We start from the raw sequence: 144,179 nt of genomic DNA, 5'->3' as shown, positions 1-144,179 counted from the left end.
AATAACACTTAGAGCCAAGTTGAAATAAGTTTGGCTTTATCTTTTCTTTTCTGTCATTTATGACACTGCTCTAATCCATTACTTTAGTTGAGTGACAGTTGATTCTATTTAATTCCTCCACCCGCCAAAATAAAAATATAATATTAAATAAATACCTTGTATTTACTTCCTGATGGTCTCTGAACATTTTAGCTATAAGTTTTCCACAAATAATACCTGCTCGCTTCACCAAAGCTTTGATTAATTCCTCACAGCGCATTTCAAACATTCCTAAACGAATAGTCTGCAATGTTAGGTATTAAAAGTTTAATAAACATGAAATGACATAAATGATTCCCACAATTTTGCCTTTTTCCATAATATTGATTTGTGTGTGTATGATCTAATACAACTGAGTTTTTTTTTTTTAATATGATGCAGGCAGGGTTTTGCAAATACTCTTTTATATTTTACCACTATCTTCTGCGTGAATCTCCTTGAACAGTGTATCTTGGAAGCCAATTCTATTTCAGGACAATAATTGATATAAAAACTTTGGAGAATTGAGTTATTGCTACATAGATAGTGGGATTTAAATGTTATACTTTCTCTGTACAAAAAAGTAATGCATGGTCATGGTGGTAATTTGGGAAAATATAAAAAAGGACAAAAGAAGAAAATGTTTAATTACCAGTCTCCTACTAAACAGAAGTAACCACATTTTGGTATAATTACCATATTTTCCAAAGGATTTGTACACACCAAAGCAAAAAAACTGAATAGTTCTTGATATTTTTGAGGGGCCAAGTTAAAATAAATTACTTAAAAGTCAGGCTTAGGGCTTCCCTGGTGGCGCAGTGGTTGAGAGTCCGCCTGCCAATGCAGGGGACGCGGGTTCGTGCCCCGGTCCGGGAAGATCCCACGTGCTGCACAGCGGCTGGGCCCGTGAGCCATGGCCGCTGAGCCTGCGCATCCGGAGCCTGTGCTCCACAACAGGACAGGCCACAACAGCGAGAGGCCCGCGTACCGCAAAAAAAAAAGTCAGCCTTATAGGTTACACCTTCAGCTCTATGAACATAAGAACTATGTGTTTTGTCTACCTCTGCATAGCCAGAGCTTACCACAATGCTTGGCACATAAAAAGGCCCAAACAGTTTTCTGTTAATGATAATGGTCTAATTCTTTCACTGTATGGTCTAGAAATACATCCTAATGAAACTGGGAAGAGATCACTAGGTACAAAGAACAGTTGTACAAAATGGGTCATTTACCTTTCTAGATGTGTACCGTATATCCTCTATGAGCTTTTGGTACCTGTGAATTTCTTGTATTATTTTCTCATAATTACGATTTTCTGCAAGGAAAGCATCAGCATCTTGCTCAGCTTTTTTGGTAATTAAAAAATCATACTTGTCATAGAGTCTGAGGTGCTCATTCAGTGCCATGCTCTCCCATATAACCACGTCCTTAACCTTTTCTTTGTGAGCTTCAACAACTTCCTTCAGAATTATCGGCTTCAAAGTTGCTGGTTTAGACTTACTATCCTAAACAAAGGAATAAAAACAATATGAGTTATTTAAAATACTTTAAGGTAACCATATCATTCAGCTTTGTAAAAATGCCCATCTTACCATACTGTCTTTTTAAATTTATTCACAAGTTCCCTTGGATTTTCTAATCTATATCTGTAGAGAGTCTAATCACAGCAGTATTTTAAATATCTAGGTTTCATATGTTTTGTTTTTCTTAGAGGCTACCTAGGAGTATTTTGTTTTTCTGTATGGAGGAAAGAGCAGTCACTTGAGAACATACACAAAATAAGAGTTGGAATATCAAAACAGCAAAATCCATGTTTTATTTGTACAGTTGTATATGCTAGCTTAAAAGGTAGCACTTGCATCATACATTATTTAAAAAAAATAAGTCAGCTCAATGTCATCAGTCTTTGATCACAGTCACAGCCCTTCTTCACCTTGAGGAGTAATGTATGTAGAACAAAGAAGGATTGCTTACTCATCCACTGACCTCTGAGCTTTCAGAGGTCAGTGTGAACAACTAGAACAGACTAAAATCCCTAGTTGCAAAATTTGCATTCTGCTACCACCATTAGAATAATGTGGGCAAGAATGTATCACACAACAATTTTAAATAAGCAAACAAATCTCAACAACTTGTCTCCTTCTCTTTTTGAATAAGAGGACAAGTAAATGTGCATATATGGTTTATTATCTTGAACCAAGTTACACTTAAAAAATATATATGCAGCTTCCCTGGTGGCGCAGTGGTTGAGGGTCCGCCTGTCGATGCAGGGGACACGGGTTCATGTCCCAGTCCGGGAAGATCCCACATGCCGTGGAGCGGCTGGGCCCGTGAGCCATGGCCACTGAGCCTGTGCGTCCGGGGCCCGTGAGCATGGCCGCTGAGCCTGTGCGTCCGGAGCCTGTGCTCCGCAACGGGAGACGCCAAAAAAAGGAGGCGCCCCCACAACAAAAAAAAAAAAAAAAAAAAGAGAAAGAAAAAAAAATATATATATATAGTCTCTACCTGTTGTCCAGAAAAAGGGATTTTTAACTGTAACAAACAAAAATCATTGCCAGTAGTGAATATTCTACAGCTTTCAAATTGAGAATATGAAAGGATTCCTTAAAGAACTGGGTAATTTGTTGAGGTATCCAGGATGCATTTGTCCGCTGTGCCCCCTAGTGGACATTTCAGGAAATCACACTTTTTCAGAACTAGATACTTCATGACTACATTAGTGAATCCCACCATCATCACCACTACCTCACCCCCAGGGCACAGCAGATGCTTGGTGTCATCTTTTTTGAAAAAGAACTTTAGGATAAAGCAATATATATTACGTACTGCAATGTGAAATTGTTGGATCTAATGTGAAGCTCATTAATATTCAAGTACCCTCTGTATCACTTGTTTCCAAACTTGAGGGATTGCCAGAATCATCTAGGGATATTTTACCGGTATACCTACTTCTGAGTACAGACTATCATTGTAAATCTACATCTCTAGATGCAGGGAATGGGGGTGGCAGGGACCCCTGGATTTTTTTTTTTTTTTTTTTTTGCGGTACATGGGCCTCTCACTGCCATGGCCTCTCCCATTGTGGAGCACAGGCTCCGGACGTGCAGGCTCAGAGGCCATGGCTCACGAGGCCCAGCCGCTCCGTGGCACGTGGGATCCTCCCGGACTGGGGCACGAACCCGTGTCCCCTGCATCGGCAGGCGGACCCTCAACCACTGCGCCACCAGGGAAGCCCTGGATTTGTATTTTTAAAAGTCACCACATGATACTGGTACATAGGGTTTTAGAATCATTACCCCACGTATAATGCCCCAGGTAAGACCTATCTCTCAAAATTTGAAACCAGAAAAAATACCTGAGCAGTCTAAAACTTGTTATATTTTCCTCTTTACTGTAGAAACTAGGAAGCTTAGAGCCATATTTTATAAGCATAAAATCATAGCAACTGTCTTCATTCAGATGATTATAATACTTTTTTCCACTTCAAACTTTATCTAGTAACTCTTATTAACCTGTTATATCTGTCTGTTTCATAAGCTACATCTAGTCATTCTTGAGGAAGGCACGGTATGAACAGAATACAAAAGGATGCAATAGGTGAACTGGAATTAAACAAAAAAACAAAGTAAACAGTAAGCTTCTTGAGAGACTTCTATTTATGGTAATATGAGGAACAGATACCCTGTTTGAAAACAACGACTTAGTTCAAAACACATAAATATGCTGGGGAAAATGTCAAATATAACTTTTATAATGCATGGTTAAGGCAGTAAAATAATAAGGAAAGGCTAAGGGGCCAAACATGAGATAATACATGAATCGGGAGGTAACTATATGCGGATGTGAGCAGCTGCCCTGGGGACTCTGCTGATCCCTGGTGGCCTAAGCTTTGCTTTAATGAGTCTCCAGCAGGATGGGCACATGTGTGGGGCTGGGTGGCATGGGTGAGAGAATGGTTGTCAGGAAACAAAGCCTGAAGCCTGAGTAAGGTGGGAAGTCAACTGATACCCCTACATAAAGCCAGGAACAATGAAAACAATGAAAAGTGACACAACTTCACAATGAGGGTTCTGAGGACACAAAACTTCAGAATGCTGAAAGCTGACAGAACCATTAAATGAGGGGCTAAGAAGGAAAATGTCTTGTTTTGGCCTGTTTTTCAGTGGAGAAGAGAAAGGATGGTCATCTTAAGAATTTGGAACCACAAGCCTGTTCTCTTACACATTTGGGTAAACACTCACTGCCAGTGTCGTCCACAAAATCCTCAGGCAAGAATTTTGTTTAAAAGGGTCCTGGGGGCTTCCCTGGTGATGCAGTGGTTAAGAATCCGCCTGCCAATACAGGGGACACGGGTTCGAGCCCTGGTCCGGGAAGATCCCACATGCTGCGGAGCAACTAAGCCCGTGAGCCACAACTACTGAGCCTGCACTCTAGAGCCCACGAGCCACAACTACTGAGCATGCGAGCCACAACTACTGAAGCCCGCGTGCCTAGAGCCCGTGCTCCGCAACAAGAGAAGCCACCGCAATAAGAAGCCCGCTCACCGCAACGAAGAGTAGCCCCTGCTCACTGCAACTAAAGAAAGCCCACATGCAGCAACAAAGACGCAACGCAGCCAAATAAATAAATAAAAATAAAGTTCCGTTAAAAAAATATATCATTAAAAAAAAAAGCGTCCTGGGTTTGCAGGGGCCTCCAGAGCACATGTCAAGAGAATATGCAAAAATCCAGAGGAACCAACCCAAATCAAGGCCTCAAAGACTTCCCTGCATAAAGTTCTTGTGTGTATAAGCCCATAATAATAAATAAAAAACAGAGGCTTCCCTGGTGGCGCAGTGGTTGGCCGCAGCAGTGAGAGGCCCGCGTACCACAAAAAAAAAAAAAAAAAACACCCACAGAAATAAACGACCAGGAGCAGGAGTCACATCAGCAAACAGAGAAGAGTAATGAATACATGACTATACATGACAAGAAACTATCAAAAGTGACCAGGCTGGGCTTCCCTGGTGGCGCAGTGGTTGAGAGTCTGCCCGCCGATGCAGGGGACACGGGTTCGTGCCCTGGTCCGGGAAAATCCCACATGCCGCGGGGCGGCTGGGCCCATGAGCCATGGTCACTGAGCCTGTGCGTCTGGAGCCTGTGCTCTGCAACGGGAGAGGCCACAACAGTGAGAGGCCCGCGTACCACAAAAAAAAAAAAAAAAAAGACCAAGCCTAGTTGAAAAAAAGAAAAGTTAATGGATTCTGAGAAAATAAAAATAAAATGATAAAAAAACTAGAAGCTCTATGAAGAAGACAATATTCTCAACATGAATAATGTCACAATCACAGTGTTAAGTAAAATAAAACAAGTCATGGACTATTTATAAGATGACTCCATCTATACAAAGACAGAAAAACTAAAGAGAAATTGTTTACAGATATACAGACATGTAGTAAATTTATGTTTAAGAATTCAGAGTAATAACTACAAAATGCCCAATGGTCACTGCAGCACTGTTTACAATAGCCAGAACATGGAAGCAACCTAAATGTCCACTGATAGAGGAATGGATAACGAAGATGTGGTATATATATACAATGGAATATTACTCAGCCATAAAAAAGAACAAAATAATGCCATTTGCAGCTACATGGATGGACCTAGAGATTGTCATACTGAGCAAAGTCAGACAGAGGAAGACAGGTGTCATATGATATTGCTTATGTGTGGTATCTAAAAAAATGGTACAAATGAACCAATCTACAAAATAGAAATAGAGTCACAGATGCAGAAAACAAACTTATGGTTACGAAGGGGGAAGGGAAGGGCGATAAACTGGGAGATTGGGATTGACATATACACACTACTATACATAAAATAGATAACTAATAAGAAACTACTGTATAGCACAGGGAACTCCACTCAGTACTCTGTAATGACCTATATGGGAATAGAATCTAAAAATGACTGGATATATGTATATGTATAACTGATTCACTTTGTTGTACAGTGGAAATTAACACAACATTGTAAATCAACTATACTCCAATAAAAATTAATTTAAAAAATAACTACAAAGTACAAGATAGTGATTCCTTTGCTAGAAGGTAGAAGGATAGGGATATGAACAGGGAAGAACAATTGGGAGGTAGAGCTTAAAGGTAATAGTCATTGTTTAAGTTAGATGGAAGGTATGAAGGTGTTTACTCTATTACTGCTTAAAACTTTAAACACTGGCCTCCTGTACTCTTTTGTATGTATGAAATATTCGTACACTATTTAAAAAATGAAAAAGAAAGAAGAAAGCTACTGTTTGGACTTAAAAAACTTGAAAAGCTTTTAAGTTAAGGAATTTTCAGACATGCTCATTTCATATACTAGACTGCAATAACTACTGTTGAAATATCGTAGTTCAGCAGAACTTTGCTAAATATTTGGCCAGAGAGAAAAGGGAAGTAGGATCTATGACTTGGAAGTAAGGAGACACGACTATTCCTGGAAGAAGGTGTATCAGGAAGGTAGCTAATTGGAGGAGAATTTTACAGAGCTGGAAAAGTGTAACAGCAGTCAACAGCATGGTGTGAATGCTACAGCAAATGCTCATTGATGGCTTCAAACCAGATCACAACTTTAATTCTTCCCCCTCAGAAAGTTTTCAGCTGAGTTCAATAGAAGACTGGTCTAAGAAACCAGTATTTAAGAGAAGCTAATGGGAAAATAGTATGTTTTTAAAGCAAAACTGCCTTATAAGCCAATGTTACTAGGCCATTGGTATTCTGTAAAGCAGAGGATACCTGTCTATACTAAAAGAAGTTATTTGAAGCAAATACCATCACGCAAATTGAAGCAATCAGAATATCCTTATTACTTACCGACTTGGAATACAATTTTGTCTCAACTCTTGGCACGAAACTGACAGCCTTAATCATGACATCATAAACATTTAGAAGGATGGCTATATAGTCATCGAAATCAGGTTCAAACTTAATGGTGTCGTTATCAAGAATCAGCCTTATGACAAAACCTGGATGTTCAAAAGCTCTAACAGAATCCTGCAACAAAGAAGTTATAGATATATAATAAAGTATACATATATATATGCATATGAATTGTGACAGAGTAAGGAGTGCACTGGTTCCAATTAGGATACATGAGAACTCATCCTTCTTCTTATGTCCTAGACAGTTAAGCCAAAGAGGAACTGTACCAAAAAGGGCAAGAGCCATTCCCAGCGAGCCATTCCTAGCGAGACTCAGTTGGTATCCACTGAGCCTACAGATCAACTATAGGGTCAAGATTCCAGAAAAAGGAAGATGTGCACAGCAGTGGGGCTCTAGAATCATCAGAGAAGGAGCCCAAGAGAAGAACATTCAAATTCCCAGACTCCACTCACCCTTTAACAGGACCTTCTTCCAGAAAGAAAAGAGTTCTTTGGAGAAATCTTCCCCAGCCCTCATGACCCAAATTTCCCAATTATGAGAATTTTTACTTATTTCCACTAACCTCACCAATGTGATGATAATAATATACCCTACATATGCAGGTTGACATTAAGTCTTTTTTAAAAAAACACGTAAGTGTAATAGATCTAAAGATATACTTTCTGCTCTTCCACTGGTAAAGGTTATTTTATAATTATCCACTCTGAAAGAATTGAAAATAAATAAATTGGTAAATGAATATTGGTGTAACTGAACCTTACTTACGGGGGGTTGTGCAATTAAGTCCGTGAAATCTTGCATGGAAACCAAAGTGAGGTCCTGCAGCTGTAAAGTCATAAGTGTAGCAGCACAGTTGAAAAAAGATTCCAACTTGGCACTGCTGTCACCAGGTGGCAATAGCTTTTTTTTATTACCTTGGTAATAAATATTCTGCACTTCTGGAAACCACCTTCAAAGAACAAAAGACTTTTAAAAGTTACTATTTTCAATGAATTACTCTTCTTACATTAAGCATTAACAGTAACTTCTGAACATCTAAAGGTCTTTATAGAGAGGTATATTGCCAAGTCACATTATCCACTCTCTGAAATATAAGTGCTAGCATATTTTACTCCTCCTGGGAAAAGAAATTTTACTCATAGCCAATGGAAAACGGCTCAACGGCGTGATGCTGTGATAAAAAGGTAAATCGAACTCCTGGAACCATTATTCCTGCACTTTTTGAATAATATGACAATTAACTTTATTGGATATTACAAGATACTCCTCCCCAGTCTCTGAAATTGCTCTTCAGGGAATGGGTTTGTCAGTTTAAAGCTAAAATATGAATAACATTAAATCAAGGGAGGGCTAGTTTGACTCAGCCCACCTAGTCATTCATGCTGTTCTATTTCACAATGATAGTTGAAAACAAGGCACAAAACAACCAAATCAAGTATATTATGTTTTTATCCTCCTTAATGAGAAATCCTGAAAGAGTGACCGATTTAAAACAAGTTCCAAATGTATATGTATCCTTGGAATAAAAGGAAAACAGTGAAATTCATATACAGATACATTATGATGATAACAAGTGAAGTTTTCAGTTTACAAAACCACCGTCCAACACTAAAATTAAGGAATATTTGTACCTCTTTCATAAGCGATAATAAATTTTTAAAAACAAGGAGTCAATATAAGTTCAGGAGTTGCCTGAATGCTCCAAGAGAGATCAAAGTTTTAAATGTATGTATTCATCACTTTAACAAATACATGTTTAGTGCCTACTGTGTGCTAGGGACAGTGTCATGGGAGATATGAAAAGATATGACATGATCCCCTCTCTCTCATAATAATGAAGGCAATGTGTCATGGCAGAAAAACAGCTTTGAAATCAAAGAATAGAGACATAATTTTCTATTTAAGTAATAGAGAAGGGTTCTATAGTGAAGATGGCAAATTTCACTGAAGAATAGATAAAAATGAAATGAGGAAGACCCTGATAAAAGGACCTGAAGTAGAATATACTAAGAAAAATAGGTGGGAGAGGTAGGGCTAATATATCTGATCATTTCACTGTCTATAACGGAGCTAATACACTGGAAAATAGGAAAAAATAAGTGGAGGGAAGTCTGTGAGGACTTTTGCAGAACTTGGGAGCTAAACACAAGAACCTGGGACAGGCTCACGCTCTGTGAATACACAGCAGATCCTCCTGCAGTGGGGCATCACTGTTAAAGCAATAGGTAAAAGGACAAAGGAGGACAAGTAGCAAATACTAAGTAGAGAAGGGCAATGCCAGATTAATGAAGTAGAGAAGTAGAGAAGGGCAATGCCAGATTCATGAAGGGGATTGAGAAATCTCCAATAGTCCAGGCAAGAGATGGAACAAGTCCAGGGCTGTAAGTAGAGAAGGGCAATGCCAGATTCATGAAGTAGAGAAGGGCAATGCCAGATTCATGAAGTAGAGAAGGGCAATGCCAGATTCATGAAGGGGATTGAGAAATCTCCAATAGTCCAGGCAAGAGATGGAGTAAGTCCAGGGCTGTAAGACTGGAAAAAGGACAAAGAACAGAAAATACATTGAAAGAAATTATTCAATCATTGTCTCAAAAATACTTACAGGGTTTCCTATTATGTACAAAACATTTGAGGTACTAAATATTACTCAGTCCTCAAAGTACTTATAGGTGAGTGGAGGGGAAAATGCACACACATAAATATATATTATAAAAGGAAAAAGTAATAAGAGAACACAGTGTCAGAGGCATTCAGAAAGAAGAGATCACTTTTGATGAGGTAACAGTAAAGATTTCATGGAAGAAGGGTCATTTGGTCTGGACACTGAAAGACACAGAGGGGCTTCTCCGGGAATGAGCTGCATTATGTGCTGTAAATAGCGTGAGGCATAATTTTTTTTATTGAGGTATAACTGATATAACATTATATCAGTTTCAGGTGTACAGTATGACGACTGAATATTTGTATGTATTGCAAAATGATCACAATAAGCCTAGTTAACACTGGTCACCATAATTAAAGTTTTGTTCTTCTTGGGATGAGAACTTTTTGTTTGTTTTTGTTTTTGTTTTTGTTTTTTGCGGTACATGGGCCTCTCACTGTTGTGGCCTCTCCCGTTGCGGAGCACAGGCTCTGGACGCGCAGGCTCAGCGGCCATGGCTCACGGGCCTAGCCGCTCCGCGGCATGTGGGATCTTCCCGGACCGGGGCACAAACCCGTGTCCCCTGCATCGGCAGGCGGACTCTCAACCACTGCACTACCAGGGAAGCCCGGGATGAGAACTTTTAAGATCTACTCTCCTAGAAACTTTTAAATACACAACACAGTATTGTTAACTGTAGTCACCATGCTGTGTACTACATCTCCATGGGTTATTTATATTATAACTGTAAATTTGTACCTTTTAACCCTCTTCAACCATTTCATCCACCCCTTACTCCCTTCCTTTAGCAACCACCAATCTGCCCTCTGCATCTATGAGCCTGGTTTTTGTGGTTGTTTTAGGTTTCGCATACAAGTGAGACCATATGGTATTTGTCTTTCTCTGTCTGACATATTTCACTTAGCATAATATCTCCACAGCCCATCCATGCTGTTGCAACATCTTCTTTATCCATTCATCAATCGATGAACATTTAGGTTGCTTCCATGTCTTGGCTATTGTAAGTAATGTTCCAATGAACATGGAGGTGCACATATCTTTTGAAATTAGTGTTTTCCTTTTCTTCAAGTAAACACCCAGAAGTGGACTTGCTGGACCATAAGGTAGTTCTATTTTTAAAGTTTTTAGGAACTTCCATACTGTTTTCCAGAGTGGCTGCACCAATTTACATTTTCACCAACAGTGCACTAGAGTTCACTTTTCCCCACCTCCTCACCAACACTTGTTACTTCTTGTCTTTTTGATAATAGTCATTCTAACAAGTGTGAAGTGGTATCTCACTGTGGTTTTGATTTGCATTCCCCTGATAATTAGTGATGTTGGGCATCTTTTCATGTACCTGTTATTTATCTGTATGTCTTTGGAAAAATGTCTATTCAGATCTTCTGACTATTTTTAATCTATTTGTTTTTTGCTATCACATTGTATGAGTTCTTTATATATTTTGGATATTAACTACTCATTAGATGTATATTAGTCGCAAACATATTCTCCCATTCAGTAGCCTGCCTTTACATTTTGCTGATGGTTGCTTTGCTGTGTAAAGTTTTTATAAATATGTGTATGAAACATAAAATTTTGCTAATAGTATCCAAGAGGTTCTTATTCTGTTTTAATCCCCTTAACCTCTGATTAAATCTGATACAATTATGTCTGCAAAGATGACAATGCTAAGAGTCACAGGTTTAAGTGGGGAGCAACTGAGCAACTTTCAAATTTTCCTAGAATTCCCATCTCACAGATGGAAACAAACAAGGAGTAACTATTTTAAAAACCAACAATTGGTTAAAAAGGAGAACAAAAAGTCTACAGATTTACCAATTGGATAGATATTTAACAATGGTAAGGTATGGTTAAAGGCTAATCTTAGAAGCCATGCCGTTTTTAATTTAACATGACTATTTCTACAGGCATGGCCAAAGGTGAAAGTTTTTTCAGAACTGAGAATAGAAAAGATAGGTTAGGTCCAGGTTGCAGAAGACCTTAAAAGGCAGGTTAAGAATTGTGGATTTATTTTGTCAACAAACGGAAGGCACTGATCTAGGGGATGTTTAAGATTCACCTGGCAGTGGTTTGTAGGCTATATGGGAGGATAAAAGGGCCTGCCAAGGGTAGTAGCAGTGGGAATTGACAGAAAGGAGTACACATGGAAGATGCTTCTGAGAGAGGATCAAGAATACTTGGTGTCCATAAAAGAAGTCTCAGTAAATATAAAATGATGAAAATCATACAAAATTAGAAAATCAGTAACAGAAGGACACTGTGGAAATTCACAAATATGCAGAAATTAAACAACATAGTCCTGAACAGGCAATGAGTTAAAAAAAAAAGGGAAATTAGAAAATAATTTGAGATGAATGAAAATGAAAACACCATATATCAAAATTCATGGGATACAGAAGAATAGTGGTCAGGCTTTAGACCTGTAAACACATTAAAATATATTTAAAAGATCTTAATCCAATAGTCTAAACTTTACTAGAAGTCAGAAAAAGAGAGAATACTAAATTCAAAACAAGGAGAAGGAAGAAACAGAGATCTGAGTGGAAACAAACAAAATAAAGAATAGAAAAATAGAGAAAATCAGCAAAGCCAAAAGCTGGTTCTTTGATAAGATCAGCAAAATTGACAAACCTATAGCTAGACTGACCAAGAAAAAGAGTGAAGACTCAAATTGTTAAAATTAGAAATGAAAAAAAGGAGACATTAATATTGATCTTATAGAAATAAAGGGAACACAATAAACAACTCTATGCCAACAAATTAGATAAACTAGCGAATTCCTAGGAAGACACAACCTACCAAAACTGACTCAAGAAGAAACAGAAAACATGAATAGACTTATTACAAGTAAATACATTAATTATCAAAAAAATTCTAAGAAAATTAAAAGGCCAGGATCCAGGAATAGGTGGCTTCACTGGTGAGTTCTACATCAAATGTTTAAAGAATTAACACCAATCCTTCACAAAGCCTTTCAAAAAGAAAAAGAGAAAGGAATACTTCCTAACTAATTCCATGAGGACAGTATTATCATAATACCAAAACAAGACAAAGACATCACAAGAAGAAGAAAACTATAGATCAATACCCTTGATAAATATAGACACAAAAATCCTCAACAAAATACAAACTGAATTTAGCAGCATATAAAAAGGATTGTACTCCATGACCAAGTGGAATGCAAGGTTGACTCAATATATTAAACCAATGGTAATATACCATATTAGCAGAGTAACAGAAAAAACTATCATCTCAATAGACGCAGGAAAAGCATTTGGCAACTCTACATTATTTCATAATAAAAACAATTAAGAAACTAAAAAGTAAAGGGAAATTCCTCAACCTGATAAAGGGCACCAACACAGAATATATAGTCAGCCCTCTGTATCCATGGGTTCCACATCCGTGGACTCAACCAACTACAGACTGAAAATATCAGGAAAAAATTCCAGAAAGTTCCAGAAAGCAAAACTTGAATTCTCCATGTGCCAGAAACTATTTACATAGCATTTATACTGTATTTACAACTACTTACATAGCAGTTATATTTTATTAAGTATTATCAGTAATCTGAGATAATCTGGAGGATATGTGTAGGTTATATGCAAATACTATGCCATATTATATAAGGGACTTGAGCATCCATGGATTTTGCTATCTGCTGCGGGGGAGAGGGTGTTTCTTGGAATCAATCCCCCATGGATACTAAGGGATGACTGTATAAAGAACTCTTACAACTCAAAAATAAAAAGACATAACTGAATACAAAATGAGCAATGATTTGGATATTTATCCAAAAAGATAAAGAAATGGACAATAGACGAGCATGTAGAGAAATTGAATGGTAAGAATACATTGTTGTTAGGGATGTAAAATCTTACAAACCCTTTGGAAAACATCATGGCAGTTCCTCAAAAAGTTAAATATAGTTATCATATAACCCAGCAATTCCACTCCTAGGTATACAACGAAGAGAACTGAAAACAAATGTTTATGCAAAACAAATGCTCATGGAAGCATTATCCATAATAGCCAAAAAGTAGAAACAACCCACACTGATGGATGAGCAAAATGTGGTATTAATATATTCTGCAATGGATTATTATTTGGCCATGAGAAGAAATAAAGTATTGGTACATGCTATAACATGGATGAACCTTGAAAACATTATGCTTAGTGTACGAAGTCAGACATAAATATGGTATCATTCCACTTAGATGAACTGTTCAGAGTAGGGAAATCTACAGGGACAGGAAGTACATTAGTGGTTGCTAAGGGCTTGTTAGGGTGGAATGGGAGTGACTGCTAACAGATACAGGGTTTTATTTGAGGGTGATGGAATTAGTGATGACTATTGCATAATCTTGTGAATATATTATAAACCATTGAATTATACACATTAAAGTGGTGAATTTTATGATAAGCGAAATATATCTCAACAAGAAAACAACAGTTAGCAATACACTGAATATGGCTGGGGGCAGGCCGGGGATGGTGAGAATGTACATGATGAGCAAAGAGACAGAACAAGTCGAAAAATTTTCAACTTGGCCTGGGAATGGTCCAGAGGAGGAAGAATGGCAGGCTTGGAAGAAAGAATGAGTACTGTTATGGAAATGCTGGGAATCAGGTGCTGACATGGCATTCAATTGGAGATATACAGTAGAAAATTTATAATAAGGGCACAGAGCTCAGAAAACATAACATCTTGAGACAGCTAAGACAGACGAAATCATGAAACTGTCGAGAATATAGAGAAGAAAAACAAAAGCAAACACCTGGAGAGCCCCTACTCTTAGAAAAGATAGTGAGATTAAGTAGAGCCAGAAAAGGAGATCAAAAAGAAATGTGCACAGGGACACAGAACAGAGACTTACAGAAGGCGGTGGTGATTAAACCACAGCAATTGCTGAGTAGAAGTGGAGGATAAGGACTAAGAGAAGACGTTTGGGTTTGGCATAGATGTCACAATTAATCATTCACTAATTGTTTCTCCGCTTCGGTGAGCTGATGTTCTGCCTTTTAGCCATGATAAACACATTCTGGCTCACTATGTAAAGCATGGTCAGAGGGCTCTTCCCTTAGAATCAATCAGGAGGCATCAAGAGATACAGTTAATCAGGGCTTCCCTGGTGACGCAGTGGTTGAGAGTCCGCCTGCCAATGCAGGGGACACGGGTTTGTGCCCCGGTCCGGGAAGATCCCACATGCCGCGGAGCGGCTGGGCCCGTGAGCCATGGCCGCTGAGCCTGCGCGTCCAGAGCCTGTGCTCCGCAACGGGAGAGGCCACAGCAGTGAGAGGCCCGCGTACCGCAAAAAAAAAAAAAAAGAGAGAGATACAGTTAATCCATCTACATCTCTCAGCAAAATCATTCAATAAAGGTTTATCCTCTACTCTGTACTTTGACACACCCAGTCTACTAAAATTTGCAGTGGGAATGTATTCCTGGGGTAGAACCCTGAAGTTATAGATCAAGATAATTTACTCTTATTCTGTCCTTACGGGGTCATATTCTCCTCTGCAATTAATTATGCACTTTCATTCTGCACCTCTCCTCTATTTTTTTTTTAATGTGAACTAATACTACATAGAAGTCTAAAGTTCTTTCAAGTAATGTCAGACAAAGAATTTGATTCTAACGTATTAGAGAAGAAAAAATATAAAGGGAAGATTCAGTCTTAAACTGTCAAGATACACTTCTAAGTACCTCTTGGAAATCATGAAGCCATGCTGGAGTTTTATGTCCTCTGTTATCTTAAATTTGATCTAATATTAACGTCCCATTTATAATAACTTAATGGCCCATGACAAAGACAATTTTACTGTATTGTTTCAGAATGTATTATCTGGCACCAGTATCGATAATTATCACATGTGGCTATCCCAATTTGAAGGGCCAATCCAAGATGATGTTTAATTAAGTCTAACTTCCCAATACGACTATAAACTCCTTTAAAGAATATATTTTCCCCACTTAAGCATTCTTTAAATTCTTCTGCATCCTCCATCCAAAACCAAAATGTAACAGGCACATTACCTTGTATGTATTAACAGTAGATTCAAATAAATCTCTGGTGAACGATTAGTTGATGATCATTCCCCCATGTTATCCACCCCTGCTCTCAGAGCAGAGGGTAGAAACCAGACATTGAGAAAAAGTATCAATTATAATCATTTTAGTTTCTGTACAATCTATGCTGTGTAGAACATCTGGATAGACATCACAGAGCAAGGCAGTTAAAGATATCATATTTAACTCTCAAACGGAAATGATTACAAACTTTTTAAAATGAGATTTTCTAAAAGCAGTTAAATTGCAGTAGCCCACCAATCACATTTTTAAATTTATGTTTTCATACATGAAACTTCAAAACTTTACATTTTAAGTAGAGTCTCTTTGGCAGATTCCATGTGTTTCATGACAATATTCTGAAAAGTCGACAGCTCTAATGCATCCTGGCAATTGTGAAATTCTTCTACATCAACTAAACGTAACTTTCTGCAAGAGATGAAAATGAACAATGATTTAAGTATGAGGTTTTTTTTTTTGTTGTTGTTTGTTTGTTTTTGCGGTACGCGGGCCTCTCACTGTTGTGGCCTCTCCCGTTATGGAGCACAGGCTCTGGACGCGCAGGCTCAGAGGCCATGGCTCACGGGCCCAGCTGCTCTGCGGCATGTGGGATCTTCCCAGACCGGGGCACGAACCCGTGTTCCCTGAATCGGCAGGCGGACCCTCAACCACCGCGCCACCAGGGAAGCCCGACAGTTTTTTGTTTTTTTTTAATTTAACATTTTGCTAATTGATCCCTTCTCAAAAAATGATATTCCTAGGTTTTATCACTAAAATTTGTGTTCCATAAAAATATTCAAGAACATATTTTAATTTAAAAAATAATTAATATAATTAAATTCAGCAGGAACACAATCTGATATTATGAAACTGTGCTGTGCAGTAGAAGAAGGATGTAATAACTGAAATTTGATGGTTAGGTTAGACTGATTTTTGCTTTCAAACTGGAACAATTAAAACAGGAAAAGAGGCAGGGCTCAAAACTTACAGGGTCCACTACTCCTAATACAAAAATTCCATCCTTTCTGAAAAGAGAGCAACCCTGGATACTGGAGAGCCATGAAGTGAGGGAGTTCTCACACCTAATTAAGACCCAGTGTATAAAAATCTTTTGAACCTGTCTGGTTTTGATTTTTTCAGAAAACACAGTGCTTACTCCAGCCAAGAGTTTTCACTTCTGACTACAACACTATGATCTTTGTTATATACACGCTTTAGTCAGTTAAGAAGTTTCTCTGGCAGATTAAAGTGAAAGAACAATGCTATCTATTAGTACGATTGTATTAGTCACTTCAATTTAACTACAGATTTCTTCCCTATTAGAGAAATTGCTATTTAATTTCCACATGATTAAATGATTTCTATGTTATCTGAAAGATAGGAAACACTATTAAAAACATCACCTTTAATTTTTACTTAAAAACCAGTGTAAGATACTGGTTAGTAGACAAAACACGTTTCACATCTATTTATATTCCTTTCACAAGCAAAAGTCCATCTCTTGGGTTACCATGAGGTTAGTACATGACATCAGTGATACATTAGGCACAAAGTAGGTATAACTATTGCTGGAGAATCTTTGGTAGTGCGTTATTTTGGGTAACTGAGCAGTATACAGCAATGTTTTAAATAAAATACTTTTAAAATGTAGCATGACAAGGCTTCCCTGGTGGTGCAGTGGTTGAGAGTCCGCCTGCCGATGCAGGGGACACGGGTTCGTGCCACGGTCCAGGAAGATCCCACGTGCCGCAGAGCGGCTGGGCCTGTGAGCCACGGCCGCTGAGCCTGCATGTCTGGAGCCTGTGCTCTGCAACAGGAGAGGCCACAACAGTGAGAGGCCCGCGTACCACAAAAAAAAAAAAAAAAAAAAAAATGTAGCATGACAGCACATACTAAACATAATCTGCTCTCTTTATGCTTCTTGGTCAACATTTTCAACATGACTTTATGTTTCAAAGCTGTAGCTATCAATCAGGGTACAGGTGCATGCTGTGTGAAGCAGCACTGAAGGAGAGCAGTCGCTAGGGCAGGAGCACCTAGAATTCACTTTGCCACTGAGCAACCAGACCAGTTTTCCCTGTACTTCCTCAGTGTTTGATTTAGAGACAATTCTAAGCACAGGCCACCCACCTTTCATGTTTTGAGATTGATAGGCCTTTACAGAAGTTTTACAGAACTTTCTCATGAAATCTCTGCTGATAACATTCCCTGTTTGCCCAATAGGCTGAATTGTTAAGAACATGGGAAAAATACCACCAGACACTGGTCCTACTTTCTCAGGACGATTCCTACAATCATCTGGCAGTAGAACAACAGTTTTTTTTTTTTGTTTTTTTTTTTGCGGTACGCAGGCCTCTCACTGTTGTGGCCTCTCCCGTTGTAGAGCACAGGCGTCGGACGCGCAGGCTCAGCGGCCATGGCTCACGGTCCCAGCCGCTCCGCGGCATGTGGGATGTTCCCGGACCGGTGCACGAACCCGTGTCCCCTGCATCGGCAGGCGGACTCTCAACCACTGCGCCACCAGGGAAGCTCCAGAACAACAGTTTTAACCACTGGTAAAAGACTACAGAAAGAGTCAGGAAAAAGATCACTCAACCAAATAACAGCCCCAAATCACCCAGACTGTGAACCTCAGGTTCTCCTCTGAACTCTTCCTACCCCTTACCTGCAGCATGCAAGCGGACGTCAATTTCGGGAGACTCAGCTGTCAGTCATGGATCCCTCCCACCTGCCACTTGATGCTCATCACAGTCCGAAACCCCCACCTTGATCTTTGGATCCATCACTGATTTCAGGCAGAGGGACTTCAACAGTCCTGGCCCAACACTCTGGATTCAACACCAAGTCAGTCTCTGATTTTGATCTCTGGTTCTCAAAGCTAATCTCACTTCTCACGGGGCCCAAGTTGCCCCTTAAATCCCACTCCAGGTGCCTACATTTCTTGCTTGCTCCATGAATTTAGAAACAAGTTCTGTTCTTGCCAGTTCTCCTTCATTACATTCAAAGTAGCACACTCTAGGCAGTGCTCTGCACTCGCTTTCTTCACTTACTAATACATCCTAGAGACCATTCCATATTAGCACACTGATACTGTTCTCATTCATATTTCATAGCTGTGTAATAATATTCCATTGTGTGAATGTACCATCACTCATTGAACCAGTCCACTATCAATGGTTACTGGGTTGTTTCCAGGCTAACCCTCTTGACAAATGGCACAATAAAGAACCCTGAATCTGGATCACTTCCTATATTTTCATGTGTATCTCTAGACTATTTCCCAGAAATGAGATTGCTGGATTCAAGTGAAAATGAATTTGTAATTTTGATAGATATGACTGGATTCCCTTCAAAAGGGTGCCCATTTCTCCAGTCTTCACCAACAAAGCATGATGTCAATATTTTGGAATTTTGTCAATTCCATAGGATATATAATGATATCCCAGTGTAGTTTTTATTTCAATCTCTTTGCATTTTTCTTATTATGAGTTAAGCATCTTTTTAATACGTTTGAGATTAAGTTGTATCCTCTCTGAGTACTGTACAGTAAATGAACCCACAGTGTTCTAGAAGTATTTTCTTGGACTCGCCTTGATCAAATCATGAATTTCAAAAGTTGTTCTTTATCTTCTTATTTTCTTAGACATCCTATTTATACTGTAACATATATCCTATGATAATTTCTATACTCATATATACACTGTATATACATGTGTCCCTGACATACACCATTTTTCAAGCAAAAATACCTGTGTGCTATGTAGGTTTTTGACTGCATACTAAATGTCATCTCTGACATTAAGTGGGTTCTGTAAGCATAAATACTGAATGACATGAATTTGCACATTTCCATCTAGAGAGCATCCCCATTCATAGAGGTGTCCCTATTCATGCATTTTAGAGTCATTCAGATGGTTTTTTTATATCACCATCCCCCAACCCACAGCCATACATAGAGATGTCCTGTACCTTCAAGACCTGCTGAGATTCAGGGCAAATGGCTGTTAACCCAGAGTAAGGATGCCCTGTGTGTTCAGTGCTGGCTTCTCCTCAGAGGGGCAGCACTTGGGTCTGCCCATCCCACTCTTAATATTCACACAGAGATTAAAAACAACTTATGCTGGCAAAGGCAACATAGGAGTTGGTGGGGCTCTCTTCCCACCCACTGACTGCAAAGCTTCTTTCTCATTTGTCTTTACCCTGGAAGCTCTGAGGTTTGCTTCAGCTGCTGCAACTAACATCTCTGCCACCACATCCCTGGACACTAATTTTGGACATATCTACTATTTACTGTTTTCTTATCTCGGCTTTGTTACTTTTTCTTCTTCCCCTTCCTCCTTTCATTTTCTTGTCTCTTGCCTCCTGACATTGTACAATAGACAAAGTCTAGCCCTTTATGAACAATATTAGGCAATGGTGCTCATCCTCCAGCAACCAGCTCAGTGTGTTCTAGCAGTTCCATGTATGAATGGATATTAAAAAAATAAAATAAACACTGTGGTGGTGTTTTGAAAATGAAATGTACTACTGCATGTAAACATCCTTTGTGAAAGTGATATACTGTATTGTATGATCTCATCACTGCAGACAAAATTAGATCATGGGCCTTGTCAGGGAGAGATATTTGAGTCTCAATACCCAAAAGAAACAAAATGAGAAAAGCATGGGGCAGGGAGATAGCCTCTTCCTCTAAGACAAATTCAAGAAGACAAAGAAATCCACATTATACAATGGAAAGTTGAAAGGATGTGCTTTCTAGGAGTCAACAGCCTCATTGACGAAAGCCAGTTTTATGCTATGTATGTATATACACATATGTGGATATACATATATATTTGGCTACGTGAGCACAAAGAAAAATATGGGAAGATGCCCCACTAATGGTTATCATGCCTTTGGCTGGGTTGGTAGAAAGAAGTGCACGTACGAGGAAAAGAAAGGCCAGGCTGGTGGGAGTCAGGCAAAGTAAAGAAAAAAGGGCTGCACTTAAAAAGTGTATATGATCACACCTGTGTAATCATAGTAATTACATATGTATCTGTGTAAAGAAATTACATTAAAATTTGTTTAAAAAAGGAAGGGAGAGAGGGATGGAGTGAGGGAGGGGAGGGGCCTTAGACACCACAAACCCACACTCATCTCACAGGTGGGAACTGGAGCGCCTCTGATGGGAGGGTGGCAGAGCTGGGGCGATTCTGGCTGGCTTGGCTTCCTGAAGCAGGACTGGGAGCAGGGTTAGGGTTAGGTGCTCCTAGGCACTAAGGATCCCAACTTCGGAAGGAGCTCAGAGAAGTTGGTCGGTGAGGCCCCCCCTAGTGTATGTGCAGGGGTGCTTTCCAGAGCAGAGACAACAGCTGTGCTTCTGAAGCACCCGAAGCTCTTAGCTTTCCCTTTGCTGGTCTGCAGGAGGCGAGAAAATGTGCTCATTATCGTGTCCTCAGGACAATACCTGCAATTAAGAACCAGGAGACCCTGGAGAACAGATTGCATGTAAACTGGGGCTTTGGCTGGAAGGGTGAGAAAAGGCTCATGGGACCACCTTGGAGGCCAGGCTGCCATGTCTTCTATCACGAGACAGGGACCCATTCAGGTTTTGAGAGGGCTTCTTTAAGAAAAATGATATAAATCTGTATTACTTCTGCATATTATAGAAATAGGTTATGTCCACGTGTGCCTATTGCTAGGATGCCCCCTCAGTGCCTTGGAAGGGGCGGCACAAGGGAGGGAATATGAAGCTGGACCTTCTCAACTGCGAGGTAAACTGTCCTCAGCCCTAGGGCCAAGGTCTGTAACTCCATAGCACCCACCAGCCTTCACATCCAGCTCTGCACCTTTCGCACCATGACGACGCCCACAAGGAGATGCATGATCCCCAAGAGTCGCCCAGAAACTTCACCTCATGCTAATCACATGGGCAGTATTACCTCGGTTTCTAAACAATAAAGATGACTGTAGCAGCTAATGTTCTGTGGGATTTAAAACGAGGCATGGCGATTCAGCCCCTTAACCGTGATTACCCCTTAAAGTATATATGGTAACCCGGCGGGGGTGGGGAAGGGAGAACTCGATAAGACATAATGGCGACACTCACTTTTACCCTATACACTTCTATGTTGTTTAAAACCATGCTTACTTAGGTTAGATTTGTAATTATTTTTAAAATTTATAGTTAAAATAGTAAAAGAAATAATTAAGATGTAATAACTTTCATCTCTCTTAAACAAAACAAACAACAACAACAACAAAACCCTCAGTAAGGCCAGAAATACTTACCTAAAAGTACTGTGCCACAAATCTAGCACCGCCAACATTGTAGGGTTCATTGCGTTCAAGTGATCCCTAATATAACTGCTTGCAGCTAAAAAAGATTTCCTCCAAGGTTTTGGAAGAATTTCCATTCTGAAAGCAAAGAGAAAATAGTCATCTGCTTTAAAAATCAGGAAGTCTTATAAAAGTCAAAGTACTTTTTGAGTAATAATTTTATTTGAGTAATAATTTTTTGAGTTTAATTTGAATTAAAAATACGATTTATCCCTCATGGTAATAACAAAACATGTAGTTATGTTTTAAAGTATATAAAAGTCATACTCTTTGTGGTTTAGTATAATTTTTAACTAACGCAGATAAAATTAGATTTGAATTTTTATCACATAAGGCAATTGTTTTTCTCTAAATGCTTGATGTGATGGAGTCCACAAATAACTAATAGTGATCAAACAGGAAGAGTAGCCAGCTACGTTTTATATATATCTTAAAAGATTTTTTTTTAAGGAAACCTTTAAACATTTTATGTCCCTATTGTTTTTAAAACATTTTAAGAATATACTTCAGCCTGGAAATCTTCTTGAACTTCACCTCTGACTGTGTAAAGGTCACTTACAAAATCATAAACAGTAACATTCTATTTAAAGATATTTATTCTGTAACTCCTCCGACTTGACTAATCATCTTTTATATACTAAAGATGTGCCATTTTCATCATTCAGAGTATATTTAAACATTTACATTTTATGCCAGTAAATTTTTTTTATTCTCATTGATTTTAAACACTTAGTCTTGTTTTAATATATAGTAAAGTTAATTCAGTTTTTCATTTGTGGTCATATCACCTTTACAATTACAAAGGATAGTTTTTGTCTATCCCTGGGAGAAAAGCTGTTCTCCATAGAAGATACATTGACTTTCTTTTTTTTAGTTGTTAAGAGAAACAATTTGGGGCACTTTTAAATGATACAAAAAAAACAAAGTAAAACTGAAGTGGTTACTTAATCATATAAGTTCTATTCTTCAAACTATTTAAGTGATGTATTCCTAAATGTTATTTTAGGGAAAATATATAGCAAGTGGATTTTCCCATATGTGTTCTATATTTTAATCCATGTAATATATTCTGTGTTTGCATATTTTCTGCAACATTCCCACTGTGTTTTGGGGCATTCAAGTTGCCTTCAAGCGTTCATGTCCCTAATACTTCTAAAGCCTGTGCTTGGAGCTGTGGAGATAAAAGATCTGTATCAAGGTCTTTCACCAGAGCACTTATGTTTTAACCACATAGGCATCCATCTGTCAGTGTGTGTTTGCCTACCCATCTATCCATCAATTTGTAAACATAACATGTTAGGGCTTAAATACATAAACAAAGATAGTATGATCAGCTGTATATATGCAGTACACAAATTATAAACATATATATGAGAAAATATAACCAGTGTATAAATATATCCACATACAGAGAAATGATTGCAAAAAATCAATATTCTTAGTGAAACCTGATTGCTTACTCAGCACGATGGGGTGGAAGTTCTTCTACCTTTCTGTCATCTTCCTTTTCTCTAGGATCTTTTAAAACAAAATCAACTAAAAGAAAATTGAAAAGTTCTGATCAACAACCTTATAGTAATTATAGTATTTCCCAAGCAATTGCAAAACTAATTCCTTTAAAATTGTTTACATTAAGTTTTTTTAAAATAATGAGAGATTTGTGCATTTATAAACACAAGAAAATTTTAAAATTTTTATGAGAAAATCTATGATGTCTGTCTGTCTTTGAGAATATATATACCCTTTCTTAACAATGTTCCTGTTCTTTCATTCGAAAATCATTGCTCTTAATATTATTGATACATTTTCCTTTTTAGCTCTTCCACCAAAAGTGTTCTTGTTGAATTGAAGGTCAACAATACAGAGTAGCAGTAGTTTCCCTTCACTGAGGAAAGATACATATTGCTTTGCTGTTCTCTTTTAAACTGCTTAAGAGCATAGAACTACCTTGTTATGAAATCAGTAAAGTGAGGTACTTCTGCCTCTGCAGTCTTTAATTCAGTTAATTCTAACTTTCTTGTTTCTTTGAAGATGCTCTTTCTAAAATGCAAATATGTTTTTATCCCTCTGCCTAAAATCCTTCAGTGACTCTCCTTTACCTTCAAATGCTTAAAAGTAAGCATGTAAGGCCCTTAGTATTCTATCCCCTTCCCAAAATGCACCCTCTTCTTTGGCCATCAGAGCCGCTTGCAAGGTCAGAAGAGCCTTTCGCTCTTGTCTGCCATCATTCCCACCATTCCCTAGGCCATGCGTGTTCCCTAGTCTGTATATGTTCATCCTTCACAACTCAGTTCAGGTGCCACAGAGTCCTTCCTAACAAGTCAGGCATGACCTCTTCTCCCTTAGACCATGTTCTCGATTTCTCTCCTCACTGTACTTGCTACTTTGCTTTATAATTTAGTGATTTGTCCATGGCCCTCATTACACTATGAACTCTTTGGGGGCAAGGATATGGCTCTTTACATGATCAAAACACTCAATAGGAGTCTTCAATGCAGTGAATGCCCTCCTCCCTGAAGGGTCCCGCAACCATTTCAAAGCAGTATGATTTCTCCAACTTTGACATAGCATCAATTATACCAGGCTTACTATCACAACCAATCGAAGAACCTTTTTTTAAAGCACAGATTTGAAAGACTGCCTCCAGAGATTTTAATTCAGATGGGTCTGGAAATGAGTACTTTTTAAATGGCTCTGATAATGTCAGTCTTAGAGCCTATTGGTCTATACCATGAGTCAGCAAACTTTCACGCAAAGGGCCAGACTGCAAGTATTTTCAACTCTGTGAGCAACAAGGTCTCTATCACAACTACTCAACAATCTCTTATGGTGCAAAAGCAGCTATAGATAATATGCAAATGAATGTGTGTGTCTGTGTTTAATAAAACTTTATTCACAAAAACAGGCAGTGGGCCAGATTGGGCCTATGAGCTGTAGTTTGCCAACCTCTGGTCCATAGCAGTAGTTTTGTAATTAATCACACTCTAGTTTATGACATCAGTAATATTAATATTAATTAATTAACATTTTAAAATTTGTTTCAGTTATGTCCTTTGTTTAGGGGATATAGCCCTACAAATAGAAAGACGGTTTTTAAAAATTTTTGCTACATTTTATTAATGAAATTTGCCTGAGATCTTAAGCAATGTAACCACAATACAAGAAACAGCCTAATAAATATAATAAATAGTTTCAAAGATAGGTGTTAACTTTAAATTTTTTAAAATTTATCTTTAATAAGACGCATTCAAATTAGAAAGAGAAATACTGATTTACCTATGGATTTTTTTACACTAAGAAGATAATCTTCTCTCATTTCATCAGATAATGCAAGTATGCTGTTAGTGAGGACTTTCAGATGGTGGGGGACTAAATCCAATACATGCTCCAGCCAGGAATCTTCCATTGGGGCTATGTGGTCCGTATCAATTCCATGGTGGATATAATAGTAATATCTCTACAGAAAAGATAATGAGAAATGGAGATGGGTTTAATACTATAATAAAAGAAGTATTTATCAAAACTAAAACCACTGAGCAAAATTAAAGTTTTAGTAGAACAAAGTATTTACAAATCATAAAAAATTATTTTTTGCTATTCATATTGGCATTATTTGAGCTCTCCTAAATTAAAAAAAAACCTTATTTCATGAAAATTAAAACTCTTACCTTAATTCATAACTACACTCTAAAACTTGAAGTTACATTACTAAATATATGATGTACTAAACAGAACTCATATATGTGGAGGTAGAATTTAGTGTTCTATAAATGTGTGAAAATTTAGATGTTCGTTTTTGTCCTTGTGTTATTGATAATCAGAAGTAGATCTTAAAAGCTGTAAGTGAATCAGTATCCCTAGTCATTAATCTCAGAAATATTATCCAACAGGATTTACAAAATTTCTAATTGGCCTGTTAATATTTCATGCCATAATTTTACAGATGTTGTTAAATGTGTACACAAAAAACTCATTTTAAGACATGATAGTATTTCTGACAATGGACATTTAATGTCAATATATTTTCCCAAGTTTTTACATGTCACTTATCAGAAAAAAATTTAAACATCAAAAAATACTTTCAAATTAGCAATGTTAAAGTCTTTGATATTTGCTTTTAAAAAATTCTATATTTGAAATCGTTGAAGAATTACTTTTTTCTAGAGTAAGTTAATATGCTCTGTGACATGTACATTATGTAATTAAAATAATTTCTCATAGAATAAAGACATGTAAAAGCTATACATGACTGAGGCTAGCTTTAACATAGGGAGCAGGGAGACTTGAGATTCTCTGACTGTGGTCTTAGGAAACGAGGGGAAGAATAATTTCCTCCGTTAATCCAATAGAGCAATTTTATGGAACTTCATCTTTACTCCTACATCCATGCATTTGCACAGGAAGGAGCACAGAATAAACTCAAAGGCACAAGAGCACCTTCAAGTGCTTCCTTTACTTTCAATTATACTGACAAAAGAAATAGCTTGTTACCAAGATGTCTCTCTCTATTGCAGAAGTGGTTAGTTTTGGCAATGTGCTTTCATCCAGAGTAGCTGAGTCTAAGACAGCATCTTGTTGCCTAAGAAAATGATAAACACACTATTCAGATGTATATAAATGGCAGTTAGAACATAAATCAATAGATTTATCTGTCAGACTGTCTTTTATAAAATAAGAAAAAAAGGCATTGTGGAACATTTTTAAAATAGTAAACATATTTATTTGGTACCGTATTCCTCCCAGAATACCTTCTCTTTATTCAGAGAGAGAGTTTTATTGAAAGTGATTTGAAAGATCTAATTCAGAGGCCATATCCTTTTTGATAGGCTTTATTCATTCTTGCTCATTGCTCCAAAATCATCTCTCTTCTCTGAACTTTTATAGGAATGTTCTTGCATTATTCCTAAAACATGTATGGTTATTTATAAATATGACGTTTAGAAGAGCACTGATGGAAAAGACTCTAAATGTAGTTTTGCCAAAGACACAGATATATTCTTCAAGAGACCATTTCTCAGATATCTAGGAACACATATTAGAAGTTAGCAACAAGTGACATAGAAGCTCATATGCTCCTATGTTTTTATTATTGGCTAACTGTTCATATAATACTATAACGTTTCTAGGTATAATTCAATTCAAAATCTATATCAGATATGAGCTACATTTTGTAACTTCCTCTGGGGCTCCAATGTGTGAAAAGTTCACATCTTCAGGAAAATAAGTTGTTCTGTGATAACTTTAACCTCTCTATCATTGAATGTATCATGCTCCAGGTCCCAACTTCATCAGGATGGATACAGGTTAGTGATGCTGTGTAATAAAATACTTCTCCCCACTAACTGTCCGGTGAGTGGAGACTGTAGGTTTATTGAATATCTGTCTGAGATATCATACCAAAGTAGGTACCCAGAATGGATCTTCTGACTTAGTTTTTTGCAAATCTAGGAATCCACTATCTTGTGAACTTTAGACTTATTTTTTTCAACTAAATGGACCAGAGAAGAGAGGCAAGGCAATGTGTCAGGAATGTCTCAGGAATATCTCAGGAATGTCTCAGATCTTCAGGGTATTCTGTGGCTGGAAAGAGAAGGGTTATTTTAACTGCAAAAGTAATCACCTCGTTATTTTGGTGTTTGTATAGTAATAGATACTAATGACAGTAACGTACTTCAGGAATCAGGACATCTGGGTTCAGATTCTGCCACTATAAAGTATATGACCTTAATAAATGGATTGTTGTTTTTTTTTGTTTTTTAATGGAAGAAATGCTTATCCTATCTACTTTGCTGAATCCTGACGCTCAAACTTCATCCTCTGTGTGAGTAATGTGGACCTAGAAGGATGCAGCAAGGTCAGGAGAGGTGAAGAGGGAGGAGGTTAGGGGCTACAGGAGAGGCTGCAGAAGTTCTTGCAGTCAGAATGAAGATCCTTTCAGCTCTAAAACTCTATAAATTTATCGTTCTGTGGCCGCAGGCAAAGATCCTGCTGCTAGGAACAATAATAGAAGCTTTCTCTAATCCTCACACCTACTGTTACAGGAGACAATGACATAATTATCCCCACTGCACAGATGAAGAAACAATGTCAGAGAGATTAAATAACTTCCCCTTCATCACACTGTTAATTAAATACAAAACCAAGGATTTGCCCATCCATATGTGCTTCTAAACTGTCATGCTCTTTCCATCAAAGCAACATTCCATTCAGAAATAAATCAATCAATACTGGAGACACTTTACCTGTTAAAGAGAAAATATGATGTACTTTATTTCTCAAAACTGAAAGAACTATATTGATATTTTTTCTCTTTATCAATAGAGATTTTTGGTTCAAGATGGTGACATAAACATCCTTTTTTTCAAGTTTTCCTATGAAAATGGTAATAATTTGAACCCAGGATTGTAAAGCAACTAGAGGGTCATCAGCTGAGTAGATACTTCAACAAATTTTTGGAACATGAAAAGATAAAGAACAGGTGAAACAACTGAGAACACCACAGACCGTAACTCATGCAGGAAGGAAACCAATCTGCCTAGGAGACCCCTAGAAAAGGCTCTCATGTTGCAATCAACAGGTACCAAGGGAGGAAACGTATAGGAAGGCTGACAGCAAGGAAATTATCTGAGCAACTTTATGCCAGCAAAGTAGACAACTCAGGGGACTTCCCTGGGTACAGTGGTTAAGAATCTACCTGCCAATGCAGGGAACACGGGTTAGAACCCTGGTCTGGGAAGATCCCACATGCCGCAGAGCAACTAAGCCCGTGCGCCACAACTACTGAGCCTGCACTCCAGAGCCTGCAAGCCACAACTACTGAGCGCACGTGCTACAACTACTGAAGCCTGCACACCTAAAGCCCATGCTCTGCAACAAGAGGAGCCACCGCAACAAAGAGTAGCCCCCACTTGCTGCAACTAGAGAAAGCCCGTGCACAGCAACGAAGACACAACACAGCCATAAACAAACAAACAAATAAATAAATAAATAATTTTTAAAAAAATTAGACAACTTAAATGAAAAGAACATATTCCTAAAAGGTAAAAAAGTACCAAACATGCCTCAAGAAGAAATAGAAAATATGAAGAGATCTATATCAAGTAAACTAATTGAATTAGTAAGTAATAATCTTTCCACAAAGAAAAGTTCAGGTCCAGATGGCCTCACTAATAAATTCTATCAAACAAGTAAGGAAGAAACAACACCAATTCTACACAAATTCATTTGGAAAATAGAGGAGGTTGAAACACTTAACTCATTTTATGAGGCCAGTAGTACCCCGATACCAAAGCCAGACAAAGACATCACAAGGAAAGTACAGTCCCATATCATTCATTAATGTAGATTTGAAAATCCTTAAAATTTTAACAAATCCATTATGTATATTACATATACATAATGACTAAGTGAGGGGAATGCAAGGTTTAACATATGAAGATCATTTAATGTAACATGCCATATTTAAAAAGGACAAAAATCAAATGATCATCTCAATGGACATTGAAAAAGCATCTGACAGAAATCCAGCACCCACTCATGACGAAACCTCTCAACAAACTAGGAAAAGAAGGGAAATTCATTAATCTAATAAAGAGTATCTTAAAAACCTACAACTAACATCCTACATAAATGTGAAAGACTGAACGCTTTCCCAATAAGACTGGGAATTTCACTATCACCAGTTCTATTCAACAACGTACTGGGACTTCCCTGGTGGCGCAGTGGTTGAGAGTCCACCTGCCGATGCAGAAGACCCACATGCCGCGGAGCGGCTGGGCCCGTGAGCCATGGCCGCTGAGCCTGCGCGTCCAAAGCCTGTGCTCCGCAACGGGAGAGGCCACAACAGTGAGAGGCATGTGTACCGTAAAAAAAAAAAAAAAAAAGTAAAAGAAAAAGAAAAACAATGTACTGAAGGACCCAACAAGTGTAAAATGGAAAGAGAGAGAAATGAAAAGCATCTAAATTGAAAATGAAGACATAAATCTATTATTTGCAGACAACATGACTGATATGTAGGAAATTCTAAGGAATCTTTTAAAAAGCCCCAGAACTAGTAAGCACGTTTAGTAAGGTCTTATGATATAAAATTAACAAGCAAAAACTCAATAGATTTTTCTATATACGGAGAAAGAATAATCAGAAAATGAAATTACATAATTTCATTCACATCAAAAAGAAAAATACTCAAGAATAATATTTTTAAAGTCTAAGACTTGTACATTAAAAATACAAGACACTAATGAGAGCAATTAAAGAAAATCTAATTTAATGGAGAGAAATAACATGTTCATGGACTGGAAGGCTCAATATTATTGAAATGGCAATTCTCTCAAAATTGATTTATAGTTTCAATGCATTGTCTACTATATCTCAGTAAGCTTTTTCTTTCTTTTCTTTTTTTTTTTTGCAGAAACTGACAAACTGATCTTAAAGTGTAGTATATGAAAATGCAAAAGACCTAGAATAGCCAAAACAATTTTGAAAAAAAAGAATAAATTTTGTGGAATTAAACTACCTGATTTCAAAACTTAATATAAAGCTACGTGACAAGTGGTGTAAATACAGACACATAGGTAAATGCAAGAGAAATAGAACCCTATATATGGTCAAATGATTTTGGACAAAGATGCCCAGGTAATTCAATGAAAATTGTCTTTTCACCAAATGCGGCTGAAACATTTGGATATCTACATGCAAAAAAATGAACCTTAACCCTTACCTCATAACACAGATACCTCATTGAAATAAAGCATGCACATAAATGTAAGAGCTAAAACTAAAACTAGAGCTAAGCTAAAACTTCTAAGAAAACATAAGAGAAAATATTTATGATCTTGTGATAGGAAAAGTTTCTTAGATATGACTCCAAAAGCATGAACAATAAAAGAAAAAAATTGATAAGTTGAGCTTCATCAAAATTTAAAACGTTTGCTTTTCAAAAAATGCCAGGAAAGAAATGGAAAGATAAGCCACAGACTGGGAGAAAATACTTGCAAAAGATATATCTGATAAAGGACTTGCATAGACACTATATAAAAAACTCTTACAAGGCAATAATAAGACAAACAACCCAATTTTTTAAAATGGGCAATAGGTTTAAGTTGACAGTTCCCCAAAGAAATTATGTGAATGCCAAACAACTACAAAAAAGATGTCCATCGTTATTAGTCATTAGAGACATATAACCTAAAGCCATGATAAGATACGACAACACATTTACTAGAATGGTTAGAATGACAAAACACAACAAAAGACAAAGTGTGGGCAAGAAGGTAGAGAAACTAGAAACTTCTTTATACATTCCTGTGGGAATGTAAAATAGTATGATGATTTGGAAAACAGCTTAGGAATGTCTTAAAAATTTAAACATACACCTACTACACTACCCAGAATTTCTATAAATAGGTATCTACACAGCAGAAGTGAAAACAGATGTCCACAAAAAGGCCAGCATGCAAAGCTCATAGCAGCATCGTTCATAATAGCCCCAAATAAGAAACAGTAAACAAGATGGATTTCAAAAACATACATACTGTATGATTCCATTTATGTGAAATTGTAGAAAAGATAAAGCTATAGAAACAGAAAGCAGATCGATGATTGCCTGGGATAACCAGTGTTAGAAAGGATTAACTGAGATGGGCAAAAGGGAATTTGTAGATGACAGAAGTATTCTAAAACTGGATTTTGGGGAAGGTTGCGCAACTACAGAAATTACTAAAATTCATTCAATTGTACATTTTTAACATGGATGAATGTAATGGTATGTAAATTATATCTCGCTAAATCTGTTTTTTACAGACTATATAGAAGGCTTTGAAAAGACAAACTGACAGTACAGATTGCAAACAAAGAAGTAACAAATAAAGCAACAAAGGCTTCTCATCAACAATAATATATGCCATCATGTGGCTATAGATAATACTGTATCGTGTAATTGACATTTGCTAAGAGAGTAGAACTTAAGGGTTCTCACACACACAAAAAAGGTAAATATGTCAGGTGATGGATGTGTTAACTTGATTGCTGGAAATCCTTTCACAATGTGTAAGTATATTAAATCATCACATTGTACACTTTAAATATTTTTTATTTGGGGAAAATTGTTAATATTTTTCAATGTTTTCCATATTTGTAGGGAAAAAACTACTATTATCCTTTAACTCTGTAGTGAGCTTAGTCATTAATTCAAGAGTAAGGGCAAAATAGTAGCGACCTTTACAAAAAATAAAAGTCTCGAGTTTACTCTCCACAGATCCTCATTGAAAGAACTACTAAGGGAAGAACTTCAGCCAAAAAAAAAAAATGAACCCGGAAGTGAGGAGTGGAATACAAAGGCAACTTCCTAAGAAATTAGAAAACATGTTAGTAAATCTAAGGAAGTAGGAGTTTTAGAAAAAGAGTATGGGGAGTTTAAGGACTTGGTAAAACTAAAATATTATAGAAATATTGGTAGAAATAAACAATCACATGAAAAATGCAAAGGAAAGTTCAGAGCTAAGTTAAAGCACTCAAAGGTCCTTTCATATTATTCAGAGGGAAGATGGATCAAATGAATTTTAAACTTTTAAAAATATAAGTTATTATATGTGGCTTTAAATGCTAGGGTAACCACTAAAAGAATAAAAATATATTTGATAGCTTTTAAGCCAATAGGAATAAAGGGACAGAAAATTCAATTCAATAGAAATAATAAAAAAGATTAAATAAGCAAAGGCAACATACAGTAAATAGAAAATACAAAATAAGAAATATGTAATACCAATAACTACAAATGGGATTAAACATGCTACTAAAGTCCAGAAACTCAAAGATTGAATTTTAATAAGACCATCCATATAGTGTTTGTTAAAGGTATAACTAAAAATGACATAATGATTAAAAAGAGACTTCTGTTTCTTATAACACAGCAGCAAAGATAATCTGAAAAACCTCCCAGTACCATTCTATAAATACTGGATAATATGCCACAAAGCTCCTTTGAATGCATAGCTGAGCTCACAAGAAAAAAAGGAAATACTCAGGAGGGAAAAGATGGAATGACAAGGCAGAGTAACAGCCAACCCCCGAGGTTACGTCTGCCCTTGGGGGGCGGAGCCTTGGACTTTAATGCCCATGGGGGTCAGGAGATGATTCTGTAGGCTGGAGTTAAATGGAGAATTCAAACCCAGACCTCTGTATGAAGCTGAAACCCAAGACGGGCTCTATCCTCAACCAGAGGAGGACCAAAAATGACAGGTACAGGAAAGTTGTGTCAAGAAGATCATTTGTCTTGGCCAGGACATTGGGAGGAGAAAAAATTGCTTCTATGAGTTTGTAACCAGAGGCCTACCCACCCACGGCTTAGAGTGTTGATTTTACTCCAAGTTCGTGTGTTCTGAGAGGGCTTAATTGAAGAAAGTGATGTAAGTGGGCCAAGCTGGTAATGTCTAGTGGTGCCTGGCAAAAGCAAACTCCAAACCACTCTCGCAGAGGCACACGCCCACGGTCTAACTGCACAGGAGCCCACATATCTGCCATCCCTTTGTCAGCACACAGTGACCACTGCCCTCCCCTCAAGATGCCTATCCAGCCAGTAAGGTGTCACATGGGGACAGTAAAATGGAGCTCTGTGGGTGAGTGACTTACTGTAATGTGTCACTAAATTCTGTTCACCAATGGCAGTGTGTGTGCGTTGAGAGTCATGATGAAAGAAAGGGGCTACTGAACAACTAGCGTCAAGCTGTGAAAAAACAGGCAAAGAGGAACTGGTGACTTGCATCTGCATTGCCCTCCATAAACAGATCTGTACTTCAGACTGGACAAGCCCTGTCCTGATCACACTGCTGATCATTTCAGCCCAGTTCCTTCCTTTTATACACAAGGAGACCCACAATGCCAGGGAAGTCACCACATCACCTGAACAGACAAGATGGGGAAAAAAATAACTGCCCCAAATCTTCTACCAGGCAGCATGCCTACAACCAGAATTCCCAGACATTCAGCTCTCTCAACCAACACCAAGTATTAATATTGACACCTGATGGAAGAAATGTTCATATATTGAGGTACGGGGAAGTCTTTCTGGCTTATACATGATTTGGCTTGAACTTCATGCTAACTCAAACAGCCTGTCTTATGGCCCGTCAAACATGCCTTGTACATCTGTTTTAACCATTAAAGAAAAGATTGCATTTAAAAATCTAAATGGAGTGACTGCTTCAGGCATTTAAAATGGAGCCAGGTGGCCATTGTGGATGTGGTTTCAGACATGTTCCTGCATCACTGAGAACTTAAATTTTCTGAACTGTTATCAAATTCAAGGATACCACCAGCCATGCTCAAAACAGTATCTGCTGGCAGCTGCCAGCTACAACCCCTTGTAACTATGCAACCATTTTGGACCCCAACCAATCCTTACTTAACAAGCATCCTTCCTTCTTGCCAGATCCAATTATAATTCTTGATAAACAACTCATGAAACTAACTGTAACCTTGTAGTTTTTGTCTTTTTAAGCCTTCCCCCATTTTGTAGTCTGGAGGAACACAAGTCAAGGGCTTATTGAACCTGTATCTCCTAGATTACAGTCCTCAGTTTGGCTTGAATAAAACTCTCTCCTATCCCTATTATAGATTTTTTTTATTGATCATTTTCATCAACATACCTTTTCAGCTGATGATATTTAAAAGTGAGACACCTTTAGAGTTAAGCTCAGTCTTTCGTTATTTATACCCTGACCTCATTCCAACAAGGCTTTCAGGCATCCTTAGAGAGGCACAGAATTCTTATAATTTTAGATTAAAAAGTTCCCAGGGGCTCTAACGAGGATAACACTGGTTAGCTTATAGAACTTACATAATGACATTAACAAGAGTGCTTCTAAAGTTTTCTCGTTCTTTATGTGGAGATTTGCTCTTTGATTTGGAAGTAGATGGTCCAGCATGACTATCATCAATCTGGTCGAGTAACCCGCTCTTTTTTCCAAAGCGTTCCATGTATTCAGCTTGAATTTTTTAAAAAAAGGCATAAATTAGTCATCTAAAAAGTAAGCTAAAATATTTAAGTGGTTAGAATAAAATGCTGAAGCATGTTTTAAGAAAAAAACTACATTCTTTAAGTTCTTAAGTAACCACATTTTCTTTCACTACGAGGAAGTTAAACTAACTCTCATTTTATGTCATCATGAAAAAACTTTATTTCAAGAATATTCATTAATTTATTTTATATTTTGATTAATGTTAATAAACTCAGATTTTCAATTATATTTGCATAGAACCTTCTTAAAATGAAGATTAAAATTATTATAAAAACAGAATATAAAACTATCTCAGAAAATTTAAAGAACCATGATGAAAAACATGTTAATATTCAATACAATCAATCTGATAAGTCAAAAATATTAATATAAATAATTTAGAAGTAATGTTTACAACTTACTAAAATCCCCCTTAGAAAAACCTTTAGTCTTGGATACAGAGGCAAATTCTGAATACAATAAATCAAAGTTTGATTATAAACATCCCAATTCCTAAAATATCAGCTTTTATAGCATTTACAACAGCCTGAAATAACTAAGAACCGGATTCAATTATTTTCTTAGGGAACACACTTGGGATAAATTTTTCTACTTTACATAAATATTTCAGTTTACGATTTCATTGCTCTAATTAACTAAATATTGTGTGATTTTTTTTCTCTAGAAAATGTCCTTGAAGTCTAAGATAGAATATTAGAGTTCTTACCATACGATTGTTGATTTTTAACACTAAACTGCTCTGGAATACCTTCATCCCGCTTTACACTCAGATGGAATGATGGAGCCGCCTGCTGCCACTGGGGCTTTGAACTCACCTGAAATATGAAATTTACATAGCATTAACAAAACAAGGTCAGGGGACAAAAAAAACCTTTTTCATGAAATGCGTAAGAATGTATAAACACAGACGTTTTCTCAAACAAATTAGGACATCTGTAAAGAAGGCACAAATACCCAATAGCAAATATCACTAAAGTCTGTGAATGGCACGGTGTGTGACATCTGGGACACATCACCAAAGGCTCTGCTGCTGGTTTGACGTGGACACCTGTTACCTAACTGAGGTGTTCATTCCACAGAGTTTACTCACCCACAGACATTGGCAAGTGATTTTTTAAGCCTTCCATCTTAATTAGAGCCACACCATGCTGGACTCCAATGCTAATGAGTTCCTCTACATTCCAGCTCCAAAGGATCTTCCTGTTCTCATGGCTTCAGCAGCTCTAGATTACCCTGGCAACTCACAAATTCATTCCATCGTTTAAGGCAGGGGTTATAAATTCTTATATCTACACAGTTCTGGCAGGTATCATGAAAGAGGGAGGAAAGGTAGTGATGATAGCTAACTGGCACTCAGCTTCAGTGCTGGGAAACATTAGGGGGTGGTGGGGACTGTGGCCAACAGGAGAAAACCTACATCTCCTAAAAAGGCAACAACTAATTAGCTCGAGCCGGTTACTGTGATAACAGAACACAGACCCACTGTTGCTAGAACCTATGTCTCTTCAAGAAACCCAGATGGGTAGGTTTTAAAGTAGAATGTACATATTTTTAAACAATGACAATTGAATCTGTGTCTTCCTCTCACATTCAGGCCAACTTGACAGCCCATGCTTGTACTGGCTTTTATTGAATAGTTTTACTCTTCCCAGCCCTTTACTCCTACTTTCAAATAAACTACCTGCACAGAAGCCCTTTTTACAGGCTCTTCTTTCACAGGAAAACAAGCTGAGACAATTAATAAGTCAATGCTTTTCCATCCTTCCCTGCCTGCCTTTCCATTCTTCCGCTCTCATCTTGCTCCATAAAGGATTTCAGATTCATGGGTGGGCTATGAGTAAGGTGTTCACAAAGGGTGGGAATCAGGTCACTAGCTCAGAGGGGTTGGGAGCCACCAGCACTGGGTCATCTTCACCCTTGATTTCAACAAGGATCAACGCCAGAAGCATAAATGTCTGTAATGAAAATCACTCTAGGGCTTAACTACTGCCGGAAGATTTTATCCAAGTACAAACCTTAATATTCAAATGAAAATTGTTTGTTTGCTTTGGTCAATGGATTTTTTTAAATCTCTTAAAAATATCATCTCCCTTAACACACATGAAACTGAGAAAATGAATGCTGAGAACATGTAAGATATGGCCAAATATGAACATAAAACCAAGTTTAAAATCAGCCAATAAAAGCATTTTAGACTATTATATGCCAATGACAGGAAAGGATTATTATTCAACTCAGCCACTGAATATTGAATCAGGAAATTTTAATTGAGTTTACAACTCTAAACCTATATACTAATAAGACACAACAAACTATGGGTAATTTTTATTTTTCTCTTTTAAAATTTGTCAAATTTTTAAACAGAAAATGCCTATTCCATTTCAAATCTTGTCTTTTAAGCTAGAAAATTTAAGATAGATTTTGCAGAAGCACAGAAAAGGTGCTATGGCTCAATTCTATAGAATCTGGCATCATTAAAAAAAATTTCAATTAAAATGTATATTTTGAAATGTTCATTTACTTTATCTAAGAATATTAACTCAAGTTTTCTAAGTGAAAAATGTCCTCCACTTTAAATTATCAGGAATCTTTCTCTATAAAGCAACACAAATTCAATTTTATAGTTTGTTCTCAGCTTTTAAAATATCTTTCAAAAAATAATGCTTTGGATGAAACTTGAGAACATTATGCTAAGTGAAATAAGCCAGACATAAAAAGACAAATACTGTATGATTCCACTTATGAGGTACTTATAGTAGCCAAATACATAGAGACAGAAAGTAGAATGCTTGTTGCCATGGACTGACAAGAGGCGGAAACAGGGTATTAGTGTCTAATGGGTACAGTGTTTCCGTTTGGAAAGATGAAGAGTTCTGAAGATGGATGGTGGTGATGGCTGTACAACAATATGGATGTACTTAATGTCTATGAACTATAATTTTAAATGGTTAAAATGATCAATTGTATGTTATGTATATTTTATCACAATTTTTAAAAAAACAGTGTTTGCACTGAACCTCCACTTAAGCTCAGCTTCCAGCAGTTACAAGAGCAAAACTCAATGGCATTAAATTCAATATAACTACTAAATGGTAAAATTTATCACAGTCAAGTACATCTTACCCAGCACTTGTCAACTGAAAATGTCTATTAACTGCCGCCTCCACAGGACAATGACAATTTTTAGTCATAATAATAATAATAAAAAGGGTGGCAAGATCTGAAGAATCTTCTGTGGAATAGCATTTCAGTGCCAGAAGATGCATCTCAAAGGTCATCAACGCTTCTTACTTTCAAACTCAGAAACTGAGGCTCGGAGAGGTAAGTGACTCCCTCAGATGGCAGGGCCATTAGTGACGAGGATGTAACCCAAAGCTTCATCTCCTAATTCCAACACTGATATATTTTCTGCTAGATAATCTTGGAAATACTTTTATCCAGAATATTCAAACATACTGTACACACTATTAGGAAATTACAGCTTACACTTACTTTATTAAGATAGTTATTTTTCCTTTTACGTGCACCTCAGAATTTCTCAATCAGAAAATAGTCAAATTGAGCACAAAATTCAAAATCATAAATTCAGTTATTTACAAGTTTGAAACTAGTAAACATTTTTAAAAGGGCAAAAATCCAATAAGAGTCTATAGGTAAATTACCGTAGGCAATTGTGGTAACATTCTTACTGGTGTCTTGGATTTTTCTTTGCTGGATGATTTATCCTGCATTTAAAGAAAAAAAAAAAAGTTTACTCTGTTAATGATAAAATTGATTCATTCAACCAAATTTTACAGAGGATCTAAAGTAAAGCACTTAGTATTCAAAATATTTAAAGACATACCCTACTACTTTAAAAAAATTTATTTAATTTATTTTTGGCTGCATTGGGTCTTCACTGCTGTGCACGGGCTTTCTCTAGTTGCGGTGAGTGGGGGCTACTCTTCTTTGTGGTGCGCAGGCTTCTCACTGTGGTGGCTTCTCTTGTTGCGAAGCACGGGCTCTAGGAGCGTGGACTTCAGTAGTTGTGGCATGTGGGCTCAGTAGTTGTGGCTCATGGGCTTAGTTGCTCCACGGCATGTGGGATCTTCCCAGACCATGGCTTGAACCCGTGTCCCCTGCATTGGCAGATGGATTCTTAACCACTGCGCCACCAGGGAAGCCCCTCTACTACTTTTTAAATTCTCAATGTTTGTCTTAGAATTGCTTTTTCATAGCAAGGAAAGAAAGGAAAGTGGTATCCAACAATACCCATCAGAAAGGTTTAAAAATGTGCAAAGGCTTTTATCCATTACATCATCCCCTAGGAATTTAATCTGAACCTAGTTAGTGTCCAGGGCTTACTGTACTCCACCTCCCTTCTCTATCACTAAAATACCATTTCTGTTCTATTGACAACCAGAATGCTCCACTTCCTAAGCTGACAATGTATTCAGGTTAATGCATCGTCAGGTTACTGTAAGTAACATATACTTTTTAGCAGCAACTTTCAGGGAAAAGGGCTGATATCTTCCTTTGAGTAGAGGAGGATTCCATGGTAGGAATTCCACCTAGGTAAGAGGAAGCACTGTTGAGAAAAATACTTGGATCTATAAAGCAGATTATAAGTCGTGCTTTTTGCCAATTGTCAATTTATTGCCTCTCAGCTCCAAACCTACCCTTTTTGCCCCCCTTTGTGATTGGGCAGGACTCTATAACACTTCTCCTTTGCCAACCAGCATTAATATTACAAACGGTGTCAAAACAACACTGTGAGAGGAAAGGACTCTCTTCCTGGTTCCAGGGCTTTTTGTTGCTGCTTCCATGGTGTGGCTGCCAGCAGTCAGCATCCTTGCCTGTGGGCACCTTCCCAGCCTGTGGTGTGTGGCTGACCCAGTGACAGACACCCTCCAGCAGGGTTGCAGGTTTCACAGGCATCCCGAAGGGCAGCTTCCCAGAAAGTTTCCCTTACATCATAGAGGGAGACTTTCAAACTCTTCAGCACGCAAGCAAGGTGGTTTTCTCACCTACCAGCCTAAGCCTGCAACACCTCAGCAAACATCTTTGCCATCCAGGTGGGCCATAGCCATTCCCTCTCCAAGGGGTCTTAATCCAGGCTTTGGAGAAGTAATGGATCTTCCAAGTTTCTTCCTCGAGCACTCTCCCTTACTCCTAAAGGGAATGGCTACTTCTTATATCTGCTAACTCTGTACTTTTTTTAAGCTACATTGTCCAAAAGAGCATCCATTAGCCACCTGTAGCTACTGACCACTATGAAGTGAGATGTGTTTCAGTGTAAAATATGTACTAGATTTTGAAGACTTAGTACAAAATACAAAACATTTAAATTATCTTGCCAATCTTTATATTGATTAGAATATATATTGATTACATTGTGTGTGTATTGTTTTAAGAAATTTACATGAATTATCTCATTCAGTTCTCTTTACAACTCTGTGAGGTGAGCAGTACACCACTTTTGTTCCTACTGTATACATGATGACTTTTTATATGAGGTACTCTCTACCCACACAAAGCATACATTCCAGTCAATATTTTTGTTAACATCTTTATTGAGGTATAATTGCTTTACATTGTTGTGTTAGTTGCTGCTGTATAACAAAGTGAATCAGCTATACATATACATATATCCCCATATGCCCTCCCTCTTGCGTCGCCCTCCTACCCTCCCTCTCCCACCCCTCTAGGTGGTCAGAAAGCACCGAGCTGATCTCCCTGTGCTATGCGGCTGCTTCCCACTATCTATTTTACATTTGGTAGTGTATATATGTCCATGCCACTCTCTCACTTCGGCTCAGTTTACCCTTCCTCCTCCCCATGTCCTCAAGTCCATTTGCTACGTCTGCATCTTTTTTCCTTTCCTGCCCCTAGGTTCTTCAGAACACTTTTTTTTTTTTTTGAGATTCCATATATAGGTGTTAGCATATGGTATTTGTTTTTCTCTTTCTGACGTACTTCACTCTGCATGACAGACTCTAGGTCCATCCATCTCACTACAAATAACTCAGTTTCATTACTTATTATGGCTAATATTCAATAGTATATATGTGCCATGTCTTCTTTATCCATTCATCTGTCGATGGACACTTAGGTTGCTTCCATGTCTTGGCTATTGTAAATAGTGCTACAATGAACACTGTGGTACATGACTCTTTTTGAATTACGGTTTTCTCAGGGTATATGCCCAGTAGTGGGATTGCTGGGTCGTATGGTAGTTCTATTTTTAGTTTTTTAAGGAACCTCCATACCATTCTCCATAGTGGCTGTGTCAATTTACACTCCCATCAACAGTGCAAGAGGGTTCCCTTTTCTCCACACCCTCTCCAGCATTTATTTTTTGTAGATTTTTTTGATGATGACCGGTGTGACTGGTGTGAGGTGATACCTTATTGTAGTTTTGATTTGTATTTCCCTAATGATTAGTGATGTTGTACATCCTTTTGTGTGTTTGTTGGCACTCTGTATATCTTCTTGGGAGAAATGTCTATTTAGGTCTTCTGCCCATTTTTGGATGGGGTTGTTTGTATTTTTGACATTGAGCTACATGAGCTGCTTGTATATGTTGGAGATTAATCCTTTGTCAGTCACTTCGTTTGCAAATATTTTCTATCATTCTGAGGGTTGTCTTTTTGTCTTGTTTGTGGTTTCCTTTGCTGTGCAAAAGCTTTTAGGCTCCATTAAGTCCCATTAGTTTATTTTTGCTTTTATTTCCATTTCTCTAGGAGGTGGGTCAAAAAGGAGGTGGATCTTGCTGTGATTTATGTCATAGAGTGTTCTGCCTATGTTTTCCTCTAAGAGTTTGATAGTGTCTGGCCTTACCTTTAGGTCTTTAATCCATTTTGAGTTTATTGTTGTGTATGGTGTTAGGGAGTGTTCTAATTTCATTCTTTTACATGTAGCTGTCCAGTTTTCCCAGAAGCACTTACTGAAGAGGCTGTCTTTTCTCCATTGTATATTCTTGCCTCCATTGTCAAAGATAAGGTGACCATATGTGCGTGGGTTTATCTCTGGACTTTCTATCCTGTTCCATTGATCTATATTTCTGTTTTTGTGCCAGTACCATACTGTCTTGATTACTGTAGCTTTGTGGTATAGTCTGAAGTGAGGGAGCCTGATTCCTCCAGCTCCGTTTTTCTTTCTCAAGATTGCTTTGGCAATTCGGGGTCTTTTGTGTTTCCATACAAATTGTGAAATTTTTTGTTCCAGTTCTGTGAAAAATGCCATTGGTAGTTTGATAGGGATTGCATTGAAACTGTAGATTTCTTTGGGTGTAGTCATTTTCACAATGTTGATTCTTCCAATCCAAGAACATGGTATATCTCTCTCCATCAATTTGTATCATCTTTAATTTCTTTCATCAGTGTCTTATAGTTTTCTGCATACAGGTCTTTTGTCTCCTTAGGTAGGTTTATTCCTAGGTATTTTATTCTTTTTGTTGCAGTAGTAAATGGGAGTGTTTCCTTAATTTCTCTTTCATATTTTTTGTCATTAGTGCATAGGAATTCAAGAGATTTCTGTGCATTAATTTTGTATCCTGCTACTTTACCAAATTCATTGATTAGCTCCAGTAGTTTTCTGGTAGCATCTTTAGGATTATCTGTGTATGGTATCATGTCATCTGCAAACAGTGACAGTTTTACTTCTTCTTTTCCTATTTGGATTCCTTTTATTTTTTTTCTGTCTGACTGCTGTGGCTAAAACTTCCAAAACTATGTTGAATAAAAGTGGTGAGAGTGGACAACATTGTCTTGTTCCTGGTCTTAGAGGAAATGGTTTCAGTCTTTCACCATTGAGAATGATGTTGGCTGTGGGTTTGTCATATATGGCCTTTATTATGTTGAGGTAAGTTCCCTCTATGCCTACTTTCTGGAGAGCTTTTATCATAAATTGGTGTTGAATTTTGTCAAAAGCTTTTTCTGCATCTATTGAGATGATCATATGGTTTTTATCCTTCAGTTTGTTAACATGGTGTATCACATTGACTGATTTGTGTATATTGAAGAATCCTTGCATTTCTGGGATAAATCCCACTTGATCATGGTGTATGATCCTTTTAATGTGCTGCTGGATTCTGTTTGCTAGTATTCTGTTGAGGATTTTTGCATCTATGTTCATCAGTGATACTGGCCTGTAGTTTTCTTTTCTTGTAACACCTTTGTCTGGTTTTGGTATCACGGTGATGGTGCCCTCGTAGAATGAGTTTGGGAGTGTTCCTCCCTCTGCTATATTTTGGAAGAGTTTGAGAAGGATAGCTGTTAGCTCTTCTCTAAATGTTTGATAGAATTTGCCTGTGAAGCCATCTGGTCCTGGGCTTTTGTTTGTTCGAAGATTTTTAATCACAGTTTCAATTTCAGTGCTTGGGACTGGTCTGTTTATATTTTCTATTTCTTCCTGGTTCAGTCTCAGAAGGTTGTGCTTTTCTAAGAATTTGTCCGTTTCTTCCAGGTTGTCCATTTTATTGGCATAGAGTTGCTTGTAGTAATCTCTCATGATCCTTTTTTATTTCTGCAGTGTCAGTTGTTACTTCTTTTTCATTTCTATTTCTGTTGATTTGAGTCTTCTCCCTTTTTTTCTTGATGACTCTGGCTAATGGTTTATCAATTTTGTTTATCTTCTCAAAGAACCAGCTTTTAGTTTTATTGATCTTTGCTGTCGTTTTCTTCATTTCTTTTCCATTTATTTCTGCTCTGATCTTTATGATTTCTTTCCTTCTGCTAACTTTGGGGTTTTTTGTTCTTCTTTCTCTAATTGTGTTAGGGGTAAGGTTAGGTTGTTTATCTGAGATGTTTCTTGAGGTAGGATTGTATTGCTATAAACTTCCCTTTATAACTGCTTTTGCTGCATCCCATAGGTTTTGGGTTGTCATGTTTTCATTGTCATTTGTTTCTAGGTATTTTTTGACTTCCTCTTTCATTTCTTCAGTGATCTCTTGGTTATTTAGTAGTGTATGATTTAGCCTCATGTGTTTGTATTTTTACAGTTTTTTTCCTATAAAAACAACTTACACCACAGAACTACAAAGGATCATAAGAGATTACTATGAACAGCTGTATGCCAATAAAACGGACAATCTAGAGGAAGTGGAGAAATTCCTAGAAAGTACAATCTCCGAAGACTGAATCAGGAAGAAATAGAAAATAGAAACAGACCAATTACCAGGATTGAAACTGAATCAGTAATAAAACAAACTTACTCTCAAACAAAAGTCCTGGACCAGACTGCTTCACAGGTCAATTCTACCAAACATTTAAAGAAGAGTTAGCACCTATCCTTCTCAAACTATTCCAAAAAAATGCAGAGGAAGGAACATTCCCAAACTCATTCTATGAGGCCACCTACACCCGGATACCAAAACCAGACAAAGATACCACAAAAAGAAAAAAATACAGGCCTATATCACTGATGAACATAGATGTAAAAATCCTCATCAAAATATTAACAAACCAAATTCAACAATACACTAAAAGGATCACACACCATGATCAAGTGGGATTTATCCCAGGGATGCAAGGATGGTTGAATATTTGCAAAAATCAACCTACATGATATACCACATTAACAAATTGAAGAATAAAAACCATATGATCATCTCAATAGATGCAGAAAGTCTTGGACAAAACTCAACATCCATTTATGACAAAAACTCTCAACAAAGTGGGTGTAGAGGGAATATATCTCAACATAATAAAGGCCACGTATGATAAGCCCACAGCTAACAACATACTCAACCGTGAAAAGCTGAAAGCACTTCCTCTAAGATTAAGAAAAAGACAAGGTTGTCCAGCCTCTCCACTTTGATTCCACATAGTATTTGAAGTCCTAGCCACAAAAAGCAGACAAGAAATAAAAGAGATCCAAATTGGAAAGGAAGAAGTGAAACTGCCCTGTTTGCAGGTGCGATGATACTATATATACAAAATCCTAAAGATGCTACCAAAAAATTACTAAAACTCGTTAATGAATTTGGTAAAGTTGCAGCATACAAAATTGATGTACAAGAATCTGCTGTGTTTCTATACACTGAAAACAAACTATCAGGTCTTCCCTGGTGGCGCAGTGGTTGAGAGTCCACCTGCCGATGCAGGGGACACTGGTTCGTGCCCTGGTCCGGGAAGATCCCACATGCCGTGGCGCGGCTAGGCCTGTGAGCCATGGCCGCTGAGCCTGCGCATCCGGAGCCTGTGCTCCACAACGGGAGAGGCCACAACAGTGAGACGCCCGTGTACCTCAAAAACAAACAAACAAACAAAAACTATCAGAAAGAGAAATTAAGGAAACAATCCCTTTACAATGCAACAAAAAATAAAATATACAAGAATAAATATAAGGTAAAAGACTTGTACTTGGAAAACTATAAGACACTGATGAGAGAAACTGAAGACAATACAAAGAAATGGAAAGATATAGCATGCTCACATGTGTAGCTGAACCAAACTGACTCCATTCCGTCAGCTCTATCTTAGGCCCACTGTCCTATCCCCTCCTCCTTATGCATGACTGAGCCTTAGCCTAACACACAAGGAATGTGCCCAAGCCAGATGAATTCCCATTCAACTTTCACCCTTGCCTTCATCTGATACCTAAAAACCAGAAGTGTGCCTTTTGCTGATGCAGATGGTTAATGGTCATGAGACCATTAATCCAGGGGAAGGAAAAAAAAACCCTGTTCCCATCCGTGTGGACATGCTTCTCCCTAGTAGTCAGATTCTATTTTTAGCTTTGACCCCTTTAAATTTCCCTGCACCCCTTTCAGTGGTGCTAAGTGCAGCTGTGAATGCGGATCATGTGTCCACCCAATCCTTCCCGCCTAAGTTACCCACAATACATTTCCTAATTGTTCTTTATGAAGTTGATCACCTCATTTTTCAGTCTCAAAGTTCCTTTTCAGTTTGGAAGACATTATTCAATATCTCTGACTACCAACATCATGGATTAGAAGACTCACTCCTGTTAAAATGGCCATATGACCCAAGGCAATCTACAGATTCAACGCAATCCCTATTAAAATACCAATGGCATTTTTCACAGAACTAGAACAGAGCTAAAATTTGTATGGAAACACAGAAGACCCTGAAGAGCCTTTTTATCTTGTTATCTCAAGATAACAATATAGAGAAAGAGAACAAAGCTAGACGTATCACACTCCTTTATTTCAAACTGTACTATAAAGCCACAGTAATCAAAAACAGACACACAGATCAATGGCACAGAATAGAGCACCCAGAAATGAAACCACATTCATATGGTCAATTAATCTATGACAAAGGAGGCAAAAATATACAATAGGGAAAGACAGGCTCTTCAATAAATGGTATTGGGAAACTGGAGAGCTACATGCAAAAGAATCAAACAGGACCACTTTCTCACACCATATTAAAAAAATAAACTCAAAATGGATTTAGGACGTCAATGTAAGATCTGAAACCATAAAACTTCCAGAAGAAAACACAGGCACTATGCCCTTTGACATCAGTCTTAGCGATTTTTTTTTTTTTTTTGCGGTACGCGGGCCTCTCACTGTTGTGGCCTCTCCCATTGCGGAGCACAGGCTCCAGACACGCAGACTCAGCGGCCATGGCTCACGGGCCCAGCCGCTCTGCGGCATGTGGGATCTTCCCAGACCAGGGCACGAACCCACGTCCGCTGCATCGGCAGGCGGACTCTCAACCACTGCACTACCAGGGAAGCCCGCGATATTTTTTTTGCTATATCTCCTCAGGCAAGGGAAACAAAAACAAAAACAAATAAATGGGGCTACATCAAACTAAGAAGCTTTTGCAAGGCAAAGGAAACTATCAGCAAATGAAAAACCGCCTACTGAATGGGAGAAGATGTTTTCAAATGACATATCCAATAAGAGGTTAATACTCAAAATACACAAGGAACTCACAAAACTCAATGTTAAGAAAACAAATAACCCAACTTTTAAAATGGGCAGAGGACCTGAATAAACATTTTTCCAAAGAAGACATACAGATGGCCAACAGGCACATGAAAAGATGAACATCACTAATCATTAGAGAAATGCACATCAAAACCACAATGAGATCACCTCACACCTGTCAGAATGGCCACTGTCAAAAAGGACAAAATTCACAAAGAAAAAAATTTTCTCCTGTTTCTTTAATGTATCTATATGAGATGATGAATATTCACTAAACCTATTGTGGTAATCATTTCATGATGTATGTATGTCAAATCATTATGCTGTACATCTTAAACTTATATAGTACTGTATGTCAATTATATCTCATTAAAACTGGGGTGGGGGAATAGCAAGTGTTGGTGAGGGTGTGGAGAAAAGGGAGCCCTTGTGCAATGCTGGTGGGAATGTAAATTGGTACAGCCACTATGGAGAACAGTATGGCGACTCCTCAAAAAATTAAAAATAGAACTATCATACAATTTAACAATTCCACTCCTGGGTATTTAGCCAAAGAAAATGAAAACACTAATTTGAAAATATATGCACCCCTATGTTCACTGCAGCATTATTTACAATAGCCAAGATATGGAAGCAATCCATGTGCCCATCAATAGATACATGGATAAAGAAAATGTGGTATATATAAATATAATGGAATATTACTCAGCTGTAAAAAGCATGAACTCTTGCCATTTGTGACAACATAAATGGACCTACAGGGCATTAAGCTAAGTGAAATAAGTCAGACAGGAAAAGACAAATACCATATGATTTCACTTATTTGTGGAGTCTAAAAAATAAATGAACAAACATGACAAAACAGAAACAGAGTCATGGTACACAAACAGGTGGTTGCCAGAGGGGAGGTGGGGTGCAAGGATGAGAGAAATAGGTGAGGGAGATTAAGAGGTACAAACTTCCAGGTGCAAAATACATGAGTCACAGATATAAAATGTACAGTGAGGGGAATATAGTCAATAATTATGTAACATCTTTATATTGTGACAGACGGTAACTAGACTTGTGATCAGTGTGAAATGTATAGAAATATCCAATCACCGTATTATGCACCAGGAACTAACAGTGCTGTATTAAATAGGTCAATTGTACTTTACAATAGAAAAAGAGATCAGATTTGAGCTTATCAGAATCTGGGGGTAGGTAGTCTAAAGGTACAAACTTACAGTTATAAGGTAAATAAGTACTAGGGATGTAATGTACAACATAATAAATATAATTCACACTGCTGTATGTTTATTATAGGAAAGCTGTGGAGTTCTCAGCCCAAAGAAAAAAGATTTTTTCTATTTCTTTAATGTTGTATCTATATGAGACAATAATGTTCACAAACCAACTGTAGTAATCATGATGTGTGTTAAGTCAAATCATTATGTTGGACACTTTAGATTTACAGGGTTGTATGTCAATTATATCTCAATAAAATGGGAAGGGAAGAAGAGTGAAGGGAAAGAAAATTGCAATGAACTTCAGACAATACTTCCCAAAGTACAAACACCAAATTAGGTAACTGTTTCATACATATACAGTGCTGTACCACAAACGGCTCTGTTTTCTTTAATCCCCAATGGACCACAGGGTACAAAGGGGGACATGAGCACAACGTTTTCAAGCTAAAAGTGCAGTAGGTGTTCTCAGAGTGGAAGGCTTCCCTTTAGGGAGAATAAGGATGTGGCAAAGGCCTAATAAGAATGCAGCTGTAGGGCTTCCCTGGTGGCACAGTGCTTGAGAGTCCGCCTGCTGACGCAGGGGACATGGGTTCGTGCCCTGGTCTGGGAAGATCCCACATGCCGCAGAGCGGCTGGGCTCGTGAGCCATGGCCACTGAGCGTCTGGAGCCTGTGCTCCGCAACGGGAGAGGCCACAACAGTGAGAGGCCCACGTACCGCAAAAAAAAAAAAAAAAAAAAAAAAAATGAATGCAGCTGTAGATGATAGAAGGAAAGGGACATATGGTCCAAGTGCCCTAAAATTCTCATACCGTCATACAGAGGCAACTCAAATGAGGTCTACTGTAATGGAGGTACTACAAATGTACAAAACACCTCGCTTAACCCAAGCCTTCGACACTGATTCCCACACACCTGACTTCTTAGGATCTCTACAGCACCCATTCTGCATGCTGAGCTACCACCCCTAGTCTCATCAGTACCCTGGGTGGAGAAGGGTGGTGAGGCCTGAATGTTTCCTCTATACCCTTCATATATATATATGTGTATTTATATATGAAGAGTTTATAAATAGTGGCCCTGGGCTAATCACAAACAGCAGCCACACATAAGTCAGAACACCATCTAGCTAAGTAACGCTGATCTTCAGTAAAACCAGAGGGGTGGATTTTAAAGTAACGTCTACATATTTTTAATGCTGATTAGCAATTCCATTTTAGTCTGTTTTCTCCTTTCAGATGATGACAGACATATGCACTCCTTCCCTCTGCTTTGGAACTTCTGTGAGGCTGGACTAAGAATTCCATTGACTTTTCTATCAGAAAACTCTTGTTTCACTTCCTTTCACATCCTCTTGGCCTCACCTCATGATTCCAGACGTGGCTGCAGTGAACAGTTCTGTGCTGGCTTCAATTCGGGTGGGAATGACAGGGTTTCCACTCAAGAAACTGTCTTTTGTTTTGTCCCGTGTGGCTTCTTTGATGCCGCAGCATGGGACCCTCGGGGTAGCCCATTCTGCACTCACACGTGAGCAGCCAGAAATAGGTGGAAGTTAACATCCTCAGGAGATAGGATGAGAGCTGACGGATAAATGCTACCACCCTGATCATCCTCAGGCAGATGATTCCAGGAAGCATTCAGAAGGTCGGGCAGGATCATTCCAGCCGCCCCGTATTGGTTTCTCCTCCTTCCTAGTTTTACTCTCCCAGATACTTTACTCCTGCTTCCTGGGATCACCTCTCCAACTCTACACATGTCCTATTTTCAGGCTCTTCTTTCACAGGAGAACATCTAAAACACTTAAAAATCAGTGGTCTTCCATCCTTCCATCTCCCCTTCCATTCTTCCATTCTCATCTTTCTCCATAAAGGATTTCAGATTCATGGGAGGGCTATGAGTGAGGTGTGCAGGGTGAGAGTCAGGTCACCAGCTCTGAGAGGCTGGCAGCCACCAGTGCTGGGTCATCCTTGGTTTTAACAAGGATCACCTCTGGGAACATGAAGGTCTGTAATGAAAATCATTCTAGGTCTTCCAGGTAGAAAGGGCTTATATGTTCACATGCTCACGTGGGCTTAGATGCCTGGGGGTTATTTTTTTTCATCTAATTTCTGGGACCCAAATCCACCACTTTTTAAATGCCAATCTCAACTTCTGCCAGTTGTGAGAACTCCAAACCATGGGTCATCACAAAGTATGTTTAAAAACGCTGGATGTGTGCACCACGTAAGACTAGAAGCTGACTTTGGAAAAAAGTGGGTGCTCTGCCAGAGACTACGAAGCAAGCGGTCTGCTCCTTTATGACCTGGGGTAGTCAGAGCAGCCCGCACTACCCAACCCGCACTCACAGCACCTTTCTTCATTTAGTGAAAGAGTCTATTTCCATGGAAGCTATGAGGGCAGAACTGGCTAAAAAACAAAACCAAAAACAAACAAACAAACAAAAAAACTGTAGGTAACTTCAGTGTTTTCCGCAACCCTCCCCCTGAAAAAAAAACAAAACTGTGTGTCGCTAAAAATGGCCTGAAGGCTCCAATTCTCCCATTTGTTTTTCCAAACATTTACAATGCCCATTTCTGAAGAACACACCAGTGTTTTACCAAAAATGTAAATAAATGCAATTATTACCCCACCCCCCCCAAATCTTAATTACTGCCGGAAAATACTATCCAAGTGCAAACCTTAACGTTCAAATGAATTTTTGTTTTAATTAATGGAATGTTAAAATTTTCTTTCAAATATTATTTATCTTAAAAGACATAAAACTCAAATGATACGAAAGAAAAATTGCTAGACAAAGTCAAATATGAGCACAGTATAAGGTTTAAATCAGCCAAATAAGCATTTTAAACAATTATTTGCCTCATGGGCTAGGAAGGATTATTCATCTCAGCCACTGAATATCTATTCAGTAAGTAAATTTAAATTTAGTTGCTATTTGTAAACCTATATACTAATACTATTTATTGCTAAACCTATATACTAATTTTTTTTAACTAGTGGCAATTTTATTAAATTTAAAATTTTTTTAATTTTTAAAGAGAAAATTAAATGTCTATTCCATTTCATATCTTTGGCTCTTAACACAGAATACCTAAGACAGATATTTGCAGAACTAAAAAAGATGCTATGATTTCATTTCATAGAACATGGTGTGATAATCTCGGCATTATCGATAAAATAGGTTCACAATTAAAACGTGTACTTTGAAATGTTTAAGAGCATTCACCTGAACATTTTCATTGGAGTGTTTTTTTAATCTGAAAGAATCCTTAATTTCAAATTATTAGAAATCTACTCTGTATGAAGCCATTCAGATTCCATTTCATAGTTCATTCTGAGCTTTTAAAATGTTTCAAAACAAATAATGTTTGCATTGAACCTCCATTTAAAATCAACTTCCAGGAATCACAAGAGTATAACTCAACAATATTAAACTCAACATAATTATTTGACAGTAAACTTTATTGCAGTAAAATCTAATTTGTCCAGCACTTGATCAACTGAAAATGTCTATTAACTACCTCTTCCACAGGACAATGCTAATTTAACATCAAAATCATGAAAAAGGATGCCAAGATCTAAGAAATCTCCTGTAGCTAAAAGTGCTAGAAGAGACATCTCTTCAGAGATCAAATCAACTGTTCTCATTTCAAACTCAGAAACTGGGGCTCTAAGAGGTAAGTGACTCTGTAATAGTCACAGAGCCATTAGTGAAAAATCTGTAATCTAAGTCCTTGCTTCCTAACTCCAACACTACTTCTGCTAGGTCATCCTCAGAATTCTTTTATTCATAATACTCAAATATCCTGCACATACTAGGTAATTACAGCTTACAGCTCCTTTATTAAGACAGTTATTTTTCCTAAGATATATACCTCATAGATGTTCTCCATCGGAAAAGAAATGGAGCACAGAAATTTATAATAAAAAATTCAGTATCTTGGGCTTCCCTGGTGGCTCAGCGGTTAAGAATCCGCCTGCCAATGCAGGGGACACGGGTTCGAGCCCTGGTCCGGGAAGATCCCACATGCCATGGAGCAAATAAGCCCATGTGCCATAAATACTGAGCCTGCGCTCTAGAGCCTGCAAGCCACAACTACTGAAGTCCGTGTGCCACAACTACTGAAGCCCGTGTGCCTAGAGCCCGTGCTCCGCAACAAGAGAAGCCACCAGACTGAGAAGCCCACGCACTGCAACGAAGAGTAGCCCCCACTCGCCGCAACTAGAGAAAGCCTGTGCACAGCAACAAAGACCCAATGCAGCCAAAAAAAAAAAAAAAAATCAGTATCTTACTTGCAAGTTTGAAAACTAGTAAACAACATTATTACAAAAGCAATAAAATATGAGATATTTGGTAAATTACCATAGACAACTGTGGTAAAAATCTGACTGGTATCTTGGATTTTTCTTTGCTGGGTGATTTATCCTGCATGAAAAAATACAAACAAAACCCAACCCAACACTGTTTACTCTGTTAATGCTAAAATTGACTCATTGAACCAAGTGTTACAGAGTGTCTAATATAAAGTAAAGCACATATCATCCAAAATATTCTAAAACATACTTTATGGACAGCATGATGTTGTGTACAGAAAATCATAAGGCATCCACAAAAGATTAGAGCTAATGAAAGAGCTCAGCAAGGTTGCAGGATTCAAGATTAATACACAAAAATTGTATTTCTAGATGCTAACAATGAACAATCCAAAACAAATTAATTTACAATAGCATCAGAAAGGATAAAATACTTAGGAATAAATTTAACAAAAAGACGTGCAAGACTTGTACAAAGAAAGCTATAAAACATTATTGAAAGAAATTAAAGAAGACCCTAATAAATGGAAAGACACCCCATACTCATGGATTGGAAGACTAATATTGTTAAAATGCAATACTCTCCCCTCAAAATAACCTACAGATTCAACACACCCTTTCTCAAAATCCCAGATGCTTAGTTGTAGAAATTAACAAGATGATCATAAAATTCACATGGAAATGTAATGGACCCAGAATAGCCAAAAGATCTTGAAAAAGAACAAAGTTGTCAGACTCACACTTTCAGATTTCATGACTTAACTACAAAACTACAGTAATGAAGACTGTGTAAGGATAAACATATAGATCTATAGATCAAAGGAACAGAATTGGGAGTTCAGAAATAAACCCATACATTTATGGGTGAGTGCCAAGACAGTTCAGTGGGGAATTGGCCATATCTTCTAGGAATTTATCTAATGAGTGTCCATTCACTTAGCCCCCACCTCCTTTCTCCATGGCTAAAACTTCATTTTTTTCCCAGAATGCTCCACTTCCTAAGGTGACAATGTATTCAGGTTAATGCATCCTCAAGTTACTGTAAGTAACATATACTTTTTAGCAGCAACTTTCAGGGAAAAGGGCTGATATCTTCCTTTGAGTAGAGGAGGATTCCATGGTAGGAATTCCACCTAGGTAAGAGGAAGCACTGTTGACAATAATGCTTTGTTCTATAAAGCAGATCATAAATTGTGCTTTTTGCCAATTGTCAATTTATTACCTCTCAGCTCCAAGTCTACCCTTTTTGCCCCCCTTTGTGATTGGGCAGGACTCTATAACATTTCTCCTTTGCCAACCAGCATTAATATTATAAAGTGTGTCAAAACAACACTGTGAGAAGAAGGGACTCTCTTCCTGGTTCCAGGGCTTTTTGTCGTTGCTTCCATGGTGTGGCTGCCAGCAGTCAGCATCCTTGACTGTGGGCACCTTCCCAGCCTGTGGTGTGTGGCTGACCCAGTGACAGACACCCTCCAGCAGGGTTGCATCCCTAAGGGCAGCTTTCCAGAAAGTTTCCCTTATATCACAGAGGGAGACTTTCTTTCAAACTCTTCAGCATGCAAGCAAGATGGTTTTCTCACTTCCCACGTTGATACTTTCCTGATTTTCACAGCTGTATAGTACTCTAATGTATGAATATGATGTGATTCATCCATTCCATTCTCCTGTAAATTAACATTTAGCTTATTTCCAATGTTTCTCTATTACAAAAGATGTTCCAATAAACATCTTTGGTCATATATTTTAGTATACATACAATTTTATTTCACACACACATATATACTATACAGTGTGTATATAATACAAATATAATACACATGTGAGTATGTAAATATCTCTTTTGTCCCTTTAATTCCATTGGTATATTTGTCTATCTGTAAACAAATTGTATGACATTGTCTAAATTACTATGACTTCACAATAGGTCTTGAAATCTGTAAGGCAATTCTCTCCACCTTAGTATTCTTAAAAATTATTATATACAATCTTGACCTTTTCTCTACCACGTGAATTTTAGGATCCACATTGCATGAAACTTTGGGGGATTTTGACAGAAACACACTGAATGCCTAGAATAATCTGGAGGAAATTGATATTGTTATGATATTGACTTCTTCATGAATACAATATATTTCTTTATTCACATCCTTGGAGTGTATCCTTCAAAAACTTTTTGTAATATTCTTCATAAGCGTGTACACATCTTTTTTTTTTTTTTTTTTTTGCGGTACGCGGGCCTCTCACTGTTGTGGCCTCTCCCGTTGCGGAGCACAGGCTCCGGACATGCAGGCTCAGCGGCCATGGCTCACGGGCCCAGCCGCTCCACGGCATGTGGGATCTTCCTGGACCGGGGCACGAACCCGTGTCCCCTGCATCGGCAGGCGGACTCTCAACCACTGCGCCACCAGGGAAGCCCTGTACACATCTTTTGTTAGACTTATTCTTAGGTATAAAGAATTCTGAGTGAAAAATGCATTACAGGATCTGAACAACTGACTTACCAACTTTTAATCCCAACTAATTTGTAAACAGGGAAATGTCCATGAAGGCTGCATCTACATATAATAATTTCTGTGATGGTTATTCTTTGTTTGCCCCAATCCAGTCTCCATGTTTTCCTTCCTGCTCTGTGCCTAGAAGGCTGACTTCTGTAGACAGGCAGCACCTGGGCTCCCAGCCCTCTGGCTTCTGCTGGGGATTAAGCAATGAGAGGCACCTGTAGGAGACTAGACAGGATGAAAGGAGAGAGTTTTGGATATTTCTCTCCTAGTATTCCCTGTTTCCCGTAGTTCTGATAGTGGCTAAATTCTTCCAGAGTTCAGCTCCTTTCAGGAAGCTACCATTCCAAGCCTCCAGCTCTCACCAAGTTCTGAGAACGGGGTTCAATTTCTTTGACCCCTCAGGCCTAGGAATGGCAACGACTTCCTGTTATTAATCCTAGGAATGGCAACGACTTCCTGTTATTAATCCTTAGGTGCATCCTCATCCCTGTTGGTTTCTTCTCTTAACCTTGCCCACACCTCTCCAAATGGTCTTTTCATAAGTTTTCTTCCATTTAATCCTTTTAAGCATGCCATCTGTTTTCTGTTGGGATCCTAATACAATTTTACATTACCAGAATTAAAATTGCTGAAGAGTCAAGGTCTTCCTTGAGTACTCTGGCTTGGCACTCAGTTTTTATTTCACTGATTTTCAACTACTTGTCTATTGGAAGGGATATTTGAAACCTGGTATAATCCAAATTTAACAGTTCTGATGAAATGACCAGAATCTATGAATGTGTCTGGTTAAAATCAACAATAATCCTGAAGTTGTCTGATTAAATCAACAACCAACTCTCAAAATCTAATAGGATTGATTTAAATATAGTCATCATATGTTCTGAGTTATGGTTGTTAAAATTATCACCATGCTGTTGGCCTCATACCCAACTGTTTTCACTCTGATCTTTTTAAGCAATAACATCAAGGAGACAGGATGAAGGAAAACAGAATGAGCATCATATAAATGCAAAACTACTTAATTTAACAACTAGAAAATGCGCTAAGGTAGAGATAAGCTGACAGCTTTTCCCTCTTCTCTGCCCACAATCTGTAGTGGATTTTGCGGGGAGCTTCGTGCTCTTTGGATATCTGTATTTTTAAACCTCTGAAAGTTCTTCAACTGAAACTCAAAAAGCCTTATGTTTTAACTAATTTTAAAAATGAAAGAAGCAGTTCCAAGAGATTTTTCTTTTAAATACCTAATTTAAGAGTTCAAATTGCTATTCCTGAAAAACGCCATGTCACTCTAAACCTTCCACTATTGAGATGAATATATTAAAATCTCCTTCAGCAAATATGATTTTACCACCTGCTTACTTTTTCAGACTAAATGAACACATAAGTAAATGTCACATCAAAATGTTATTTCCAAAAGTTTAATCCATTCTGTTTGTTTCAGGTTAAAATATAAAACCTTTCACCCTTTCAAAAGGAAAACTACACTCAAAATCAGCATAAATGAAAGTATCAAGAGTTTTAAAATTACAAGTCAACAAAAGCAGCCAGAGAGAGACCTCTACTGTTTAAAAATAGTATGTAGAAAATGTAAATAGTCCTAGATGGGCTCATGCCCATTCTTTCAAGATCCCACTGCCTTTTTAATAACAGAGGTTCCTTTGGGGTGGGGGCGTGTAATTTCCAAACATCACTTTTATTAAGATAAAGTGAAACTTAAAACTTAACTGCCAATAGGTTTTTAGTGGACGCTTTTCAGTTGTAAATTGGTCAATTTGGGCTTTGTGAAACGACAGCTATTCAGAAATACCACTGCAAATATGGTAAAGGCATATTTTAAATTTCAACACCACAGCACATGATTCAAAAGCAGGTCAAAGACTGATGTGGGCATCAAGAAAATAAGTTATTTTTGATTAATTAATGAATTAGGGTTTTGACATTTTCAGTTAGTAATCTACAACTCAATGTTACTTTTAATCTTCTTTCCACAATAAACTCTAACACTACCAAAGAAATTATGAAGCTTGAAAAAGAAAAGATTATAGTTTAGTGTCAAACCAAGAAGCTAAGCAAAATCTACCGGCTTAAAAGCAACTGTTTTCCATTCAGTACCAGGATGCTTAGGGGGCCTTTTCCATACAAATCTGGAGAGTTAGAGTTGTTTTCTAGCTAGCCCAGAATAATGCCCACACTTAACGTCTTCCCATTCTGTTCTGGCATTAAAAAGGTCGACCATTGTTCATTCCTTTTGTTTACAGTTACCCTTAAATTCAATAAAGAGTTCTAAAAAGTATCTACTGCAACATATGTTACCGGTTCCCTTTGTCAGAAACACAGCAAGCCAAAACGCTGAGACATCCGAGGTTTGCAGCGAAGACAGGGCTTATTCACAAGGCAGCCAAGGAGAAGACAGACGAACAAATCTCAAATCTGGCTCCCGGAAGCCAAGGGGCTGGGGTACTTATGGGATAAGGAGTAACGCAGCAGGGCCGTCTGAGGCGTAGGGAGCGTGAGAAGCGTGGGGAGCGTGGGGAAAGGTGATTGGAAAAAGGTGTGGTAGGCGTGGAAATCACCCCTCTGCTCAGGTGTAACTAAGCTACAGGCCTCTAGTTTCAAAAATGCAGGCGCTTAACAGGATCTGAGGGTGGAGTTTTCAGCCCTCCGATGTCAAAAGGTCACCAAGCCATACTTGCATATGCCCAGTTGGAGGGTCAGAGAGCCTATGCAACCTTAACTAGCTCAGCCCCAGAGACACAGCTGACTCCAAGCTCCTGCAAAACAACTCCGGCAAACATCTTATTGTTTAGGCTCCATGTGGAGTGGAGGACCTGCAAGTCTTTTGTAGCAACAATTAAAAACAAGCTTGATTAGTGGAGGCCAGTGAAATGGATTTGACTAATGATGATTCCCCACGGTTTCATATGCATCTTTTGTTACATGCCATGGGGATGTTTTCCTAAGAAGAAATTCCACTTGCCACTTACCAAACCCTTTCATGTGTGGTATGGTATGGCATGGTATCTTGTTTGAACTTTGTAATAACCTTAGAAAGGGGGAAAATTTGTTCTGATTCCTCCCCTTTGCATAAAAGAGAGAGAAGGTTTAGAAAAACCAAGTGATTTGCCCAAAGTCGCACCGCTAGGAAGGGGCTTATATTCCAACCCTAGAGCCCAAGTCCAAGGCAACTCCCCACCGAGCTTCCCCCCAGACAAACACAGCCACCATTAGCACACTGGGGACACTCTAGGGCTGTAATTTAAACTGCAGGCGCTCTGCTCCACTGTGTTTGGTTGTTATGACAACACCAAGTACGAACGGTTGGGAAGAGAACATATAAAAGTTTTCACCGAAAACACTCAGTATCCCAGAACATAAGTGGGATGAAAGAAGCTATACCCCGCGAGGCCACAACTGCGGAGTCCGGAAGACCTAGGCTTCCATCACTTTTGAAATACAAGGGAAGCTTCGCAGCCGGACGAGCCTGGCGAGGAGCCAACCTCTCACCTGCCGGCTGCTCATGGCTGTGAGGACGCGCTGGTGGCACCCGGTGGCCCCTGGATCGCTCCTGCCCGGCGCCCCGAGGAACCGCTCGGACGAGAGATGCGGCGCCCGGGGACAAGGCAGTCTATGCTCCCTCAGCGCCGGGGCTGTCTAGCTTCCCGGCTGCGTTCGTTGCTAAGCAACAGGCCCGCGCAGGTTCCATTTCCGGTCATCTGTTGCTCCTGGGACAGCGCCCGGGAACTGGCAGTGCACTCCCGCGGGAGGCACTTTCCAGGGCACTCGGTGGCGCCTGAGCCCGCGTGGTGCGTTAGCAGCGGGCGAGTAAATAGCTGAAGGCGGTGGGTGCTCTTCCTTCTGCCTTGAGGAGTAAATACCCTTGGATTACTGACCGGTCACTTTTGCACTCTCCTAACTTAGCTGGGTGCTGCGGGTCCCTGCCTTAACTCCTATTTTCCTATTTAACTTTGTCTGTGCCTAGGAGGTCTCAGAGGACTAGTGGAATGAAATGATTGCAGATTTCATTGCTTATGGGGGCAAGTGGAATTAGGAGAACAAAGCATGCAGAGCTTGGAACCAGTAAGCACCTTTCTTCTATTTTCCATGGGTTTCCAACTCACGTTCCTTTCTTGAATTTTCCCACACACTAGAAAACTATCCTTTAGAAGAATACCGGAAAAAGAAACTTCAAGAATTCATTTAAACCAACATTCCCGGATGGTCTACTGCATGAAGGGTGCTGTGCTAAGGGCTAGGCATGCAAACCTGACCAAGATGCCATCCCTTTAGCACCGGCTAAGGGAGTATTCAAATAAGCAGTTAAAATGGGGTGCAGGCAACATGGGAAGGAGGATCCTCAGGAAGAACACAAAGCAGGAACTTCTTAATTTCTCCTGGAATATGTGGAAGTGATGTGAGATCTGAAGGAAGAAGACATGGCTGGACAATGTTGAAAGCAAGCAGATTATATATATAAAGGCCCTAGACAAGAGTGGATGGCTGATGCAAGAATTAAAAGTAGTTCTGAAAGTTTGAAGAGTTGATTTACGTAAAGGGAGTTAAAGAAAATCTAGAGATGAAGCTGAGGTGACATGCAGGTGCTATATCTTAAAGGACTCTTTAAAACATGGTGTAATAGGGAAGAACAAATCTGACTCCATTTTGGATCTGTTTCTTTTACTTTAACCTTAGTATTCTATTGTTTTCACTACAAGTTAAGAATGTTGCCTAGAGCCTGAAATATACAGGACAGCCCATTCTCAAGGCTCTGACCTTTAAAGGTATAACACTTTTCCATTCATAGAGAGATAAAAAGTTGAAGAACAGAGAATAACATTTGTCTTGTCAGAGGTTTACAGGAACATCATGACCTGACCTACCTGGACAGCTGCAAGAACAAAGGATTCCAACACCAAGAAGTTGGCAACAACCAACTACACCCTCTCCCCTTTTACTATAAAAGAAGCCTGAATTCTAAGTTAGGTAAGACCGTTCTTTGGGACACTAGTCCACCATCTTCTCAGTCTGTTGGCTTTCCAAATAAAGTCACTATTCCTTGCCCCAACAACTTGTCTCTCTATTTATTGGCCTGTTGTTCTGCGAGCAGTATGAGCTTGGACTCGGTAACAATGATATGGAGTTTAGACTTAAAGGGGAAATGATCTCCACTGAAAAGTGTTTTGTTCAGAAATTATAAGAGCCCATCCTAAAATTCACAGGGAATTTCAAGGGACCTAGAAGAGGCAAAACACTCTTGAAAAAGAACAAAGTTGAAGGACTCACAATTCCTGATATCAAAACTTAATACAAAGCTGCAGAATTAAAAACTGTCTTTTCAACAAATGGAGTTGGGAAAACTGGAGATCCACATGTAAAAGAATGAAATTGGCCTAACACCATATACAAAAATTAACTAAAAATGGATTAAGTCCTAAACGTAAGAGCTAAAACTATGAAACTTTTAGAAGAAAACATAAGGGACAAGCTTCGTAACATTGGATTTGGCAATGATTTCTTGGATATGACACCAATTGCATAAGCAACAAAAGAAAAAATAGACAAATTGGACTTCATCAAAACTTAAAACCTTCGTTCATCAAAGAACAGTGAAAAGGTAGCCCACAGAATGGGAGCAAGTATTTTGCAGATTACATATCTGATAGGGATTAATATCCAGGATATATCGAGAATTCCTAAAACTCAACAGTAACAAACAATCTGATTTTTAAAAATGGCAAAGGACTCAATAAGACATTTCCCCAAAAAAGATATACAAATGGCCTATGAGCATATGAAAAGATGCTCTACATCACTAATCATCAGGGATATGCAAATCAAAACCACAAGATACCATTTCACATCCACGAGAGTGGTTATTATTAAAAAGAGAAGCAATAAAAAGTGTTGATGAGGACATGGAAAAATTGGAACCCTCATACACTACTGATAGGAATGCAAAATGGTGCAGCCCTTATGGAAAACAATATTGCAGTTCCTTAAAAACTTAAAAATAGAGTTACCATATGATCCAGCAATTCTATTGCTGGTATTTGCCCAAAAGAACTGAAAGCAGGAACACAAACATATTTGTACATCCATGTTTATAGCAGCATTATGCACAACAACCAAAAGCTAGAAGAAACCCAATCACCCATCCAAAGATGAATGGATAAATAAAATACGGTAATACAATGGGAATTTTTTTCATAGTGTGCCTACTGGTATTTATTTATTTTTTAAAGTTATATAGGTGTATGAAAAACGCTCAAAATAGAACAAAATTTTACAAGAAATAAGTCTCCCACACCTGATCCATTTTTCACCTCCTCAGAGACAACCAGTGTTACTACTTTCTTTGGTAGACTCTAGAAATTTCCATACATAGACATATATAGCTATCCTATTTATATAAATGTTTGCATACTACACAATCTATTCCATAATGTGCTTTTCCTATTCACAATATATCTCAGAGATGGGACAGTGTTCCACGGCAGATTCTCCACAATTTCTTAACCAGTTCATTATTGATGGGTACAGTGGGAATATTATTCAGCCTTAAAGAGAAAGGAAGTTCTGACACAGGCTACACCATGGATGAACCATAAAGGCATTATGCTAACTAAAATTAGTCAGTCACAGAAGAACAAATACTGTATGACTCTACTCACATGAGGTACATAGTCAAATTCATATAAACAGAATGGTGGTTGTCAGGGGTTGTGGGTAGGGAGGAATGAGATATTATTTTTCAAAGGGTACAGAGTTTCAGTTTTTGCAAGATGAAAAAATTCCAAAGATGAATGGCAGTGGTAGGTGCACAACAGTGTGAATGTACTTAATGCCACTGAACTGTACACTTAAAAATGGTTAAAATTGTAAACTTTATGTTATGTATATTTTACAGTTAAAAAATTTTAAATTCTTTTTTTAAAAGAGGAAAACTAAAGCCAAATAATGAGGAGGAAGAGGAAGAATATTTCATTTTTTTAATGATGCTTTATTAAACAATTGATTTGACAGAAATATTTGTTATATAAACTTAATTACTGAGAAGTTTCTTTTCTTCTTTCTTTCTTTCTTTTTTTTTTTTTTGGCCACGCCATATGGCATGCAGGATCTTAGTTCCCTGACCAGGGATCAAACCCGCGCCCCCTGCAGTGAAAGTCTTAACCATGGGACTATTATGAGAGTTCCGCAAGAGATGATGGTGGCTGGAACTGGGGTAGTGATGGAGGTAATAGAGATTCAAGAGATATTTAGGAGGTGGTTCCACTAGAATGTGGATGTTTAAAATGGAGAAATAAGGTTGAGGATCATTTTACTGCTTTGGATACCTGTATGAATGATGAGATAGAGAAAAGAGGAAGAGGAGTGGGCTTTAAAGAGAAAGCAATGAGTGTGGGACATGGCGACTGTGAGATAACTACAACACGTGTAAGTGCATATATGGCCAGTAGGTGTTGTACATAGCAGTCAAAGCTCAGAAGATAAATTCTGAGCTAAGGACATGGATTTGAGACTCATTAACATATAAGTGACATACAATCCATAAGCAGAGATGAGATGGCTCAGGGAGTATGTAGAACAAGAACAGAAGAGAATCTAGTATAAAAAACAAACAATATTTGAAAGTTAGACAGAAGGGAACCCTGGAAGGAGAACTGAAAAGTGGCCAGAGACAATTGGAAACTGAGAGTATAGACCCATGGAAACCAAAGAAAACAATATTTCAAGAAGGAGAGTTTGGTCAACACGGTCAAATGCTTCGGAGCGGAGATTCAAAAGTATCCATTGGATAGAGCAATAAGGAAGTCACTGGTGAACGTGGCAAAGGGATTTCAGTACAATGAGGTAGGAGGATGTGGGCCCAGATACCAGAGGCTGGAGAATGAAGGGAGGGAGACTGCCAGTGTAGGCAAATCTTCAAAAAGTATGGGTTATGGACAAGAGGGATGGAGTGGGGATTGAGGGGAGTCATGGATACAAAGACCTTATTTTTCAAACAAGAGAGTTTTGCTTATGTTTATATGCAAATAGTAAGGGGGAGGATAGAGATGAAGGGAAAAGTTAAAAGGAGATAGGATTACTTCCAGATGAAGAGACACCCTGTAGGGACACTCACAAAAGGAGGAAGAAGGATGCATGGAGATGTGGGTGTTGAGAAGTTTGCTGGTGTGTAGTTGGGGGCATTTCCAAAAATTGAGTATCATTTTCTCTGTGATGTAGAAAGCGAAATCACCTACTAAGAACTAGAGGGAAGGTAGGAGTCAGGGGTTAAAGGAAAATTTGAGCAGAACCAAGAAGTTTTGAAATGACTACTTGGCAGAAAAGGAGAGAGAACAGAAGTGATCAAGGAAATTTAGGAAAGGCCTAGATGAAGTTGAAGCCTCTGAATTAGTGGTGACAGAAATCTACAGTCCAAACATGTTCAACAGACCAGGCTCAGGTTCAGAGAAGACCAACACACAGCACACTCTCCAGGCCGGTATGACAGCAGGATAACTGATGGCTCACAGATAGACTAGAGAAAGAGGCAGACAGACCACTTCAGATTGGCAGGTGCCAGGTTTAATAAGCCAGGGAACTTACATACAAGACTTGTCTTGGGTACCTGCAAGATGCATACATCTCTGCACCCACCTGCCAGAATCTTCCAAGTTTATATGGAGGCATTAATGGAGTTCAGTCACATATATGGTCCAGATGGTCTCAACAACACATTGCTCTATAAGGCTGTCTCTCTGGAAACAGCTCCCACTGTGAGAACAGAGGAGTGTATACTCCAAGGACCGGGGAGGGAATGGGGAGCCTCTGATTGCCCGGGTCCACCTTGTGGATCCACCAGCAGTCACATCCTCTCAATGACCTCCAACAACAACAGAGCAAGAGAATGGGGCATCTGGTAGGAGTGAAGTTGAAATAAAGAATCTCAGAACCTAAAATCAGTAGGGGAAGAAAGGGCTGTTGAATGGGGTAGGTGGGGTCTTTGTGAGGGTAACACAATTGGAGGCTCTAACTATCAAAGCAGAAAGGATAAGAGTGAGGGTATTGACTCTGATCTCAGAGGTGGAGCAATTCCAGATGTTGACAAGGCACACAACTAGCTGTGGACATGGGTGACGAAAGTAAAGGACTTTGCCCAAGGAAATTCGAGGAACTAAGTTGCTAAGGCTATGGCTGTTCCCGTGGATGCTGAAGTAGCGGAGTGGAGAGGACAGCCATGAGCTAAAGTCCTCAATGAATGAAGCAGGAGAGAAGATGCTATGAGCCTAAAATTAGTAAGAAATTTTTACTAGAAAACAGAGAATAAATGCTGAAGACCCCATCTCCTGAACTTGGAATGTGGAAGAATTGAAAATCCCACATAGAAACAGACCCTTCAGGGAGAGACAAACTTCAGTCAAAACCTGGAGCTAGGGATAAGGTTCAGAGACTGAGGGGAAGAGGTAGAGTGCTTTCACAGCCCCAGGGCACGGTGAAAAGATCTGAAAGCCAGCAGAGTGCTGGAAGGTTGAGTCAACCAAAGAGAAGCAAAAAGCACCTAGAAAGTAAGACTCCGAGAAGCAAAAAAATGACCTTTAAGGGCTCACAGCACTGGCAATAACCAGGAGATATAAAGCGGTGATTGGTTTAGTGACTGCCCTACATGCTGCCAAAAGAACTAGTCCCAACAGCTCCCAGGTGTTAGAAGAAATTAGGGCTCTTGGTAGAAACCCAGCACCAACTGGATTGCTTCAGGAAGGGTACCTGTCCACATGAGCAGGCCAGCGAGAAACAGAAGGAGTCACAGCAACAGTCTAGACAGAGATGAGCCTGAAACAGTCAGCCATTCACCCTTTCCCCATCTGCGAACTTTCCTTCTTCAGTATTCTGCTGTCCCGCTCTCTGCTCACCACAACCTCAAAAGCCATAATTGAAATAAACAAGCAGCAGGGTACTCTGACTTTCTACATTGTCTCCATTTCTAGCTCCCCTTGGGGTCAATTTCTCATTTGCAGAATCCTGTTTCTAAATTTGTCTTCTGTAGTGCACCTTGCCAGCATTATGGAAGGAAAAATAATTTTATAAAAATTGGCAAAGACAGTTCTTTTGTATTTGTCAGTTATTGTGATCCCTGTCAAGCAAGAGGAATATGGCTCCAGGGGCTGAATTCCCATTGTAATTCTCACAGCAGTCAGTAATGTCACCAACCATACTGCGGCTGAGATATAATCCCTGTCCTCACCACTCAGGTTAAGGCAGGCTCAAAAACCTGACAAGAATCAATATATTTCAAAAAATATTAGGAATGAATTTTTTTTTTTTTTCGGTACTTGGGCCTCTCACTGTTGTGGCCTCTCCCGTTGCGGAGCACAGGCTCCGGACACACAGGCCCAGCGGCCATGGATCATGGGCCCAGCCACTGCGCGGCATGTGGGATCCTCCCGGACCGGGGCACGAACCCACGTCCCCTGCATCGGCAGGCGGACTCGCAACCACTGCGCCACCAGGGAAGCCCCAGAAATGAATTTTTGTTTAGACATGTTGGACCACTGGTTTGCTCAAGTTATAGAAAGACACTTTACTTCTCCTGCTATTTGTCTCCTTGAAAGACTGCATCATGCAATTACTTAGGGCTTAAGTAAACTTTGAAGGGCTTAAGTTTGGGTACCGTTATCTATATGCTTTTGACTTACTAATCTACAAATATGGAAATCCATTTTAAGAGAAACCACCTGGGAACAGAAACTGGTTACCTCAGTTAACCAAATATGAAAGACCACATGGAGAACAGAAATTGACTTGTTGATATTTTGGTTCCCCGAGTGTCAAGGTCAGTTGCATTTATGATCGTGTGTTTTCTTTGATGGTTTGGGTGTTTTTTGCTAAAATTTATTTTATTAGACACGAACCAAATGCTTCCTTAAGGACTGTACGCCCAAATTTGTGCTGAGCCTATGGGAATCTTTTATGAGAAGGTATTTTATTTTCCTTTAAAATATATAAGCTTATGCTGCTGAGTTCCGACTTATGTTGTTATTTGTTACTACTCATTATTTTAGCTTCAGCTTTTGAAACTGTAGCATGTGTGAAAGGAAGGACTGTGAGTTACACATGTTCCTTTTGAGGCAGTGTGGTAGCTTTTTATGATTGTGGGGCATGGTATGAGGCTGAGAAAATTAAGTGTACAACTTAAAGCAGAGTCCAGGACACCGTGTTCTTCTCTCTGCCCATGCCTTTCTCTCTTTGTGAACCTGTACTCATCCACATCTTCCTCATCTTGCTCAGTCAACAAATATTTCTTGAACACCAGCTGTGGGCCAGGCACTGTTCTAGGCATGGGAGAGACGGGGCAGCCAAGACCTCAGCTCTTGTTCTAGTAAAGAGAAAGAGAAAACTAGCAAGAAAAAAAATAAGTATATTAATCAATTTTTATTTCAGATGATGAAAATGCAAGAAGAAAATGAAACAGGGTAATGGGAGACTGCAGTCAAGGGAATTCTTGCTGAGGAGGAAACATTTGAGCTGAGACTTGAATGACAAAAGGGAACCAGCTGTTCAAAGATGAGTTTCCCAGGAAATGGCCAAGCCCAAATGTGAGAATGAACTCGATACATTCAAGGGCCTGAAGAAGGCCAGGAACACAGTGGGGAAGGATCTTATTTTAATTGGGCGGAGAAACTATGAACTGAAATGGAGCGGGAGTGGAAGCGGGAAGGCCAGTTAGGAGCCTCTTGGGGTAGGTCAGGGAAGTAACAACGGTGGCTTGAACTTGGGGAAAGTAATGGAGATGGAGAGAAGGGGACAAATCAGGGATATATTTTGGAGAAAAACCCGACAGGACTTGCTGATGGACTAAATGTAAGGAATGAGAATAGGGTAAAATGACTGTTAGGGTTTTTTGTCTGAGCTACTTGGTAGGTGGTAGTACTTTTAACTGAAACGCAAAGCGGGGTTTGGGGGCACATGCTGGAAGGTGCAAGAAAATAAAAAAACTTGGTTTTCAAACATGTGAAGTTTGAGATGCCTGTTAGATGCCCAAGTGAGATGTTGAGGAGACTGAAAGCTATACAACCCTGGCTATAACTCTGGTCAAGGAGCAGATTAGAAGTTCAGCCGCAGACAGACGGTAACTGAAGCCATGAGGTTAGACGAAATCAAGTAAGACAGAGTACGTAGAAACAAAAAGAAAGGTGGTCCAGGGATCAAGCCCCAAGCCTCTCATATTCTCTTTCTGGAAACTAGAAATTTAAAAATTACGTACTTTGTCGATCCTTTAACAGAGAGTTACGCAGTACAAAGTTAGAGTTACAACAGATATCTTAGATACAAAAGAATCCTATGACATTTGGTGGACAATTCATGCATGTGGTATTTGTTTGTGAAAATATTGAGCTATATATGGACCAATTCCCATAAAAACAAATAATGATGCTGGCTTATTACCACACATTGACCTTTGACTAATCACAACCAGATCTGGAAAAACACAAGATTGCACTTGGTTTCTCTGAACACTAGAGGGAGATATATACACCTGCAAATTAAGGAAACATTTTTTCCTATACAACCAATTTTACCACAGAATCATAGAATATTTAAAATTTTGATATTCTTGCAATCATCAAGAAATTAGTCATGGGCTAATGCTAAAATAAATTACACATGTTTGGAAAGTAACCCATTTTCTGTTAAACCAGGTTTTACTAAAAGGCTATTTCGTATATGCTTATGATGTGCTATATTGCCAGGTGACGTCTTAGTCATTTTTCTCTTGGGCAATGTGAAGCAATAATATAAAAATCAGTCCATTTTTTTTTTTTAGATTACAGTCCACTTTTATTTGGGGAAACATCAGTGTTTCCTCCCCAGGAATTCTGGTAATATGCTCATTGTAAGCCAAATTGTCAAAAGCTTTTACTCTCGACCTTATGTCTGTGGACACTGGGAATGTGCTGTACTTCATCACGTTCAGTGTTTTTCAGGTGGCTTAAAGGTCATTGGCACTGACTTAATTCTGGGCTTTTTATTTGCCCAATAAAATGCTCTTCGACTTTTCTAGGTAATCACATAGATATGTAGTGTTTTCATGATTGCTCGAGGCAGCTAGAAAACTTTTTCTTTATTTACTTTGGTAATCTTTCCAAGGAACACACTGTACAGTGTCCTCTTTTCCTGATCAAAGGTTGAATATGAGCCTGATCCAACAGCTCTTAGCCTACCAAATACTTTCTTTGACCTTGTAACTAATTTAATAAGCCCTCTTTTCTGTAACTTCAACACTGAAATGCTTCTGGTAATTGAAGGGAGAAAAATGTCTTTTCTATCCCTAGGGAAGGAGTATAGTGTAGGAAAAGAGGCTATTTTCTGGAATCAAAGCTGGTATGAATCCTGACTTTGGATAGATGTTAACTAAACATATTATGGTGATCATTTCACAATGTATTTGTATATCAAATCATTATGTTGTACAACTTAAACTCATACAATGTTATGTGACAATTATATCTCAAAAAAAAAAAAAAAAGTCCCGACTTTGTCTCTACTGGCTGGTGAAGGCAAACAAGTTACTTTGCATTTCTGAACTATTTTCTTTTTCTAAATTGGAATCACCATCTTTCAGAATTGTTGTGTAGACTGATTCAGATACTAAAGGAAAAGCAGCTAGCTTAGCTCCTAGTAAAAAGCAAGCATTCCAAGTTCCCTGGGACTTCCTCTTTTCCTTCCATGTGAAATGCTTTATAAAATAACCCTATAAATCACATGTTCATAGATTATGTGCTATGACGTATTTGTCATGTGCTGGTGTTATGTACGGAATGTGACCTGGGCCACACTGCAGCTGTACTGCCCTGTGCTCTATAGGACAAGGACAGATATAGGACCTTTCCAAGTGACCAGCCACTCATAAATATGGGCTTGTGAGTGGCGAGAGGGGAGGGGTGGCACTGGAAATCTAGTGAGGACTGTTATCCCTGAAATGAATGACTTCCCCTTTCCCTCCACAAATGTGAATTCCACCTCCCCACCCCCATAAAGGTCCAGTTCAAATCCTCCTTTTTCCAAGAGACTTCTCAGCCTAAATGAACTCATCTCTCAAACCACCTGTAACGTTGATCCGATTCAATCATCTGGCAATTCATGCCTGGCATTCCCACTTAACCATTTCATTTACATATGTCTCCCCAACCAGGTAGGTTCTTATAAGGTACAGTTGCTACTATGTCATATTTTGCAGTGCTTCACTTTAACACATATCACAGTGCTTTACATGAGGCAGGCTGTATTTGGATGTATTTCCATGTCAGTTTTCCTTCAACTTACTTTGTGGCATGCAGTTTGACAATGGAACTCATCCAGAGTAACTGTGTAGGTACAGCTTAGAGCATTCTGCTGACAACACCTGAAAGTTATCTCTTTCCTTTAAACTATAGATTGTTAAAAAGAAAGAACCAAAAAGTATAACATATTAGCCTTACATTTGTGCCATTTACTCTGCTACCTCTGCCATGATTTTTTTTTTTTTTTGCGGTACGCGGGCCTCTCACTGTTGTGGCCTCTCCCGTTGCGGAGCACAGACTCCGGACACACAGGCCCAGCGGCCATGGATCATGGGCCCAGCCGCTCCGCGGCATGTGGGATCTTCCCGGACCGGAGCACAAACCCGTGTCCCCTGCATCGGCAGGCAGACTCTCAACCACTGCGCCACCAGGGAAGCCCCTCTGCCATGATATTTGATGAGTATTCACTTTCAGTTGGAACAGTTTTGTTTCCATGACGTAATGATCATCACTCACAGATAAAATACAGCAGAGAGTGTGTGATAAACATTTTCCTCACCAGCAAGCCACTTGTTTTCTTTTTAAACCTCTTAGTCAGATCTTATCATTGGTCATAAGATGTATGAGAGGTAATGTGACACCTGTAAAACTCTAAGAGTTGGCATTCATGACTCCAATTTTACATACATAGAATGGAAATAGACAATGAAATTTTATCATTGTTTATTATTCAAACTGGAGAACGAAAGGGTGCTGAAGCTGGAATTAGGATGCTCTTCAAGGTCATGGTGGGTAAAGGCTCACCCATGAAATGGATCACCTCGTCCCCAAGTGTCAAACCATAACACAGGAAAGTCATAATCCTAAATCTTTACTTAGCAGCTCTGTGATGTGACCCTCTTGAAGTGTGACTCTGCTTTAGGTGGGCCCCACCTTTCCTCTAAGCACCTAGACAAGGTTCCATGTTCTTCAAGAAAACAGTACAGGAACGTACCTTCAAATACGAATAAATAGAACTGAAGAAGCATTACTTTCAAAAGAGTTGTATGGTGATGCATTTTTTAAAGAATATTCAGGTAAAAAAAAAAAGAATATTCAGGTAATGGTGACAGTTTTTAAAAAATAGATGCAGAGGGCTTCCCTGGTGGCGCAGTGGTTGAGCGTCTGCCTGCCGATGCAGGGGACACGGGTTCATGCCCCGGTCCGGGAAGATCCCACATGCCGCGGAGCGGCTGGGCCCATGATCCATGGCCGCTGGGCCTGCGCGTCCAGAGCCTGTGCTCCGCAACGGGAGAGGCCACAACAGTGAGAGGCCCACGTACCGCAAAAAAAAAAAAACCAAACACTAAAATAATGCAGAATGACTCCATCTTGGGTTTGGTGTCATCCAATTCTATTTCAGTAGAGTATCTTTCAACTCCCTCCTCCTTACCAATCCATGCTTATCTCCCACCATTCTCTTCCCTATGCAGTCTCTATATTGTGCAACATAGAACTTCTACTCAGATTGTGATCCTACACATTTTGACTGAGTTTACTTTTCCTTTGTATTTTTCTTTAACTTTATTCCAGCCAAACTCAAAGGCATTATATCAATTAAGCTTTTGCTCAAACATCTAAAATGGTCTATTCTTTTTTAAAACAAGAATTCACATGGTATCATCTTCTAATGTATTAACCATTATTGTTTGCATGAATGCTATTCTCTCTTTTACTATGTTTAAGTCCCAGTTCAAAGATCACTTCCTCTACAGCATTCCCTGACTCTCCCAGGCCTGGTATCCCCCAAAGATACCTGGCAGAGTTATAGGCGTGAAATTGAACAGATGCAAAAATATTCCAGTTGTTCTGTATTTTGGAGAAGAATGACCCTGACGAAATTAATTGCCTTCTCAGACCCAAAGGATGCATACATAAACTAACAGGGAAAGAGGATATTTTTCTAGGTTAAGATTGGTATTATTAGTAGAAGCAATAAATAGAAATGAACTCTCAGAGTTATTCTACTTTCAGTGAAATTAAGCAAAAGCCTTTCACTACAGTCTATGAAATACTTATCACTATAGTGTATACAAAATCATTATTTTTGTTTTTATAACCTTTTCTCTAATTACAACATTAACAAATTGATACCATAATGGTGAATATATGTAATTATACATTTGTTATAGAATGTACAACACAAAGAGTGAACCCTGTGTACATACACATACACACACACACACGCACACACACACACACACACACACACACACTGATTGCTTGACCTGTTCCATGGGTCCCTGAGGCTCCATCCACTTTTTTCCCTCCAGTTTTTGCTTTCTGTGCTTCAGTTTTGATAGTTCCTGTGCCCTGTCTTCAAGTCTTTTTTTCTTTTCTCCTGCTCTTAATCTTTCTAATTTATCACTGAAAAAACCTCCTTGAAGATGTTTTCATGGACCAGCTCCTCTCTAAGCCACCTGCCCTCCTATATTTCTGCCTAATAACACACTGTAACCAACATCCGATGGGCCTCTTAGAGCAAAGCCTTTTGCTCTTCCCTCTTCCCCTACACTTCCTTCTCGTACTGTCAGTGGGGAATCTTCCTCTCTTAAAGGATTTCAACAATAACTCAGTCCCAGGAACTGAAGTCATGCTTGGTGAGTTTCTAGCCTCATTTTCTTTTTCTATTTTTCAATCCCCATTGGCCAGAAGCCCCCTTCTAGAAATCAAAACATCATGACTGTTCTGTAACATGTACCTTCCAGGTGACCTTCATGTGGAACAAACTTGGAGAATCACAGACTCATTTCAGTAACATGGCATTGACCAAGCTATCCGTTTCTATCCCCGTTGGAGGGGTTTACTTAGTGGCTCTCCTCGGTGAAGGGAATCTTCCATCTGCAATCTGAAGAAGAGAGTTTCCACTGGTCATGTTTCTGCCAAGGCTCTGTCCCATCACACCTTTCCACTCCTCCAACACACACACACACACACACACACACACACAAACAGAGTATACCACTTCTAAGCACCCACTATAGTCACTGTTTCCATACAGATACAAAATTCTTTTCTGTTACAAGAAGCTGATCATTTTGTCACAATATCATTATCTCTATAGGTTGGCTTTTTGGTTTTAATAATAATCTTACATAGAGATGTACTTGAATAGGACATGGTACTTAGCCAAAGATATCCAGAAGGTTTGCTCAAAAACATTTCTTGTTGGGTCAGCCTTTATTAAATCCTCCCCAGGAGCTGATATTTTGGGAACAAAATATTACTGGTAAAGAGAAGCATGTGAAGTTTCCAAAAGCAAGGGAGTATGTAACCAATGAAAGGATAAAATTTCAAGGCCTGTACAGTAAAGCAGCTGTTAGATGATTTACTGGAAAATTCCTCCAAAACATAACAGAGGCTTCCTACTACAAAGGAAATATTTTCCTTCAAATCCATAATATTAAAGTTCACTATGTTATGTACTCAAGAGACCTCTCTAATAAAACCTGGGATTTTCACAATAACCTCCACCTTAGGGACTTGACTTTCTTTCCATCCCTCCGAGCAGCCAGGGCGCCACTGGTGTGAGAGCCACGATGTGTGTTCTCAACTTCAGAGATTTGTTCCTTTTGTGCAGTTTCCAGTGTCAATAACAGGCTAGGACTTCACTTCTCAGACATACCAGTGACTCACGCTAAACTAAGCAAAGGAGATAACCTCTCACTTTCAATTAGAGGAATTATCTTAGACCCGCCAGCATGTGTGGATTTACAAAGCAGCAAGGACAAGTGCAAAGCAATACTTGTAAGGGGAGGGGAGGGGTGAGGGAGAGAAAAACAGACTCTGGCCAGTACCTCCCCTTAGCTTTCTCCATGGGTGACCAACACGCAGGCGGACTTTCTCAGATGCTCCAGCACCTGAGCGCTTTGGCCAAGTCCTGGTCGAGGCCTGTGAAAGTGACCAGAGAGTGAAGGCGACTCCACAGAGCGGTGACTGTGGGAGCACCCCCGTGACCGAATGGGCCAAAAAGCTCTTAATAATTCCCCAAACCCAAACTTCCCCATCTAACCTCATCCTTGACTCTGCTGACCCACAAGACCGTTTATTAGGAGTTATCAGAAACCACTCAGACTCTTAAGGTCGTATTTGCACATAAAACACCCTCTGGCTCAAACTTCAAGGAGGAGCCCACCTGTACAAAGGGCACTACTGAGCTTGCTGAGGGGTAATCACTCCCAGGACTTTGATCAACAAGAGAAAAGCAGAACGGTAGTGGAGGAAAGAGACGCAGTGACACAAGCCGAGGTCAGAACCAGAGGTGGCCCCTGCCACTTGCCTCCTTTCGGATTTTGAATGTGCCAACCAGTTCCAGCCCTCCTGTCCCTGGATGTGCCAGAGGTGTGGGCTAGGCCATCACAGCAGGAGCAGTGCTCCCCAGAAGACAGCCCTTTATCTGCTTACTGATCAATGAACAGGAGGCTGTTCTGAGCCTTGTTTGGATATTCAGACGGTCAGAAGGGACACGGCTTCAATATGCTCATCTAGTTGATTGAACCTCCAGGCTAAACAGTCCTACTTTTCTTAAGAAATGAACGTGGACATGGTCCATTGGCAACAGGAACACTGATGCTGGAATGATCTGTTCAATAACTCTGACACGCCTCTATGACACATGAGTCAAACGTCCGGAGTTGGATTCTGACCTAAGCTGATACTGTGGGAGCAGGAGAACTTAGCTCTCCGTGCACAGAGGCTCCGCCTTGGCCCCCGAGGCCACAAGGCAGTGAAGGTTTGAGTCCCTGTGTCGGTGACTCAGCTCTGCCTCTGCTCTGGGAAGATAAATTAGGCGCCACGTGCTTTACTCTAGGTAAAATAGGTTATTCAGGGAAAAATGTAAAAAGACTTCAAAAAGATTCCGGTCAATATGAAAGGTCCCCTATCAGAAAAGGTGCATATTGGGGCCATGACAAGAACTTCTTCCTTCTTTGTGAAAAAATAGTATCCTCCAAGTTGCTGACAACTGTTTACTGCAGGGGTCCTTTGAGTTGGGCTGATAAGGAGGGAGGCAAACCCCACTTCCAGTGATACTCTGCAGGCTGTGAGGGCAGCACGCCCCCTGCCCTGCAGCACGTGCTACCACCCCTGTCCCAGCTGAGGAGCAGCTATGAAGTCTGTTCTCATCCCAGCAGCGAATGGGCCCGGGGCCTATTATTTCCACGTGGTAGGAGATACCCTGGGATAGGCTGGAGAGTCGTTTGTCATAAGTGTGTTGGGCAGCTTCCCTTCTGCACTCTGTGAGGGTACGTGTCCCAGGCAGCATGCCCCCTTGTCTCCCTCTCACCCCCCTGTGCTGACAGACCCATGGCCTCATTCAGGGCTCAGGCAGCAATGTGCTCACAGTAGTTAGGCTCAGGCCCAGGGATGACTCATGACTGGCCATTCCCCTTGGCCAGTGATGGGTGTAGGGATCAAGTCCAAAAGAAAAACAAAACAAAACAAACAAACAAAAAAAAAACACAGCTTACAGGCTTTGGGAAAGGCTTTCCTCCCTAATAAAAGGAACCTTGACATGACTGAGCAGCTGAATTAACCCTTCCCGCAACCCTACCTCTGAACTTCTTGTTTAGGGAGAGGATATACTTCCTATTGTTTAAACCCCATTGGATATGGTGAAAATTGCAATGAAAGGCATCCTTATTGGCCTTACTGGTTCTCAGTGGTAGGAACCTGAAGTTACTTTCCATCTCTGGAAAAGTGCTACAAGCCACAGGCTACCAGCTCCTAATAAGTAGAGAAAATAAGCACTCACTCGTGGTAAGCTGCGTGAATCGAGGCAATTGCAGCTGAATTTGCTCATCTGTAAAATGGTTTTAGCAGTAGCAACAACTGCAGAGGCTTATTATGATTAATTTAGTTAGTGCGGATAAAGTTCTTAAAATAGAGCACAGAGTAGAGACTCAATTTAAATGTCAAATGTCATTATTATGGAGATGAGGCAAGAAGGACTGATCATCCTGGGCTAAATTAGGGCTACCAACTAGAAACCAAGATTACAGCAGACACTGGTAAGATAAAGGAGACAAAAATTGCAGTTTAACAATGTCTTCCTCACACTCATTCTCTCCACAAGAGTATACGGGTGACCTGGCTGTGACAGCAGTTCTTGTCCCTTTCGTGTCCAGGGTTGGCTCAGTTTACCTGAAGTGGTAGACTGAAAGATGTCCCCAAAGATGGCCACGCCCTAATCCCCGGAACCTGTGACTGTGTTACCTCACATGACAAGAAGGACTTTGCATCTGGAGATGGGGAGGCTACCCTGGACCAGGGGTCCCCAGCCCTCCTGTTAGGAACCGGCCTGCACAGCAGGATCCCCATCGCTTGTATTATTACACCCCCCAGGTCTGTGGAAAAAACTGTCTTCCACAAAACTGGTCCCTGGTGCTAAAAGGATGGGGATCGCTGCCCTGAACTATCCAGGGAGGCCCAGTGCCCTTATAAGAGGGCAAAGGAGATCAGAGTCAGCAATGGGAGGGTGCTGATGGGAACAAGAGCCCGCAGTGATGGGAGGAAGGGGCCACAGCCAAGGAATACAGGCAGCCTTTAGAAGCCGGAAGAGGCAAGGAATCTGATTCTCTCCTAAACTTCCAGAAGGAACTCAGCCCTGCCAGCAGCTTGAATTTAGACTTTTGAAGTCCAGAATTGTAAGAGAAAAAAAATTGTGCTGTTCTAAGCCAAAGTTTGTAGAAATGTGTTACACCAGAAATAAGAAACTAATATTTCTGGCTAACCAGGTGAGACCTGCCCCCTACCTCCTCGTCTTCGTTTAGATATTCCTGCTGCAAGTAACGGAAGTCTCAACCCAAAATGGCTTAAGGGATCTGTTATCTTACATATTAAAATCAGAGTAACAGAGCCAAGGTGTTATAGGTTGGCTAATTCAGCAGCTCAGAGACCTCATTAGAGATCAAGTGTTTTGTTTTTCCAAATTCCTGCTCTGCCATCCTCAGCATGAAGGTTTATCTTTTCAGGTTGGTCCACTCATGGTCAAAAATGGTGGCTGTGCTTCAAATCACTATATCCCTCCACATTAATGTCCAAAGGTTGGAAGATAAAGTCATTTCTTTCATGTGTCCCTTTTTAGGTAACAGGAATAATTTCCCAGAAGTTCCCAAGTAAACTTTGCCTCTAGTGGCATTAGCAAGAATTGAATGATTCCTCTATTTCTAAATCAGTCACTGAGGAGAATGGAATTAACATTCAGCTCTGGTATAGCAGAAGGGCCAGCCCCTCCTGAAAGTACTTGGCAGCCTACTTTCTAGGTTGTATTAGTAAGAAGAGGGATGGTAGGTGATGTGTGTAGCAAACATACACATCCTCCATTCCCTCCCCAAGGTCCCCTTTGAGCAGACAACTGCATCAGAGAGAAAAACCTTCCAAAATAGAGGAAGGCTGTCCTTCCGGTGAAGTGTGCTAATGTCTGTAACCCTCACTCTCTTGCTCAAAATCTTCTGACCTGGAAGCACATTCATTTATTTAATATTTTTCTTTGCTCAGAGTAACTACTAAATAAATGTTTATGAATCAAGGGTCAATAATTGTCATTTTGTGCCTCTAGTGTTATTATTTTCTGATTGTTTGTTTCTCAACAGTCGGGAGGTATTTAGAACCTACTGGAGATTTCGTTAGCATAGATATTTGTATTAGGTGGAATAAAAATAAAAATACTAACTCATATAACATTTTCTCTGAGCCTGTCATTACACTAAGGACTTGATGTAACTCATTCAACCTTAGCTATATGAAGTGGTACTGTTTTTAATCTCCATTTTACAGATGAAGAAATTCAAACACAGAGAGAAAAACCATTGCTAATCCATAAATTCCTCTGAGGAAAAGGTTAAGCGATGGCAAAGACTGGTCGTCTAATGATATTTTAAAAGGAAATAAAAACAATTTAGGACAAGTGGCCTGATCCATTGATATAAACTACAGGAGAATTTTATATTTCAAAAACATTGTTTTTGGTGTAAAATTAAATGACACAAGCAGCATTCAAACCTATACCAAGGGGTGGATGAAAACATAGGGCAAAGTGAAAAGTGTGTCTGTCTGTGGGAAAGATACCAAAAGAAAAAATAAAAACTTTATAAATTATGATCCAACAGTCATGAACTAGTGAAAAAACTTGGGATTTCAAAGAGTTGATTTGGAAGCAAGATCTTTTGGCTTCCCCTAGCTGAAGACCAATATTTTGAATGGCTTTTATCTGTTTCTATAATTATTTTGACCTTTCTCTGAACTAACACCTTCTTTTAAAAACACGTATGGGACACGGTGTTACAACCATTCTAGACAAAAAGGCGTATATTATGTTTTGGCTATTGGGCTTTTCTAATCACTATTGACTCACTTTGTTGTTATTGATTTTGGATATAATGGAACAAAATGATTCCATCAGTTCTTGCATACAGATAGTCAGTACTAAACTCCATGTTAAATTTGTTAGGATTCCCTTCAGGAGAGATGATGCCTGCAGATTCCATTGTGCTTTGTTGGTTGGCACTGCAATGGAGACTGAGATGTTTTTTCAATAATCTATAGAACAGTAGGCATTTTTACACCAAGGGAACAAAAATTACCTCATCTGAATCCTTTTAGAGGTGACAGGGTTTCAGTGAAGTTAGGTAGTTATTTAAAGATAGGACATTGTAGATTTCATGATGCAAAGTAAACGGAAGAATGCCTTCAAGAACACAAAATCCTGAAATACATAAAGGGAAGTAGGAGGCTAATTTATGGTAAATGCAAAGCATGAAACTCAAAAATTCCCAAAACAATTTGCATTGTGGCAGTATGTTGATTTAATTCTGGTTCTACTTAACTGATCAAATATCCAGAAAGAAAAATAGAAAATGTTGTTCATTTATCTGGATGATTCTAAACAGTCATATACTTGACATAGTAGAACTAAAATAGTAATGATCCAGGTTTTCTTGTTTTAATACTTGACATCTAAAATTGTTCTTGTTTCAACATTTCCTAAAAGGAGTCAATGTAAAGACTTCATTGATGATTGTTAAGTGTATTACTCTTTTGCATTTAGTTTTCCCAGACCAATTTATTGTTGCCAAGCATGTCTGGACAGGTTCTATCCTCTGAATTCCCAGATTTTAATTTGGTATTTCTATGGTACTCTGAATCATTGCTGGTAGAGTTTTAATTAGTCCAATGCATTGGAAACTAATTTGGCAGTATATACAAGAGTCCTACAATGTTTGGGTATTTGACTCAGGGGTTCTGCTTCTGGAAATCATTTTCAGGAAATAACACAAAATTCACAAAACATATTTATGTTCAATAATATTTGTTTACATGGTAATTATGTTAGCCAAGATGAGATACAACCTAAATGCCTGATAATAGCAAGATGGTTAAGTAAATTATGATATATCCACTGAAGGATGTTACTGTCTCTAAAATTTATAAAAAAAATGAGAAAATTCTTAAATATAATGACAAGTACAGAGGTGGGCAGAAGGCAGAAGCAAAATTGTGTTCAGCATTTGATCATAACAACATTAAAAAACATATTATTTTAAAGACTGAAAGAAATATATCTCCCAATGTCCATTACAAAAGAAAGGATAAATAAGTTGTGGTATAGGCACATGATAAAATATTATAAAATTGTTAAATGAGTGGACTTGCGTCATATAAGCCAACATGGATGAATCTTAATAAATATACCAAAACAAACTAAACAAAATATTACATTATTTAGATACACATATGTATACATGTGCATGTGTGTGCATTACGAAATTAAGAAAAGGAGTGGTGATAAACACAAAAATGTGGGACAGTAGTTATCTCTGGCAGGGAGGCACAGAGTTAGGAGGAACAGGGGAAAAACAAGTAGATAGAGGTCAGTTACTGGTAGCATTCTACTTCCTGACAGGGCATGGGGTCTTTTGCTATTCATTATGTTATATAGTAATGAATAAACAAAATAAAAGATGTCCGTGCCTGAGCCCATGACAACAGTGTGCCACAACTGAGAATTAAGATTTATCCATTTCTTAACTTTGTTAGAAGATGAGATTATAAATGACTTTTTTCCCTTTATACATTTCTACAATTTCTATCATTAGCACTATACTTTAAATTTTTAAACACAATAAACAAATCTAGAAAGCCTGTAGATATAAAAATTCAAAAGACAAATTATACCTGAGGCTGGATGAGCTAGAATTACCAAATTTAAGTCAGGCAATTGAACCAAAAGCTTGGGTTTAATTAACAGTAACCTGCAGTTAGTGGTTACATTATGTAGACCTGATTTTATTTTCTTAATCCTGATGATTCCAATTCTTCTCTGAGAAAGTGACCACACTGGGGCCTAACTGTAAAGATCTAAAAATGTTATATTTTCTTATAATTAATTATAATAGCTAGTATCAATTATTACTATGTGCCAAGTACTGTGTTAAGTGCTTTTCATCCATAGTCAGATTTAATGCTCACACTAAACATATGATAGTTACTAGTATTGTCAAAATTCAACAGATGAGGAAACTGAGGCACAAAGAAGATAGGTGCCTTGCCCAAGATCACACGACCAGTAAATAAGGGAGCTCAAAATTTGAGCCTAGACTTACAATGGATCAAGCCGCCTCCTGAGAACTAAAAAAATCTTACCAAACTCTGATCTCAATAAATATGTACATATGAAAGTGGAAGTGTAATAAGTCTGAGAGAGGGCCCTAGAGTTTGGTTCTCAGAACCATGTGTGAGGGTAGATGTAGGGGCATGGTTTCCCAGGGCAAAGATCTGAAGATAGAAGTCGGAGAAGTATAGACCCCAAGGATACCTAGAAGGCGGGCTAGCTCGGTCCCTTGAGCAGGGCTCTGAAGGCCACGACTACGTAGGTTTATAGCTAGGCTTCACCACATACTAGCTTTGTGACCTGAGAAAGTTACTGGAATTCTCTGTGTTTCATTTCCTACGATTGTAAAATTGTAAAACAGTCGTACCTACCTCACAGAGTCATTGTGTGTATTAAATGAATCAACCTATGTAAAGCACTCAGAACAATTCCTGGCACATAGTGCTCATGAAATGTTAGCTATTATAATTCTGGTGTATATTTTCCCAGTACATAATCTTTTCTGTCTCTCTCATTGTACATTCATCGGTTGCTTTGAATTATCTGGGAAATGAGAGAAGTTATAAATAAATACAGAATGGAAAAATAACCCTTATAATATTAATAAATCTACTTTTATGATACTGAATAGAGGCTTAAAAATACATACGCTGGTTTTCTTTTGCAGTTGAAAGAACATAATTCTAGGACCAGGAGATGTGAATTCAGGTCCTGGCTCTGTCCGTAACTCTACAACCTTGGATAAATCTCAACTCTATCAGCCTCTGTCTTCTTGCCTGACAGTGGAGGTGATGATGCCAGGATCACCTCCCTGAATGCTTTATTCTGGCATGTGTCAGCAGGTTTGTGCTTTCATTTCATGATCCACACTTGGTGAGCAACTGCTCTGTACCAGACTCAGTGTTGGAGGTGGGACATGAAAAGTTTGGTACCTTGAGGAATTCAGGGCAGAGGAACTGCAATCCTGACTGAAGAGTGTGAGCCTGCATGAGCCCACAGGGCTGGGGAAGGAATGAAAGCAGATATTCCAATTCAAATGATGATTTTCGAATTCTAGATAGTACACCAACCACACAAGGGGGAATAATAGCTGGCATTATTTTGGCCATTCAGAAACAGGTCCTTTTTTTTTTTTCCATCCTGAAACATATGCACATTTCCATGGGACTCTCCACCTATAACTGCCACCATCTGAAATATTTTGTTTTGCATTTGTTTTGAATCCTTTAAGATTCCACAAAACTAACTCACTTTCTCAGGACAGAACATTTGTATTTGTTTGGCAGAAATTTTCCCACCGTTCATGTCCAATTATTAAGTTGGTTAGATAGAAAATAATGATATTACTACTCTTCCATGCTTATCACCCTTGACATTTTCCAAATAGAAACTTTGTTCATTGGCTGAAATACTGTTTAGTACTATCCAACGTCAAAGACAGGTTTGGTACACCAATCTCCTTGGAGAAAAGGATGTGGGTCTCTAATTCAGTTATAGATGGAACTGAATTTGATAGCCCCAGACTATTTGCCAATAATATTTTTATAGCCACAAATAACCTGGCAACTCAGCATTTTAGTTTTGAGTCAGGTCAGGAAAAGGTCTACTTTGGGTCTGATTAGTTATTTATTTGCACAGTTTTTCAGATGTTCATGTAGTGCCCAGGTGCACGTCCATCCAGAGCAGAAAAGCCCACCAAGCTGACCAAAGCCACAGCTAGGTGTCAAATTTTAAGGTTTGACCCCCCAAACCCCAAATTCTATGCCTGTGGCATCTATATAAAGGAATCAGACTCCCCCCCAAAAAATAATCTAAAGCTTTTTTGTTAACCTATCATCACAATATTTGATGTTGCTCAGACTGCACCAAATTTTTTTTTAATTGTTCTTCTCAAAATGTAATAAAAAGAGAAGTACAAATAGCTGATAAACCACAAAAAGATGCCTGGCCTCATAATGATAAAAGAAATGAAAAATAAAATATATTTCTCCTATAAAACTGATAATCTCTTGAAAATTGATAATAACCAACATTGGCAAGGGTGGGGTAACAGGATCTCTCACTTAGATGTTGGGCCTTAAAATATTAGTAAAATTTTTCCAGAAGGAAAAACACCCTGATATTTTATGTATCCTTTGACCTTGAGATTCTACTTTTAAGAAATTATCTTCAAAGGAAATAATTATGAACGTACGCAAAGATTTGCCTTCAAGGATAATTGCTGTATTGTTTTCAATAATGAACAGTTAAAAAAATTAAATGTCCAAAAATAGGGGATTGAGTAAATAAAAGATGCTATATCCATACAATGATATAGTATATAACCATTAAATATGTTACAATATTTTGTGGCAAGAATATATTTATGATATATTAAGTAAAAGGGTCATCATCATTAGCAGCAGTTATCCCTAAATAAGAGATCTAATTTGATTTGTAAATTTAAAAAAATTTTTTTTTCTGTATTTTCTATGGTGAATGCATTTACCACTTTAATAGAAATTATAAACTATAATATAATTTTTAAAAACATATGAACTATAATGTAATGCTTCTTAAACTTGTATAAATTTCTAAATGTTATTAAAGCAAATAGATATTGGCATTCACCTTATAATCTCTGTGAGAGTAACTTTATTAAAAGTTATACTTTACGAGTTTTTATCAATTTAGTGTCAATATAGAATGTAATATTTGTTGAAGACACTGTAAACACATAGACATTTTATATAATATAGTGGTTGTGCACTATTTCAGTGGAGAGCTGAGATTTGCAAACTTGCACTCCTGTCCATGGGAAGCACATGGAAATAATAGGAAGAGCTGACAGATGTAGGTACTTTGTAGTCTAGTCCAAAATAATAGGGGTAGAAAGCCAACACTCATTGGTATCCGGGGAGGCCTGCACTAAATTCCTGCCACTGCCCCTCATAGGCTGTGTAACTTTGGCCAACTCACTGAACTCCAGCAAAACAGGGATAACAATAACGTGCAATATCTACCCCTTCCAGGGGTTGTGAGATTTAAATGAGAAAAGAGGGCTAAAAGTAGAATTTGCACTACACGTGGCAAATAAATACTCAATAAACTTAAGCTATAATTCCCAGCCATAGGTTCATCATGGGATTGGTACATCCAAAGCCTCCTGCTCAGTCCTCTGTGGCTAAACCAGAGGAGGAACGACAAACAGCAAAATCAGTCAACAACCGCCCACGTTCCTCCACGTTGCTCAAGTTCCCCAGGGAATAAAAAGTGCAGTCCTTGGAAAGGAATTGAACGTGGAAATGCCCTTGCATTCCTACTTTGTGTGTGTGTGTGTGTTTGCCTTAATGGAATCCTTTTGTTTAAAAAAAAAAAAAAAGCAGTGGAAGAAGAGGCCCCATTCACCATAGTTAATATTGCCAAGCCTTGGGGAGTAATACACTCACTGCTTTGTGACCCAGAGCCCAGCAGGAGTTAGGCTTCAAGGGGTCCTCTTTGAATTTCATGATTTTTTTCTCTTTTTTAAGGTTGCTTAAATGTTACCAAACTCTTAAGTCCCTGGATGGATGAAAGTCGCTGAGTGAATTGGTAAATGTTGCTGAAGCCGGGGGATGAGGGTCCCAACACAAGGAAGGGCCTGATTTATTCAGCGCCTGAGCATGAGGAACAGTGACCGCTTTATGTGGTAAAATAACTAACCTGCTAAAACAATGATCACTTACAGGAAAAATGTAAGAAAAGTTGACTTAAACCAGGAAAACGTTGGTAAATTCACTGTTGCCTTTGTGTCAAATCAGTAATTGAAAACTCTAGCTCCATGTTCTTAAAGTAAAACCCCTCAGTCCTGAGCAGGGCAGGGAAAAAAAAAAGTTTGCTTCCTGAGAAACACAAAAGCTTATTTTTTCAGATCTTAAAAAGAGATATAATTTAGAAAAGGGATAATCACAAGCAACACTTTCTGCTGAGAACAAAAACCAAAGCAAAAAAATATTTATGGACATTCCCAAGAAACCGCTATGGCAAATCTCACTGGAACTTTAATTCATGTGGAGGCTTTGAAACATCAGCACACAGCAGGAAATGAAAGGGCATTTGAAAAATAAAGGACAACTCCAGCTTCTCCTCTACCCATACCTCTATAAGTTGCAAAGAAAGTCCTTATTTTTAGCAAAATTGCTATCACATTTACAAACTGCAGTCTGGACATGTGTCCACAGCTTGGTGCCAACATGGCTCTATCACCGCGGATCCAAACCCACCAGAACATTTTGTTTTTCAGAAGTCAGTTTTCCCTTAAAATACATTCACGTGGAGAGCGGGGAATGAGAACTGCCGTGGATAATGAGAAGTGGGGGCCTGAGGACAAGAGAAATCTGCTGGAGAGCTCAAGGAGTATATGGTGAAGAAAAGTTCTTTTTTAGCTCCCAGTGAATTCCTCAGCAATTAGTGGTTTGTCATGAAATGATAGCAGTTGCAAGAACTGTGGCCAGAGACCCATGGCCTGCCTGCATCATGGGAATATCCCTGGCCTCCGAGACAAAAGAAGCTGCATAGAGTTATGGTGGTACAAAATACGTTTTTCAAAGCTTTTTAGGCCCCTCTTTCAATAATATATGAAGCAAACAAAGCTAAGCAAAGAAAAATTGTCTTTGATCAGGTTTTAACAGACATTTCAAAGTAGAGGAATGTGTTAATACTGTAAAGTATTGTTTATGAACAAGGAAATATGTTTCAGTGTGCCAAGCTACCCTCCGAGAAGCATCTTAAACTCTTGGAGGAATAAAGTCCAAGATAAATGGTTGTGGGATTTTGCAGGTAAGATGACTCTAACTTGCTGGCATTACTCAAAAAGATATATAATAAAGTGCCATGAAGAACTTCCAAAATCATCAGAATTTGTTAAAGACAGTATACTATTTTAGTTGTACATTTTTTGCATTATTGCTAAAGCAGCTTTGCCCCCTCCCCCCATCAAATGCCTGACTGTAAAAGAAATGCGTGCTTATCGTAGGTAACTGGAAAGCATGGGGAAATATCACCTATCATTCCACTGCCCATGTGCTGATATGATTAGTATACTGGCATATTTTTTCTTGACTTTTTCCTACATGTATTTTTTTAAACTGGGTGCGATTACACTGTCTCTGTGTGTGTATGTGTGCGCAGGCGTTTACACGTAGTGTATCACAGAATTATCCAAGGTCGTGGAGCACACTTCACTATTGTCATTTGCTTAACTGTTTCCTGTTATTGTACATTTGTACACTCTTTGAGTGTTCTGTTGAATTTCAAGTAATGAGGAGCTTTTCTTGCTAAACCATGAAAGAATTGTACCTTATATATATATTAGTACATATAAGTGTGTGTCTCAGTTTTGGGTGCTGACACAAAATATTTTGGTTTATCTTACATTTATTTTCTTTGATGCAGTTCCTCAGAAATTAAGGAGACCCATTTTTATCTAGATTATGTAAAAAACTCCTAAAATCACTAATAGAGGATAAATAACCCAATTTTAAATGGGCAAAACATCTGAATAGACATTTCATCAAAGAAAATATACCAGTGGCCAGTAAGCACATGACAAGATGCTCAACATCATTAGTCATCAGGGAAGTGCAAATCAAAACCACAAAGAGATTTAACTTTATACCTACTAGAATGGCAATTATCAAGAAGACAATAACAAGTATAGGGGAGGATGTGGAGAAATTGGAACCCACATACTGCTGGTGGGAATGTAATTTGATGTAGTCACTTTGGAAAACATGGTGGTTCTTCAATGGTTAAACATAAAGTTACCATATGACCCAGCAATTCTACTCCTAGTTATACACTCAAGAGAAATGAAAACATATATCCACACAAAAACTTGTACACAGCAACATTATTCTTAACAGCCAGAGTAAAAACAACCTAAATGTTCAATAACTGATGAATGGGTAAACAAAATGTGCTATATCCATACAGCAGATAATTATTCAGCAATAAAAAGGAATGCAGTGCTGATATATACAACTATATGGATGAACCTTGAAAACATGATGCTAAGTGAAAGAAGCTAGTCACAAAAAATTATTTATTTTATGATTCCATTTATATGAAATGTATACACTAGGCAAAGCCATGGAGACACAAGTAGTTTAGTGGTTGCCTAGAGCTGAGAAGTTTGGGTTTTCTTTGTGGGGAGAGGAAAATGTTCTGGAATTAGATAGTGGTGATGGTTGTACAATTCTGTAAATACATTAAAAACCACTGAATTGTACACTTTAAATAGGTGAACTATTTGGTATGCAAATTATGTTTCAATAAAGCTGTCACTTAAAAAGAGTACTCAGAACATTGTGGGGAATGTTCAGACATTGGCTCATTTTTCATAGTTAAAATGTATCACTAAGGACCCACCATGTTCTTGGCAAGACAGTTTTCCTGGCTGCAAAGCACCGTTTGGTATCAAATTTCTTTAAATGTGTTTGAGACGTTCTTATAGCCACAGGAGATAATTACTAAAGTTTCTACTCAGAAGGTTGACTTATAAATGCCTGCCTTTTTAAGAACTGGGTTTAGACTATGCATCCTGAGTGAAAGTAAAGAATTATTTTAAAGAGAAATTCATCTAATTCACAGAGGGTTTACTTTAGGTTCAAAGTAAATGTGAACTTTCTGTATCCAGAAACTGGAATAAAATTTATTTACATTTGCTATCATTTTGACAAAAACTCTCTACAAATCTCACATATAGTGAGGTTATTTCCACTTCTAACCATTCTAAGAATAAATGTAGTCTGGCCAGTTTAACTTAGATGGCATTTGTGTATTTGTTTAGTTTTCACAGGCATTTTGGACAGCCCACAAATGACACCTATTTGCGTAGTCACACAGCGGGGACGTGGCCAGGGGAGGGGCCAGGTTGTGGAAGAACATGAGGGATCATAAATATTTCTGTGGTTATTTTTCAGAAAATATAATCTACATCTAGGGGTGACTTCTAAAGCTTATAATAGTCATTTTCACTTTTGCATGAATATATTTCAGATGCTTTCTGAGACAAGGTTTTCATAAGAGGGACAGAATCTGAGTACAAAGCCTTAAAGGAACTGGGAAGTGGGCAGAGAGGAAAGAAGGAAATGAGGCGCTTACAGAAGTAGAGACAGGTTTTATCTACCACCACTCTGGCAGGGCAACCCGCCTTGATTTGTAGCTTCAAGGCTGGCCACACCATTGAGCCAAATTCACATAACCAAAAGCCAGCATCACAGGCAACACATCACAGGTGAACTCATCTTTCTCTCAAACATGCCCCTCCTCTGCTGTTCCCTATATTACTAAATTGACAACCACTGAGATGGTTACTCAAAAGAAAAACTTGAGAATCATCCTTTATATGCTCCATCATCTTACACACCCAAGTAATTAGGGAACTCTATCAGTTCTCTCAAATCTCACTTGAATCTGTCCCTTTCTCTCAGCTTCCTCAGCCACCACCACCTCTTGCCAGGACGACTGAGATAATCCTCCTAAGTGGGTCTCAGCCTTCAGATTTACCCCCTTTCAGATAGCCTCCACACCGTGTCCAAACAATGAAAAACATAAATTACGATTATGTGAAACTCTCATTGAAAACTCTTCACTGGCATCCCATGACCTTAATGTAAAAGCCAAACTGGTTGATACGGCCTCTGCCCACCTCTCCAGCCCCTTGTCTCACCTCTCTCTGGAGATCTTTTGGTTGCTTCAACAAATCAGGCATTTGGTGCCTCGGAGCCCCTTCTGCCTGAAGAAGGTCTTCTTAGGAAGGCTATTTAACAAGAGGTTTCTCAGATGTTATAGATAAAGAATTATGAAATTTTATACCAATTTCTGTTCCACGTATAACAAATTGTGTGTGAATACAGGTACTCTGTACAATACCTATTGGCATGGTACAAATGGCTAACTAGGAAACACTAGTGAATTATTCATGTCTCTCTTTCCTATTTAGCAACACTACATTTTGTAATGCTGTAAATATTGCCATTTAGATGATTCAATCCTAAGTTTAACTGACTTTATGATACATTTTTAGTTTTTAATCAAGCATGTATAAATTAAAAGGTAACCCAAACATTTTCTTAAATAATACAGATTCTAATCACTTTCTCCTGTTTTGTAAAATTTAATCCTGGAAAATTTAATTCAAATCTGTTGTGATAGAAAGGGCAAAGAAGGCATTTGAAGTCAGGTAAACTTGAGCTCAAATCCCCACATATGGTAATTAGGTAACTTTGAAAAACTGCTTAACCTTTTTATTTATTTATTTTTTGCCCCACTGTGCAGCATGTGGGATCTTAGTTCCCCAACCAGGAATCAAACCCTCGCCCCCTGCATTGGAAGTGCAGAGTCTTAACCACTGGACCGCCAGGGAAGTCCCTGCCTAACTTTTTTGAGACTCAGTTTCCTCACCTACAAAATGAAGATAATACAGTCAACCCTCAGTATCCACGAAGGATTGATTCTAGGAACCCTGAGAACAGCACAATCTGCAGATGACCGAGACCTTATAAAAAATGTCATATATGCATATAACCTATGCACAGCCTCCAGTATACTTTAAATCATCTCTAGATTACTTGTAATACCTACTACAATTGTCACAACACAAATTCAAATTCTGCTTTGGGGAAACTTCTGGATTTTTCTTCAAATATTTTCCAACTGCTGTTGGTTGCATCCATGGACGCAGAACCAGTGGCTACAGAGGGCCAACTGTATTCAATTTGCAGAGTTGTGAAGATTCAATGAAAACAGCATGAATAAAAGAGCCAAATATAATTCCTGATTCACAGTGGGGCTTAGTACACTGCATTCTTCCTTCTTTAATTTATATCTTACATATCCCTGAATAGGCATACCCACAGGCGATATTTTTTATACAGACACACACACCCATTCTATAAACACATACCATAAAGACCTTCCAAAATTAAACTGATAATTAGATACAATGTTGCGGGACTATTTGTGCCTGTTGTTTGGGACACGGGGGCAAAGCCAAAGTAATTAAATCTCGTATAAATTTAATGATATAAGTGGCCCCAGCCATTGGCCATTGTGATTATTCTATTTCTGGGAAGAAAGGAGACAGGTTTATTTGCAGTATCCCATGCTTAATCATTAGTATTTAATGAATGAGGACCAGAACTAATCAAAGAAGCAAACAGCTGATTACTGCTGTTTTGTCAAAGAAAGAAGTAATTGATGTTCGTGCAGGTTAAAGCGGCCAAAAAGGCCTCTAAATAAACGGCACAGCTCTTTTTCTCCCTTTATAACTTGTTTTCAATGGTCTTTAGTCTGTGATTACTTAAATATTCACTTATTTCAGAAGACTTTTTGTGCAAATCCCAATTAAAAAACCAATCACGTTCTTAATAAATTGGGCTAACAACATCTTTCAAAGGAAGAAACAAATAAATCTCAATGTTTCATCTCTAAAATTTGATTTTGTATGACTTTACAGGCAGTTAATTCAATTATAATCAGGAAAGCCTAATAAATTTATTCATGATGATTAATTTATAGGGGAAAATAAGTCTGTGATATGCCTTCTGTGACATGGGGAATCTATTGTTTTCTTTGTTCAATAATACTATCTTATAATTTTCTCCACATACATTTTGCACTCATTTGTTTACTATTCAGTATAACCAGAGTGACTCTACAACCTACAATTGTATCTTTAATTGGTGACCCACTTGCATTTTACCATCTGGCTAGAAATATTGGTATAATTAGTACATATCTTTCTTTTGGCCTTTCAAAAGGGGTATTACAATCACTAAATTTAAATTCCAGTGGTGAACCACAGAGGGCGGAATCCTTCCAACTAATTATAAAACAATCCCTTTTTTTGCTTATTCTGAAAGTTGACCACAGCATAGAGTTGGCATAGGACCTAAATGTGACAGATTATTCATTTGATGCTGACTACACTTGCACCTAGCCTTGTGCATTAGAGAGACTATTGAACAGTTTCCTTAGTAATATATTTAGAGGAAAGGACTTAATCTATTTCAATAAGCTAGAAGACCTATTTGCTTTCTGTAAGTAAAACTTTTACTTTTCTATATAATAATGATAGGAAATTGTGTGTGTGTGTGTGTGTGTGTGCATGTGTGTGTGTGTGTGTGTGTAGTGAGGAAACTATGTATATGGGAAAATGTTGGAACTTCTCTATTCTTATAGGAAGGCTTTGATGAATAAGAAAGAATTCAGAAGATATGGGAAGACCCATGGTGGTTAATTTCATGTGTCAACCTGACAGGGTTAAGGGATGCCCAGATAGCCGGTAAAACATTATTTCTGGGTGTGTCTATGAGGATGTTTCGGGAAGAGATTAGCATTTGAATTGGTAGATTGAGTAAAAATTACCCTTACCAATGCAGGTGAGCATCATCTAATCAGTCGAGGGCCTGAATAAAACAAAAAGGCAGAGGAAGGGATAGTTTGCTCTCTTTGCTTGAGCTGGGACATCCATCTTCTCCTGCCCTCAACATTGACCCTCCTGGTTTTCCGGGCTTCAGACTTGGACTGGGATTTATACTATCAGCTCCTCTGGTTTTCAGGCCTTCAGATGTGGACTGGAATTATACCATGAGCTTTCCTAGTTCTTCAGCTCACAGATGCAGATGGTGGAGGCTCTCAGCAACCAAAATCACATGAGCCATTTTCTATAATAAGTCTCCTCTTATATATATATATCTGTATACTACTGGCTGTGTTTCTGGGGAGATAGCTAATACAAGGCCTTTGCCTTTAGGTGAGGAATATATTACAAATGAGTTAAATTGATAGAGATGAAGGAGCAGTGAGAGTGCAGACTGCTGGTTCTGGAAGCCAAGCAAGGCATGGCCAGCTAAGAGTCCTCAGCAGAAAGCCATACTAATGACTTCCAATCAAGAAAACACCTTCGAGGTGTTGCCAAACCAAACTTGGGTCTGCTGGCTTGACACACAGCAAAGCCAATCTATTGACACCAAATCGTGGTGAAGGAAAGTACAGTGTTTCTTGCAAGGAACCCAGCAAGGAGCAGAGGCAGCTAATGCTCAAAAGACCCAAACTCCCCAATGGCTATTGAGAAAGACAAAGTGAGGGAGACGGTTGTGGGGAACGTGATCAGCTCCTGTACAATTTTCTGATGGTGGGTGGTAAGGTAGCCAGATGAGGTCACAGGGGTTAACATTATCAATTTTCAGGCTCCAGCCAACTGGGGGACTCCATGCTTATCACCACTCTCTGTCTGGTTGGGGTATGGTTTCTGCAGAAAAACTGACTGCATTAGACCTTATCTTTGCCTTTGAGAGAGAACTGGGAGTCCTTGGGGCTGATTTATTACGTTATGTTTTGTTCTCTGCCTGACTGCCCTGTCTCTGTTTCTGCACTCCTTAGCTTTGCCAGTCATCAAATGCTGGGGCTTGTTTCTTTCTCTCTCTACTCATGGATGGCCTGGGAAGCCACAGTATATTTCCACGGTTTTTCTTCACTAATCACCAGTAAGCAAGGGCCACACTGCGGGTTCTGCCACCAGGAAGGCCTCTACATACGTCTACCTGGTTTCAAAGATACTGAGAATCAGAGTCTGTTGTATCAGAACCTAATGATGATTTCTAATAAAGGTGCAAAGCTCACAGTGCTAAAAAGAGTGTTAGTGAAAATGGTCTTACTTGGATCAAGAATTAGGAACCTGCCCTTTCAAATTCCTTCTCCAATATAAGAGCTGGTTCCCACAAAATAACTTGAATTCTATTCCTGGATAAGCCAGATCTTTAAAGATCTTTGGACTATATTGCTTTGGCATCTAGTACAATGTTTTCCAGTAGGTGTCCACGGATAACTATCCAGAGAGATGTTAGCTTGGTCAAAGTAGTTATAAAACACGATACACGTTAGGTTCCTCACTCGGAGGTTCCCAGTGTAAGGTCCCCAAGCAATCCTGCCGTAAAAATACATGTCTAACACTGTCGAACGTAGTGTTTCTAAAACATAAATGGGTATATATGCTTTCTTTCTTTGCCACACACCTAATAACATTATGAGAAATGTGAGTTCAGAAAACGTTGATGATTGTGTCAATTAAGATGCTTTTAGCTGCCAATAACAGAAAACCTGAAACAGAGCAGATTAAACAAATAGGACATTTTAAAAAATCACATACTGAAAAGTCAAGGAGATGACTGCGGCCATTGCTTCAGTGGCTTCAGTGGGACAATAACGTCAGGACCAGCATCTCCAGGATTCCCTTGTCACCTCCTTCATAGTTACAAGATGGTGGAAACAGTACCCATTCCTTTGCGTATTTCATACTCCAAGAGCAGAATTAAGTAGTTGTGACAAGGCACTGTCTGCCCTGCAAAGCTTTTAAAATATTTAGCAACTGGTTTTTTATAGAAAAAGTTTGCTGACATTTTTCTGGATGTTCTAGACGATCTAGATATAAATGAAAGAATGTGTACCAGTAAGAATTGACAGGAAATGACTCTAAAATATATAAAGTAATATCATTGATAGAAATTAATAATTAATAGACAGATGTGCAGTAAGGAAATAAAATTTTTAGAATGAAACCCAGAGATTTCCAGCTGTGAAGTATGGGTAAGTAGTGCTGTGTTAACTAAGGGAGATGACATGAATCCAGGAAATTTGGGTGAGGAGGTAATAAAGAAAGGGAGAATATGATCATCATTTTACTTAGAGCTGTTCTACATTTGAGGATACTTATATCCAAATAAAGATAATACATGTAACTTCAATGTCTAGGAGGAAAACAGGCTAAAGAGAAAAATTGGGGAGTGAAAGAAAGACAGACAAGATGAAAAGGCAGAGGGCTATGTACCAGATGAAGGAACAAGACAAAACCCCAGAAAAACAACTAAATGAAGTGGAGATAGGCAATCTTCCAGAAAAAGAGTTCAGAATACTGATAGTGAAGATGATCCAGGACTTTGGTAAAAGAATGGAGGCAAAGATGGAAAAGATGCAAGAAATGTTTAACGAAGACATAGAAGAATGAAAGGACAAACACTCAGAAGAATTAAAGAACAAACAAACAGAGATGAACAATACAAAAACTGAAATGAAAACTACACTAGAAGGAATCAATAGCAGAATAACTGAGGCAGAAGAATGGATAAGTGACCTGGAAGACAGAATGGTAGAATTCACTGCTGTGGAACAGAATAAAGAAAAAAGAATGAAAAGAAATGAAGACAGCCTAAGAGACCTCTGGGACAACATTAAATGCAACAACATTCTCATTATAGGGGTCCCAGAAGAAGAGAGAGAGAAAGGAACCGAGAAAATATTTGAGGAGATTATAGTCGAAAACTTCCCTAACATGGGAAAGGAAATAGCCACCCAAGTCCAGGAAGCGCAGAGAGTCCCATACAGGATAAACCCAAAGAGAAACATGCCGAGACACATAGTAATCAAACTTGCAAAAATTAGAGACAAAGAAAAATTATTGAAAGCAGCAAGGGAAAAATGACAAATAACACACAAGGGAACTCCCATAAGGTTAACAGCTGATTTCTCAGCAGAAACATCACAAGCCAGAAGGGAGTGGCATGATATACTTAAAGTGATAAAAGGGAAGAAACTACAACCAAGATTACTCTACCTGGCAAGGATCTCATTCAGATTCAATGGAGAAATCAAAAGCTTTACAGACAAGCAAAAGCTAAGAGAATTCAGCACCACCAAACCAGCCACACAACAAATGCTAAAGGAACTTCTCTAAGTGGGAAACACAAGAGAAGAAAAGGAATTACAAAAACAAACCCAAAACAATTAAGAAAATGGTCATAGGAACATACATATCGATAATTAGCTTAAACATGAATGGATTAAATGCTCCAACCAAGACACAGGCTTGCTGTATGGATACAAAAACAAGACCCATCTATATGCTGTCTACAAGAGACCCACTTCAGACCTAGGGACACATACAGACTGAAAGTGAGGGGAGGGAAAAAGATATTCCATGCAAATGGAAATCAAAAGAAAGCTGGAGTAGCAATTCTCATATCAGATAAAATAGACTTTAAAATAAAGAATGTTACAAGAGACCAAGTAAGGACACTACATAATGATCAAGGGATCAATCCAGGAAGAAGATAAAACAATTATAAATATATATGCACCCAACACAGGAGCACCTCAATACATAAGGCAACTGCTAACAGCTATAAGAGGAAATCGACAGTAACACAATAATAGTGGGGGACTTTAACACCTCACTTATACCAATGGACAGATCATCCAAAAGGAAAATAAATAAGGAAACAAAAGCTTTAAATGACACAATAGACCAGATAGATTTAATTGATATTTATAGGACATTCCTCCAAAAACAGCAGACTACACTTTCTTCTCAAGTGTGCACGGAACGTTCTCCAGGATACATCACATCTTGGGTCACAAATCAAGCCTTGGTAAATTTAAGAAAATCGAAATCATATCAAGCATCTTTTCTGACCACAACGCTATGAGATTAGAAATGAATTACAGGGAAAAAAACGTAAAAAACACAAACACATGGAGGCTAAACAATAGAATACTAAATAACCAAGAGATCACTGAAGAAATCAAAGAGGAAATCAAAACATACCTAGATACAAATGACAATGAAAACACGACGATTCAAAACCTATGGGATGCAGCAAAAGCAGTTCTAAGAGGGAAGTTTATAGCTATACAAGCCTACCTCAAGAAACAAGAAAAATCTCAAATAAACAATCTAAACTTACACCTAAAGGAACTAGAGAAGGAAGAACAAACAAAACCCAAAGTTAGTAGAGGAAAGAAATCATAAAGACCAGAGCAGGAATAAACGAAATAGAAACAAAGAAAACAATTGCAAAGATCAGTAAAACTAAATGCTGGTTCTTTGAGAAGATAAACAAAATTGATAAACCATTAGCCAGACTCATCAAGAAAAAGAGGGAGAGGACTCAAATCAATAAAATTAGAAATGAAAAAGGAGAAGTTACAACAGACACCCCAGAACTACAAAGCATCCTAAGAGACTACTACAAGCAACTCTATACCAATAAAATGGACAACCTGGAAGAAATGGACAAATTCTTAGAAAGGTACATAACCTTCCAAGACTAAACCAGGAAGAAACAGAGAATATGATCAGACCAATCACAAGTAAGGAAATTGACATGGTGATTAAAAATCTTCCAACAAACAAAAGTCCAGGACCAGATGGCTTCACAGGTGAATTCTATCAAACATTTAGAGAAGAGCTAACACTGCTTCTCAAACTATTCCAAAAAATTGTGGAGGAAGGAACACCCAAACTCATTCTATGGGGCCACCATCATCCTGATACCAAAACCAGACAAAGATACTACAAAAAAAGAAAATTACAGACCAATATCAGTGATGAATATAGATGCAAAAATCCTCAACAAAATACTAGCAAACAGAATCCAACAACACATTAAAAGGATCATACACCATGATCAAGTGGGATTTAACCCAGGGATGCAAGGATTCTTCAATATATGCAAATCAATCAATGTGATACACCATATTAACAAACTGAAGAAGAAAAACCATATGATCATCTCAATAGATGCAGAAAAAGCTTTTGACAAAATTCAGCACCCATTTATGATAAAAACTCTCCAGAAAGTGGGCATAGAGGGAACCTACCTCAACATAATAAAGGCCATATACGACAAACCCACAGCAAACATCATTCTCAATGGTGAAAAACTGAAAGCATTTCCTCTAAGATCAGGAACAAGACAAGGATGTCCACTCTCACCACTATTGTTCAACATAGTTTTGGAAGTCCTAGCCACGGCAATCAGAGAAGAGAAAGAAATAAAAGGAATACAAATTAGAAAAGAAGTAAAACTGTCACTGTTTGCAGATGACATGATACTATACATAGAGAATCCTTAGGATGCCACCAGAAAACTACTAGAGCTAATCAATGAATTTGGTAAAGTTGCAGGATACAAAATTAATGCACAGAAATCTCTTGCATTCCTATACACTAATGATCAAAAATCAGAAAGAGAAATTAAAGAAACATTCTCATTTACTATTGCAACAAAAAGAATAAAATACCTAGGAATAAACCTACCTAGGGAGACAAAAGACCTGTAAGCAGAAAACTGGAAGACACTGATGAAAGAAATGAAAGATGATACCAACAGATGGAGAGATATACCATGTTCTTGGATTGGAAGAATCAATATTGTGAAAATGACTATACTACCCAAAGCAATCTACAGATTCAATGCAATCCCTATCAAACTACCAATGGCATTTTTTACAGAACTAGAACAAAAAAATCTTAAAATTTGTATGGAGACAGAAAAGACCCCGAATAGCCAAAGCAGTCTTGAGGGAAAAAAATGGAGCTGGAGGAATCAGACTCCCTGACTTTAGACTATACTACAAAGCTACAGTAATCAAGGCAGTATGGTACTGGCACAAAAACAGAAATATAGATCAATGGAACAGGATAGAAAGCCCAGAGATAAACCTATGCACCTATGGTCAACTAATCTATGACAAAGGAGGCAAGGATATACCATGGAGAAAAGAGAGTCTCTTCAATAAGTGGTGCTGGGAAAACTGGACAGCTGCATGTAAAAGAATGAAATTAGAACACTCCCTAACACCATACACAAGAATAAACTCAAAATGGATTCGAGACCTAAATGTAAGACCGGACACTATAAAACTCTTAGAGGAAAACATAGGAAGAACATTCTTCGACATAAATCATAGCAAGGTCTTTTTGATCCACCTCCTAGAGTAATGGAAATAAAAACAAAAATAAACAAGTGAAACTAGTGAAACTTGAAAGCTTTTGCACAGCAAAGGAAACCATAAACAAGATGAAAAGACAACCCTCAGAATGGGAGAAAATATTTGCAAATGAATCAACAAAGGATTAATCTCCAAAATATATGAACAGCTCATGCAGCTCAATATTAAAAAAACAAACAACCCAGTCCAAAAATGGGCAGAAGACCTAAATAGACATTTCTCCAAAGAAGACATACAGATGGCCAAGAAGCACATGAAAAGCTGCTCAGCATCACTAATTATTAGAGAAATGCAAATCAAAACTACAATGAGGTATCACCTCACACCAGTTAGAATGGGCATCATTAGAATATCTACAAACAACAAATGCTGAAGAGGGTGTGGAGAAAAGGGAACCCTCTTGCACTGTTGGTGGGAATGTAAATTGATAGAGTCACTACCGAGAACAATATGGAGGTTCCTTATAAAACTAAAAATAGAATTACCGTATGATCCAGCAATCCCACTACTGGGCATATACCCAGAAGAAACCATAATTCAAAAAGACACATGCACCCCAGTGTTCACTGCAGCACTATTTACAATAGCCAGGTCATGGAAGCAACCTAAATGCCCATCAACAGACAAATGGATAAAGAAGATGTTGTACATATATACAATGGAATATTACTCAGTCATAAAAAGGAACGAAATTGAGTCATTTGTAGAGACGTGGATGGATCTAGAGACTGTCCTACAGAATGAAGTAAGTCAGAAAGAGAGAAACAAATATTGTATATTAACACATATATGTGGAACCTAGAAAAACGGTACAGGTGAACCAGTTTGCAGGGCAGAAATTGAGACACAGATGTAGAGAACAAATGTATGGAAACCAAGGCCGGGGGAAAGCCGCGGCAGGGGTGGGGATGGTGGTGTGATGAATTGGAAGATTGGGATTGACATGTATACACTGATGTGTATAAAACTGATGACTAATAAAGACCCTGCTGTATAAAAAGATAAATAAAATAAAATTCAAAAAAAAAAAGAAAAAAAAATTGGGGAGTACCTATGTGCCAGAAAAATAAGATATGGAACCTGAAAGAAAAGCACGCACAATTGAGAAAAAATTCCAACTTTTTATGAATGTCTCCTTCCTACAAATTCAATTGTCAAGTCTGCACACCATTTCTCTCTCATCACACTTCATGCTTTCTACATGGTGATTTTATTCATCTTTATGCAACACACAGTGCACTGCCATGCATTGACATTTTCTAAAAGTATCTGTTATTACTTACACGAAGTGAACAGACCTTCCTGTTTCCAAATTTGTGTTTTTTCCAGCAGAAAGGATCTAATAAACATACCTGTATTGGAAAGGGAGTTCAAAGATGACGTGTGTCAAAGGCTAGAGAGCCTCCAGGCGAGGAGGTAACAAATTTAGAAATACTTTAAAACAAAGACAACCACAAATTTAAAAAAGTGCTTTTTAATCCTTAACCAAAAGGATAATTAAGTAGATGTAATTTGTTTTTTTACTAGAGTATTCATAACAATGTAGGTCAATATGCCTTAAGCAACATGATTATTGAATAAAAGTTAAGATGGACAGCAGTTGTAATTTGTGTGAAATTTATACTTGAGTTTAAAGTTCTTTAAACTTTTATAAAACTATAAACTGATAATAATTCCCCAAATTGGAAGTCAGATAACTTAATTTTAATACAATATGAAATTAAAGTACACTTGTTTACACAACAATGAATAAGGACAAGTTTCCAAGTCAGATATCAACGGAAAATTCAAAAATAAACAGAGGAAATGTAAACAGTTATAAAATACCAACAGTTATAAATGTTGCTTAAAGCAAGCCTATTCAAAATATGGTCTATGAACGATTCGTGACTCATCCAAAATGAAAGAAAGAACTTGTGCCAGAATGAAAATCTATTTTGTTACTAATTGGCCGACATTTTTTTATAACAAGACTTTCTTGATAAAGGAAGCAATGTGTTGATTTATATTCTGGTACAGGTGCCTCATCTCATTACTGACTGGAGAACAGGTACTGCTTACTTCTTTAAAGTGTCATTATAATTTTACTGCTTAGAGTTAGGTTAAATTTACTGTGGGGGAAAAAAGTTAAAATGAGACTTATGATTGTCACCTATACCTCATCTTTTTAATCCCATCTATACAGGGCTCCTATCCGAAAAGCAAATTAAACTTTATAAACTCACCACAATTTAACATTAATCTTCAGATGTGTTACTGACATCTATTCACCTCTTGTTTTCAATCTTGGGAGGAAAAAAATAAGAATTGAGTTATTTGTTAATAAGTTCTCTCTAAAAATTGGTTTATTTTCATATTTCAATCAGAGAAAATAGTTAAATTCACCTTTATGAAAAAACTGAATTTTCATACTGTTTGCATAACCTACTAGTTGCTTTTTTACAATAAAAATTGGTAGGAAAAAAAAGGTATGGAAATTTACAACTCTGTGTATTCTATTAACTAAGGGGAAGGAGATAAACTATTTAAAGATTTCTCAGAATAAAAGAAAACTCGTATAAAATATTTTTTTAAGAAACAGTTTATAATTCAAAATTCGAACATTTCTTGATTTTTGCTTTTTAGTATGGCATAATTCCTCTGGAAAGTTAAAAATATAATATGGTCTTTTGTCAGAATAATAATTTCTTTCTCCAATGACTTTCTTACTAAGCTTTACCTGCATTAGCTTAATACTGAAGGCAAATAAATGGGCAACAACAATTTAGAAAAAACTCATCAGTTTTAGATACACGAAAGCCCAATTTAGCTTCCGCAATGATTAGTTTATTGAACCGATAAACTACTTCTTAAAGAAGTTAAATGTATATTTACATGTCTTAAGATGAGATCCTTTGGCACCTGAGTTGAGTACAATATACCAGAAGGAAGAATCTCTAAGAGAAAGTTGTCTAAGGACCATATTTCATCTATCTATACATATATACATACACCTATACAAATACATATACACACGTGCACGTGCACACACACACACACACACACACACGAACAGAAATAACTTTTCCTTTAAGAAATGCTGAGGATGTAAAAAGAATTCATTTACCCAAGTAAAGTGATCTGACCATTATTAAAAAGTTTTAAGTTATTTGGAGTCTTACCAAGTTTCAAGAAGTCAAAGCTTTTACAGTAATATATAATTCAAACGGAAAAAACCAAAGGATTTCTTTTGACAAAACCTAATTTCTTTTGATACAGTAACATGGTCATGAATTTACAGTTATCTTAACATGGTAACATAACAGAGTTTTTAATAGTCTCCAGGTGGAAAGTCATCAAAGATTACTCAAAAAGGAGTAAATCTTCCCTGCCTCCGGCCAGTTAGGGCCAAACATAGTCACCAGCCACCCATCAAACATTCTGCTGTCCCTAGACTGTGACTTGCACTGGCCCCAGCAAAAGACCATTAAATGCCACTCTGCAGATCTCCTGCTAAGCCTCCTCACTCACTAGGAATTTTACACAAGAACTTTAGAAGAGCTTGATGTCATCCTGCTTTATGAGCATATCCACCTTGCTACTGCTGACTCTGGCACTGTGTTAATAGTACTACTGGTGCCATAATATTTTTTATGCATACTTTTAGAACTCTGAATAATTGGCTTCTATTCTAAGACTTAGAAGATACCTAAAATTCTGTAAGTTGCATAAGTCTGTCAGCACTTTCTTCTACATTCAATTAATAAATATGTTTGGTTGACTGAAAACAGAGCATACTCAGTTTTACCTAAGCATCTTCTACTCTAGAGATTCTGGAGGATGAAAATCCTCTACACCTCTGTACCCTGTATTCTCCATCTTTTACACCTTGTTAAATCTGACGTATGTTGAGAATGGGCAAAAGACATCTGAGTTAAAAATGATGCCATGCTGCTCTTTCCTCTGCTTCAACTTGTATAGAATATCCCTAATCTAGTTTCTAACCCCCTCTCTGCTCTGGTTAAAGGACCTGTCTCATATAGCAGACCATATGTAATGGAAATCTTATGCAGTTTCAAAATATCCATGATTGAAAAACATTTTCAAGTGTAAAATATCTCTTGAGCATCTATAAAATAATGTATATTCTTATTTAAACTTGACATTGTTATCCTAAACAAAATTTTGTCAATAGAGGCATGGTATAGAACTTACCTTGGAGAATCTATTAAATTCAAATGTCTTCATTTTGTTCTGTTTACATCAACCATAATATAACCCAAGTTACTTTTCCTGGTATGTAAAACATTTTAATAAATCCATTTGAACTTGAATTCTTTCATTAACATGTACAATTTATGTACATTAACATGTACAATTCTTTCATTAACATGTACAATTTATGAATTCTTTCATAAACTCACATGTACAATTTTATTTTTTGTCACATATTTAAATATTTTCTTTGAGAGCTGATATCTCAGTACAGGAAATGAAATTATGCTAGTAACTAGTAATTTAGCATTAAAACACTTCCCTAAATTCTTCTATGCTAAAGTGCATTTACAATATAAACATGCCATATATGAAGCTATAAACATGCCATATATGAAGCTATAAACCACAATCTCACACTGAAGTGGATTTCAAATCCGACATTCAGTTCAAATGAGTCAAAGAGAAAAGTGCTAACAGAGCAAATCTGAAACAAGTTCATGGGGATTGGGCAATGAGTCATCAAAGCGGAACCTTTTGGACACCATGCTGCTATCCTCCGGGATATTCTCTTTGTCTTCTCGGTCACTGCAGGTTCCATTACAAGAGGGTTTAGAAGTCTTGTCTTCAGAGGACCTTACTGTATGATCCTGACTTTGAGAGGAACTGGAAGTTTCTTCAGGGTGAAACAAGTTTCCAAAGTCCCACTGCTGGAGCCAAGAATGAGAAAGGCAGATTTCGGCTGTTGGTCTTTTCCTTTGAATGAAAACACCAAGGGAAAATTGAGAACCAAAACTCAGGTTGGAAATGTCTGCAGTTCAATGTATTATAGACTTATTTTTTATTTATTATGAAAATAACACATACTTATAGTACAGAAGGGAATAATAATAGGAAAAGTGGAGTACCTAGAGTTTAATTCTGACATGTGCTGAAAATTCAATTTATCATGGAGCTTACGGATGAGACTATCTAGTCATAAAACTGGGAACGTATTTTAGGCTCACAAATAAAAATTAGTAAAATTATAAAGACTCCTGGGTTTACAAACCCTTTGAAGGAAAATATATGTAATTTATAATCTCTATTATTATTTTGTGTTCTTAAAAAGCAGTTAACTGTTAAATCTTGAAAACCAAGGCTATTCTTCAATGACGTTTATCCAACATTTTTAGTTTTTAAATTTTGTTTTTGCTTGTGAAAGCAATATGGTCAAATATCACAATATTTCAAAAGGAAGGAAAACACCTATTTATACTCAACTCCAACCTTAACACACCCACCATTACTATCAGAACGTAGGTTTCCTTAGTCTTTGATTTTATTGTTCATTTTTTCCTGATAATAAAAATTAAGGTGCTTATTATAGAAATTTTAGAATCTAGATGAAAAAATATTTAGGAAAATAAATACTGTTTATAACCAGAAACAAATAGTATTATTGCTATTTCTAATAAATAACCATTCATGTTCAAAATAGAGCCAGTGCAAGTTTGTTCAGACTTGCGTTAAGCCAATAAAATAATTAACAAACCTCTGAGGGTTGTTTTCTTAAACAGATAAGGAAACTGAGTCCTCCAGGAGATTAAGTAATTGTAGGAGATAAAAGACCTGACAAGCAACACAACCAGGATCCCAGCCCAAGGCACTGTATCACAGCTTCTGCATTATGTACCGCCAGGCCGTTTTAAAGTAAATAGGAGATTGGAATTGACATATATACACTAATATGTATAAAATGGATAACTAATAAGAACCTGCTGTATAAAAAAATAAATACAATAAAATTCAAATAAATAAATAAAGTAAATAGGGCTGATCCAGGTAAAGAAAAAGGAGGTCAGCTTTTTCTTTTCCTGCTTTGAAGTTGCCAATGAATGAGGTAAGAGTCTTAAGACACAGTTTCATGTCCCTTCTTTAGTAGGTGGTCAAAGAGCATCTGCTCCTTAAAAATTTGACAATCAGTAATTTGGACTTGTTATACAACTGTAGTTATTTAACTATAAATCATTCATAACAAAGTCTTATCTTAAGCAGCCATGTGTATTGTAAACCTTATACTTCTAATTATTTTAGGGAATTTCAGGGATTAGTAGCAGGTTGAGAGAGAAATAACCCAAATCTTCTCTTCAGTTCAAGACCTCCTGTTACATATTTTGTATTGTCTATGTTTGAACTTACGGATTGTTATTTAATGATCTCTCATACCACCTCTCTCCCCATTTTACCTGAAACTTGAGAGCATACATCTAATAATTTTGTACTGTTTTAGAGTATATCTTCCTTAATAGTCACACATATAATTCATTTTATAATAGTATTTAAACAAATTAATGTTATTACTTACTCTGGATTTTTTACTAAAAGGCTCTGGATGAAGTCTGTAGCCAGCTGTGAAACTGATGAAAAAGTTTCTTCTGAATAATCTACATTAACTTGGGAAATATTGAGGTATGTTTCTTGATTATCTTCTCCCACAAATGGGGATGTATGAGTTAACAACATATATGTTATTATACCAACGTTCCTGAAAAAACAAATAAGGGAGAAGATGGGAACTTAAAATGTGTGCTAATCTTAAAACACCTATATAAAGTCAAATTGATTCTCAACATATCCCCGTCCTCAAAACTTGTACAGTTAAACTACAGATTTTAAATTGCTTTTCAAAGTTCCTACGGTATACTACTAAACTGAAATAATTATGTTATCTCAAAGTTTGCCTCACAGAAAAATAATATGAGGGAATGCACATGTGTGTTATATAATTATAAATATGATGTATTAAATATATATCATTATATCTACAGTCTGCCCTTCACACAGATACCTATGTTATCAAGTACACAAAGCTGCCCTGAGCAGCATTTCCCAAATGGTGTCCAATGACACAGTAATGGTCTGTGAGACATAAACAGGATACCATGCAAACAGAATCTGCAGGTTTGATAAAGCACAATATTGGGCAGGCAGATTTTTTTTTAATTGCAAAACGTTTAGAACCGTAAATATGTTAATGACAACTCCTGTGTTCAGGAACCAGAAAAAGACAATACATATAGTACCTATTTCACCCAATTATTTAGACACAGGACCCTTTTTTCTTGGCAAATCCATTACAGTCCCAAACATAGGACACAGGGAATAAGTCTAAACTCTTCTACTTGGCCTTACGGAGTCAGTCTTCCACTGTGGTCCCAAATGAAGTTCCAATATCAATGCCAGTTCTACTCTATGACATTCTCTCTGTGTCAGCCACACAAACTCACAATACCTGAGAAATATACTCTCATAAAACTAAACTTTTGCATGGCTCTGACCTCATATTTCTGCTGAGCAAATACCTTCCCTAGTTCTCCTAGACCTAGACCAGATGTCTCCCAACTGGTGCTTGTCTGCTAATTCCCCCATGCTTATTAAATAGCATTTTATCTTTTTTATAGAACACGTAACACAGTACTGTGGCTATTTTGTTCTTTTACCAGAAGCGGTCTTCCTCCAGGAAAGGGATTTTCCTATTTATTCCTGCACCTTTGGCTCACAGCCAGAGTGTTATTAAAAAGAATGAACAGGTAAATGTTTTCCTGTGGCATAATAATGATACTTGAATAAAATCTTTTAAAGAAAGCTTTATTATTTACTTCTGGAACCAAAGAACCCTAGAATATATACTAACCAGCTTTTAATAAAGGCATTCAAGTGATTAACAAAATCTTACCACATGTCTGTTGCTGTGGTAATAGGATCATAGTTCAGGATTTCTGGAGCTGAAAGAGAAAATAAAATTCAATACTGACAAATTTAAAAATGTGAAAATTACTTTATATTAAACTGGATTTAATTTTAAAGAAATACCAATATGATCAGTAGAAATTTAGCATAGTATTAATTATCCTGTGATTAGACATTTAAACATATCTAATGTTGAGAAAATTATAGAACCAGATGGTTCAAAAGCACCAATTATATTCTTGAAGTAACCAGTAGCTATGTAGTATTTTTTTAACCATTGAGATTAATCTCAGGAGAAACAATTATGAAGAAGTAAAATGTTAGAAGCTAGAATCTTTTTATAGTGTAAGTTTTATCACTCTGTTAGGAATTAGTTTGAGTTATTTTATTAGACTGATTTAAGTTTTTCTTCCCAGGGTAAATAGAATCATATGCATTTACAATGACATTATGAGCAAATTAAGCTTCATGGAAGTGCTTTAGATTTTCAAGTAGATTAAATATCCCCTTAAACTACAGAAAACCTAGTTTCCTAAGCAATTAATTTTCCACTGTCTCCTCCCCCGCCAAAAACATTTTTTAAAAGGTGCAACATAAATTGTCTATACTTTCTAAACATTACCATAAATTTCAAATTAGTAGAGTCCAAACTAGGATCCATGATTGAATAACTTTTTTGTTTCACAGTATGGTTTCATAATTTTTCCAAAGAGAGATTGTTTCTTAAAGCTTAACAATTTTGTTAAAGCCTTTGAGTCACATATGTTGTCAGCCTCCATTGCACCACCTACCACCTTTTCACATACATCTGTGAGCTGTTTTATCTACAATTACAATCATTATTCTAGGACATGGTAGCCTCTATTAGCATTCAAAAGTTAGTAATTTGCTTTGCTTTTCATTTTGGGAAAGTCAGCTGCCTAGCTGAGTAGCACTTGTTCTGTTTACTTGTATCTTTTCAGTGCCTGCATGGGACTATCAATATGAGCAACAACAAAAAAATGTAAAAAACTTGTTACTATAAATTAAAATACTTTATGTACTTCTTCATACAAGTTAAAAAATCGTTCATCTGCATGATCTTATTTGTTGATTTAGTACACTATTCCTAGATTATCTAATTATAGGTTCTTTTTGACACCCCTATGAAACAGGCTTCAAACGCAGTAACATTTGCTTCTGTTTTCCTCTTTTTCCATTTTTTCCTGCTCCCTAACTTCCCTTTTACCTATTTTTCTCTATGTACAAAGCTTTTACACACAAACATTAAACTTTTAACTTATATGTCCACTGTCCTGTAAATTGTTGTGAATGTCTCAATTCGCTACAGTCCATTTAAATGTGTCATAAGCAAATTTCAATGCACTAAAATATTTGAGCCAAATATATCCTGGAATTATACACCCTAAAATATAGTTCTATACAGATATCATTTAGTTAATACATTTCAAGATGGTATAGAAAGTAAAAGGAAATTCTTACCCAAGTATTCTGGTGTTCCCATGATTTCCCGAAGTTCACATGCATTCCCTATTTTTCGAGACATTCCAAAATCTACAATTTTTATGTCCCCAAGAGGGTATATGCTGCTCAGTAATATATTCTGTGGCTAACAAAGCACAACAAAACAATGATAAGTAATACAAAACAATAAAAGAATACTAATCTCAGATCAGAGGTAAATTAAGTGGAACTTATAGTTTAGCTATTAAACATTTTATTGAGTCATCCATCGAACACTTACTGAACTACTACTTAGGAGAAGCTATATATTCAATGATAAATAAAGTAAAAAATATACTCCAAGAGGCTTCTTTGTTTGAATAAAAAAGATAGGTACATAGATTAATTGATTATGAGAGATAGAATACTCAGTAGTAAAGACTACTTAATTCTGCCCATTAGAAAGTCCAACAAACCTTTGCAGTAGAGATGATGCTTAAGCTGAACCTTAAAGGATAAATAGAACTATGCCAGTTAGAAAAGTGTTCTGGGGAATAGCATGACAGAAGGCTGAAGGAATAAAAATGCATATATTTCCAGGAACATAATGGTTCAATACACTGTGATGGTTCTGGGTCTGACCATTCCCAGGTTTCTACATGAGATAGAAAGAGGCGTGGTGGGGTAAATGAAAGGGAAATTGTCCAGGAAGAAAAGAGTCCAATGTTCAAACAATAAGAGACAGTTTGATCCAGATTTTAACGTCCTTGTATGGCTGAAGAGGAAGGATAAGGAGAAAGGATAGTAACATGAGAGGCTGAAGTGGTATCTCAGGGATTGGGAAGGGGCCTGAATGGTCTGGGGGCGGTGGGGGGAAAGGAGAAGCCAAAAGACTGAAAGCCTCAAGGGAAAGATGAATGAGTATAATGGGAGCAAAGGAGTGAGGACTAGAAGGTTACCTTCAAGATGGAGATCAAAATTAAGTATTTTAGAGATAGACAGTTTTATAAGATAGAAAGGTCCAGGATGTGGCAGTAAGAGTGGGATGGAGTGACATGATGGTAGGATTAGAACATATAGTAATGATGGTTTTTAAGAGCCCAGTGATTAATCTGAGCTGCTCACACATGCAGTCTTCTCTCTGCCAATACAGAATTAGTCCATGTAGCAAATGTGCAGTCTAGACAAGCATGATCTGACTGTTGTTTCCTCTCAATACCAGCCTGCAATTAATTGTGCAAAGCAAGAGCAGAGAAGGAACAGAGATGTAGTGTTACTTAAAATCACATTACATTACCTTTAAATCAAGGTGTACAATGTTATTCTGATGTAGATAATAAACTCCTTCAAGTATTTGTTTAATGAGTCTGATAATGTCATTTTCAGAGACCATTTCAGCCAACTCAGGTAAACACAGATTGAAAATTTCTCCACCTGCAGCACTGAATAAAATTCAAATAACAGAAACTTGAAAAATCATTGACCTAAAAATGACAACTTTTAAATACTGTATACCTTTAAGTAAAAGACATGGCCATCGAAACTTTATTCTCTCTATATACACACATTTAATGGGGGGGTGGTCCTGGGTGGGGGGGAATCTTTAAGGAATAAAATAAATAAGAATATTTCAAATTCTGGGTGCTAGTACTTATTTATGAGCTCAGCTCTGTTCTATTTTACTCATTTATTCATTATATATAAATACAGTTATCAGCTATGTATAGATACAGATATTTTGATCCTCATGACAATCAAGTGAGGTAGGTGGTTATCATTCCCATTTTACAGATAAATAAGTACAAAGAGGTTAAGCTACTTGTACAAGGTCACATAGTAAATGGGGGTTGGGGGGACAGAATCTGAATAATATGGATGAGAATCTGCATTCTTTACCAATATCCTGTATTGCAACTTCACAAAGAATACTTGGGGCCAGAACCCATATCTTAATTGTTTTTTTTAAGAACTGAAAATCTAAGAATGTTGACAAAAAAAGCATTATGAAAAATTCCTAGGTTTGGAATAAAATGATTTAAATTTAAATCCTAAACCTGCCATTTATCAGCAATATAATTTAGGATCAATCACTTATTTGAGCTTTCACATCTGTAAAATAGAGATATTACTGAACTCAACAGATTTTATTTTGAGGACTAAATCTAAATAAATGAGATAAAATTTGTCAGCCAGCACATCGTGCAAAAGAATCTAGATGGTTATTAATCAAATTTATAAGGTATGTTTGGGAATATCTCAAGTAAAGCCTATTCTATGTAATAAAATAGAAACTCATTTATTTCACAAGACACTATTTTCCCCCCTTTGGTTCACTGCTGTATCCACAGCATCAAGAACAGTGTCTGACATGTAGAAGGTACTCATTCTCTTAGAATGAGTTCTTTGCTAGGCCCTTTATAAGATACATCTGGTAAGAAGTCAGCAAATCATTGGAAAGTATAAGAAAACTGTATAAAATACTGACTTATATCCACTATTAAGATACGGAACATACCAAAAAAATATGGAAAATACCAGAAAGATCTGAATTCTTCAGTATCTGGCAGTATATGGCAGCATAAATTCATTCTTGAACACTTTATATGTATATACCAACATTTACATTACACTCACTAAAGTTAATTCAGTAGACAGAACCCTCCATTAATTCTAAAATTCAAAATAGAATCTAAGAAAACATATGTAAAGCACTTCCCAGTGCCTAGACCTAAGAGGAGAGCAGGTTGTTTATAGAAGTGCCTACTGAAATCAAGACTGCCTGGCCTCCACTCTTGACTCTGCCACTAACGAGCTACCTGAACTGGGAGAAAATGTGTTTCTGTTTCTTCTATTGTAACATAATGATACATAACAAAAAATGATAGCTCCTGCTTCAATGGCTTGTTGTAAGAATTATTTTAGATAAACCATGTAAGGTACTGAGTACAACCAATGTTATAAGCATGAAAGCAGATCACCTGTAAGTATTTAATACAGTGTCTGACACATAGTAAATATTCAATAAATATTAGCTATTATTATAATGAACCAACTAATACTAATTCCAAATCTAGCCAACATCCAGCCTTTCTGAATTTGGGGGCTTCTTGTTAAACTCTGATTCTGAAGGCAATTTTAAAAGTCTTTGCTAAATTTAAATTCATTTTTAGAAATACTTATACATATAAAAATGCACATAATATATTCTTAAGTGAAAAAAAGGGTTATAATAGAGTATACTTAGTAGATCACAATTTTGTTTCTACAGGTCTACATACATAGACAGAAAAAGAATAATTTTAAAATACAGGAATATGCCATAAAAGTAACCACAGTTTACAAATGATTTCTATTTTCTATACCTTCTAAATTTAACACAATAAATAGGTGTTACTTTTACACCAGGAAAAGTATCCTAAGGGTTTCTTGTTTGTTTATTTCAGTAACAAGATCAAACAAACACTATGATGATCAGCCAATCACACTGTCCCTACCTTTCAGTTTGGCAAGCTGACCAATGCCTTTTGTAGGAATGCCATTTTTCCCACAAAAGAGCGAAAGCTCTTCACCATAGCTCTCCATAGGAGAAGCTATGGTAAATAGAAAATGAGGAGGAGTTAAGAGGAGGGGAAGAACAGATAACATAAGAAGCAGACCGCAGAAGTTAGTGGAAACTGGAAACTGGAAGCATAAATGGAAGCAGAGTGGAGTAGCAGACTAACAGACCCTTTGTTAAAACAAGGCACCCAGAGCGGTGACTACAGAGAAGAAAAGATATCTCTGTAATCAGAGAAGCCACCTATATCATTATCATTGCCCTGGAAGGTAAATTCAGGTATTTCTACTCTTTCTCTCTCTGTTGAAGAGTTTGCCACCTGAAGGAACTCAACCAACAATTTAGAAATTTGGAGTATTCACGTTCTTTTGCTTATGTATTTGTATATGTGTTGTGTACACTGTCACGTAAATCTATGTGCTATATACTACTTAAATCTACATTTGCCTTTTACAGCTTTCTAACGCACAGTTTAGATATTAGTAGGGAAGTAGAGAATTATCCTTTAGAAGAACTGCCATAACAATAAAGTTAACATGTAAAAGATTAAAATCAGAATATTTTCCTATCCAAAATAATAAATTTCCCTGGGTACTAGAGAGCCAAGATTTTCAGTAAAACAAAGCAATATCTCCCTCATCCATACTACAAATCTATGCATATAGCTTTGGAAATCATAGTAAAGATTTTTAAATTATTTATTTTTAGTGATCAAAATGAAGTAGTTTTAAATTTTTTATATTGAGTATCTTTCAAAATTATATCCAATGCTAATGAGGGGAAACAAAACCCATGGAATTTCAGAATGGAAAGAAACCAGCCAGAGTATTTCCTGTCTCTAAATTAGAATATGTGAAGTAAATACCAATCTCCCTTTTTGGAGGATTATTTTAAAAATCAAATGAAAATATAAAGTGCTTAGCATGGTGCCTGCTATATAGTAAATGCCCAACATATATTATTGTTGAAATGTTTTGCTATGGTCCTCATCATTTTCTACTGGGTCTATAATATTTACTTAAAGATATTTAATAGGCAACATAAGCTGGTAATTTCTTGACAGAAAGAAATTATTGTTTCTCTTCCATATAATTTCAGAGTTGACTGGATAAACTTATATTTATCCTAACCAATTTCCCCTATCGAACTTTGCTATATCTAGGACAAAGTTCTTGTTCCACATTTTCTAAAGATTATACATACATATTCTTTATAATCAATTTTAGTTAGCTCAAAACTCAGCATTGAAAACTTAATGTGCCCAATTAGATAACATCCTTCCAGAAGTTTTTTAAAAAAACTTTGTGTATATTTTATTTAATTATCCAAAGATGCTTTTAAAACACTTGTTATAGAGAAGTTGTTGCCTCACGGAGAGTGGAGATGGTTTGACTCAACTATCCTCAAAAAGTTCCCCCAATTTATAAAGATATCTAATACTAACTCCAGAATAGTATTTATATGACTTTTCAAATAGTTAAAGAAAGGGCTAAAAAATAATTTAGACTTTATAACCGGTAATGAAATACTTTCCTGTGGACTAAGTATTAAGATAAAAATAAAAGATTTAGTAATTGTTAAAAACTGTTACATTGACTGCAAGAAGTTAAGTTTAATTCACAAAAGTAAACAAGTTAATTTGGTTCAAACAATTGGTTTAGGTTAAGTGAAGGCAAAACAAAACACAAAAGCAAAAATAAAACAGAGCTATCAGAACCCATAGCTTAATAGTTCCAAAGGAAGATTTAAGTTAGAGTCATATAATTAACAAATAGTACCTTTTTAAAGTAATTCTGTACCATCCATATAAAGAGAAATTTGACAACACCTAATACAAGCACATACGCATTTACTCCCGGACCTTGCAGTCACATTTATAGGAATTTACACCAAAACTCTACCTCCACAAATGATGGCCATCCAAAGAAGGCTGAACAAATGGTACACCATACAGTGGAGAACTATACAGGCATTTAAAAAATAGCAATAATAATAATAATATTAAAAAAGATGCCTATGAATATGAAATGATTTCCAGGATATAATGTTATTTGAAAAAAAAAGCAAGGCACAAAAAGGCATATATAATATGCTATTTTTTCTGTAAGAAAGAAAGGGAAATATACATATATACAAATTTGCCTATATTTGCAAGAAGAAACACATAAAGAATGAGCCAGAAACTAATAAATATGGTTACCTATAAGGTTGAGTGGGAAGAGAGTGGAAAGGATAGGAATGACAATAAGACTTTGTAGTATACTTTTATAATAATTCAAACAAATAGCATCAATGGTTACCAAAATCACTAGATAAAAAGCTGTTAAAGAACAGAATATTCACAGTGTTAAAATATTACCACATAGGTTACTTATTAATTATAAAGGGGAACATGTTCCTTACAATGTGGAGGGCTGGCAGACTCCACCTTAGCCATGTTCTAATTAGAAAAACCAATAATGGAACAATCCGAATGTACTTGCCACCTCATGTTTTACAATAAGAAATACACATGATCATCCACAATGTCCCCTTGCCAAAAATATTTAACCTAAATCTAGTCATGAGAAAACAAACACACGAATCCAGGATGTAGAATACTTCATGTGAAAACAGATACAGATTTCCTCCCAAAAAGACAATGTCAGGAAAAATAAAGTGACTAAAGAAGTTTAGCAATCAAATATAATGTGTAAGTCTTGATTGGCTCTGGTACTGGAATTAAAAAAAAATAGGTCCATAAGACATTTCAGGGATAATCCAAAAAATTTAAATATGAACTATATATTTGATGATAGTACCGGATTAATATTAACTTTCTTAGTTTTGATACTGGTATTGGTTATGTAAAAGAATGCCATTACTCTTCAGAATAAATACTCTGGCAAGTGAAGAAGAAATATCATGATACCTACAACTTTCAAATAGTTTGGCAAATATGGCAAAATGCCAACATTCGGTGAATCAAGCTAAAGATTATAAGAGTGTTAATTGTACTGGTCTTTCAACATCTCTGTAGATTTAAAATTTTCTCAAATAAAAAAGTCAGGGAAGAAAAATGAGTATGCAGAATAGTTTGAAAAGAATATCAAATTGGCAACAGTAATTAGAGTAAAGGATTCCACTGTTTTATTTTTACCACATAGAAAATTATGCCACCTTATTTTACATAGCTAAACCTGCCCAACACATTTTTACCTTTGGTTGAGATTGTGTGATGTGACAAGGCCACCTCAAAAGTGATAGGCATAGTAATAAATTTTAATAGGTCCTAGTTGCTCTGGTAAGAAATTAAATATATTTATCCACTCACATTTACTGATTGCTTGCTACATTTCAGCCACGAGATACAGTTCAGCCCTTACAGAACTCAGTTTACTGGGTAAGGTATCTGAATTAATTTTCAGAGTATGAACAAGGTCCATCCATAAAATGTGTTAAAACTTTTTGATGTATTTTGTTGTTGCTATTAGGAAGAGAGGATTTTATGAAAGTGGTCAATGCTCCTATTGTATACTCACTCTCCAAACCTAGTATTCCATTAAGTACTGTTTTTGAAAAATATTAGCTACTGTTCACATACTTCAAACATGCAGATGTCATGCAAGTAGATAACTTTTTAAAGGTCAGCTTAAGAATTTGACAAAAATAAACCAAAAATGTATGAAAATGAAAACCTATTGGAAGAATCCCGGTCTTCTCTGCAATTCTAATTTATTTTGAAGGTAATATAATATACCGTAATTGGTATGTTGCTGTTCTGGGAGATATACATAGTATTCATTCTTTTTTTTTTTTTTTTTTTTTTTTTTGTGGTACGCGGGCCTCTCGCTGTTTTGGCCTCTCCCGTATGCGGAGCACAGGCTCCAGACGCGCAGGCTCCGCGGCATGTGGGATCTTCCCGGACCGGGGCACGAACCCGCGTCCCCTGCATCGGCAGGCGGACTCTCAACCACTGCGCCACCAGGGAAGCCCAGTATTCATTCTTAAACAAACTACTTGTAGGTTTAGCATTTTGCAAAATAAGCATTTTCATTTACAAGTTCACTCTAGGCAATCATCTTTCCTGGTACAAAAATATTTAGATTTTTAAATAAATATATAAGCAAATCTATTCATCCCTTAAAATAACTGAACCCTAAAACTTGACTAATATACTTTTATTTTATTTATTTTTTTTGCGGTACGCGGGCCTCTCACTGTTGTGGCCTCTCCCGTTGCGGAGCACAGGCTCTGGATGCGCAGGCTCAGCGGCCATGGCTCACGGGCCCAGCCGCTCCACGGCATGTGGGACCTTCCCGGACCGGGGCACGAACCTGTGTCCCCTGCATTGGCAGGCAGACTCTCAACCACTGCGCCACCAGGGAAGCCCCTGACTAATATACTTTTAAATTCAAAAAGGCAATAATGCAGTTAGCTACTAAAAAGAATTACTATATTTATAATTTTTTTTTTGCTAAAACACCTCTTTAGCTTTTTTTTATAAAAACTATTTTGTAATAAACTATCAGAACCTAAAGTACACTAAACATAAACTTAGCTGGTCTCTACTAAATGTTGCAAATGTTCAGATACACATTTTACATAATTATAATAAATGTGTCAGACTGTCACATTTTAGAGTAACACATCAATAACAACACTGTTTTAGAGTAACATGTCAACATATTTGTTAACAAGCCAGTTAGTTTAACCATATTCTATCCCGACTTGACAAATTATTGAAATCTAGGTGTTTTCAACTTTTCACTGACTTGTGGGACGAGATATATATTTTTTCTTATTGCTATAATTCCTAACATAATGTTTTGCACATCACACATACTAAATACATGTGTTTTTTTTAACAACCTATATGGTTTACCTTTCATTCATGCAAGTTTACCTTTTTATTCTCCTTGGGTCACTTCCTTGGATGTGCTCTTCAAATAACTGAATATACAAATTATTTCAATCCTATTTGCCCACCAGATTGTTTTGCAGAAAACCTCATCAATTTTCTGTGCCATTAGCAATGAAAGTATACTCATTTCACCATATTCTGCAAACACAGTATTGTCATTTGTTTACTGAATGCTGTTTAATTAGTTTTTGGGTATGTGTGTGAGGCTGCACATTAAGTTTTGTGAAAACATATAAATATACACTATGTTCCTCTAATATTTTATCGACAGGAATCTTTACAAGTTCTTGTCTTACTTTTATCATTCTTGTTCTTGACATTTCAAGCAACCTTATCCAACAATTAAAATAGGTACTATAAATTTACTTCAATTTTTAAAAATGTATACTTACTGTTCCAATATCAAAATGATTTCATTTGTATTTTCATAGACTTCATGAAGATTAATTACATGGGGACAGGACTTTGCCAATTCAAGTACTGCAATCTCATGCAGAATCTCTGCTCGACAATCCTGTCCTCTTCTTCTCTTTTTCAGAAATTTTGCAGCATACTCTTGACCAGTAGCTTTTGATATACATTGTCTAACCACAGCAAATTTTCCTCTGGGGGCAAAAGTGAGGACAATCAATTTTAACTTTTCCATAGAGAACAATATTAGTATAACACAGATACTGTTATACCTCCAACTCTGTCCATCCTTTCAAATATTCATGTCATCAGGAATTTATCTTTGTTCTCTTAACCTAATCAACTACTGCATGTATTTTTATAAAATTTATAGTACTATCACATGAAAATATAAATGGCAAATGTAATAACAAGATAAGACAATTATATTTATTCTTTACTATCATATCATTAATATGATATATTACCATTGTAGGGGGAGATCTAATTTGCCTACCAACTCCATGCCATACTCTTGATATAAATTATTGTATTTAAGTATCACAACAATCCTACATAGTAAATATTATTCTGTTTGGCAGACTCCAGAGAAGATATGTATCTTGGTCTATTTTCAAAGACCAAGAGTTTCACATTAACCCTCTATGAAAAATTTTAGCTTTCCTTCAAATGAAAAAAATTAAATGCAAAAATGGGTATTTGACTTATTTACTTTTATTAGTGTAATCATTCTGCCTTTCAACATCACTTTTAACAAGCTTTGAAGCTTTCTATCACAATTTGTCAATTGTTCTACCAGAGTATCTCTTAGTATTGCTCAGTACCATGAAGCTTATAACAGATACCAAAAGTATATACATCTTACGGAGAGTATCCAAAGACACTTCATGATCAAGTAAGAAAATTCATGGTTATCAGTAGCTACGTACAAACACACCATTAAGGTCATATTTATCATTTTAGGAATAAACGCGTTTTAGCTCTCTCCAATAACAGTGCTCAACATTTCAGCCAAAATTTTAAAAGACTGGCAAATGATGTATTCTAAGCCTATAGTCGCCCAAAATTTAGTTTCTCAAAGACCTAAGCTACTTTGAGTCAGACTATTTTAAGAAACTAATAAAAGCTATTGACTGCCTACCCAGAAAAATGTACACATGCCCTTATATCGAAGGTTTTACATATAATTTCAGACGGTTTTCAGATTTCAAAGACCATCCATAAACTTCCTAAGCCTGGTCCAGGGGGTCCAAAATTAACACCTTCTATCCTAAGGCTCAAATGACTCACTGGATACTAACAAATCAGGTATAAATAAAAACCTATCTTTAATACACTTGGGATTTGGGGTGGGAGTCGGGGACAGAATAAATTGCTTGACTGTGTTTTTACTTGCTATTCTCAAGCGGCCGGATGACAAAGATCCCTACTGTTTATATCCCAAATTTCCTCAAAATTGGTGCCAATGAAAAGCACTGGAAACCAACCTGAGAAGGTATAGTTACTAATGCAAAAAACTATTTTTTAAAAAAGTGGCCAAGCTATAATTTGATTCTTTTACATTTATCAAAATAAATATCAACTCAGAAAATTTGCATGCACAAACTTGATTTTTTGATAGAACTTTTCATTTAAGATTTGAGAATGCTTAATTTATTATTTTACTTATTTATTTAACATCTTTATTGGAATCTAATTGCTTTACAATGGTGTATTAGTTTCTGCTTTAAGAGAATGCTTAATTTAAATTATATTTTCTTACTACATACAATATGAATACAAATCAATGCATTTTAATGAGCACACACAAAAAGTTAATCAGTCCCTTTGTTTTATACTCAAACTGCCCATGTTTTATAGATTTTATGCTGGATAAACTGAGTCAAACTAAGAGTAAATGACTCATGAAAGGTCATATATGGAAATGGAGTACCACGACTTAAATTGTAGAATGTGAAATCCTAGCTTTCTCTTCTGACCATTACAAAACAATTTCTCCCTTTAAGATAGTTTTTTTTTAAAGAGGTAAATTCACTTTTGCCAACTCTTAGATTTAGAAGTGAAAATTTGTCTAAAACAAAAAGGAAACTTTGAGTTTTATGAAGAAATTCACCTTGTAAAACTTAGGAAACAAACTAGTTAGCCAAGAAATCTGTCCATCTGAAAAAGTTTACAGTACTAATTGTGACAATTAAGTTCTGCTGTAATTTTACAATTATATCTATGAGCCAGAATTTTCTCAGGAACAAAGAGCAAAATTAAATAATAACACTTTTACCTAATTGTTTCAGGTATTCTCATGAGGCTTACAAGTATAGTACTCATTAATGCAAAGCAAAGATGACCAAATGATATTGGTAATAATTTGCCAATGTTCACCACTAAGTAAAAGCTCCATGAGGGCAGAAACCCTATCTGTCCTAATTACTACAGTAATTATAAAATCTACACTTCGCTAACTAACACATAATAGGAACTGAGTATCTGTTGAATGAATGCAAGAGTTAGGAACCTAGTATAGTACCATACATTGTGCTACTTTGTATACTGTACTTAAAGCATTTACATTTTTAAAGTTTATTTGAGACTCAAATAAAATTTTACATATTCATTTATGTACTGTTAAATAAGGTAAACATTTTTACCATAATTATCAGATGACTTAGGGAAAAAAAGCAAGTATTCGTTTTCCATTCTAAAATGCTAATTGTCATTTAGAAGTATCAAAAATAACATTTAATATATAATGTTCCTATATCAAATTTAACAGAAACATTTAAGAAAATTTAAAACCCTTAACAATAGCACTTAATTCATACCCTAAAAAGGCAAGGCTGTCTAGATTTCCCAGCAGCTAAAAGGCCTTGTTAGTTACCCTTCTACATTCTAGAATAGACAATAAAATGTGAAAGGACGGGGGAGGGTAAGCCACAAAGGAAGCTGACGTTTATTTTTGCATCTGCCTCACCCTTCTAACCACAAGAAGTCCTATGAAACCTTGATTCAGTTGGGGGAGGGGTGGAAAAAACTTAACCAACATGTTAAAAAACAGGAACAATGCAAAGTTTTTTGAGAACAATCAAAAATGAACTGTTAACTTTTACATATTTTCTTCTAATTTGCTGAAGAAAAATAACTTCTAAAACACTAACATCTTAAAATTAATTAAAAAACTGATTTATAAAGATAATTTTGTAATCACCACATGCTAGAATTATATGTTTGTATGCTTCAAAATGTACGCGCCTCAGAAGAAACAAGATTATGATACTAATTTTCATTTTGCAAAAGTATGGGATAATATCAAAATTGGTAAAATACTGAAAGAATTTAAAGCAAGTTCATGGCAGATGAAAGGGCACGATTTCCAATTTATCAAGGTTTACTAATTAGACACATCAATATTTACCATGTAACTCATTAGCCCATATCAATTAAAAGAAAAAAGTTAGGTCTCTTTCATGAAGGTATTAGAAGATGAAATATTAGCCATCTGAATTTGTTTTCATCAGATTCTACCATGAATTTTTGCTCTAAAATGTTGTATACTGAGTCAAGTTTATGACTGTGATTTATGACGGCACCCCATTTACAAAACTTAGAATTATTAATATTGTTCTCAAAGTTTAAGTTATTAATATTGTTCTCAAAGTTTAAGTTCTCAAAAACCCTCAAAGAAAAAAAATTAGTCTTTCTAGCTCCGACACAGGCTATCTCAATAAAGTTTTGTTGTATTCTAGATGATAAGATATTGACAATACTGTGTCCATTCTAGACTTTCTTATTTTAAAACTGATGATGAAAAAAATACAAAGTGGTCCAGAAGAGGATAACTGGATCAAGGAAGGCTCTCTGAAAATCAGGTCATAAGATGACCATTTAAGGAAACTGGCAACATTTTGCTATATTCAAATCTCTGAAGGGTTTTTACATGGACATTATATGCAGCTACAAAAGGAGAACTATGTATAGTGGGTAGAGGTTAGGAGAATAGAAAACAAAATTCTGTGCCTAAGAGGTGCCCACAAAATGGAACAGACCATTCTGAGGTAGTGAGTTCCATCACTGAAGCATTCAAATTGAGGCTGGGTAAAACACTTGTCAGGAAAATTGTAGAAAAGACTGCTGCACTGCATAAAAAAATTACATTAGAAGGCCACTGACCACTGAAGTCCTTCCAATGTAGATTCTATGACTATTTAATGAATAGTGAGATACAACTAAAAGAACACTTACTCTTGCCTGTATAATGCAAAAAGAAATAGTATAGATTTAGAACTAAACTATTTCTTGAAAACATTCTGAAAGGGTTTTGAAACTATATTTTATAAAAAAATAAACCATTAGAAGACTCAAATATTTTGCACACAAAATTAAATAAATGTGACAGGAATACTGAAATATGCTTTCACATTTAGTTCTTAGTCTGATGAGGCAGATATTATCACCCTTATTCTGCAAAAGAAAGACTGCATCCAATATCTGACAAGTAAAAAAGCCAGGACTAGCCTTTATCCTTGACATAAAAGACCACCAAGAATAGAATTACTTGCCATGGTTCAGTCAATTTTTGTTTTCACATTGAGATTTTCAAAGATAAAAAATCATTCACACTATTTTACTGTGCATCTATCAATAATACAAACACGGACTTTTACCATTTTAAAACGGACTTTTACCATTTTAAAATGGACTTTTACCATTTTAATGTAAAAATCAAACTGAAGACAGAAAATGATCATCATCCTACCACCCTTTGTTAAGTGTTTTTAATTTAAAGCTCAAAATGCTGAATAAATAACAAATTATTTGGTATATCTTTTGTAACTTTCATATATATTAAAATGGTAGTGCTAAATGGTCTCATAATCTCAGTTCACTCCTTGGTCTTAAGGAATTTACACCTTCGTTAAACCAAAACAGATTAGTACCAGTGTAAATACAGGTTTTACTTACAGTACATGCATTGTTTGTCATACAGAATTATACTATCTAATATGAATTAATTCATTTTGCTTAGAAAAGAGAAGGAGAATCTCCATATTTATTTTTTTTTAGCCCAGCACAATATCCTAAGAATTAAAAATTTTTTTATTCAACAAAAACTTCTATGGTATTCTACTAAATACTTTACAAATATTAACTAGTTTAATCCTCACAACAACCATATAAAATAGATAACAATTATCTTCATCCCTGGGTCTCAGATGAGAAAACTACAAAACCAAGAGGTACAGTAATTCAATTGAGGTTAAATAGTAAATGGCAGAGCCCAAACTTGGATGTGGCAGTCCATTGTGCTAAGCTGCCTCTTCCCATGCACAGCCTCAAGTAAGAACCCTGACTTCCAACCATGGGCTCTGAAGCGAGGTGGGATGTATCATATATGCTCACTAACCCTCTACGGATTTGATTTCCAAGTCAGTTAAGACTAAACCCTGTATAACATCAGCAGAGATGAGGACTTTTCTTTCTAATCACTGCAAAATAATCATCAAGTGAGTTTTATAGACACAGAAATCCTAAATGTGAATTTAAACACATACACATCAAAAGTTTCCTTACCTTCCTAGCTCTTTGGATGTAAGTGTATAAAAATTACTAAAGTTTTCCATTTTAATTGGAGTTTGAGGAGTTGTAGTTAGCAAGCCCGAAATACTTCGACACTCAAATCTTCTCCTCGACATGTTAGATGACTCTCAGGTAGGCTTCTTCAGTCACTTATTTTTACCTATTTAAAAAAAGAGAAGATGCAGGATATAACTTAAATGCAATTAAGAAAAAAAAAAGATGTTATCTCAGATAGGATGTGCGTTATATTATACAGCTCAAAATATAGCTATAAGATACAACCAAAAAAAAAAAAAAAAAAGAAGAAGAAAGAAAGAAGAAGATTTAAGAACATATTCTACCCAGAAGGAAGAAAAACAAAAGGCATACACATAAACTGGTATCTCCTCTATGGTACTTGAACTAAGTTACTGACTTCATTTCAGAATAAAACTACTGAAAAATCCTGTAAGACCTCCCAAATTCTTTAAAAAACCAGTTAAAATAAAATTGTAATACAATCATTCAATTTCGTTTTTAAAAAACATTAAAAATTTTTTTTTAAATTTCATTTTTAAACTGTCATTCTTTAAAGTTATATCTTCACATAACAAGATAATTTAACACAGCATGATTATAACACAAATGATCATTCATTTTAAATTTAACTTCACATGGCCAAACAAATTTGACGGTAAAATCACATATTGTGAGTTATGTTACTGACATGTGAATGACTACAAGAAATGGACTTGTTTCATAGGCCTTAGAGGCAGAACACAGCACAGAGCCTGCTATGCATGAAGAGCTCTATAATTTTGTTGGATGAGTGAGTGACCACACATAAAGCCTTATTCTAGAGTTCTAATCTGTAACTGAAGCTCATATTTATCTGGAACTTTTATTTATGAGTATTCAGTTTTAACATTAAAACTACTATTTCATATTAATTGAATTCATATAATAACAGCAGGCTATATATTTAAGATATGCCTGACTTTTCTGCTATGCCTATCTAATAAGAAATCCAGTATTCTTCTTCTAGCACCCTCTTATAAGAGGGTGTAGTTAGCAAAATGTGTCTCTGACACATTTTTCCTCCCCTTATTTCCTACTTGACATGTTCTGTTCTTTATCTTCCTAAATTCAAATGCCATCTATATTCAACTTAGCAAGTACGCAGTATGATTAGAGGGGAGTGTTTTCAGTTTCTGTGGCCTTTGAAAAAACAAAGCCCTAACTAGTTTTGAGGTACATCTCTAGTATTCCAAAAGTAGTGGTGTAGAATTCTGAAAATAACATTTGGACTGAATCACATCTGGGTCTGAATCCCATTTATCCATCATACCAGCTATGAGACATTTAACTTTGCTAATGTTATGGGGTGAATTATGTCCCTTCCCTCAAAATTCATATGTTGAAGTCCTAACCCCCTAGAACCTCAGAAAGTGACTGTATTTGGAGAAAGGGTAATTAAATTAAAATGAGGTCATTAGGGTGTGCCCTAATCCAAGAGGACAGGTGGCCTTATGAAAAAAATGAGATTAGGATACAGAAACACGTAGAGGGAAGATCATGTGAAAACATAGGGAGAAGCCCATCCACAAGAAACCAGCCCTGCTGACACCTTGATCCCAAAATTCTACTCTCCAGAATTGTAAGAAAATAAATTACTATTGCTTAAGTCACCTGATGGACAGTACTTTGTTGTGGCAGCCTAGCAAAGTAATACAGCTACTTTAAAAAAGAAAGAAATATTTCAAATGTGTAGGAAGGGATACAAATATAACAAACACTTGGGGCTTTCAATCTTATTACTTTGCCATATTTTGTTTAAATTAAAAATAAATAAGGCAACATAGACACAGAGTAGGTCCCTTCTTTCCATTCCACTAGCACTGGGTAGGAGAGCTTATCATCTCCTTGCCAACATTTGCCCCATTCAGACAGTTTTGTGGTTTAGTTTGCATTTCTCTGATTACTAGTGAGGACAGCTTCAATTCTGCTGCCCCTGAAGTATGGATGAATTATGGAATGGATCTGGCAGTACTCTAAATATTAAAAATTAAAATATGATGAACTCATGTAGAATCACACTGGTACAGTGCTAGTCATGAAAGCACATCATGATTGTTCAATCAATAAATACTGTTACCATTCTACTGAAAGATACTCTCCGCACAATCCTCTGCCATTGTTGAACAGCTGTACCTATATTTCCACATACAAAACTCTCACCCCAAGTTAGCTTAAACTCAACTCTTAAATTCTGTCTTTTTATTCTGTTTTGATGAACTATTTGTATACTTTTAGCTCTGATGGAACTCAGTTTCATTGGTCACATATTCTTCTCTGAAAAATCAATACGGTTACCAATTTCTATGCTTAACCTTTTTTTCTTCAGGTCATCTTTGGACTTTTAAGATTTTTTCCCCTAAATTTAAGTCTATGAATTTGCATGCTTATGACCACATTTATACATAGAAAGAAGGGATATACCTGTATTATAGATACAAATTGGGCTACATTCCCAACATGGTTCCAAATCAGGCCTTAGGAAACATGAGCACAAGAACATGTCAAATTCACTCATATAGAGAGAGTACAGGCTCTTGATTCTAAGATGTTCACCTCATCTAGATTATAGAATCTAAGATGTTTATCTCATACTGTAATATATCAGCTAAAAAGTGATCTATTCATAAGAATCTAGTAGAATGGAGATATATTTTATAAATAATTATTTTCTGCTCTCAAGTTTCAAAAGAATCAATATGGATCTTAGATATACTCAAAGACTTATGTTTAATGAAGCATGATATATAATAGTTAAAAAAATAAAAAGCCTGTAGAATGAATGAATCCCAAAGTCCAACAATAGGGAAATGGCTAAATATACCTAAATAGGATATTATATACCTAATAAAAATTGTGCTTTCAAAGAATATTTTTAACTCATATAATACTAAGTGAAAAAAGGAAGACAAAACTTTACATACAGTATAATTTTGTCATATAAGGTATATGTATTTGTTATATATAATTTTTGATATGTTACATAATTTTGTTAAATATAAAAGCAAATAGAGGAAAATACTGGAAAACTATGGCAACATATTAACAGTGGTTATCTTTGGGTGGTGAGATTATGGCAGTATTTATATTTTCCTGTGTTTAAGTTATCTACACCAAGCAGGTATAGACGAAAACTAATAAATGCCTTTGGGTAAAAAAGATGGCTTTGAATATATATGACTAGACTCTAAACGCAGAAACTTACCCATTTTTAACAGCAAAACATATCTCTTTACACATTAAGTGTTACTTGGCTGGAAGTTCATCAGCTATTATTGCTCAGGTTTTTTAAGGCCTCAACGTTTTCTCTGCATTTATTTAGAGCATATGGTATTCATTATCCAAATAACATGTCCGTTCTTATGCAAAGACCATATAAGCATTTAGGGTAAATACTAAGCAAGAATTAATACCTTGTTTAATACTGCACAGAAAGAACAATTTCATAAATTCTGAATTAATGTTACAGTTATAATTCTATATAATGAATAATAATTTGTAACCTTAAGACATATGCCTTTATTATATCACTTGGTGAAAATCCAGATTCATCCCGGGATCCCTCCAAAAAAAAAATCCAAAATGTGATATCCAAAATATAATACTAATAGGTATTAAGTTTTGTAATACCTATTCAGTTATATTAGAAGGAAAAAAAACTTACCTTTTTTAAAAAAAGGATTGAAATAAATAGTGATAATAAAAACAGGGCCTATTACTCAAACTACTTAATAGTATTTCCTAATTCTAGACATTGGCTTAATTTAATTTTTTACCTAACAAATTTTCCTCCCCTCACATGTACTGTTGGTCATCATAATGGATGAATGTACCATGGTATCTGTATATTTGTATGATTATAAATGCAGCTGAAAACAGTGTTGGGTAATCAGCAGTTTTTAAAATACATGTTAGTACAAAAATCATTTTCTGAATTGTGATAAATTTTACTCTGTCTCTGAATATGCTGGAAACACAAGCCATGTCTCAGAAAAAAGGAAAAGCACATTTCTGAAGGTTGAACTTTAAGCTTATCTACTTATTGCAAATATACCTATATTACAAACTGCCTTAGGGATCCATATAGCATCACTTAGGTGTAGCTTCCTTCTATTTACTGCACTTGCACCAGTTGCCACGGCCTAGATATTTTTTCCATTTCCTCTCCTTTGGCTAATGTTGCATATAGTGGAGCAAGAATGTCACCTTTTTCCACCAATCCCTCCACAAACAGCTTGCTGCCCTTCATATAAGATTTAATCCTTGGGCACAAGCAGGTTATCAATCAGCTGTCTTTCCTTGCATCTTCCTAAATTTCCCACTGAATCCTCTTGAACTCCAACAATCACAGACCTTTTCTTGTTTTCTACCATAATTCACAGACCTATAACTGACTCTAAATTACCAATAGGTCTCACTCCATTTGAAATGCATCTCATAACACTATTAGGCTATACTAATAAAAAATCTCAAGGTACTTAGTACGTAAATTTGTGTGTGTGTGTGCGCACACATGAGTAGGTACACAGTTATAGACACAATCAGGCACTAAAAACAGTAAGAGGATAATAGAAGAAGGCAAGAGACAATTAAGCTTCCAATTACACAGTACTATCAATACTAGGAAAAATGGCACCTCAAGTTTATTTGCAAAGTTTTTTTTATTAACTCCCATTACAATAATCACAATAAGAATTCAGATATGGATCAGTGAAGGAAGGAAAAAAGGAAATGTTAGGCTTGATCTGGGCCTTTAATTTACTTGAAGGGAGAAAGCAAATGTGATGTGATCAAAAGTAAGAAAAACAGTCCCTATAAACCTATAAATAGCTCTATTTAAAAATATTCATCACGGGCTTCCCTGGTGGCGCAGTGGTTGGGAGTCCGCCTGCCGGTGCGGGTGACGCGGGTTCGTGCCCCGGTCCGGGAGGATCCCACGTGCCGCGGAGCGGCTGGGCCCGTGAGCCATGGCGGCTGGGCCTGCGCGTGTGCTCCGCGGCGGGAGGGGCCCCGGCACTGAGAGGCCCGCGTACCGCAAGACAAAACAAACAAACAAAAAATATTCATCACGATATTCATTTCAAGGTTATCATATAAAAATGTTTTATAAAATAGAATACAGCATATAACACTAAATAAAAACATCTAGAGAATTAAATTACCTGCTTTGATCCGTGCATTAGCTTCCCAGTAGCTACAAGTTCAAGTCCTTATAGCATGCACACAAAAGCCTTTGAGGCCAGGTACACACCAGCTTCATTTCCTGCCACACTTGTAGCTCATCTTTTGCCTCCACATCTCTCTTATACTCTCCTGTCTGAACATCCTTTCTACCTTTCTTTAAATGCAAAAACTCTTCGTATGCATCCTTCTTACCTCAACAAAGAATGTCATCTCCCCCAGGAAGCTTTGCCTAAAACCCACAGGTTGCCTTTAATGCCTGTCCTTTACGCTTCAAATAGGAGGAACCTTGACATACCTCTTTACCTCAACATGTAACATGTTAGCCTGCAATTATATTTAGTGTCTGAAGGGTTGCAACCATTTGCTTTCATGCCTAAACTCCCAGCACGGTGTCTGGCACCTGGTAGGAATTTTTTTTAAATGTCTGATGAACTGAATTCTTAAGAATTATGAAATATAGCAAGAAGAATTTTTAGGTACATCTCATATCTTCAAGGGTTTAGCAGAACTTGAGATCCATCTTGAAATTATCATATTGGAGCTTCAAATGCAGCTAATCTCTGCTTAATTCAGTATTTGACTAAATAAAATAAGAAATATTTTAAATTGCTATCAGAGAACTTCAGTTCTAAACAGGATAGCCATAGTCTGGAAACATGGATAAAATTATAATATCATATATTGTAATATAATACCAACGGGCCATTTATTTTGTATTTACCTATCTTTCCAAACTAGGTGGCCACATGATACTATACCTACTTCAGCTAAGAATATCAATATTTTAAGAGCTGCCTCAATCAGGAAATCCAGACACTTGTCCTGCCAAGGACTGATAAATCAAGATCTTCATGAAGTAAATTTGAAAGGCAATGGAAAGCAAAGTAAGGCACAAGATGAGAGGGGAAAAAAACTTTTTCTTTCTACATTAGCATTTATAGCTACCAAGTTTTCCCTAGGAAACAGAGGAACTGTAGATTTATTTATCTAGAATCCATCAGAATAAAGGAAGAACTTTCTGCTAGTGTGGTAAAAGGATCCATTTTTAATTAGTCATTGATCAGAAGCAAAGTTATTTGTGTAGGGAAAGGGATGATGATGATTTTCAATTTCAAGGAAGAGACTGTTCCTTATATGTATTCTACTAACAGGTTTGTTTGTTCTATTAAGATTGAATAGAAAGCATAATTCAAGAATTTAATCCTTTGAAAATCACAACAGGAAGCCAGCTAACTGACTCTAGTCTAACTAGTCTATCTAGTATATACTATCCAAGGGCTAAAGTCCCAGGTAATGACCCCAGGACTGATTCTGTACCATGACAGGTAAGTCCTGGTGCTGTCTCTTCTACCTTCAGAAGAAGAATTAAACCCTATAATTATGGACCAGGATGGAAAGATGTTGAAAACGGAAATATAGTGGGCCAACAAACATACAGTGCTTGTCATTCATCAGATGGAAAATTAAGTTTCTGTTGTAAAATAAAGCAGTTTACTTACAGCATCTCTGAAGTACTGTTTATTCAGTAAGTATTACAATGCAAAACGGAATATGATCCTCGGATTACAGATGAAACTATCATCTCACTGTTAATATTAAGATTTTTAAATGCTTCAAGTATAACGATTCCCTCTTTTGAAGAAGTTGCAAAGGGTCCAGGGTGCAACGACACATTGCATATAAATATTAAAAGAAACTGACTAGTTTAGATGTTTAAAGTGGCACTGAAGTTCAAGGTTAAATATATTTGGGGGAAAAAGGATAAATTAAAGAAATAAAAAATGAACAAAGTATGTCTTGAAAATTACATTTGTCACAACATATTTATATAAAAATATGCGACTTAATTCCTAAGTACATTTGTTAATTATTTGTCTATTATCTGTTAATGTCTATTATGATAATAGACATTTGTCTATTATCAAAGAAATATCCTTTGATAATACTCTATAATAGAATATAAAATACTTAAAAACAAAACCATTGAGGGACGTCCTTGGCGGTCCAGTGGTTAAGACTTCACCTTCCAATATGCTGGGGGTGTGGGTTTAATCCCTAGTCTGGGAGCTAAGATCCCACATGCCTCGTGGGCCAAAAAACAAAAACCCCAAAAACGTAAAACAGAAGGAATATTGTAACAAATTCAATAAACACTTTAAAAATGGTCCACATTAAAAAAAAAAATCTTTAGAAAAATCATTGAATTTTGTCATCAATATTGTGGAAAATTAAAATAACTAAAACATATAAAGTTTTCAAAAGTGGAAAGTAAGTACATAAATGACTTAATGTCTTTGACACAATCAATACCCACAGAACACAAAGAATTCTTTTTAAAAAAATTAATCAAAATCCTTTAAAAGCAGTACCTCTAGAAGCACTGTCCTACGTAGCTGCCAATTTTTTTACAGGAAATATGCACTGCAATATAACATACGTGCAACTGTAAGACAATTTTAGGATTAAGTGAAAGTGTCAGCAATTGATTTCCTTGATTCCTGGGTTTTAAATTAGGTCTCTAAGAGAAAAACAGGGAAATTTTGATAAGGAAATTCTCTCTTATAATTATCAAACAGCTTCAAAAACAAAGCTTTTAAAACATATTTAACTGTTTACTTAACACCAGTAAAACACTGTCAGTGCAAGTCTAAAGATAAAATTGTAAACATGCCATAAAATGCCTGTACCTTCCTCAGCTTTGCTGTTAATACGCTGACACAGTGATCAATTTGTCAAGTCCCAACGTTCCTAAAAACTGATTCTATCTTAACCAAATTGTAATTCACTATTCAATGAGCCCAAGAGAAACTACAACCATTCTGTCCACACACAAAAATGAAAGGCCTTCAATAACACAATTTTTACTTTTAAAACTTGAATATATTGCCATGTAAATACATTTCACTTCAATTTCAGATCCATAATTTAGAAAAATGATGTAAAATGTATGATATGTACCTCAAAAATAAAGCAGCTATTAACAACTTCAGTTATTAAAATATAAGAAAAACTTTAAAAAACTGAACATCTGCTCAGAGGAGGATGAAGGGGGAAGAAGAGAGATCTTAAACTAGGACATTGCTTCTATGGACTAGCTTTTTCAAAAACACACAATTTTACGGGTGTGTGGTTTAACATTTATAAAACAAACATTCTGGAAGTTGTTGAAAACTACTTCTGGACAGTTTACTATAAAACTATAAAATGGTGAATCAATGACAAAGTAGGTTTATCATCTTTTTCTTTAATAAAATTGTGCTCCCGGGCTCAAAATGCCAAGTTACATTTGCTGCCACTTGCCCAATCATCTCAGTAGACCATGCTGTCTCAGGGCACATTCTCAAAGGCTTGAGAACCTAAGGGGGTGACACCATATCAAACATCGCTGCTTATCATCAGTACCAGGGATGTAAACATTACGTTGGCAAAACAAACAGTGAATGTGACACACCGACCTAATATAATTGAATTCTGATCAGCATGTGGCTTTAAAATGTTTTCTCTTCCTTAATTTCAATTTGCAAATTGATGTTGGAGGGCCTCGAGTCCCATCACAGGCAGCGGAAGAACGAACATCAGCTACCAGCTGCCCATAAAGTCTCTTTCAACTTCGTCTCTACTTGCCCCCCTAAGGGAATTCAAATGAAGAGCTTTTCCCTACACCAAAACAAAGAGCTGGGTAAATGTCAAAATCGTAGCCGTCACGTAGTTGTATAGTTTGAGGATGGGTCGTGTACCCTTTGCGGTTTACATGGCGTCAAAATAAAACCAGATCGCTAGAAATCACAGAAACAACTACAACTCGACTTCTCTATTCACTGACTTTAAAAAACTGTTCACAATAGTAACTGAAAATCCCCCACAAGATGAGCACAAACTTCTCTCCAGACGAAAGACAGCTGTGAGCAGGACGTGTCCATGAGTCCAGATGTGAACACGTCCTGTGCCTACACCACAGCTGTAAACTCGGCAGGGACCTGAAGGGACCACGTTGACGCGACGTGGAAGGGACGCGATCGAGCCGGTCGCGAAGGGGGCCCCCACGGGACGCGACCCAGGGAGAGTCCGTGCCAGCCAGGCGACGGCGCGCACACAGTCAGACAGACAGACACACACACACACGAGCGCGCGCGCGCGCTCCCCGCGCTGAGAAGGGTACTGGGAGGACCAGCCGCCGCTCCCAGCGCCGAACCCGAGGGAACCAGGGAAGCAGGACTCCAGCCGATATGCGGCGAGGGATTCGGAGCAGTCGGGCCACCTAGGGGCGGCGGTGTCTGAGCCCATCTTCCCCAGGCCAGGGGTCAGAGGGGACCCCGGATCCGCCCACACCGCCTGGATCCCTCCTCGGGACCCCTCCCACGTTCTGGGTCTCTGTTCCACGGGTAAAGGGGGCTGGTTCAGGGGTTTGGAGTCGCAACCCCCAGTCCACCCGGCAGGACCGCGGACGCGGGAGGCGGAAGACACTGACCGCTCAGGCAGCAGCAGGTTCTCCCGATGCTGCCCCCTCCAAGGGGGCTCCAGTCCCGCCCCACGCAGGTGGGCACGACAAGACGCGTTCTCCAGCTCTAGCTCCGTGAGGTGCCGGGTAGCTCCAAGCGTGGCAGGACCCACTTTTACTCTTCTGGACAACGGCCAACAGTTGTGACCTGACCTCCCCGTGAGGTGGCTCCCGGCTACGGCGGCGAAGACGGTGACGGAAGGTTACAGTTGAGGTTTGAAAACTGCAGCCGCGTTGCGGGGCAGAGCTGTAGGCTAGAACCCACCCCCTCAGTCGCGAGAGCCAATCCGAGCGCGCATGGAGGGCGGGGCTGTCACGTGAGGAGAGGGCGGGGCGCCAGCCAGCGGCGCGTGCTGCGAGGCGGGGCTCAGTGGTGAGGGGGTGCGGCCGCCGCCCGGCGGTCGGAAGCTGGGCGGAGCTGCAGAGCAGGTGGGGCGCGCTCTCGTAATTGCTGCGAGAAAGGAGTGAGTAGGGCGCCAACCTGACCGCGCACGGGGCTGTAACTCCGACCCAGTGCATCCCGGCCTTCAGAGTGGCAGTCCACGCGGCGTGAATATCTCAGACTGGGGAGAGGGAAGAAGGAAAGTTAGTCGCTGCTTCTGACTCATTCCCAAACTTCTGTGCCTGTTTTCTGACTCTTCCCGGTCGTCTTCCTTATCACCTGAACACACTCGGCCAGTGGAGAGTCCAGTTTGCTCGAACTTGGCAAGCATCAGCATCGCTGGGGGATTTATGGAACTTGGGCCCCACCGCTAAAGTCCGCTCCAGCGAACTGAGTTCTTCTGAGGCATGGTTGAAGGCAGTGAAAAGAGAGTCCAAATAAGATGAATTGCTGTTTTTGCATATAGGGTACTAAGGGAAAAGATGAAAGCTCCTCAGCAAGCTACTCAGGATCTGTTCTCTCTTCGAGAGAATGAAGAATCTGAAAGTCCTGTGCAAGACACAACTGCGGGATTTTTGTTGGTTTTATATAATCTAGGGTTGGTTGCAAAGTATATTTACAGTAATTGTAGAAGACTATTGAGAAAATATGTTGGGAGGGGAATCGTTCTCCTTGAAAAGACTTCAACACTCAGTCAGCATTTAAAGAGGAGATTTTCTTGTTCTATCCCAGTAAGCTGAGCAAATTGTCATCAAGCCGTCCATTTGCTCTTCCGTACTGTATGCTTCCCAAGATAAGTGCTTAAAATGCCTCACAGTCATCTACTCGTCTCCTTGCTGTTACTTAACTAACTCATCCCGGTTTAATGTGTCTAGTCCCTAAACCTTGTCACTTGCAGAGTATTGCTTCCATCCATCTCATTTCTTGTTGCTAACAATTGGACTGACAAGTTAAGATGGAGGGGAAAAAAACCCTGCATGCTGAAATGGACTTTTCAGCTATTATTATCTAAGAATCCACAAACAGTGAGACTGTCCCCATCTTTTCTTTTATGAACACAAGGGTGGTTCCTAGAAGTCTCAGCACCAGCACTGGAACCAGTAACCTCCGGAAATCTCACAACCGCAGCATGGCGCGGTGATTTCTGTTTTGCCCGTGCACGCGCGCGTGTGTGTTTAACTCTGGACCTCCTGAGTATCAACACTTGATCAATAGCCAGCTCTTAGCAATCTCCTCACACTCAGTCTATCTTCCCTTCTGTCTCTAATCCCATGTAACCACATCACTTCACACCTAGATGCAGACCTTTCTCTCTCCCGTCACTGCCTTAAACCAACCCTCCGTGTGGTCACAGGTCCTCTGCTCTAACCAATCATCCTGCTGGGCTGATAGGCCTTTTCATGTCTTGTTTTCTCCTGCCTCTGCCTAGGCTCCAACTTTTCACCATCCTCTTCATCAGCACCTGTTCATCAATTTCCAACTTGAAGAAGTTACCCCCTCCAGAAATCACAAATCTTTGCTGATTTCTACTTTCCACTCCCAGCCCGATCACCTCTTTTCCCTCTGTCCCTAGGTGCAGGGCTTATACTTGTTCCCTGTGTTTCTCTTATGCCCCTAAATAGATTGTTAACCCTTGTGCCTGATGTCAGATTTGCCAGCTAGGATTTAGCTCAGCTACTTACTTGGTCTCAGGCACTGTGGTTCAAGTAACGAGGAACTCCTGGTGCCGAGGAGGAGACTGTACCATCTGTGACCTTGCAGTAACATTCAGGAGTCAGCACATCCCTTCATCCGACCTCATTTACCTAAAGTCATTCATAGCCGTGTCAAAGGTGCATGTTCTTGCTCTCCTTCCCTTGAGTGGGAAATCCCCATGTGACCTAATGGTCATTCTGTAGTCATTGCCTCTGACTGCACAGTTCATTAAATTGATCCTTGAATGCCACATACTGACCAGAGATGGTGGTTGTTATGGGCTGAATATGTTTCCACCAAACTGATACACTGAGGTCCTAATACCCAGTACCTCAGAAAATGACTGTATTTGGGGACAGGGCCTTTAAAGAGAATTAAAGTAAAATAAAATTGTATAGTTGGGCCCTAATCAGAGACAAAAAGATTACACCATCAGGAAAATGAAAAGGCAGCCTACTGAATGGGAGAAAATGTTTTCAAATCATATATCTGGTAAGGGGTTAATATCCAAAATACATAAAGAACTCACACAACTCAACAGTAAAAAAACCAATCCGATTAAAAAATGGGCAGAAGATCTGAATAGACATTTTTCCAAAGAAGATATACAGATAGCCAACATGTACTTGAAAAAAACACTCAACATCACTAATCATCAGGGAAATGCAAATCAAAACCATAATGAGATATCACCTCTCACTTGTCAGAATGCTTATTATCAAAAAGACAAGAAATTACAAGTGTTGGCGAGAATGGGGAGAAAAAGGAACACTTTTGCACTGTTGGTGGGAATGTAAATTGGTGAAGCCACTATGGAAAACAATATGGAGTTTCCCCCCAAAATTAAAGATAGAACTGCCTTATGATCCAGAAATTCCACTTCTGGGTATTTATCTGAAGAAAATGAAAACATTAACTGGAAAAGATATATGTGCCTCCATGTTCATTGCAGCATTATTTACAATAGCCAAAATATGGAAACAACCTAAATGTCCATAGATTGATGAATAGATAATGTTGTATGTATATGCAATGGAATATGATTCAGACATAAAAAGGATGAAATCTTGCCATTTATCCAATATAGGTGGACCTCGAGGGCATCATGCTAAGTGAAATAAGTCAGAAAGACAAAGAAAAATACTGTATCATCTCACTTATACATAGAATTAAATACAAAACAATACACAGTCACACACTCACATACCCACACACTCACACACCCAGCTTATAGATACAGAAAACAGACTGATCGTTGCCAGAGGCAGGGGATGGAGAATGGGAGAAATGGGTGAAGGGGGTCAAAAGGTATAAACTTCTAGTTACAAAATAAATAAGTCATGGGCATGTAATGTACAGCACGGTGACTATAGTTAACAACACTGTATTGCATATTTGAAAGTTGCTAAGAGAGTAGGTCTTAAAAGTTCCCATCACTAGAAAAAAATATTTTTTTGTAACTATGTAAGGTGGCAGATGTTAACTACACTTACTGTGGTGATCATTTTGCAATATATACAAATATCAAATCTTATGTTGTACACCTGAAACTAATGTTATATGTCAATTATACCTCAATTTAGAAAATAATTTTAAAAAAAGGGATTATGACACAGACAACACAGACTAAAGGATGACCATGTGAGGACACAGTGAGAAAGTGGTCATCTGGAAGACAAGAGGAGAGGCCTCAGGAGAAACTAAAACTGCCGACACCTTGATCTTGGAATTCTGACCTCCAGAACTGTGAGAAAATAAATGTCTATTGTTTAAGCCACCCAGTCTATGGTATTTGTTATGGCAGCCCTAGCAAACTAATACAGTGGTGCTCCTCAGTCAATCCAAGTGAATCCCCATCAGTGACCAGGGATGCTGGTCCTTTCTGATCATGCCACCATACTCACCACATTCTCTCCAGGGAAAACGACCATTCCCAATCGCACCAGGTCAGCCACCACATGCTGACCACACACTGACCAGAGAAGTTGGTCCTCCTTGATCATACATTTACTCCCTACAGATGCAGAGAGGGGGGCAGAATTTTAAACAGAGGAAAAGACCCCAAATTCAAAACTCCTGCCCTTGACACATGCTCCTTCTGAAGAAAGCCTTACCTGTTATTTTTGTGTCAAGATCCTACAATTCAATCCATGTGGAAAGAGCAAAACAAGTACTACTATCTCCAGGTAGCACTATCTCCAATTGAATAAACCAGAAATTTGTGGCCAGACTAACGGCAGCCAGACTCGGGTTGGCCGGGGTGTGGGCTAGAGTGGCGGCAGGAACAGCCTCTGAAGGCACTTGACTCAAACCTCCACCCAACAGGGGTACTCATGCTGAGTGGAGACAGGCTAGTCCAAAAAGATCCCCTCTCTGGAGGTAGGAGTGCCGAGTGTACTCAGATGGGTAAGTCATGGTACATTTATCCATGGTGCCTACAGCAGCCCAAGTTTGGAAGCATTGGGGACCACAGAGACCTCACATCCCCTGGCTCTCTTCAAACACGCCCTATTAGCAAAGGTAATTAGGGCAAGTCTTTCCCGACAAGAATAATGACTCAGACTGGTACAAATGTCTTCCTCAAAAGGTGACACTGTTACTTTCTCCAAAGCACCAAAGCATGCAGTGATGCCAGAAAAAAAGAAAAGAAATATCATGCAAGCCACATATGTCATTTTACTTTTTCATATTGGCCATGCCGCGCAGCATGCAGGATCTTAGGTCCCCGACCAGGGATCTAACCCTCGCCCCCTGCAGTGGAAGCGCGGAGTCAACCACTGGACCGCCAGGGAAGTCTACCATGTATATCATTTTATATGTCCTCATAATCACATTTAAAAAAGTAAAAACAGATTAAATTAATTTTAATAATATATTTTACTTAACCCCATATGTCCAAAATATTGTCATTTCAACATGCAATCAATAAGAAATTATTCATGAGATATTTTACATTCTTTTTTAATATTGTCTTAAATCTGGTGTATTTTACATGTACAACACATCCCAATTCAGATGCTAAATTTTCATCAGAAACACTTAATCTGTATTTAGACTGTACAAAATTTGTTGAGAAAAGATTCATATCCCTACATTGTTTCAAACATAAAGGTTTTCAATAACTGAATACAGTATTAGTTTCTGAATTCAAGTTTAATTTAAATGACATAAAATTATAGTTCAGTCACATGACATTTCAAGTGCTCCACAGCCACACATGGCTGGTGGCTACTGTATTGGACAGCACAGGTCCAGAGGGCTAGAAATATGCCTTCTAATTGCCTCTAAACCTCGAATTGTTTAATGCAGTACTAGACACAGTGTAGGTTCTCGGTAAATCATGGCATCAGAAGAGTTTGGAACTTCAAAAATCCTTAAGGTTCAGTAGATTAATTCTCTTATATTAGGAGGAAAACCTACAATGGGCGAAGTTAAGGGACTTGCAGAAGATCACACAACTGAACTACTGGTGCATATCTGGACAAGAATTTAGGTCTCCTGATTTTTAATCCTGAGGTCTTTCCACCTCATTACATCAGACATACTTCAGGAAAAAAGAAAAAGATTTTTAAATTTATTTGAATAGTCACTTGAATGATACAGGCAAAGAAAAACATACTTATATCCTAGTTGTATTTGCATAACCTGATAAAGACAGTGCATTCTAGAATATTTAAGCCTCCTTCCACTGTGGTCTGCGGTCCAGGTAGTCTCATCTGTCAGTCCCTCTTACCTCCACCCGTCACTGCTTCCTCTCCTTGGAGCTGCCTCACTGCACATCCCCCCCTCCCCCGCCCACAGAGCATCCGGCCACATTTTTCTGTCTGCAGCTGTCCTCTCCCAGCTGTCTACCACAATTTGTTTAAGGTTGTGCTTCAGAGAATTCTTTATATTTGCAAATCAAAGTATTCAGTAGAAACTTCAGCAAAGTTGGAAAAGAGCTACTATTCTCCAGCTACAGACACACCAAGCTCTGAGGTCCTGCTTCCTGAGAGGTGTGTGTGTGTGTGTGTGTGTGTGTGTGTGTGTGTGTGTGTGTGAGAGAGAGAGAGAGAGAGAGAGAGAGAGAGAGAGAGAAAGGATGGATGTGTGGTTAAGTGTGTGACATCAGACAGACCTGCACTCCAGTCCCAGTTCCACCCATTCCTAGTTGTGTGACTTTGGGCAATCCTCAGTTTCCTCCTTTGTAGAATGAGGATAATAGTAATAGCTTCCTCTGTGAGATTTCAGTGTGATAGTGCATACGGAGCCCAGTGCCTGACAAGAGTAAGTCCTCCGTTCATACAAGCTGATGTTATTTTCCAGTGGTCTGTGGGCTCCCTGAGGAGGACTATGTGTAGCTCTCGGGCTCAATACCACACCTCGTGACTAGCAAAATCCCTGAGACATAGTAGGTCCTAAATGAATATTTGTCAAATGAATTTATAATATGCTTATGATTTCCCTCAAATCTTATAATGGATGCTAAGAGACATAATTGGGGGGGAAATGGTGGTAAGGAAAGGGGAGAGGGAGGTGGCTGCTTCCCCCTTCAGAATCTACCTGGCGGTGGCACCCAGGCTCATAATGAAACTGTAAGGTCAACAAATAGTGATGTCCAGGGCTATGTATGATAAAAGAATTAGAGTCATAGTGTTTAAAGGGGAGTAGATATGGAGTGGAGCAAATAAATAAGGAAAGGTGTAAAATTGTCATGTATTTGATTTGAGTAGATAAATGTCTACTAGTTCTCCCCATCAAATCTCCTCCCTTTTCACCTCTAAGACACTTCCTTTACCAACTGCAAATTCCATGAATCATGACCTGGTGTCACATTCCCCAGAGCACATGGCAGGTAAGAAGTAATAAAGCTTCCAGGAAACCTTCACTAAGTGAGTCTTCTTACAACAAGCAGTCACAGGTATAGATAAGGCAGAGCTAACTTTTAACTCCCTTCTTGGGTGACCTTTGCCTCAAGTGGCTTAGGTTGACAGCATGAGTATTGAGAAGGCCAATCTACTCCACTAGTTGAGTCCTTTCATGGCATGAAAGTGGTGGTAATGTAGGAAATGATAATGATGATCACTGCGTATACAACAAGTATATAAAAAATGCAGGAGGAAGGGGCTAGAATGATCCATGTGGCAATAGATTTGAGTTAGAGACATCAAGAATATTTAAAGCATCCTTGCGTCTTTTCAGTAGTTAGCCTTCCCTTTAGATTTATAGAGTAGCACGTTATAACTTCATTTAAAGAAGAAAGAGATATAAGTGTAGAGCTGTTCAGAAACTCTTTAAAGGGCATAGTTTATGAGAGAGTGGGCCTGAAATTTACTAGCTGTGAGATTTTGAGCAGGTTATAATATCTCTATGCCTCTGTTTTTTCATCTGTAAAATATAAATAATAATATACTTACCCCTTAGGGTACATAGTAACAATAGGCCATAAATACTGATCCTGGCCCTGTTCTAAATTTGCTGGTTGTGTTAACATTTAATCCTCACACTCCTGTGAGTAAAGTGCCCACTTTGAAGATAAGAAAATGAAGAGACAGGGAAGTTATATACTTTCCCACTGTAACCTGAGTTACTAGTAGAGTACTAACAAGAGTTAAGCTTACTCTCTATAAGGCTTTTTACTATGGATATTTAAAAACTGTAGCTGTGAACAATAGAGAACAGGCTCTTGGATGTTTAATTCTTCTTAGTCGCTGGAGTTCCTGCTCTTTTCATCCTTTTGTTTCTCTCATACCTACCATTACAAAATTTCTCCACTGTTAAAATAACTTTACAAATAGATAACAAACGCAAGAGGAAGTTGGGGGGTAGAATGAACCATGTGGCAATGGATTAGAGATGTTGGTATGAACTAATGTTTAGTTTAATAAATGCAGATGTTTACATATAGATTTCTTTATAGATATCTGTGCGTGTATGGGTTAATATACATACACATCTCCTTGCTCTGTCAGCTGAGAGCACGGAATAGCAATGACACCCCAATAAGCACATCTATCACTCAGGTCTTGTTTTTTTGTTTTTTTTTTTTTTTGCGGTACGCGGGCCTCTCACTGTTGTGGCCTCTCCCGTTGCGGAGCACAGGCTCCGGACGCGCAGGCTCAGCGGCCATGGCTCACGGGCCCAGCCGCTCCGTGGCATGTGGGATCTTCCCAGACCGGGGCACGAACCCGTGTCCCCTGCATCGGCAGGCAGACTCTCAACCACTGTGCCACCAGGGAAGCCCCCAAGTGTCATTCTTATTACAAGTGTCATTCTCATTACATCATATTATGGGTACCTATTATCAAAATGACTTATGACTAATGTTAACTTTGATCACCTGATTGACGTACTATATGTCAGGGTCTTCACCGTAAAGTTACTCTTTTTCTCCTCCATTTCCATATTGTGCTCTTTGGAGGAAAGTCACTATGCACAGCCCGCACTTAGGAAGTGGGGAGTTAGGCTCCACCAACTTGAGGGTGGAGTGGCTACATAAATTATTCATATTATTCTTCTGCATGGGAGAATTGTCTATTCTTTCCCATTTATTTATTCAATCATTTACATTTATCTGTACGTACTCATGGATATTTATTTTATACTTTGGGATATAAGCCAATAGTACTTTATTTATTGTGTAGCTCAAATTGTCCCAGCTTTGGCCATTGGGGTCTGGTACAGTTGGCTCCTGAGTCCCTTTGACATACCCCCATCATCGTGTGGCCATTTTGTTTGTTTGTTTGCACTTCCTTCTTTCTGACACTACACAATGTTCCAGGCTCATCTGTCTGTTTCCTGCCCCAGTCCTAGAAGCATCAATTTCTCCAAGGAGCTTTGTTTCCTTTTATTGGAGGAAGATATTAAAAACCAAGACCGGGCTTCCCTGGTGGCACAGTGGTTGAGAGTCCGCCTGCCGATGCAGGGGACACGGGTTCGTGCCCCGGTCCGGGAAGATCCCACATGCCGCGGAGCGGCTGGGCCCGTGAGCCATGGCCGCTGAGCCTGCGCGTCCGGAGCCTGTGCTCCGCAACGGGAGAGGCCACAACAGTGAGAGGCCCGCGTACCGCAAAAAAAAAAAAAAAAATGACACTTGGCCTCTGTGGTCTTCCTCCCCCAAATCCCATAACCCCATTTCAACCATGAGAAAAACATCAGACAAATCCCAGTTGAGAGACATCCTACAAAATACCTGACCTGTACTTCTCAAAACTGTCAAGGTCGTCAAAAACGAGGGAAGTCTGAGAAACTGTCACAACCAAGTGGAGCATACGGTGGCATGATGACTAAACATAATGTGGTGTCCTAGATGGGACCCTGGAACAGAAAAATGACATTAAACAAAAGCTAAGGAAATCTGAATAAATTATGAACTTTAGTTAACAATAATGAATTAATATAAATCACTATTTATGACAAATGTACCCTACTAGTGTAAGACACTAATAGGGGAAACTGGTTGTGGGGTACTCTATGGATTACCATTGCAATGATTCTGTAAATCTAAAACTGTTGAAAAATAACAAGGTTGTTTAAAACAAGTAAATGAGTCTATCATTGCTTACAATATCCAAAATTAGGGAACTATAGAATCAGATATTAGAGTTGGTAATAAGCTTTGAGATCAAAGGAGAGGACAAAACTCCAAAAAATAACCAAAATACATTCCCACTATTATTTTTGCAGTCTATTCAAAATATCATCATAATAGTAATTTGATATAGGCTGAATCCTGTCACCCTCTGAGCAAAATGTCCAAGTCTTGGGTAAAAATATATGTGACAGGATGTAGAAGAAGATCCAGAGAATTGTGTGTTTCAGTATAATATATATCATCTAATTACAACCACAAAGTAAATCTTTTGTCTAGCAATTCTCAAGCTGTGGTAGGGAGACCCCAACACCTTTTTAGGGATTCTCCAAAGTTGAAACTATTTTCATAATAACACTAAGATGATATTTACCCTTTTCACTCTTATTCTCTCACAAGTGTATGATTCAGTTTTCCAGATATGACAGAATGTGTGATATTACAGAAGATTAATGTAGAAGCAGATATGAGAATCCAACTGCTTTCTATTAAGCCAGAAATTAAACAGATTGCAAACATGTAAAACAATACTGCCCTTATTATTTTCTTTTGTTTTGGATAGTATAGCTATTTTCATAAAACATGTCATTTATGTTAACATGTAACTGTTGTTATTATTAAGGTGTAATTATTATTTAAAATAAACTAATAAATATTTTTAAAATTCCTCTTTTAATTTCTAATATGGTAAATATTGATAGATACAACCTACACAAGCAAAAATTCTTTGAGATCCTTAGTAATTTTTGAGTGTAGAAAGTTTTGAGAACTGGAAAGATTGAGAACTACTATACTAATCATAGTGACCAGTTTGCTCTTTCAGCTTTGAGACAATTGTCATTCTATGGTCACCTTGTATCCTAACCCCTCCAGTGTTTTGAGAATTCCTCACCTTTGGAGTCTATGGGAATGAATATGCCAAATACTCATGTTCCCAGCCTTATGCCTTGCAGCTAGGGCAGGAGCAGTTACCTGAGGTCCTATCAACCACCTGAACGCACTTGAGCCTTGGAACATGGAGAAAGTGAGACTGGGGCCAGGAACAGGTTTATCACAGAAGCAGAAGTGGCAAGGAGATCAGGTCCTATAAGCTGTAGTTCTAACGGCACCTTGTTTGTCCACTGTTAGTTGTGTCGACAGCACAGATTGCAGTGTACAATCCTGTATTTGGGCAGCAGTGGTATCTTCACCTGAACAATCCACATATGTGAATCTGGATATTATTCACGGTTATCTTGTCCTGACCCTGGATTTCCAGCCTGGATCTCTGTTCTTTGAGCTGCACAGTATCCTTTAAATAACGTTCCTTTTCAGCTTTAATCATCCAGAGATGCTTAATTGCTTGCAATTAATAACTCTGACTATCCTACCAAAAATTGATTTCTTAGTTAACTTCTGTAGTTATATATCTTGACCTCTTTTAACATCAGTCTTTCTGAAATCGCACAAATCATCCAAGGTTAATTAAAGGAAAGAAAAAGCAAACTAAACTTACCCTTTGCTTTATCTACTATAGAAAACAAGCAACTACATAAATAAATTTAAATGTTTAACATTTTGAAAGATGAAAAAAATGTTGGCCTTCTCTAGCTCTAAACTTTTACCGACATTTTGGAATTGTGATCCAACTTTCAACCGGCAGAGTGTAAGATTTTCATGTGTTACTTCCCAGTTATGCAATTTCTATAAAGCAGTCAAGAGGATCTGAAGAGAATGACTTATGATGCCATGCCATGTGCTTAGCTCATTATAAGTAATTTCAAGGCCCGCCAGCCATTCTGAGCCAATCAAAACAGAAATGCTCTAACACATTTGAGAGTATCTTGTTTTATAGAGTGCTTAAAACGGGCAAAAAAAGCACACTAGATTTCAAATGTACCAAATTATCCAGAAAGGATTTTGAAACTGGTTCCTATTAGGTTACTTTTCATTATTATTTAATGTGATATATAAAATATAATGCTTTTCTGTTTGAGCTCCTAGGGCCTGGAATAGTTCTGCCTTTTATAATTTTGCAAGCAAATCTTAAAGTATTTTTATGCTGCTCACTTTCTTGCTAGATTTCAAAAGTGAAAAGTATGAGGCCAAGTTAGGCCCTACAGATCTTCCCAGTTTTATGCTAACTCAGATTATGAGGGGCTTAAATTAATTTTGACTAGAAAAAGCATCTTCTTCTACAATTGAAATACTACCTCAGATTAAGGATCCTTTGAAGTAGTGTCTCAAAATAATTTAGGGAAAACATACGAGGGAAGTAACCCATTGCTTTTTCCCTCTTATGCGTTTGATTTTCCAGGTGTGAGTGTAGGGGTTCCTGGATCTGGATATCTCCACATTTAACTTCTCAGAGGAAAGGTCTGTTTACAGGAGAAGTCAACAGAATAGCATACACCCACTCTGAGCAAATCACCCTCTGAGCAAAATGTCCAAGTCTTGGGTAAAAATATATGTGACACCCCACTCTGAGAACAGGTTGAGGAACTGAAAAACAGGCACACATTATAACCAATAATAACGTATTCTTGCAAGCTTAATTTAGGGGTGCACCTTTTAAAATATGAGGTTTTTGAGCACTTTGCAGATGATTATCTTGGTGTATTTGAGAGAAGCTGCATAGACATGAACTCATTTGTCTTCATTTTTTCCTGTCTCTCACCCAGGGCATCTTTTTCTCCACTTGCTAAGAACAGGAAATAGCAGAAAATAAAGATTTGATCAGTTCCCATTACCTCAATGAGACTTGCTCAGTTTAACTTAGGCCAACAGCACCTTTATATTTGCCCCAATAAATTACACAATGTATCAGAATAGACTAGTTTTGTATAGTTTTTAACTCTCTTTTAATCTTCCAAGCCTTGAGTTCTTCTCACTATTAAAAGCCTGTCTCGAGAAGGTTGCTGTTTCAAAGTAAAAGTAGGCGGTACCTTTGAGACAATTTCCATTACTCAGTGACCTAGAAAAATCCCCTTCTAGCAGCTCCGTCTTGAGCAGGTGTAAGAAGCTTCTTGGCCAGCCATGCATGTGAATGTGACACAGGATAGGCTAATATTAACAGCACCTGAAATCCGGACAGCATTTTAGAGTGAATATAGAGCTTTCACATGCAACATTCTGTCTGAGCCTCAACAGTCCTGCGTTTACTGTAAGCAAGGCTAGAACTGTCCCATGTTACAAATGAGGAACTAGACTCCGAGAGTGACTTTCCCAACTGAGGTGAAGGCTCAGTCTAGAACTGCAGACTGCAGACCATCTGGGCCACCGCTAAGAGAGAGGATTATCCAGAGAGCGAAATCATCTGACCGTTTTTCACTCCTCTCCCCTCCCCACCCTTTTCTGAAACATTATAGGAAGCCCTACGATTGAGCAACCATGGATATTGGGGAGGAAAGGAGTACCCAAAGGCCGGATGGCAAGGCAGGCTGAGCCCCTTGGGTAGCTTACCTGCGGCTACGTACAGCACCAGGAGCCCTGTTATCACCCCAAAACTTAGCATTCACTTCTCGCCAACCGGCCAGACCATGCTCATTCCCTGGATTGCTTGAGGCCATTTTGGGTGAGAATTAGGAAAGTCAGGAATGATTTACCACCTGAAGTAATAAGATTTAGCACAGAACTGAGAATTCCAAACCAATAGCCAAGGTTTGACAAAGAAATTTAAGAGAAAGGAATGTACCTGCTTTTAGAAGTTGACATTTCTGTAGTGAGACTACATAAATACAAAGGATTTAAGTTTTGTAGCGAAAGGACAGGAATGTGCTAAATAAAGCATGGCAATACGTTTTTCGTGCAAGATCCTCTGCATATGTCATTTCATTGAACTCTTAAAACCTGCCTTGAAGTCGCCATTATTCTTCTTGTTTCTCATATGAGGAAACTCAGGCTCAGAGAAGCTGAGTGACCTGCTTGAAATCATACAGCTAGAAGCGGAGACAAAATTTGAACTCAGACGACAGATCCCATGTCTTTCTCAGTATACTGCACTACATCCTAAGTAGTAGGTTACTTGTTCTTATTTTTTTATTTCTCTTTGTGTCCCATCTCCGTAACTCATTATACAAATGAGTTTTTTTAATATTTTAATTTCATTTTTCCTTCTTTCTTTATTGGCTGGAATAACTTTTATAAAGAGACATTTACAATCATCCATTCTTTGGTTGCCTGGAGGTACAACAGAGTTCATTAGGAAAAGTCAGAATAAATAATTCTATTGTATAACAGCTTACAAAATAATGAGTTTGTATTACTACAGCGAAAAGCTACTTACCTCGCGGTCCAACTTCTAAGGAACAGGAAGTATGCAAAAAACTCTTCTGAGAAGCAGAATAG

The 144,179-nt window shown here is 37.8% G+C and overlaps 2 protein-coding genes and 1 long non-coding RNA gene across 5 annotated transcripts in view; all 3 read right to left on the bottom strand.

The window, feature by feature from the left end:
- Window positions 1-54,680, bottom strand: part of DNAH7 (dynein axonemal heavy chain 7) — a 245,023-nt gene extending 190,343 nt beyond the window's left edge. Inside the window, exons 1-13 of the mRNA XM_027125386.1 lie at window positions 52,488-54,680; window positions 38,676-38,738; window positions 35,720-35,828; window positions 34,833-34,980; window positions 26,489-26,576; window positions 25,274-25,454; window positions 23,458-23,533; window positions 21,950-22,075; window positions 15,986-16,105; window positions 7,707-7,890; window positions 6,873-7,052; window positions 1,251-1,523; window positions 156-283 (exon numbers count right to left, since the gene is read on the bottom strand). Of these exons, the coding sequence (XP_026981187.1) occupies window positions 156-283; window positions 1,251-1,523; window positions 6,873-7,052; window positions 7,707-7,890; window positions 15,986-16,105; window positions 21,950-22,075; window positions 23,458-23,533; window positions 25,274-25,454; window positions 26,489-26,576; window positions 34,833-34,980; window positions 35,720-35,828; window positions 38,676-38,738; window positions 52,488-52,556 (1,745 nt within the window). The 5' untranslated portion in view covers window positions 52,557-54,680. The remainder of the gene's footprint in view (window positions 1-155; window positions 284-1,250; window positions 1,524-6,872; window positions 7,053-7,706; window positions 7,891-15,985; window positions 16,106-21,949; window positions 22,076-23,457; window positions 23,534-25,273; window positions 25,455-26,488; window positions 26,577-34,832; window positions 34,981-35,719; window positions 35,829-38,675; window positions 38,739-52,487) is intronic.
- Window positions 54,681-70,503: 15,823 nt separating this feature from the next.
- LOC113630186 (uncharacterized) lies at window positions 70,504-100,989 on the bottom strand. 2 transcript variants are annotated; one of them, XR_003436854.1, is made up of 3 exons: window positions 97,944-100,989; window positions 77,822-77,943; window positions 70,504-72,087 (listed from the first exon to the last, which is right to left on the bottom strand). It is a non-coding gene; the product is annotated as an uncharacterized LOC113630186 (long non-coding RNA). The 2 variants fall into 2 exon arrangements; XR_003436855.1 differs by lacking the exon at window positions 97,944-100,989 and adding an exon at window positions 92,021-92,741.
- A 65-nt stretch (window positions 100,990-101,054) lies between these two features.
- STK17B (serine/threonine kinase 17b) lies at window positions 101,055-142,885 on the bottom strand. Of its 2 annotated transcripts, XM_027125370.1 has the most exons (10): window positions 142,778-142,885; window positions 142,401-142,533; window positions 139,460-139,579; window positions 120,465-120,630; window positions 114,881-115,093; window positions 107,327-107,471; window positions 106,069-106,195; window positions 104,573-104,621; window positions 103,202-103,381; window positions 101,055-101,610 (listed from the first exon to the last, which is right to left on the bottom strand). In XM_027125370.1, exons 4-10 carry the CDS (start codon window positions 120,584-120,586, stop codon window positions 101,328-101,330), a joined length of 1,119 nt encoding a protein of 372 aa, XP_026981171.1. In that variant the 5' UTR covers window positions 120,587-120,630; window positions 139,460-139,579; window positions 142,401-142,533; window positions 142,778-142,885; the 3' UTR covers window positions 101,055-101,327. The 2 variants fall into 2 exon arrangements, with proteins under 2 accessions (XP_026981171.1, XP_026981163.1); XM_027125362.1 differs by lacking the exons at window positions 139,460-139,579; window positions 142,401-142,533; window positions 142,778-142,885 and adding an exon at window positions 130,177-130,390.
- Window positions 142,886-144,179: the final 1,294 nt, after the last annotated feature.

This window comes from Aethalodelphis obliquidens, unplaced genomic scaffold (genome assembly GCF_003676395.1).
Source record: "Aethalodelphis obliquidens isolate GAN/ISIS:26980383/991018 unplaced genomic scaffold, ASM367639v1 scaffold2, whole genome shotgun sequence".
Lineage (NCBI taxonomy): Eukaryota > Metazoa > Chordata > Mammalia > Artiodactyla > Delphinidae > Aethalodelphis > Aethalodelphis obliquidens.
This window is presented reverse-complemented; position numbering and strand designations above follow the sequence as displayed.

Bases quoted from the DNA above. Each gene is read 5' to 3' on its own strand.
- STK17B (XM_027125370.1), bottom strand. From the start codon at position 120,586: ATGTCGAGGAGAAGATTTGAGTGTCGAAGTATTTCGGGCTTGCTAACT. The intron at 107,472-114,880 runs GTAAGTATACAT...AATTTTATTCAG, and splicing joins ATCATTTTGATATTGGAACA to TGCTGCAGGTGGAGAAATTT. The intron at 104,622-106,068 runs GTAAGAATTTCC...TTTCTCTTTCAG, and splicing joins GGGAACACCAGAATACTTGG to CTCCAGAAATCCTGAACTAT.